This window comes from Balaenoptera ricei, chromosome 3 (genome assembly GCF_028023285.1).
Source record: "Balaenoptera ricei isolate mBalRic1 chromosome 3, mBalRic1.hap2, whole genome shotgun sequence".
NCBI classification, from domain to species: domain Eukaryota; kingdom Metazoa; phylum Chordata; class Mammalia; order Artiodactyla; family Balaenopteridae; genus Balaenoptera; species Balaenoptera ricei.
Window position 1 is genome coordinate 85,169,261 of NC_082641.1, and position 144,179 is coordinate 85,313,439.

The 144,179-nt window shown below is 34.2% G+C and overlaps 1 long non-coding RNA gene across 1 annotated transcript; it reads right to left on the reverse strand.

Moving 5' to 3' along the window:
• Window positions 1-17,433: 17,433 nt before the first annotated feature.
• On the reverse strand, window positions 17,434-87,187 carry LOC132363713 (uncharacterized). The gene is made up of 4 exons (XR_009502645.1): window positions 87,110-87,187; window positions 86,340-86,415; window positions 20,860-20,966; window positions 17,434-17,881 (listed from the first exon to the last, which is right to left on the reverse strand). It is a non-coding gene; the product is annotated as an uncharacterized LOC132363713 (long non-coding RNA).
• Window positions 87,188-144,179: the final 56,992 nt, after the last annotated feature.

Sequence of the window (144,179 nt, forward strand, 5' to 3'; positions counted from 1 at the left end):
AGCACAGCAACAGGGGTGCAGAGGGCAAAGCAGAGAGATTCCTGCACAGAGGATCAGTGCCGACCAGCACTCACTAGCCTGAGAGGCTTGTCTGCTCATTGCTGGGACAGGTGGGGACTGGGAGGTGAGGCTCGGGCTTAGGAGGTCAGATCCCAGGGAGAGGACTGGGGTTGGCTGCGTGAACACAGCCTGAAGGGGGCTAGTACACCACAGCTAGCTGGGAGGGAGTCCAGGAAAAATTCTGGAACTACCTAAGAGGCAAGAGACCATTGTTTCTGGGTGCGTGAGGAGAGGGGATTCAGAGCACTGCCTAAATGAGCTCCAGAGACAGGTGTGAGCCACAGCTATCAGCTTGGACCCCAGAGACGGGCATGAAATGCTAACGCTGCTGCTGCAGCCACCAAGAATCCTGTGTGCAAGCACAGGTCACTATCCACACCCCCTGGGAGCCTGTGCAGCCCACCACTTCCAGGGTCCCATGATCCAGGGGCAAGTTATCTGGGAGAACACACGGTGCACCTCAGGCTGTCGCAACATGATGCCAGCCTCTGCCGCTGCAGGCTTGCCCCGCATTCCAATTATAACTACGGTACCCTTCCCTCCCCCTGGCATGAGTCAGCCAGAGACCCATAATCAACCGCTGCTTTAACCCCATCCTGTCTGGGCGGAAACAGATGCCTGAGGGCGGCCTACACGCAGAGGTGGGGCCAACCAAATCTGAACCCCAGGAGCTGTGCAAACAAAGAAGAGAAAGGGAAATTTCTCCCAGCAGCCTCAGGAGGAACGGATTAAATCTCCACAATCAACTTGATGTACCCTGCATCTGTGGAATACATGAATAGACAACGAATCACCCAAAATTGAGGCAGATGACTTTGGGAGCAACTGTAGACTTGGGGTTTGCTGTGTGTGACTGATTTGTTTCTGATTTTTATGTTTATCTTAGTATAGTTTTTAGTACTTGTTATCAATGGTGGATTTGTTTATTGGTTTGGTTGCTCTCTTTTTTTACTATTGTTATTATTTTTTTATTTTAATAATTTTTTGTTATTTTTTATTATTTTTTCTTTCTTTTTTTCTCCCTTTTCTTCTGAGCCATGTGGCTGACAGGGTCTTGGTGCTCTGGCCTGGTGTCAGGCCTCAGCCTCTGAGGTGGGAGAGCTGAGTTCAGGACATTGGACCACCAGAGACCTCCCGGCCCCATGAAATATCAGTTGGCGAGAGCTCTCCCAGAAATCTCCATCTCAAAGCTAAGACCCAGCTCGACCCAACAGCCAGCAAGCTCCAGTGCTGGATGCCCCATGCCAATCAACTATTAAGACAGGAACACAGCCCCACCCATTAGCAGAGAGACTGCCTAAAATCATACTAAGTTCACAGACACTCCAAAATGCATCACCAGACACAGCACTGCCTACCAGAAAGACAAGATCCAGCCCCATCCACCAGAACACAGGCACCAGTCCTCTCCACCAGGAAACCTACAGAAGCCACTGAACCAAGCTCACCCACTGGGGGCAGACACCAAAAACAATGGGAACTACGAACCTGCAGCCAGTGAAAAGGAGACCCCAAATGCAGTAAGTTAAGCAAAATGAGAAAAAAGAGAAATACACAGCACGTGAAGGAGTAAAGTAAAAACCCACCAGACCAAACAAATGAAGAGGAAATAGGCAGTCTACCTGAAAAAGAATTCAGAGTAATGATAGTAAAGTTGGTCCAAAATCTTGGAAATAGAATTGAGAAAATACAAGAAACGTTTAACAAGGACCTAGAAGAACTAAAGAGCAAACAAACAATGATGAACAACACAATAAATGAAATTAAAAATTCTCGAGAGGGAATCAATAGCAGAATAACTGAGGCAGAACAGATAAGTGACCTGGAAGATAAAGTAGTGGAAGTAACTACTGCAGAGCAGAATAAAGAAAAAAGAATGAAAAGAATTGAGGACAGTCTCAGAGACCTCTGGGACAACATTATATGCAACAACATTCGAATTATAGGGGTCCCAGAAGAAGAAAAGAAAAAGAAAGGGTCTGAGAAAATATTTGAAGAGATTATAGTTGAAAACTTCACTAACATGGGAAAGGATATAGTCAAGTCCAGGAAGTGCAGAAAGTCCCATATAGGATATATCCAAGAAGAAACATGCCAAGACACATATTAATTAAACTTTCAAAAATTAAATACAAAGAAAAAATATTAAATGCTGCAAGGGAAAAGCAACAAATAACATACAAGGGAATCCCCCTAAGGTTAACAGCTGATCCTGATCTTTCAGTGGAAACTCTGCAAGCTAGAAGGGAGTGACAGGACATATTTAAAGTGATGTTAAAGGGAAAAACCTACAATCAAGGTGACTCTACCCAGCAAGGATCTCATTCAGATTAGACAGAAAAATTAAAACCTTTACAGACAAGCAAAAGTTAAGAGAATTCAGCACCACCAAACCAGCTTTCCAACAAATGCTAAAGGAACTTCTCTAGGCAAGAAACACAAGAGAAGGAAAACACCTACAATAACAAACCCAAAACAATTAAGAAAATGGGAATAGGAACATACATATCGATAATTACCTTAAATCTAAATGGATTAAATGCTCCAATCAAAAGACATAGACTGGCTGAATGGATACAAAAACAAGCCCTGTGTATATGCTGTCTACAAGAGACCCACTTCAGACCTAGGGACACATAGAGACTGAAAGTGAGGGGATGGAAAAAGATATTCCATGCAAATGGAAATCAAAAAGCTGGAGAAGCAATTCTCAATTCAGACAAAATAGACTTTAAAATAAAGACTATTTCAAGAGACAAAGAAGGACACTACATAATGATCAAGGGATCAATCCAAGTAGAAAATATAACAATTGTAAATAATTATGCAACCAACATAGGAGCACCTCAATACATAAGGCAAATGCTAACAACCATAAAAGAGGAAATTGACAGTAACACAATAATAGTAGGGACTTTAACACCCCACTTTCACCAATGGACAGATCATCCAAAATGAAAATAAATAAGGAAACACAAGCTTTAAATGACACATTTAAAAAGATGGACTTAATTGATATTTATAGAACATTCCATCCAAAAACAACAAAATACACTTTCTTCTCAAGTGCTCGTGGAACATTCTCCAGGATAGATCATATCTTGTGTAAAAAATCAAGCCTTGGTAAATTTAAGAAAATTGAAATCGTATCAAGTATCTTTTCTGACAACAACGCTATGAGACTAGATATCAACTGCAGGAAAAACCTGTAAAAAAATACAAACACATGGAGGCTAAACAATACACTACTAAATAACCAAGAGATCACTGAATAAATCAAAGAGGAAATAAAAAAATACCTAGAAACAAATGACAATGAAAAACACAATGACCCAAAACCTATGGCATGCAGCAGAGCAGTTCTAAGAGGGAAGTTTATAGCAATACAGTCCTACCTCAAGAAGCAAGAAAAATCTCAAATAAACAACCTAACCTTACACCTAAAGCAATTAGAGAAAGAAGACCAAAAAAACCCAAAGTTAGCAGATGGAAAGAAATCATAAAGATCAGATCAGAAATAAATGAAAAGAAATGAAGGAAAGAAGAGCAAAGATCAATAAAACTAAAAGCTGATTCTTTGAGAAGATAAACAAAATTGATAAACCATTAGATTCATCAAGAAAAAAAGGGAGAAGACTCAAATCAATAGAATTAGAAATGAAAAAGGAAAAGTAACAACTGACACTGAAGAAATACAAAGGTTAATGAGATTACTACAAGCAGCTATATACAAATAAAATGGACAACCTGAAAGAAATGGACAAATTCTGAGAAAAGCATACCTTCCGAGACGGAACCAGGAAGAAATAGAAAATATGAACAGACCAGTCACAAGCATTGAAATTGAGACTGCGACTAAAAATCTTCCAGCAAACAAAAGCCCAGGACCAGATGGCTTCACAGGTGAATTCTATCAAACATTTAGAGAAGAGCTAACACCTATCCTTCTCAAACTCTTCCAAAATATAGCAGAGGAAGGAACACTCCAAAACGCATTCTATGAGGCCACCATCACCCACATACCAAAACCAGACAAAGAAGTCCCCAAAAAAGAAAACTACAGCCCAATATCACTGATGAACATAGATGCAAAATCCTCAAGAAAATACTAGCAAACAGAATTCAATAGCACATTAAAAGGATCATACACCATGATCAAATGGGGTTTATCCCAGCAATGCAAGGATTGTTCAATATATATAGATCGATGTGATACACCATATTAACAAATTGAAGGATAAAAGCCAAATGATCATCTCAATAGCTGCAGAAAAAGCTTTTGACAAAATTCAACGCACACGAATGATAAAAACTCTCCAGAAAGTAGTCATAGAGGGAACCTACCTCAACATAATAAAGGCCATATATGAGAGACCCACAGCCAACATCATTCTTAGTGGTGACAACTGAAACCATTTTCTCTAAGATCAGGAACAATACAAGGTTACACACTCTCACCAATTTTATTCAACATAGTTTTGGAAGTTTTAGCCACTGAAGTCAGAGAAGAAAAAGAAATAAAAGGAATCCAAATCAGAAAAGAAAAAGTAAACCTGTCACTGTTTGCAGATGACATGATACTATACATAGAGAATCCTAAAGATGCTACCAGAAAACTAGTAGAGCTAAGCAATGAATTTGGTAAAGTAGCAGGATACAAAATTAATTCACAGAAATCTCTTGCATTCCTATACACTAATGATGAAAAATCTGAAAGAGAAATTAAGGAAACCCACCCATTTACCATTGCAACAAAAAGAATAAAATACCCAGGAATAAATCTACCTAAGGAGACAAAAGACCTGTATGCAGGAAATGATGACACTGATGAAAAAATTAAAGACCATACAATCAGATAGAGAGATATACCATGTTCTTGGATTTGAAGAATCAACATTGTGAAAATGACTATACTATCCAAAGCAATCTACAGATTCAATGCAATCTCTATCAAGCTACCAATGGCATTTTTCACTGAACTAGAACAAAAATTTCACAATTTGTATGGAAACACAAAAGACCCCAAATAGCCAAAGCAATCTTGAGAAAGAAAAACGGAGCTGGAGGAATCAGACTCCCTGACGTCAGACTATACTACAAAGCTACAGTAATCAAGACAGTATGGTACTGGCAGAAAAACAGAAATATATATCAATGGAACAGGATAGAAAGCCCAGAGATAAACCCACGCACATATGGTCACTTTATCTTTGATAAAGGAGGCAAGAATATACAGTGGAGAAAAGACAGCCTCTTCAATAAGTGGTGCTGGGAAACCTGGACAGCTACATGTAAAAGAATGAAATTAGAACACTCCCTAACACCATACACAAAAATAAACTCAAATGGATTAAAGACCTAAATGTAAGGCCAGACACTGTAAAACTCTTAGAGGAAAACATAGGCAGAACACTCTATGACATAAATCACAGCATGATCTTTTTTGACCCACTTCCTAGAGAAATGGAAATAAAAACAAAAATAAACAGGTGGGACCTAATGAAACTTAAAAGCTTTTATGCACCAAAGGAAACCATAAACAAGACGAAAAGACACCCCTCAGAATGGGAGAAAATATTTGCAAACGAAGCAACTGAAAAAGGATTAATCTCTAAAATATACAAACAACTCATGCAGCTCAATATCAAAAAAACAAACAACCCAATCCAAAAATGGGCAGAAGACCTAAACAGACATTTCTCCAAAGAAGATACACAGATTGGCAACAAACACATGAAAGGATGCTCAACATCACTAATCATTAGAGAAATGCAAATCAAAACTACAATGAGGTACCACCTCACACTGGTCAGAATGGCCATCATTAAAAAATTTACAAACAGTAAATGCTGGAGAGGGTGTGGAGAAAAGGGGACCCTGTTGCACTGTTGGTGGAATGTGAATTGATACAGCCACTATGGAGAACAGTATGGAGGTTCCTTAAAAAAATAAAAATAGAACTACCATATGACCCAGCAATCCCACTACTGGGCATATACCCTATAACCTGAGAAAGCCATAATTCAAAAAGAGACATTTACCACAATGTTAATTGCAGCACTATTTACAGTAGCCAGGACATGGAAGCAACCTAAGTGTCTATTGACAGATGAATGGATAAAGAAGATGTGGCACATATATACAATGGAGTATTACTCAGCCATAAAAAGAAATGAAATTGAGTTATTTGTAGTGAGGTGGATTAACCTAGAGTCTGTCATACAGAGTGAAGTAAGTCAGAAAGTGAAAAACAAATACCATATGCTAACAAACATATATGGAATCTTAAAAAAAAAAAAGAAAAGGTTCTGATGAACCTAGGGGCAGGACAGGAATGAAGACGCAGATGTAGAGAATGGACTTGAGGACATGGGGAGGGGGAAGGGTAAACTGGGATGAAGTGAGAGAGTAGCATTGACATATATACACTACCAAATGTAAATTAGATAGCTATTGGGAAGCAGCAGCATAGCACAGGGAGATCAGCTCAGTGCTTTGTGACCACCTAGATGGGTGGGATAGGGAGGGCGGGAGGGAGAGGCAAAAGGGAGGGGTTATCCAGATATATGCATACATATAGCTGATTCACTTTGTTATGTGGCAGAAACTAACACAACATTGTAAAGCAATTATACTCCAATAAAGATGTTAAAAAAAAAAAGAATACCTTGGCATATTTAATTGGATGCCTTATGAATATTTGACTTCAGAATTGGTCACACTGACTTTGAACACATCATCAGCTCTTTCCACAATAGCCTTAGGGACTTAATCCATTTTAAGTGAGTTGCCAACATCCATGATGAAGTCCTTGGATTTGCATGTTTTTTTGTTTTTTTTTTTAATAGCATATCATTTCCTTGTTTTAAATTCTGTAAAAATTTTATTAGAGAGTAGTTGATTTACAGTGTTACATTAGTTTCTGCTGTACAGCAAAGTGATTCAGTTATACGTATATCCATTCTTTTTCAGATTCTTTTCCCATATAGATTATTACAGAATATTGAGTAGAGTTCCCAGTGCCATACAGTAGGCCTTGTTGATTATTTTATATATAGTGGTGAGTATATGTTAATCCCAACCTCCTAATTTATCCCTCCTCCCAACCTTTCCCCTTTGGTAACCGTAAGTTTGTTTTCAAAGTTCTGTGAGTCTGTTTCTGTCTTGTAAAACAAGTTCATTTGTATCATTTTTGTTAGATTCCACATATAAGTGATATCGTATGATATTTGTCTTTCTCTCTCTGACTTAGTTCACTTAGTATGATTATTTCTGGGTCCATCCATGTTGCTGCAAATGAAATTATTTCATTCTTTTTTTATGGCTGAGTAATATTCCATTGTATATATGTACCACATCTTCTTTATCCATTCCTCTGTCACTGGACATTTAGGTTGCTTCCACATCTTGGCTATTGTTAATAGTGCTGCAATGAACATTGGAGTATATGTATCTTTTCCAATTACAGTTTTCTCTGGGTATATGCCCAGGAGTGGGATTGCTGAATCATGTGTTAGTTCTATTTTTAGTTTTTTAAGGGACCTCTAAACTGTTCTCCATAGTGGTTGTACCAATATATATTCCCTCCAACACACTCTCTCCAGAATTTACTGTTCATAGATTTTTTGATGATGGCCATTCTGACTGGTGTGAGGTGATACCTCATAGTTTTGATTTGCATTTCTCTTATAATTAGAGATGTTGAGCATCTTTTCATGTGCTTTTTTGGACATTTGTATGTCTTCTTTGGAGAAATGTCTCTTTAGATCTTCTGCCCATTTTTTGGTTGGTTTTTTTTTTTTTTTTTTTGGTATAGAGCTGCATGTGCTCTTTGTAAATTTTGGAGATTAATCCCTTGTCGGTTGCATAGTTTGCAAATATTTTCTCCCATTCTGAGGCTTGTCTTTTCGTTTTGTTTATGGTTTCCTTTGCTGTGCAAAAGCTTTTGAGTTTAATTAGCTCCCATTTGTTTTTATTTGCATTACTGTAGGAGGTGGATCCAAAAAGATATTGCTGCGATTTATGTCAAAGAGTGTTTTGCCCATGTTTGCATCTACAAGTTTTTAAATGTCCATCCTTATATTTAGGTCTTTAATTCATTTTGAGTTTATTTTTGTGTATGGTGTTTGAGAATGTTCTAATTTCATGTTTTTTTTACATGTAGCTCTCCAGTTTTCCCAGCACCATTTATTTTAGAGGCTGCCTTTTCTCTGTTGTATAGTCTTGTCTCCTTTGTCATTGATGAATTGACCATAGGTGTGTTGGTTTATTTCTATCCTGTTCCATTGATCTATATTTCTGTTTTTGTGCCAGTACCATGCTGTCTTGATTACTGTAGCTTTGTAGTGTAGTCTGAAGTCAGGGCGCCTGATTCTTCCAGCTCCATTTCTTTTTTTTTTTTTTTTTCCTCAGAATTGCTTTGGCTATTCGGGCTCTTTTGTGTTTCCATACAAATTTTAATATTTTTTGTTCTAGTTCTGTGAAAAATGCAATTGGTAATTTGATATGGATTGCATTGAATTTGTAGATTGCCTTGGTTAGTATAGTCATTTTGACAATATTGATTCTTCCAATTCAGGAACATGGTATATCATTCCCTCTTTTTGTCTCATCTTTTGTTTCTTTCATCAGTGTCTTACCATTTTTGGAGTACAGATCTTTTACCTCTTTAGGTAGGTTTATTTCTAGGCATTTTATGCTTCTGGATGAGATGGTAAATGGGGTTGTTTCCTTAATTTCTTTTTCTGATCTTTCATTGTTAGTGTATAAGGATGCCAGAGATTTCAGTGTATCCATTTTATATCCTGCAACTTTACCAAATTCATTGTTGATCTTTAGTAGTTTTCTGGTAGCATCTTTAGGATTTTCTACATGTAGTATCATGTCATCTGCGAACAGTAGCAGTTTAACAACTTCTTTTCCAATTTGGATTCCTTTTATTTCTTTTTCTTCTCTGATTGCCATGGCTAGGACTTCCAAAACTATGTTGAAAAAAATTGGTGAGGGTGGACATCCTTGTCTTGGTCCTGATCTTAGATGAAATGCTTTCAGCTTTTCACCACTGAGCATGATGTTAGCTGTAGGTTTGTCCTATATGGCCTTTATTATGTGGAGGTAGGTTCCCTCTATGCCCACTTTCTTGAGAGTTTTTATCATAAGTAGGTGTTGAATTTTGTCAAAAGCTTTTTATGCATCTACTGAGGTGATCATATGGTTTTATTCTTCAATTTGTTAATGTGGTGTATCACATTGATTGATTTGTAGATATTGAAGAATCCTTGCATCCCTGGGATAAATTCCACTTGATCATGGTGTATGATCCTTTTAATGTGCTGTTGGATTTGTTTTGCTAGTATTTTGTTGAGGATTTTTGCATCTATGTTCATCATGATGCAAAAATGTATGTGATACTGGCCTGTAATATTCTTTTTTTATATATATATATATCTTTTTCTGGTTTTGCTATCAGAGTGATGCTGGCCTCATAAAATGTGTGTGGGAGTGTTCCTTCCTCTGCAGTTGTTTGGAAGAGTTTTAAAAGGTTAGGTATTAACTCTTCTCTAAATGTTTGATAGAATTCACCTGGACTTTTGTTTGTTGTAAGTTTTTAATCACAGTTTCAATTTCATTACTTGTGATTGGACTGTTCATGTTTTCTGTTTCTTCCAGGTTCAGTCTTGGATGGTTATACCTAAGAATTTGTCCATTTCTTCTAGATTGTCCATTTTGTTGGCATATAGCTGCTTGTAGTAGTCTCTTATGATCCTTCATATTTCTGTGGTGTCCGTTGTAACTTCTCTGTTTTCATTTCTAATTCTATTCATTCAACCCTCTCCCTTTTTTTCTTGATGAGTCTGGCTTGAGTTTTATCAGTTTTGTTTATCTTTTCAAATAACCAGCTTTGAGTTTCATTGATTTTTTTGTATCATTTTCTTTGTCTCTGTTTAATTTTTTTCTGCTCTGAGCTTTATGATTTCTTTCCTTCTAGTAACTTTGGGTTTTGTTTGTTCTTCATTCTCTAGTTGCTTTAGATGTAAGGTTAGGTTATTTATTGGGATTTTTCTTGTTTCCTGAGGTAAGATTGTATTGCTATAAACTTTCCTCTTAAAACTGCTTTTGCTGTGTCCCATATGTTTTGGATTGTCATGTTTTCATTGTCATTTTTCTCTAGGTATTTTTTTATTTCCTCTTTGATTTCTTCAGTGATCCATTGGTTGTTTAGTAACATATTATTTAGCCTCCACATGTTTGTGTTTTTTACAGCTTTTTTTCTTTCATTTGATTTCTAATCTCATATCGTTGTGTTTGGAAAAGATGCTTGATATGATTTCAATTTTCTCAAATTTAGGCTCACTTTTTAGCCCAGCATGTGATCAATCCTGGAGAATGTTCATGTGCACCTGGGAAGAATGTGTACTCATGCTATTGGATGGAATGTTCTATAAATATTGGTTTAGTTCACCTGTTCTAATGCATCATTTAAGGCCTGTGTTTCCTCGATGATTTTCTGTCCTGATGATCTAAACTCCTTTTTTCCATTTACCGAAGACTATCAGACTCTACAGGAATTCCTTGCTGTAGAGAAATTTGTATTAGCAAACTAAGTTATATATTTTAAGCTTGTAGTAAGGGGAGGGATAATGAAGGCAGATGAAAGCAGTGTTCAGCCTGATTAAGGCCAGTTAATATCTCCACAGAATAGTCCTTTCCCAAAGGACACATCAGAATATTGCTTGATGAACAACAGAATTAGAACAAAGTTGTTGAAGTTTATTTTGGAAAGAAACGATCAAATTTTGGTAGATGAATCTCTTTGCTTTACTGTATGAAAGTCTGCAAAGTAGAATGGCAATATGCAGCTTACTGTCTAGGGCAGCCAAAATTTTCACTGGTTCTGTGGATTTATCCTCAATATCTTTATTTTTATGATAATAGTAATAGTAGTAGTAATAACAGTGATAATTCCTACCTCAAAGCATTCTCTGAGGAAGGTATGAGTTAAATTCTTCTTATAAATTATTATGTTTATAAATTTTGTTAGTTTTTTTAAATGAGAAAAATAGACTGCTTGTCTAGAATGATCATAATAAGTATAGGAAAAATATTTAAAACTTCATTTTTCTAATTCAACCTTATCCAGTAGAACATTTTGTGATGATGGAAATTTCTATATTCTTTATGTCCAGTATGGTACCTGATAGCTCCATGTGGCTATTGAGCATTTGAAACATGGCTAGTGTGACTGAAAAATTGTTGTTTTAATTTCATTTAAATTTAAACTTGCAGCTACACACTACTTTATTGGACAGTGTAGATCTATTTATATATATTCATTTCTCATTGGGGGAGATTCTGTGAGACCATCAAAGATGTATCTCCATGTATTCCTTTCTCTGGAAGAGTTTGTGTCAGAGCTGTCTTATCTTTTCCTTTAACATCTGGTGGAGTCTACTACTGGACCTATCTGGACTAGATGTTTCTTTGTAGGAAAGATTTTAATTACAAATTATAGTTCTTTAAAACATTATTTATATTTTCTATTCGTTCCTGTGCAATTTGGAAATTGAACTTTTCTGCTGTTTTAAAAAATTTCATCTAATAGTTTCAAATGGATTGGTTTAAAATATTTAATAATATCATCTTAGATTCTTTTTAGTAGCCATACATTTTGTAATGATGTTCCCGTCTACTTTTTCCTTTTGAAGTTGATATTGCAAATTCTTTTCTTAATAAATTAGCCACACCAAAGTTTTAGCAATTTGACTGATCTTTACAAAGACACAAAAGCAAAAAGAAAAAAAAATTTTGTTGACCCTCTCTTTTAAAAGTTTTTAAAAATATGTTTTATTAATTTTTGCTTCTATTTATTTATTAGGTCTTCCTTCTAATTTCTGTGAGTTATATTTCCTCTGATTTTTCTATCTCATAAAGGTAGATGATTATATAATTTAATGGAAACTTTTTGTCTAATTAAAGACATTTAGGATCAATTTCTGTCTTAATACATTAGTTTCTGCATCTTATAAGTTTTGATATATCATATTACAATCAGTATTTGGTTAATTATTTTCTATTTTCATTTGATTTATACTTTGAGCCATGAATAATTAAGCAGTGGTTTCCTGATTTCCAAGCATGAAATGGTTTACTAGTAATGTTTTTTCTACTGATTTATAGCTTAACTATTCTGTGCTATTTTATGATTCAAGCCTTTGGAATTTGGAGAGATATCTTTTTTATCTCACAATGTGGGTAATTGTGGTAATTTTGTGCATACTTGAATATGCATCTTTTTGGTCTGGTTGTCTTATTACTAAAAATAACGTGCTAACATCTCCCACATTGTTATGTATTTGTCTCTTCTCCTTTGAATTATGCTTCTTTTAATTTAGTATTTCTCAATAATTTGTCCTTTTTTTTCTCTAATAATGCATTTGGCTATAATGTTTACTTTTCCTAATATTTATGTAGTGGCACCAAATTTTCTTTTGTTAATATGTTCACAGTATATAATTTTTCATTTGTTGTTTTTTATTTTTATAGTACTCTGATGAAATTCTTAATATAATTCTTTAATTTCTTAAATATATGTAGTGTAGTTATTTTATTTATTTATTTATTTATTTATTTTTAAGTTCTTTGGCCGCGCCTCACTGCATTTGGGATCTTAGTTCCCTGACCAGGGATTGAACCCATGCTCCCTACAATGGAAGCGCAGAGTTTTAACCACTAGACCACCAGGGAAGTCCCTGTAGTATAGTTATTTTAAAGTTTGAGGCTGAATCCTCCATTATCTATACCCATTTAGTTTCTTTATATGTTCTGATTTGTTTTATGATTTACAGTCACAGTTTAGTTTCCTTGTGTGTTGGAATTTTAAGTTGAAATTTTAAAGGTTATTTGAGATTCTCAATTATCCTCCTCTGAACATGGCTGAGATTGGCCACCTGAAATCTCAGATCATGCTAGTCCAATAAAAAACTGAGGCAAATTGAAGCCGGAGTTTTATTTTTGGGAAGAATGGTTTATTTCTTGTTTAACTTTACTCCTAGGATTTAGCACTTCAGCTTCCCAGCCAAAACCTATGGAATGAATAAGGCTTTGTTCAGTTCTCCCCTCTACTTAATGTTGTGTGTTCTGTTCACAATTTTTTTTCAGCTTATTAACCTGCCAGCTACCTGCTATGAGTAGCCAAATATCTGTTGGGGAAAAGGAGTACCAAACCCTGGGTACACATGCATGCATCCTTACTCTCATAGATCTTTGCCTCACAAATTCTTACTGCCTTGATTATGTCTATTGCCTTCATATATATATATATATATATATATATATATATATATGTATATATACACACACATATATACATTGCATATGTGTGTATGTGTATACACACACACTTAGATATATATATGATATAAAGTTATTCTATTTGTGTTTAAGGAATGGTTATTCTAAACTACTACTCCACTGCTCCAACTTTGCAGAAAGTTGAATCTCATCATTATATTTTAACGCATATTCAATATTTTATTTTTCAATATTTACTTTTTCAGTCAATGACTAGTGTCAATTAAGGTATTGAGCCTCCCTAATAAAGCATAATTTCACTTCCATTTCCTCCTCCCTTTTCTCTTGCTACTATCTATCAAGGATATTTGAACAAGATTTTTTTTTAGTGATACATATTAAAATACTTTTGTAGATTGATCTAAACATGGTGGGTTTTGGCTCCTTGGATCAACATAAAAGAGAGCCCCTTTGCATTCTCTGCCATATTTCAGAAATGTTCCCTTGCTTATGTTTGAACTGAGCCTTCCTTCTATAATCCACTTCTATCTACTCTTGATCTTTCAGGGGTTCTTCGTGATTTCTGGTTTACTGAGGATACCATGGAATTACATACAATCCATGGAATTGTTATAAATATTGTTTTGTTTTATTTTCTGAATGTGAGGGGTGGTATTAACATAAGATCATCATGAATCAGAGCCAGTGTTTAAGTTAAAGCAGGTTTTGTTTTGTTTTGTTTTAGTCATCATTTCTTCAAAGCCTAGAAAACCTGGAACTTTCAAACTATTTTAATCACTACTTTGCATGTAAAATGTAATTTTGACCAAAGAGGGGGCTCCTTTTAAACATAGAATTATTTTCACGCATTGAGTAAAAGAATTGCTTAGTCTGTACTTGTGAAATACAAAGTGAATTTGTTTATGTTGTGTACATATGTCCATCTGGAATATTTAGTTTCCCATTTATCGTAGTAACACACCTCGATTTTCCTATTCATTCAAGCTATGCAGACAGTATTGCTCTTTCCACATAAATATTATTTAGATGTAAGGTTTGATAAATGCTTTAGGGATTAGTTATAACAATCTGTTTAAATAACAATGGTACAATCCTTGGATTTACAAATGCTTACTATCAAAGAACATAGAATTATTGATATTACAATGTACCACTTTCACATTTTGCACATTTAGGACAAAAATAAAACCTTCCAAGTTTTGTATAAAATTTTGATCATTTTATTTTTAACATTATCTACTAAATACAACATTAGCTGAGATTTTAAAAACAACGCTATGAGAAACCCCCATCCCCGCAAAAAATAATAAGACTTCCACAAGGAGTATCCCAACTTTTGCTGGAAATATGCAGTGTATACGTGATGAGCACACATGTATAAAACCAATTTTGTTAATCAATTTGAGTGTTGCTACAGGAAAAATAGATAGATAAATATACATAAGGTAATGCCTTGGCTGTGGCTTATCACAAACATGTTTTCATTTAGCACAAGACATGTTTTAATGAGAAGATTTTAGTTATTTTGCAGGTAAATAAGGTAAATAACTGTTCACCATAAAATCATCAGCTGTATTTCAGAATCTCATTACACATTTTGGCTTTTGATATTACTTTTTGTATAGGTGATCACAACCACAAACTTTTTGAAAACATTTTATTATGTAAATATTGTTTATTGTTTTATATTTTTGTGTCATGCATTCATTGTGATTGATTTCTAAATATACTTTTGTAATAATTATTTTTCAAGAAAGAATTATTTTGACACTGTATTTGCAAAGATTGGCAGTTAAAAAAGGTGTCTTTTAAGTTATTCAACTTGAATAGTCAAACATGTACATATGAGATATCAGCATCGTTATTTTGCCTCTTATAATTACATACTTTTATAGAAAGGCGCATCAATAAACCTTATTAACTAAAATACACCAAACATTCTATTAAGAAAGTTGTCTAATACAGTAGTAATTTTTCCTCTACTTTTTTCTAAAAATTAAAGAAATAATTTACTATACAAAATCAGTATTACTGAGTTGCTATTAAATCTTTAAAGCTATAAAAATGGAGGCACTGGATAGAAAAATACATTATATTAATACATATTTATAATAGTGCTGTATATGATATATTATTATTGTAAAGTACAATACAAGGGAATACAAGTTGAAAAACAAGGGAAAGTATAGTCACGGCCTCTATAGCCCACTCCCAAACTTGAGAACACAGGTCTTCTGGGCATATACTCACAAGCTGATACACAGTAACCCTGCTGACTACAATGGGAAAAGGCTGACTTTAAAAAATTAATTGAAAGTTACAGCACATTAAAGATGTGTTGACTGCTCTAATAGGTCTTGTGAAACAGAGAAGCATCTATTAACCCTCCAATCCTAGTGATTCTGTGTGGGTAGGTTCATGAGATGAAAACCCAGCAGCCAATTCAGAGAAGCAAAAATGATAGGGCTGATGACAAGAGGAAACATTACTTTTCCTTATCTTATTCAATTTTCCAACTAAGTAGTTGGAAATATAGAATACTTCTCCAAGTTTATTTTACAGTTGTGCTAAAAATGAGTTTTCTAGTTTCCAGTAAATAGTTACTAATTTTGTTCATGGTGTCTGTTTTCCCCATTATTTTCTTGCTTTATAATTTCATGCTTAAAGGCATTTTTTAAATAAATGATTATTTCAATGACTATTCTATTTAAATGTAAGCTACCAGAGGCTAAGAAATGTCAGATTGCTTTGTCTACCGTGTGTGTGTGTGTGTGTGTGTGTGTGTGTATGTGTGTAATAGAGCATCTGAACTGGAGAATTTAGGGGAAATATGTTTTTTCAGAAAATGAAAGCATGAATATTATCTGGACTCTAAATTGGGGACAATATTCACTTCACACCTCTAATATCTCCTAGAATTATCCTTTTAAGTAGATGTTACTAGGTTGCTGGCTTTTTTACATAATATTCAGAACAACCCTTGAATTATCATTGTAACTGCCAGTGCCAGATGTTCTATGTGCATTTTTGGGCAAGTAAGAATCTCACTGAGCTCATTAAACTCCTGACCAAAATGTTTGTTTTTTACCATGAATCTTGCCAGTCCATTAAACCCTAACAATAATTTCGACAGGTACAGGGCTCCAGCTTTTGCCCACTTTATTCAGTTATAATTGTTCCTCTGTGATTTGAACTTTTTCATAAAATTTCTAAATCAATATTTGAATAGATGTGGAGAGCTAAATGTAGGGTATTTGTGTTTGCTTCATTAAAACCAAAGTATTCAACAAAATGCCACTGTACCTTCTTTGTTTTCTTCTTCATACATGTTCTCTATCATGAGAATTTAGATGCTAACTTTTGTTAGCCAGTACACTGTGAGATTTAAAAAAACCCATAGAATTAAAAAAAAACTTTTCCTAGTATAGCACGTTTTCAAATTTAAAGTATGTGATTTGTTTTTAATTCAGAGTAGTACACATGTGCATAAGATGGAATTGTGCTCAAACACACTGGCTTTACCTGTACATTTTAGGTACTTGTAAGAAATGTGTAAACTTCCATATGATACAGTGGATGAAGGGAAGAGGCACACTCAAAAAGCTTTTCTGTTTCAAATCACAGAGCTTTTCTCTATCTTTGTGACATTTTGAGACTAGTAGAAAGAAACACATTTTGAATCTGGTGGTGTCTAAGTATATATATATGAGTATGTAACACAGGGAATTCTGGTTGATTAGCAGAGCATGCCAGTTTCAAACAGTAAATGCATGGATGCACCTGTTATTTTGCACAGCAGATTCATATGTATTTATTTGGAATTTTTTCCAACTTTCTGACATTTGGAATCAAGTAAAAACATGATCAGAAATGATATTTTCATGAGTTGGTTGGTTGGATTTTAGGCAGCAGAGTAAACAGGCTCAATTCTTTTGATTATGTAGGATCTCAAAACGTTAAAAGATGCAATCAATAGGCAAAAAAGATGTTAATCTAGAATGGATAGAGATTTTAAAATAACATTTTTTTGTGAACTAGAAGTGAATTGGTATGTGGAATCTGAATCTGTAATATGGTGATGCATTTACAGTTGCTGAAGATGTCATACTGGTGATTCCACAGCCTTAATTAGTTTGGATTGGAGAGGAGAGAAGAGAGATAATACCTAGCCAGTCAACAGGTGTCCTTAGGGCAGCCCTCATCAAAATTACTACCATCTCTTTCTGAAGATCAGACTCAGTTCCTTACATATACATGAGGTGGTTCTATTTAATACAATCTATTAAGATCTTGGGGTTTCCCTTACCTTTTTAATTGGAGAGGATTCATTTTTATGATAAATATAACAAGAGTAGTTTGGTGAAGGCAGTCAACTTTTTGAGGCATTCACTTTTTCATGAAATAAGCAAACATTTGAATTCTTCCCATGCCATGTGTCTGCTTCCTATTTTTATGGCAGTTGCTTTTTAAAAGAGTGTCTTTTTAACTGCTGTTGTTCTTCTTTTATATCCTGGAGGGAAGGAGAAAACAAGCTCATATTTTTCTTTCAGCTTGGAAAGAGAAAAAATATTCCCCCCAAACAAAAATATTGACAGTCAGGAGGTCCAGACAATATCAGTAAGCCAGAGCTGTGAAAGACATAAATAAGACTTTTTTTTGGCCAAAGGGATGTAAGCAGATATATGCAGTTCGTGCTACATGCTCAATTTTATTTTCCTGGGGGTGACATTTCTTAAGGTGACTGACAATGGTTTTTTTTCCCCATCAATTCTTCTGTTATCAGTTAGTTGTATTCGTGTGTCTTCTTTCCTCCACTATGCTAGGTCTCCTTGTGAAAACAGCAATAATTATATGGTTAACTGGGGGACTTATTAACAAGAAGACAGACATTATAAGATTTACTTGATGAATTGTCTCTGTCTCTCTTAAAGAACATGGTTTTTCAAATTAACAACCAATAGAGATGTGGGTACATGGTTGAATAGTATTTCCTTGGAGTTTATTTACTACAAACAAAGAAACAAACAAAAACCCAAAAAGGACAAAGTAATTTAGGGACAACTTAAATGATGTGATGATTGTTCCAAAGTTGCTTAATACCAAAAAGATACACTTAACTTGTAAATGAAAATTAAGCAAGTGGTAACTGTGCTCCTCTCATTTATGTTTACTTTAATTTTTAAGGTTAGAATCAGTGACTAAAAGAAAATGACATCTGATACTCCTATACGTAATAAGAAATTTAATATTTTTTATCCAAGGCTTTTGACGTCTATTATGAAAATAGAGAACAGTTCTCTTGTAGATAAACTCCTTTAGTTCAATGCCCATCCATTGACTCAGTAACTCGAAAAGCTGAATGATTGTCAAGCACTAGAAATACAAAGATAAAAAGTCATAAATGATAAAAGTCATTCATGTGCTTTTAGCATTTGCCATCCAGTAGCTTACAGTTTTGGGGAAGAAATATAATTATCTATAATATAAGGTGAAAAAAAGTACAACGTGCTGTGGAAATACAGATATCATATTTAGCTTTGTGTCCTCAACATGGTGCCTGGAATGAAGGAAGCAGTGAATAAATTTAGTAGTATTGTATTCAAGGTGGAACAAAAAAAAGAGAGGCCCTTGATATTGCTTGCTGCTTTCTTTTTCTTATCATAGCTCATATTTTATCAATATGATTATTACAATATTTTTCTGAGGTATCTGGATATCATTGGAAAATGAGCAGAGAAACTTCTGTGACTCACTTTTAAAACAGTGGACACAGGGCTTCCCTGGTGGCGCAGTGGTTGAGAATCTGCCTGCCAATGCAGGGAACACGGGTTCGAGCCCTGGTCTGGGAAGATCCCACATGCCGCGGAGCAACTAGGCCCGTGAGCCACAGCTACTGAGCCTGCGCGTCTGGAGCCTGTGCTCCGCAACAAGAGAGGCCACGATAGTGAGAGGCCCACGCACCACGATGAAGAGTGGCTCCCGCTTGCCACAACTAGAGAAAGCCCTTGCACAGAAACGAAGACCCAACACAGCCATAAATAAATAAATAAATAAATAAATAAAATAAAACCAAAGTTAAAAAAAAAAAAAAAAGTGTGAAACCTACCAGGATTCTACATCAAAAGACATAAAGAAGGAACAACAACAAGACGGGTAGAAGGGTCATACTCTAAAAAAACAAACAAACAAACAAAAAAAAACAGTGGACACAGAGAAGAAAGTATTCTTAATGAGATTATATACTGAGCAATAAATAAATAAATGTTGACTCTTTGGGAGCAATGTACATGTAAATACGAGTTGAATGAGTTTATTCAGGATAATTGCCAAATACATACATACATATATATACACACTTTAAAAACATTATTTGTAGAATATTCATATATGATTTTATATCTATATTCATGTATTTTATTGATTAGTTTAATAAAATATCACTGATTTGCAAAATTCTGAATGAATTCTAAGATTTTATCCAAAAGAAAAATGAAGAAGAAAATGAAGATTTATTTTTCATACTGAGCTGTAGTAAAAGCCTGATAAAAGAGAATCAAGGTCAGATTTATGGTTATTTCACCACTAGCATCTTGTCGTAGCATCTGCAAATGATACTTGCATATGTATGAATAGATACATTTGTAAACATTTAAAAATTATTAAATATGTATACTGCAAGTCAAGTCTCATTACATGTCAAAAATAAAATGTAAGGGCCAGTTCCTTCCTAAAAGAACAATCAGAACTAATAGCTGATAACTTTTTGAAAAAACTATAAAAACAAGAGGAAGCATAAAAGCCATGTTTTATAAAACAAAACAAACCAAAAATTTTACTTTTTTCTAATAATATAACCTGCAATCTAGGAAAAATAAACTATAGGAGAAAACTCAAACCACTGGCATAAAAAAGAGGTATATAAGATATATGCTGTGATATTTTGGAGTACTTTATCTTCCAAAGTCTATTATGTGGATTTATGTGTCTCATATTACTTTTATATCTTATTCTATTTCATCTGCTTACATTACAGCAGTTTCTCCTGTCATTAAGTAATTTTTACACAGTATTTTAATAGATGGGTAAAATTTCATTCAGGGGAAACCATAGTTTACTGATATTTGGCATATTTTCGAATATTGCAATGTTTGTATAGCTGTTCACTTCATCTCCCTTTCATATATCAGCAGTCTCTGTTGCCTGATGAAATTTAGTAGTTAAAATTTTTCTGGATAGACACAGGGCTTTTCTATTGAGAGTAGAAGTGGGGAGGAACAGAAGATGTGAGGGGAAATAGACAAGAAAGAAAGGTAGAGCTGTCACTGGAGCAGTATCATTTTGTACCACAATGGTTGATGTAGTGGCAGAATAGAGTTTAATGAGAACACTGATTTTTATTGTGTTCCTACTTCATACTATCTGCTTTATGTACATCATATCTGTTAATCTTCTTAAAAATCCAGTGAAACAAGTACAATAGTTACCCACCTTTTGTGGCTGAAGAAGCTGAAACTCACAGTCTTAGAATCCAAGCTCTCTGGCTCCAAGCTTTCACTGTTGACTGTAAGTTCCTCTGTCAAGTTACCTGATTATGCCTGTGTTCAAGGAGAAGCACAAACAAGTGCAGGAGTCAGTGGTTCCTGCCCAGGTTTCCATCTGGGGCTGCTGGTTTATATTGACATCATAAATCCTGGGATGGAAGTAATTTTGAAAGGTCACCTAATCCATTCACCCTGCCTTAAACTTTCCTGACAGATGGGGAGCTACCTTAATTCTCTACCCCTTCAAAAGAAAGTACAGCTTCCTTCCGTCTCTTATTCCTGGATTTAACAACTCCTAGGGCAGGAAATCTCATCCTTTTTTATAGCATAAATCCCACTCAGTGCTATTTAAGCTTGCTGCTTTTTGCTCTGCTTCTTGAGAACACATAGTGATGTCTAAATAACAGAATTTTCTTTACTTAAAGATGGACACTGAAAATGTCTCTTCTTCAAACTATATAATTCATGTGCTTTTAACTTTTATTAAAAACACATTTTTCAACAACATTAGTTGTCTTTTATTTTTCTTCTTGGCGTTAGAGTTCTTTTCCTTTTTTGTATTAATGGGCTCAGATCAGAGAGTTCTAGAGGGTGTTTGACCTTGGTTTTGCTGGCTTTTCTAGTCCTTTGTTTAAATCCCTTTAAAAAAAATTCCATAGCTGCCCTGTGGTCTTCATCAACAATGTCAAAACATTATGAATATCTTCTCTTTTTTTTTTCCTTTTCGTGAGTCTCATTTGATCACTTGCTTTCTTTTAAAGATTTAATCAAATGTGAGTATGCATAAAACCACTCTTGGTGGGTAAGGAAGTTCTCCAATTCAGATACCCTCCTAGCTAAATATTTATTGGATGATGATGTCTTTTGAAAGTCTGCTTACAGTCATGTTTTTTCTCTCCAGTCCTGTCTGTAGTCCCATTTGATTCACATTGTGCAACTAATAGAGCTTCATCTCTATTCGGTGTTTCCATCTTAAATTTAAATGGGATTAATGCAGTGAAAAGTTCTTTTTAAATGATTAGGTTAATAATCTGGAAATTATGGCTTCCCGAATAAGGCATCCCCAAAGCTCCTTTACTTCATTTTTTAGGACTACTTTTTTGCCTGTCTTCAGATTTCCAAATCATTAATATAATGTTCATGTGATTGATAATTCTAAATATGATTTATCTACTTTGTGTTTTACTTTGAAAAGAGTGGAGACCATCTTCTCAATTGATTCAACAACTGTAGATCTTTCTAGAGGTCACACTGCAAGATGGCATTTGCCATCAATCATGGTTTTAATTAAAACTTGGGTTATAGCTGAGTAAACTTTCTCCTCTGCTGTTAATTTCTCAAGCATTTTTACCCTTGTCTTTTTTTCTTAAAATATATTAAAATAATAATAAGGTGTATAATCTATTTTGTATTTTATATTTCTTGGCACTGCTTAATATTCATGGCTTAGAAAAAACAAGTATAAGTATTAAAATCCGAATGATGTTTCCCCTATAGCCAGAGGTCAACCTGATTATATGTACAATATCAGTCACTGGAATATATAAACTATCCTGAGCATTTATATCCAAGTGTACTTATTAATTTTGTATTAAAAAATAAGCTACCGCTACTTTTGCCTTTCTAATATTTATTGTAAAACTAACAAACAAAACCCCAAACAGGCACTTTACTCATTTAAAGATACGAAGAAATATAGTACTATGTAGATATGTAAAAAGCAGCAAGGTTTGTTCAAGTATTCATGATAATAAAAAGTATCCTATGAAAAATTAACTAAAGGTAATATTTTTAGGATAATAGCTCCACTTTTCCAACCATATGTGCAACCTCCTATGAAATCTGAAAAAGAATACTGTAAATTCATGCTTTCACAGAAACCTAGATCATCTGACTGACATAAACTAACCGTCTTAAAGGACTACCATTGATCTCCAGAAAACCAGAATATTCAACAAACAGGTGACCTTTAAGTAAAAGTTTAGATTAGATCCACTCTACAAATGTAAGAATTTCAAAATCACATATATTATTAAATATTTGAGAAGTAGTAAAATAATTTGAGACATACATTCTGGGTTTAAACCATTCGAAAAACTATGTAACCATCTGAGATGTGCATAATATAAAATATCTAAATATTTTATGAAGTTAAAATAAAATCCATTTTGCATGTCAACTTGTTAATCTTCAATTACATGAAACTACATTTTTACCTTTTGAAATGGTGTATGTCTAGTTCATACTCTTAGTACATTTTGGCTACTATAACAACAACAACAAAAAACACAGACTGGGTAGCTTATAAACAATAGAAATTTATTTTTCATTGTTCTGGAGGTTGGAATTCAAGATCCAGATTCCAGTGTAATCGGGTTTTGGTGAAGGCACTCTTTAGGTTGCAGACTGCTGATACGTGCTGACATTGCAGAAGGGGCAAGGGACTTTCTTGTGCTTCTTTTATAAAAGCATTTATCTCAGTTATGAGGGTCACACCCTCAGACCTAATCACCTTCCATAGGCCCCACCTCCTAACACTATCACCTTGGGCATTAGGTTTTCAACCTATGAATTTTGGGATGAATGCAAACATTCAGGCCATAGCATCTATTTTTTAAAAATTATAAGTATGCATTCAAAGACAACACTGTACCCAGACAAATCATGTTTTATATGAAGTTTCACAGGAAATTCTTAAGAAAGTTAAGAGCAACAGCTGTATCAAGCTTCATATCAAAATTTTTATAAATAATATTTGAAACTCTAACTTATATCACTATTTTCAAATTTTTGCTGAAACTTTAGATCAACGAGAAATAGTTTTATTTTTTCAGTTCAGTAGTGGTTCACCCAGATTATAAAACCTGCCATAAAGAGGTAAGAAAATGTAAAGGATGAAAAATGCTAAAATATTATAAAAGATTCTTTACTTTATATTCCAACAATAGATCATTTTAGGACATTTTAGGATATAAATTAGTAGATAAAATTTAAATCTCTATTAGTGAAAAGCATTTATTCTGATGAAATATTTGAATTAAGATTAGCCAATTCAGAATCGATAAACTGTCAATCCATTTTGCTAGCCAATGATTTCCTTAAAAGTATTCAGAATAGCAGCATTCTTTTGAATTGACACAACAAACCCGGCATATTTTTTCTCTCATTTAATGTAACTTAGTCTGTATGGTTTTTACATGAGAAAAGCCTGTAAGAATTGTCTTTGTACTATACTATACCTGTATATACAAGAAAGACTTTATTTATTTATTTTTTTAAAGAAAAACTTATATTTTCAAGTATTTTAATCATTCTTAATGGTTTTGATTCCCACAAAATTTTCATATCTAATTGATTTTTCCTTTCTCAGTAAATTATTAAAATAACTTTCTCTTTTAAAGATTTGTTAAATGAAAATTCAGTATGTTTCAATTATCTTTAGGTTAAATTTATTAGTATTGCCTGATGACAGTAAGAGATGCATTGCAAATTAGATGACTTGGAGTCACATCAGTATTCAAAGTCAGATGATGAAACATTTAAAGAACAGATCTGGTGACTTCCCTGTAAAAATCCATATAAAGGGAAATAGTTATACCACAAGGAGTCAGCACTGATGGATGAGTGTATTGGAAAAAAACACAGTAAATGGGAGATCGACAAGAACCATTTCCAAATTAGATTTTTCAATTCAACAATATGAAACCAAGCTGGTGCACATCAGAAAGTTGTTCACACAGGGGAAAAACATGATTATGGTATTTCTCACTGAATCAAGATAAAACAAATATTATATTCAACACATTTCACCTTACACAATCCAGTGACTGATATAGGGAGAAGTGATTCTTACATGTTTATCATACATGAATAATGGGGTATATAATGAAGGATTTACACCAAAAAGAAAAAAAGTAGTAGATTTGTCTTACCAATTTTAAAAATGTTGCTATTCTTAACTTGTTTAGGAAATCATTTTTTACAAAGGTAAAATATCAAGCAAAAGAGAGAGGCAGTTTACTAATTCTAATGTATAATGCAGGTATTAACATCATGAGGAAATAATAGAAAGCTTTCTATGGATTGTGGCTTACTTGCTATTTTTAAACTAAAGCAATTAATGTTATTCTGGAGTTTAGCTTTACGTTGCCACTAATAATATTGGTTCTGAAACTCTGTGGATCTAAACCATTTTGATTTTAGTCTAAAGGTTATGGGTGAACTTTTAAGCTAGATGTTGCTAATTTTAATTATGCCTAGAATGAACCTGTATGACATATTTTGGAAGTATCTTAGTCTCAGAACTGAAGTAAATTCAACTTTTCTTAGAAATTCAGACGTTCAATACCCTATATTAATCATTTGTACTATAACTTGATATTTATACTGAGCACAGATTTCTGTTTCTATGAATATAGAAAAAATATAAAACAAGCAAGAGGCTTTCAGCAGAATGTAAATCAATACTTTGGCAAAATATAACCTGTTAACTTTTCTCTATTACTATCCAAACCCCAGGCTAATAGCACTTCAATATTTCAAATGTTAAGTAAATCTTTTATAACAAAACTGTACTTTTGAAACCAAACATATGTCTGGTTTTGATTTGTTATTCCCACATAAGCACAGAACATAAACTACTTCACATTGCTATGGCTTTACCACAAGCATGCTTTCTCTAGTCTGTGAGCATAAAATGTGAAACAGGCTCTTTCATAAAGGAGGAAATCAGCTTTAAAAAAAGTCACCATAGCTTAGTAACTTCACCTTTCTATCCCTCAACCATATACAAGAAGGCCACTTTTTTTCCCCAGAGGATGCCTCAAATCAATACGTTTTTCTTTGGTTTTATTCTTTTTACCTTAAAGAATAGGAGTAAAATTTCCTTGTGATGAGTGGGCATTTAAACATTACTTCTGTTGATCATATTTTCTTGGGTTATATTCAAAACCAAATCCATTTTGCAAATGTATGGAGATCCCAAATTTTTACTTCAACTTTATTAAGACAAGTCCTACCCTACAATATTTCTTTGATTTAAGAAGATTTATTAATAAATACTGAGACGATTATTTTGCCTATATGACCAACTCAGTTATCCTAAATCTAATTTAATTTGAAAATCTCAATCACCATGGCACTATTAAAAAGAGTATTTCTCTTTTCTAACTTTACTGTGTTATGGTTCTGTTATACAGTAATTTAATCAGAATCTATACCCACCGAATCTCCATATCTGTGATGGAATTGATTCTCTGCTAGACTATGTCAAGTGGATCAGGGTGGTAACATGTCCTTCTGATTAAAACATAGCAATAACCTGGCAGGACATCTGCAACTGCTCAGGAGACTGAGCAAGTCACTTGATTCCTATGGATCCAAGTCTATGGAAAATGTTAAAAACCTCTTTATTAAAAAAAAAAAAAAATCCAACTTTTAGACAGAAACCAACTTGCCCATGTAATATTGTTTATATAAAAATCAAATAGTATAATCATATATATATTTGGTTTATGAAAAAACTTGAGATGTTCTGATTGCGCAAAGAAGTAAGGACAGCATCCATGCAATTTCTGCATAATCCATTATGTAGAGTATATTGACTCAGGAAGATGTATTGTGTCTATGTTTTTTCCATCAATATTCTGCAATTGAGACACAGAAATACCAATAGACTTTTCTCAAAGAAGCCATTTAATGCCTTCCAAGTATGTGTGGGACATACCAAGGAGAGCACACTAGGATATCCCTTCTCTTGGTTAGTTTAGGGGCTTCTCTTGGTGGAAGGATTTTTTCTTTTTCATGATTGTGATGGGAATTTCCACTTGGGTGCATTATTTAGAAGAAAACAAAATAATTTTCTATAAAGAATAACTTTAATTTTAAACTTCCTGTATAGAAACACAAAGCAAAAGGCAGAACACCTGGAATAAGATCTTGCAATTGTGAATATTATATAATAACTCTTAGAAATACTATAATGTAAAAATGAATGAATGTGATAACCATTTTTGTGCATTTCAAATGGTGATGTGTACTTATGTGACTTTCTACTTATGAATCATACTCAATGTTATATTTTTATTTTTTGTGCCCCTGTATGTCAACATAAATATAAGCATTAAGGAAATCTTGGTGTTACTGTATGTACTGTTATTTTAGTGGTCATACTTTGTTCTCAGACCTCTTCTATGGAGGAGATAAGGAGGTCAACACTAGTACCAAGTTGGATATCACATCAGCACGCTGATTGGTGTCTTTTCTCTGAACCATTAAAACCCTGTTTGCTTGATTGGCAGCGTAGGGCTATATCACTATGTTCGTGCTTGCTGTTGATTTTGTCTTTCTGTTTTATGTGATTAAGCTCCATTATGAGGATTTTCAGGTCACCCACATTTAAATGTTATTCCAGCTGATGGGCACTTTGATCAGTTTGTTCCACAACTTTTCTTTGAAAATCACATGTTCCCTTTCAAAAGATTTCTCAGCAAAAATGGTTTTAAATTAAATCATCAAAAAAAAAAAAAATGCACAGAGGCCAATTAATATACTCACTGACCTGGATTGTGCGCCCTCTTCTTTCTTTAATCCTGACCCATGCAGTTAATTTAGAAGACAAGTATTTAACATGTGACTAAGGGGAAAAAAAAGAGAGAGAGAGAAAAAAAAAAATCCACTAATCTAAGACTGCCTGTGCATAGCACAGGGAGATCAGCTCGGTGCTTTGTGACCACCTAGAGGGGTGGGATGGGGAGGGTGGGAGGGAGGGAGATGCAAGAGGGAAGAGAAATGGGAACATATTGTATATGTATAACTGATTCACTTTGTTATAAAGCAGAAGCTAACACACTATTGTAAGGCAATTATACTTCAATAAAGATGTTTAAAAAAAAAAAAAAAAAAAAAAGACTGCCTGTGCATTGGCCTCAGAAATTATTTTCCACATGGTTCAATGGAATGAGAAAACCATACCACTTGCTGTGCTATTGTTATTGTTGAAATGTGTGAACTTTATTCTGTAATCTATTGATTGATGCAGGATATTCATTTGCCGTTGATTTAGCTATGAATATAATGCATAGAGACCTCAAAACAAAGGTTACATTTTTATGTAAAAATTTCTTAAGGTTCAATATATAAAGGAATTTCACTTACAAGATTATATCATGAGACAGCATTTATATTTTCCTATTAAAAATTATTTAAAATGTAAGTGTATAATGAAGTGGACTACTAATACTATACTAATACTATACTAGGTAGAAATTTCACTTTTATCCTTACAATTAATCAACCATGTTAAAATAGTGTTATTTTACTGATAATCATTTTTGTCTTCCAGAGAAATTTCATTTTTTTCCCTGCTCTTTGCAAGAAGATCTGATAATAATACTTATTTCTCTCGAAGGCTGTGTTCATGTATGTGTGTCCTCATAGTTATAATTACATTTTTTCTTACTTTTTTGCTCTCTCTTAGTGTATCACCATTGTTACACTTTAAATAATAGTTCAAGTTATCAAGTACCCCAAGGGCATTGATATTTTTTCAGTGAGTTCAAGATATATTCCCAACTTAAAACACACTTGTAATGAATTCCACCCCTGCATAGCTGAAAGGCATTTTATGTATCAGGGTCTCCAGGGCTTTTCAGGTCTGGAGATTATGATGCAGCAATTAAAGTGAGGATTGTTGTAGCATTCTCATTTTTTGAACAGAGCTCCATGTTCTGAAATTGACAGAAAATGTTTAATTCTAGACGTTAAAGGATACTGTCTGGAACATTTGCATTAATAAAGGGGAAACCATGCAGCGGGTCATGTTACTTTCAAGCAGATTAAAGAATGTATAATGACAAAAAAACTCAGGGAACTTCCTTATAACAAGAAAAGAAGGTTGGAGACTCTTACATAGAGCTTTCAAATGACTGTGCAGTGTTAAGCTGACATGTGAGAAAAGAGATTAACTGATGGCACTGACAGCATGAACCTGCCAGAAAACTAACCATGCTACTTCCTGATCTTAGTACTACTCATCAATGTCAAATTATAACATCCTAAGGGAGACAAGGGGATTACAAAATATTAAAATGAAGATATTGGGAAAATCTCTATCAATGCTAGATCTTGGTACAATCTCCATAAGGAAAAAAAGAAGTAATGTGTTTCTAAATTCATGCGTTCAGAAATAGAGGTTGCCAACACTTCTCATTACTAAAACTAAGATATTATTATGTACCTCAATATGTGATTGCAATTTCAAAACTCTACTGCCTAACTGGATGAAATTGATACTTTACAGCATTTGTCAAAGAACCTAAAACTAAATCAACTTAATAATAAAAGCAAATAATTGTGTAACACTTGATAGTGTTCTCACTCTAGATATTTGATTTGTGCCTCATAGTAAGTCTCTTAGTAGTTAAGTCAGGTAGTCTTATTTTATCCATTTTTATTGCCAAGAAACTGAGGCTTTTTGCTACTAAATGTCTTCCCTGAGGTTATCAGTAGGTTGTGAAAGCAGGTCTCAAATATAAGTCTTCTCATTTCCTATTCTATGCTCTTTCATTTATGCTATACTGCGACTTAATTAGACTCTTAAATGATTTTATTTATAAGCATCTAAAGCCAGACACCTTTATTTTTTTAAGGCTGTACTCATGTGCAACTGAGAGTGAAAGGTCACTCTAATATGTTCAGTTTTTTGTGACTCACATTTATTCCCTATGTAAAATGGCAATACGCTTCATGAAATGAAGCTATGTCATCAAAATCAGGTCCTAATGAGATTGAGTTTAAAGCTAGTTGTCAGGCTTCTGGTGTGAAATGGACTAGTTCCTAAGTCATATCCTCATTATCCACTAAAAGACCTGTGGACACACAGGACAAAAGATAACTCTTCACAGCATCAAAAGAAACTAAGCTTTACAGACACATAATTGTCCAAATCTGGGAGGATTCTCCAGAAAATGGAATTTCAGATCTTTGCTTCAATAAAAACAGTGTCAAAGTTTCTGTTTCCACATAGGATGTAACAGAAGTTCACTATGATATAATGCTCCAAAATTAACAATGAGAATCTGGATCAACTACAAAATTCATAGTTAGAGTGTCTATATTAATATCAGACAAGCTAGATTTCAGAATATAATACTAGTAATAGAAAGGATTATTTCACGAAGATAAAAAGGGGTCAGTTTACCAAGAAGACACACCAGTCCTAACAGCAGAACTTCAAAATACATGAAGAAAAATGTGATGGAATTGAAAGGAAAAATGAAGAAACTAAAGTGATAGTTGGAGACTTGAATACTGCTTTCTCAGAAATTAGACAGTAAATCAATAATGTCATAGAAGAATTGGCCAATGTTACCTACCAAGTAAGCCAAACTGATGTTTATAGAACACTCTATTCAAGAACAATAAATACATGGTATTTTAAAATACACATAAAGATATATATATATATATATATTTTCCAGGCCACAAAACAAACCTCAAGGAATAGAAATCATTCAAATTATGCTCCCAGATTACAACAGAATTAAACTAGAAACCAGTGACAGAATTATATTTAGAAAATCCCTAAGTATTGGGATATTAAACAACATAATTGCAAATATCGCATGGGTCAAATAAAAAGTCTCAAGAAATTTTAAAAAATATTTTGAACTGAGTAAAAAAAGAAATCATTTCAAAATTTGTGGAAGGCAGCCGAAGCACTGCAGAGAGTAAAATTTGTAGTATTATTAAATGCTTTTATAAGAAGAGAAGGAAGGTCCCCAAACAGTAATGTAAACCTCCACCTTAAGAAACTAGAAAAAGAGCAAATGAAAACCAAAGTAATTAGTAAATAAAAACAGAGCACCTCGGCATATACATTTCTGAAAGCAGCACCATGTGCAATTATCTGGCTAGAACTTGGTGCAAAAGATTGAGTGACAAGAGGAGTAAATCAGAAGTAAAATAGAGATTATGAATAAAAAATGGTAAATTTCTCCTCCATGCTAGGTAACCTCTTGAGTTTTTCACAACTGTTTTATCTCCCGTTGATATCGATTGTATTATTGTTATACATAATATAATCTTCAGGTATGCATATTTCTTCTCCTGTCTTGTTGGGTATAATTGGTACATGGCAGTAGATTGTAGATGGAGCATAATGGAAAGCCATCCACGTGATAATAATCATATGCAACACCGATACAGCACTCACTCTCTGCCACCAATTCTTCTATTTACTTCCTGTATATTATGCCATTTAATGATCTTAACAATCCTGAATGATTATTATTATTGCCATTTTACATATGAAAAACCTGAGGCCCAGAGGTTTTAAGTAATTTTCACAAGATCCCAGAGTGAGTAAGTAGCAGTGCAGGATTTCACCCCAGGCAGTTTTTACCATTATGCTATAAAACAAGAGTTGTAATGCTTTGCAGTTGTTCATATGTTTTTTCCCCGTATAATTTTTCTCTCAATCCATGCTTGCAAGCTAAACCTATTTAAGTTGCGGCAAAAATACACAGAGCTGGTCTGACCCTGAGCTCATTGAATTTTACAGCAGCAATTGGCTGAAAGGAGGACTTCTCATTTGGAACAGGATATGAACCACTGGTTATTTTGGGGATCCAAATTACTTGGATTTCAACATTTTTCTAAGTAGATTTAATTTGGTTTCCACATTTTCATGCTTTCCTTTTTAAACCGTCATTCGCATTTCTAACTTTTAAATTCTTATGCAAAAGTTTTAGTAAAAACTGGTTTATAAAATCCCATCAATAACACTTAAAACTAGTTTAATTCCACAGAATGCAAGTTGCAATGATAGATGGTGTCTACAGAATACTTTATTTTGGTGCCTTGTATTCTTCTTTTAAAATGCATCTTTCATATAACTGCTTTTCATTGCACTACCAGGTTATATGTTACATCAAATTGTTTAAATTACCAGTTACTTACTATTTGAAAATTTATAATTATTCAGAAATTGTAGTACATTACATATAAAGAGGGTGATTTTTGGAAATTTGGACATAGTAATAATACATTTTTTTAAAAGAATCAAATTAACATTCAGAATTGGAATATGTATAATTAATAGTAATAAAAGTACATATGAAAATATTCATTTGGGATGTATTTTGGAACAGTCATATTAAATATTTTCCAAAACAACTTGAAATATGATTAAATGTAGCATAAGTCCACAATTTTCTGAATGTTTAGGAGCATTAATACTGTTTAGGAGCATTAATAGTTGGTGACTTTGCCTTAAGCGATTAACTTTGAAAATGACCCTTCAAGCTAGATGTGATTGATATGAATGATATTAATGCATTAATATTGTCAGTGTCACATTTGTCAAAGTTACTGTAATCAAAAGACTGCCAACTGTTAGAAACTGCAGGAGAGTGTTTTGGAAGTCATATGTAAGAATGTCTTTCTCTGTGTAGGAATTTGTGGCATATGCTTCAAGAAAAAGATGATATTGTACTACAACAGAGTCAGTAAGTACAGGTTGTTTGATATTACAAAGACTGATTTCCAGTGGAGGTCTTGGCTAGCTGCCCCTAATTTGTACTCCCTCATGTTCCTATTGAAATATTCATGAAATTATGTAAGAGAGATTTTCAGTGCCACTGAAAACTAGAAATAATACCTCATAATCTTGTAAATCTCAGGAACAGTTTATTAATTTCTACAGTGAAAACACAAATAGCACTCTGTAACTGAACAAGGGAGAAACACAGGCAGAGATTTACCTAAATATATGTTTCTAGTTATGTGAGTTATAATTATGAAAGTTGTAAAACATACATGGCCAAAAAGAAATAGAATGGGTAAATAATTATGACACATCTATGTGACAGGCTCTTACGCAGTTATTAAAATGGTGATTTTTGAAGGATAATTTGGGATAATTTCAAAGATAATTTGGGATAATTAATACACGTAACATAAGCTCAATTTTTCAACATTGTTAACAAACATATGGATATTGAAATAAATGATAGAAGGAGCTGTATCAGCATATTAATGGTTTTATTAGTTTACTAGTGATTTTATGACCTTTATATCTTTCATAACTCTGCAAGTATTCTTTGTATACTTTATTATAATTTATTTTATGTATGGTAAACAAAAATATAGGACAAATGTCATATTTAATGTAATACATTTTTAATCCAGTTTTAAATTGTTTCTATATCTCTGTCCATGAGTTTCATTAAGAATATTTTCTGCATAAATAAAAATGTTCATACCCACAGGTATCTTATGTTACTCTTGGGAACATATACCCCTTCTCAGTACTGGTTCCTATTTGTTTTTATTTTACCTCTTTTGTCAGAGTGCTACTGGACATCTAAGTACTGAGAAAAATACTAGAATAATAGCTTACTTTTCCTAGTAGATAGGATTATGGGAATAAAAACCAAATAACTATGGCATAGTTTTATTCCTAAGGTTTGTAAATTAGCCTGATGTGTAGAAACTAAAAGCTAAAAAAATTGCCACACAAGTTTTAAATAGCTATTTATAAAACAATTTTCCCCAAACTATTTATATAATGAAATGAAAAAAATCAAACAAATTAAAGGAGCTGTATATATATAGCCCCTTCCTGAATGTCAGTAGCGTATTAGTGCATAGTTTAATTAGGTTCAATAGAAAGTTTCTGTTATTTCCCCAGAGTACAGTGGGCAAAGGATGTTCTTCACTCGGCTGCTGTGAAAAACTATTGTTTATAAAGATTTATTCTCCATATAACAAAGCAAAAGGACAAGAGTATTGAAGGACTCCTGAATTCTCTCTGTTGCAGTGTGATTGGGTAAGGTGATGCCACATGCCCATAAACTATCATAATAGGTAATATTTACAAAATAAATTAATAAAAGCTGCAGCAGCTTTTATTATAATGGAGATAACTTACCTTCTTTTTGAGAAACTAATAGGCTTATTTCCTCCATAGAACAACATAATGAAAATTTTCACACAAGAATAAATCTTGTGAAACCTTGTGTTTCTTAGCATATGGCTCAAAAAGCTGAAGGTGAGGACTTGGCCTTTTTCATTTTAAATCATTAGGGTAAAAGTGAGAGTAGAGACACTGGGACAAAGTGGAGGTGGTGATCAGTGCACGTAAGAAAAAAGTTTTAAAACTCTTTAATGCTGTTGTTCTGTGCTGAATTTAGTCATTGCTGTCTTTTGTAGATTAGAAATCAGGGTCAGTGAGAGGGTTATACTGTATGGCAAAATGGAGGGATTGCAGGTTTTAAAGTTTATCGTAGAAATAGCTGCAGTGTCCTACAAGAAAGAGTTTGTTCTTTATTTTACTTAAAAGACCTAGTTCATAATCACCCAGGTTTGAAATCTGATTGTTCCTGGTCTCCTGCCATGTGAATTTTGATGGGATAGCAGACTGCCGTTTTGAGATTTTAGGAGCTTTAATCTTACCTATACAGACAAAGGTTACTTGCCTCATAGTTATTACCAGATGTAAAATAGGGACACGATGGAAATCAATTTTCTTTCTTCTTTCCTTCCTCTGTTCTCCTTTTCTTCGATTCCTTCCTTTTCACCAAGATACCTACAATCATCAAGTAGCGCTCTCTTGGAAATATTTAAAATCAAAAGAAAAGTACCCCACCAGATCTTTAAGCTGTAGTAAAATGCTACAGAAATGTAGGCAGTAACCCTAAAAGCCATCCCCCTACAAACGAGTGGCCTCTCAAGCCTTTGGACCTGAGTCAATCATGGTTTCCAAGAGATCTAAGAAATCGCAGCAGTGTTTTAGATTTGATTGACATAACTTGTTTACAAAGTAATTTGTAAACAAATAGAACTTTTTTGAGCTTTGCATTTTTGCAACATTCTTTTTTTTAAATCAAAATATGGTAGCAGAAAAAAGTAAGGATGTTTGATGTTGAGAGAATAAAAAATAAAGTGGTTCCTGATAACTTATTTTCATTGTATCTTTGAAAGTTTAAATATTATTCATACATTTAAGCAAGGTTTCCACGTCAGGATTATTGAGCCTGGTATCTAAATACAAGAGTCTGTAATTATTGGAAATCCTATTAAAGAAGTACTATAAATTGAATTTTTAAAAGTTATTTAGGAAACTTTTATTGGCTATCTATCATGGCTAGGTGCTTTACATCTAAATTTTTTTTTAAAGGTTTATCTGAATCAGATCCTTCTTTTAATTTATTTTTATTATTTATTTTATTTTTGCCTGCGATGTGGTCCTCGCCGCTGCGCGGGCTCCTTCCAGCCGCTGCGAGCTGTGGCCACTCCCCGCCGCGGCGCTGCAGGCCCCTCACCGCAGCGGCCGCTCCCGCCTTGAGGACGGGCCCCAGGCGCGCGGGCCCCGGCTTGCGGGCTCCAGGGCGCAGGCTCAGTAGCCGTGGCACACCCGCCCAGCTGCTCCGCGGCATGCGGGATCGCCCCCGACCAGGGCTCGAACCCGTGTCCCCTGCACTGGCAGGCGGACTCGCAAGCCACCAGGGAAGCCCACATCTAAATTTTTAGATCTGGATGCTGAAGCTCAAGAGATGTACGTTTGTGAATGTGTGTGTGTGTGTGTGTGTGTGTGTCTGTATATACATATAGATATATATATATATATGTATATACACACACACATCTCAGGTCACACATTCAGGAGGTGGCAAAAATATATGAGAATGTGATCTTATTCCCTCCCTACATCAATCCTTTTCTTACCACTAGTCGTACATTTTTTTCCAGTATTGATTTATGTCATGAATGAGAGAGGGGGGAAAATGGGAACTAAGAAGCAGCAAAGGTAAATTTTCTGAGATGATGTAATCAGAATGACAATGATGTCTAAGTCAAGGGGTAAACAGAAATGAGAGTAGTGTAGGAAAAATTACTTTATCCCCTCAGCATGACCATGATCACCAATTTGAAGCTGTTAAGGAATTTCAATGTGAAAAGTTTTACCTATTGCCAGAAAAGACAAAAAAGGAAAATTATGAAAAAAATGTGTTGATTTCTCTTTTGATCTCTTTTTCAGTGCTTTTTGTTGATGACTAAAATTGGTTAAGGAAAGGAGATGTATTTTATTGTGCTTAAATTGTTCAGTGTGAAAGTTTAAATATTTGAAAATCAGTGAGCTAAGAGGAAAAAAAATACTTGTGACCTTTGTCAATCAGTCTTTCCAGTGCAAAGTGTGGATACTAATTTCATATTTAGCACACACACACACAAGTTATAAAATAAAATGCAAAACATGAATTTTTAAATGTCTAAGTCAGTCTCTGAAGTACATATGTACTGGCTTTTTCAGATAATTTTCTGTAAAGTATTATGGAAGATGGTGTCCTATGAATTTTCACTTAGTGCTCAAAATTTTATATATATATATATATATTTATATAGGTTATATATAAATATATGTATATATTATATATAATATATATTTTAAATTATCTGAAGAAGAATTTCATTTATAATATAATGTCTTCAATTTAGTTTTAAACTACTTAGCAAAATACTTAAATAAATTGAAAAACTTCCACATTAAATCATTTAAATATGTTATTGTATAATAATGTAATCTTTTCTGGCATAGGGTTGGGAATCAACAGAGAATTAATGTCTACCTGAATTTCTGTTATATAAAGGCCAAATTTGCCTAGAGCACATACTCAATTGAATGGTATTGAGAATCAGTAGAATATTTAATAATGCACAGTGCTGAGGTTTAGGGGAATCCCCCAGAAGACTGAAAAAGCAGTGTAATTATGTGGACAAAATGATAATATTTTTCAAAGTACAGGTAGATAAAATAATAGAGGATTGAGTGGGTACAGAATATAAAGGTAGATAAATTGACCAGTGGATAGGTAAATATCTAAATCTATCTATATCATATATATTCTTAAAATACTACATTTCTTAAAATACTAAATTACTATACCTAAGAATGCAGTAATTTCCAAAGCCAAAATTTTATTTTTATACAGAAGAATACATACTGTGATTTAGAAGAATTCTCTATTGTTGAAATTAAATAATTGCCTTACTTCTAAAGAATAGACACTAAAAATGTTGTGGACATATATTTAAAGCAACAATTACAAAATATTTACATATTGATCAGTATCTTGTTACCGGGCTTCCCTCGTGGCACAGTAGTTAAGAATCCGCCTGCTAGTGCAGGGGACACAGGTTCGAGCCCTGGTCCGGGAAGATCCCACGTGCCGTGGAGCAGCAAGGCCCGTGCACCACAACTACTGAGCCTGCACTCTAAAGCCTGCGAGCCACAACAACTGAGCCTGTGTGCCACGACTACTGAAGCCCGCACGCCTAGAGCCTGTGCTCTGCAACAAGAGAAGCCACCTCAATGAGAAGCCTGCACACTACGACGAAGAGTAGACCCCGCTCGCTGCAACTAGAGAAAGTCCATGTGCAGCAGCAAAGACCCGCTGCAGCCAAAAATAAATAGAAATAAATAAAAATAAATAAAAATAAAATAAATTTATAAAATAAAATATTTCATTACCTTTTTCCCTCAAATGAGACAATGTCTATGACAGTCTTTTAATCTTACCAATTGACTAAAATATTCATTAAGACTCATAATAGAAATACATACACTACAAATGTCTAATTCACTACGTTAGTCTCTAGTGACCATTTAAAAAAAATCTGTCTTTTTTTGTCATCCTAGTTGGCCTCTGTACAGCTATCTAAATTGCTGACCATTTTCTCTTTGAAAAATTTCTCCTTCCTTTGTCTGTGATATACCACCCTTGTGTGCTTTTTTTCTTTTATTCTGACAAAGCCTCTTAATTAATTCTCTTCCTTTTTTGCCTACAAACCCTTAAATATAGATTTTTCACTTACATTACATCCTCAGGTAACTTCTCATGAATTATTTTTTCTTCCTCCACCCATCTTTTCATCCATCCATCCATTCATTCATCCAAGATTCATTCAGAACCTACACTTAGTTAGGTGTTAGGAATGTTGATATAATTTAGATGTAGTTCCTTCCATATCCTAGAGAAGTGGAAAAATTAAGTATATACATGTAAAGGCAATTAAATATTCATGATAGCTGTTTGATATAAAATAGTGTATGGGGGTTGCTGGGCACTAAGAGGGAAGTAATTCTACCAGGAAGGTAAAGGATAGGATAATTAGGTTTTTTTTTAACTTTTTATTTTATATTGTTCATTAACAGTGTTGAGTTTCAGGTGTACAGCAAAGTGATTGTTATACGTGTATCTATTCTTTTTCAAATTCTTTTCCCATTTAGGTTGTTAAGTAATATTGAGCAGAGTTCCCTGTGCTATACAGTAGGTCCTTGTTGGCTATCCATTTTAAATATAGCATTGTGTACATGTCAATCCCAAACTCCCTAACTATCCCTTCCCCCCAGTAACCATAAGTTAGTTCTCTAAGTCTGTTAGTCTGTTTCTTTTTTGTAAATAAGCTCATTAGGATACATAGATTTTTTTTAAAAAAATTATGCTGATTATTGAGGGGCAATTACATGTGTTAGCCAGGTGGCCAGGAAGAGATGGGGATTCCAATGAAATTGAACAGAGAATAAATGACAGCATTTGGGAAAGTCTAATAGTCTAATAAGCTGGAGTAAAGAGGAAAGAGTAATGATGCAAGAAATGGGATGGAAAGATAAGCAGGATCCAGGAAGGGAATGTAAGACCTTACATAGAATTTGAAAGAGTTGGGTTTTATCCTATAGCAAATAAGGTGTCAATAAATGTTTTAAGTACACAAAAATCACTTTGACAGCATTGAGAAAGATAGGTCTGTGGAGGGAGTGAGAAAGCAGGAAGGATCTGATCAGTGACTTATAAGACAGCAGGGTTGTAGATAAGGAGCATCATTTAATGAAAATCCAAAGGATATATTATATACAGAAACTGGTAAAGAAAGGCATGATTTGGAGATGGGGTGGCTAAAGGAAAAAGAGTATTCTAGGATGATTCCCAGGTGTTTTTTTTTTTTTTTTTTGGTTGTTTTTTGTTTAGAAATTGTTTTGGAAAGAGGATGGTGTTCAACAAAATTGAGAAGGAAAGAGAGGGGTAAGGAAGGAAAGAGAAAGTTCTGTTTAGGACACCTTATACTGAAGAAACTTTGAGACACCAAGTAAAAAAAAAGTAAAAAAAAAAAAAGGAGTATTTAGAGCATAGTTCATGTGTTAGGTATACCTAGAATAGATGTACCTATCTGCAAGTTTTCAGCATGTTGAAACTCTGAAGGCAGATAGCTTTGCCTAACGTTCATTAATAGAATGGAATTTATGCTGAGAAATAATTGGACAAATGCATGAAATATAAATGTATAAAATAACTTTCATTGATAAATTTTTATAATAATGAAGGAAGAAAATACTGGAGTTATTTGTAAAAATTAAAAGGGAAGTATAAATAAGAGAAGAGGACTATAATATATTAGGTAAGAGAAGCAAGTTCCTATAGCATGTATAGTATAATCCCACTTTTGTCAATGTGTGTATTAATCGACAAAAGCCTGAAATACATCACCATACATTTAATATTGAAGTCTTGAATCAGTGGGATATGAATAATTCTAGTGCCTAATTTATGTATTTTACAATTGGCTTAATACTATAATATGTATTACTAGAATCAACTATATGTATTTGCCACTTTTGTAGGTCAAAAATAGTAAATATTGGCAAGTTCAACCTGATGTTATCTCTATGATAATAATTTTAAAACGATAAATGCAGTTCAGTTTTTGAAGAGAAAGTATGTGGGTAAGAGAACCAGTCCAGCTTAGGATAGAATATTAAGTCATATCAATATTTAAAGAAAGTAGATCATGGAATAAAAACTTATGTAACTGAGAAGATAAAACTATAGAATGAAATCTAGTGAGCTTGGGTTTATGAAAAACTAGGAAGGAGAAACATAGTATCTTTAGGCTATCATAATGTGTATATTCCCAGGACAGACTTTTTTTTTCCCCCAGTTTTACTTCCATGTATATCCACCAGCCTGCCAGATAGGTCCATGTGGATGTTTTGCATCTACCTCAAACTCAACATGTCCAAAAAAAGTCTCATTTAATTTCCATCCTCCATCTAATCTTCAAAATTGCTTCCTTTCCTTACATTTTCATTAATGATATGACATCTATTCTTTTATCACAGGTAGAAATCTTGATAATATTGTTTACTTCTCCAATCCTGATGTGTACAATGTATTCATTCAGCTGAGCTTAAGTTCTTTTGATTTCACCTTCTTCATTTCTTTCCTATCTGTCTCATCCTCAGTACAGACTCTTCTACTGCCCTTGTTCAGGAGATGATAATTTTTCACATGGATAGTTGGAATAGCCTACCCTTTGCTTTTCAGCTCTTCCCCTATCAGTTCATTCTCCACACTGCAGCGAGTTTTCTTTCTTTCTTTTTCAATTCAAAACTCTGGGCCAAAACTCTTGCCATGCTGAGCCTCATTTTCTATTCCTGCTATCAAAACAACTTCTGCTTCAGGTACCAGCAAACAACTATGAATTTTTCCTAGAATCCCTCTCTCTTCCTTCTTAAGACTTGACACAGCACAGTATGCCTACTTCCATTATGTGATCTATCTCTTTCTACATTATGAAACCTTAGAAAGAAGGAGAAACATCTTAGTAATCCTTTTTTATGATTCTTAATACAGGGCCTTGCACATAGTAAGCATTTGCTGAAAAAACAAATAAGTACCTTATTTAAATACTAAGTTTGGTGTGTAAGACAGATATTTCCTCATCTAAAACTATGAAGAAACAGTTTTAGTATAAAAATCAAAAAACTAAAAATAGAGCTGCCATACGACCCAGCAGTTTCACTCCTGAATGTATATCCGGAAAAAACAAAAACACTAATCTGAAAAGATACATGCATCCCAATGTTCACAGTGGCATTGTTTACAATACTTAAGATATGGAAACAATCTAAGTGCCCATCAACAGATGATTGGATTAAGAGGATGTGGTATATATACACAATGGAATACTACTCAGCCATAAAAAAGAGTGAAAATTTTGCCATTTGCAACAACACAGATGGACTTAGAGGGTATTACGCTCAGTGAAATAAGTCAGACAGAGAAGACAAATTCTGTATGATGTCACTTATATGTGGAATCTAAAAAATACAATAAACTTGTGAATATCACAAAAAAGAAACAGACTCACAGATACAGAGAACAAACTAGTGGTTACCAGTGGGGAGAGGGAAGGGGGAGGGGCAATATAGGGGTAAGGGATTAAGAGGTACAAACTATTATGTATAAAATAAGCTACAAGGATTTATTGTACAGCCCAGGAATATAGCCAATATTTTATAATAACTATAAATGGAGTATAACCTTTAAGAACTGTGAATCACTATATTGTCACCTGTAACTTATATAATATTGTACATAACTATACTCCAATAAAAAAAGAATAATGTGCCTTTTCACAGAATTGTATAAAACATTAAATATTCCAATATATTTAAAAAATCATTTGGTTAAAACATATGATATCACAGAATATGTGTGCTTTATGAGCTGGAAAACAGTTTTCTTTCCACTTAAAATTTTTAGAATATATTTTATATAGTCCCCTAAATTAAAAAAAAAAATCTACAATGTGTTAATAACTATTTAGGAAATCAATATAATCAATATATAATATAATATAATATAATCAATATAATATAATATAATCAATATAATGTTCCTGTTATAGCGCAATTTTACTTAAAGAAAAAAATTAGGGAAAAGTATTTCTTGAATAGTGGTATCTCTTACAAGGTCTCAAAATAACATAAACTAACAATAATACAATTCTATTGGAACATGTTGTTGTAATAAAAAACAACCCCTAGTTGTTTATACTTTGTGAACTATTCTTACACAAACCAACCTTGAATTTTAAATAGAACATTAAGCCGTTAAGCTTGCCCAAGATTTACTAATTCTGTACACGAATACACAGTTGTCTTTGCCATTCTTCTTCAGTCCAGCATCCTGGGCAAGTTAGGGTTGTTTAGGGGATAAAAAAGGATGAGGGTCAAAGTCTGAGAGAAATCTGGAGAAAATTCTACTGCTTCAAAAAAGAAAATGGATGTTACTTTTAAGAAAATATTTTTAGATATTTAGACTAAGAAAATAATTTATTGAAGTAAATAAACTGAAATCAAGACTCAAGAGGGGTGGATATGGAGTAGAGAGATTTTTAAAATAACATTCTTTATATCTCATTTCCATAGTTTAAATGCGTATTATATTATCACTGGTCTATTATAATAACCTCTTAGCTGGCTACTTGATCCTCACCATTAACCCTAAAACATTCATTGGTTGTTTTTGTAATAATGATTCACCAGGACATAAATATGAAAATAAAGTTTAACAATCAAAACTCTTTCTGACATGGCAGTGATTAACTTTTCCAACATTTCCATAATATACAAACTGTATCAGTTAGGGCTAGGTTTTATTTAAGAAAAAGAGGCACAAAATAACAGTGACTGAAAGAAGATTAAATTTTATTTATCTTTCATGTATAGTTCTCGAGGCAAGTAATCAGGTGATGTATAGCAGCTTTGCTACATAAAGTCCTTAGGGACCTGAGCTCTTCCCAGCTCTGTGCTTTGCCATCCCTAAAGTGTGGCTTTCATCCTCATAATCCAAAATGAAGCTCAAGGTTTGGTATCTATATTCTAAGTAGAATATGGGGGAAGGAGGAAAGAAGAAGAAAAGAGAACATGCTGTCACAGGACATTTATACTTCTGTTCCTTTAGCTAGGTCTCAGACATAAGAACATGCCTAACTGATAGGAAACTTAGAAATTTAGTCCTCTTTCCAAGTGTACATGGATCAAGCTAAAAGTCGATGATCGTAAATGAAAGGGATAATCAGTACTGGGGTGAGAAATAACTCTTCCACACTACACCGCCTCTACTATGTTCTCTTGACAGTTTGCACAGTGATGTTAACTGACCTGGCACTGCCTCAGAAGGTGATTCCTCCATGTCTATATATCTTAACTCCTTTAGGTGGAGACAGTTTTCCTGGAGGGCATGAAAGATCAGGCCAAATAGGAAGGCAGCAAATTGCCAATCTTTCTGTAATCTGAACATTCATAAAAATTTAACTTCTTTCTTAAGATTTCTTTCCATGTTGCCTGGTAGAGCAGATAACAAAGAGTGGTTTATGAAATTCTTTTCACATATCTTCAGGAACTAAAACATATTTGCACTACCTGAGATGTCTCAGAGTTCGGTATCTGTTCATCCTTTTATTCACTATGTAATCATTCCTCACGTGATTTTATTGATGTCCTCCACTTAAATTCTTCAGGAATTCTACTTGAGAATTCCTACTCAGGTAGAGTTACCTGAAATGAATATAGCTCTAGTTTACTCCTAATTAGTAGTTACTTCATTTCCATATAGTTCTTATTAACATGAAGATGAGGCTATTGAATTCCAACTGAGATCTTAGCTCACCTCATTCTTCTGATCATAAGAATAAAAATTTGGATAGGGCAAATACCCTAAAAAAAAAAAAAGAATAAAAACTGTCAACAGCTTCTTCCTCTTCATTATGCACGTACCTCCCAATATCTTCCCAAATGCTGTAGAATGCTCTGATTTGGCATACTTTGTTTCTACCAGCATAATGAATAGTTCACAGACCCACATTATTATAGAGTAACAAACTTTCTGAGGAAATGTATTTTATGTACCCATTGCTTATTAATGTACTATAATAATGTACTCTATTATAGATTTCTTTTCTGATCATTAATACCAAATACAGTCTAGTCATTTTGTTCCTGCTGAATACAAGTTCTGCATTTTCTTATCTTGTTTTCATTGCACTAGTGAGGTAGTAAAGCCAGCAGTTAGGAGTGAGGCAGTGTAGGGAAACTTCTGTGTTCCCCTATGCCCTGTGGAGTTTGGGTTGGTTACTGAAACTTCTCTTTGTTGTAGTTTCCTCATCAGTAAAATAGAGACTTTAGCACTACTGACATTATAACATTGTTAAGGATATTAAATAAGGTCTTAGAACATGAACACTTGATAAATCTTAGCTATTATTATGCCCTCTGCCTAGAATTATCTTACCCTAATTAACCACATGGAGTTAACTCCATTTAGAGTTAATTTCTTCCTTACCTAATCTCACACAGTGCTTTGCCAAAGCTCTGTTAAGGGACTTATTAGAGTCTGCCTTTTATCACAGTTGTGTATGTACCCACTGTCTTCATGAGGTTGTGAGCACTTATGGAGCAGGCTTTATGTCTCCTTCATCTACAATTTACCAGTAATGCTTTGCTGTCGTAGTAGTTATTTAATATATATTTGTTTAATTACCGTCAACATTTTAGGAGAAAAAGATACAAGTGTAACACCTACAGTATTACTTAGCTTTTCAGAATTTTTTCTTGAATAAGCAATATGATTTGTAATATAAGAAACTATATTTTCAGTGTACTTATGTTCTTTATTGGTATCCTTTGCCATCTTTGCAATAGCAGACTCTTAACGGATATCTGTTGATTGATTAACTTATGGGGATTTCATTTTAAATTATCCTGTATGTTCTGCCAACTTTTGAAGATATTCAGCATTTTATAGTCAGCTCAAATGTGCCTTTTCTGTGGAACCTTGCCTCATCATTCCCCTAATATTTCATTGCTTTATTCTTGGTTCTCTCATATTTTGTTTATCCTCTATCAGCATTTGTATCACAATATTGTAGTGATATATTTACATGTCTGTCTTCACAAAATATGTATTTTGGGGGCAGTGACTACATTTTTATTATTTTGTGTCCTATCATCTTATATGACGTAACTGAAAGTTTACTGCAAACATGAACAAGTGTGTGTTCGATATCCTATATTTTCTTCCCAGCGTTTATTGAATTATATAATGAGAATTCATTGTCAGCATAATGATCCCAAAATACTGCATGATTATCAAGGTAGCTAAATAGAATTAAACAGTCCATTGACTCACTATAGCAGTAAATAAACAAATACTTGAGAAAGATGTTTAGTGATACTGAGAGGCAGTGGAATTTGTGTATTTGGGAGCCCAACCTCTGCAACCAGATTGCCTGTGTTTACATCCTGCCTCTTCCTTCCTTTTTTTTTTTTTTTTAGAAATTCACGTTCTTTTATTTATTTATTTATTTATTTATTTATTTATGACTGTGTTGAGTCTTCGTTTCTGTGCGAGGGCTTTCTCTAGTTGCGGCAAGTGAGGACCACTCTTCATCGCGGTGCGCGGGCCTCTCACCATCGCGGCCTCTCTTGTTGCGGAGCACAGGCTCCAGACGCGCAGGCTCAGTGATTGTGGCTCACGGGCCCAGTTGCTCCGTGGCATGTGGGATCTTCCCAGACCAGGGCTCGAACCCGTGTCCCCTGCATTGGCAGGCAGATTCTCAACCACTGCGCCACCAGGGAAGCCCCTGCCTCTTCCTTCTACCGGACATGACCTTGGATAGGTCATTAACCTCTCTGTGTCTTAGTTTCTTCATCTGCAGGAGATAGATAATTGTCCTCAACTCATAGGGTAGTTGGTAGGATCAAATGAGTTAATAAAAGTAAAGCCCTTGCAGTTATGTCTGATACATGATAAGTACTATTTAAGTATTTTCCATAGCATTCTAACAATGCCATTCAACAAATCATGGTACCCCATTTCCTGAACATTTCAGTTAATGAATATTTAACCATTCAGAGTTGTTCACCTGCATTCTCTGTGTTGGCAGGTATGTATTGTTGGCATTGGAAAGATAATTTTAATGGATATTGAATCACTAGAAAGGAAGGCTGAAGACAGTGAGCCCAAGGATAGAATAGAAAATGTGGGTCAGCAGATCTGGGTCTGCAGATAAAAACTGTATCATACACAACTACCCAGATCTGGGAAGGAATGAAACCCAGGTGGCAGCTGATGTGGCATTTGGAATGAGATAGCAGCACTCACTTGCAATTGACTAGTCTCTTCCTCTTAAATAACATCACGCATTTTGATGGTTTTATATTGAATGTTTAATGACATATTTTATAAGTTGAAACTGCCATCTTCTCAATTTCATTTGTCATTTGGATGCCAGAAGCCCAAACCTTCCTTTTATATAATTCCCCTGAGAAAGCAGCCTTACTGGAAAATACTTGCTTTCATCTGTTCACATGAATTTATACATTTAAATTCAAAGGAATAATTTTTTGCCTCCATATTGGCAAGTCCCACCCCTATGATTTCACCAACTAGATTTTATATTAGTTTTGCTACTTAACTTTTTCTAGATCCTGAATTTGAAAGCCTTCCCACTAGTCCCTCTCTAATCCTTAAGAATTTTTACTATATCTTATGGCAATTTTCTCTTTTATTGCTTTCTCCCATAAATGATACGTGATGTAACATAGGTTAAAGAAAAATATTTTGTTTTTTTTGTGATTTTTTTTCTGCTTTAGATTGGCCTTTTGTAGCAAATAATAATCAATTCTAATGTCAGTTTGCTATTTGATATTGTATTTTTCCCTGCTACATTTGTAACATTCTATTTTTTTCCTTTAAAAATTAATATGCAAAAGGATAGTAGACAGAATCAAAATATTAGATAATGTTACAAAGCTAGTTTATGTTGCTCAAATAACAACTAAAAACTTGGAGTATTTAGTTGCCCATCTTTCAAAGAGAACTCAAAGAATACCATGTAATTTCTTTATCATGTATTTTTTTGTAATTATAGTAAAATAGCACTATACAGTCACTCCTACACTGTTAAATAAGAACTGTGGACCAGAGGTCTACTTGTGACATAGATGATTCCTTGAATTCTCCATTAATTACTGCTATTATTTTTAGCATCCTTAATTTCAGCAGTGGGACAGTTGAGGTTGAAAAATAAGGTATCTCATGTATTGGAACAGGTAAGGACTACCCTGGGACCAGGCAAATTCAAATGGAGGAAAATTAATTTTATCTTTGTTGCACAATCACATGCTTATTTAGTACACCTTTACATAAATGTTTCAGGAGACCATTGCTCTTCTTTTGTCTCTTGGTTTCACATCCTTCAGGAAATGGTTCTCTGTACCTGTGACAATTTTGCAGTTCTTGTCAATACTTATTTGACTTAAGTCTGAGTCCCTCATGGCCTACACTATTAGCTAAACTAGTAAGTATCAGTGACTGAACGTGGCTTAAAGAAAAGATGCATTTGTAACATTAGATTACCTTCATTACTCAAAGCAATATAGAGCCCCTCCTTTTTGTTCTGCAAATTAGAGTATAAATTCTCTAGATTGTTTGGAGGATTTTCTGAGACTCTTTGTAAAAGTGCTTCATATACAGTCAATTTATAAAAAGTAAAATTTAACTATTTCACAGTCTGAACTTAATAGAGGAGAAAATAATAAACATGAACCCCTTATTTAATTGCTTCTGTGCCCTCCATCAAGGAAATTTCTTGAGTTTCAGACATCCAAAAGTAACCTTTATTGTGTGCCACACTTTTGAGTAGTTTAGAAGTCTTCAGTCATATTCTGCTGGTGTCCCAAATCCTCTTCACCTGGGGTCTTCTTGCCAGCTCAGTAGCCATGTTGTCAGGCTACTGGCAAGCCATCCTTAGTGGTCATCTACAGCAGGGGTCCCCAACCCCTGGGCCACCGGACCAGTACCGGGCCACACAGCAGGAGGTGAGCAACGGGAGAGTGAGCAAAGCTTCATCTGTATTTACAGCCGCTCCCCATCGCTCGCATTACTGCCTGAGCTCCGCCTCCTGTCAGATCAGCAGCGGCATTAGATTCTGATATGAGCGCAAACCTTACCGTGAACTGTGCATGTGAGGGATCTAGGTTGCACGCTCCTTATGAGAATCTAATGCCTGATGATCTGAGGTGGAGCTGAGGCGGTGATGCTAGCGCTGGGGAGTGGCTGCAGATACAGATTATCATTAGCAGAGAGGTCTGACTGCACAGAGACCATAATAAATCAATTGCTTGCAGACTCATATCAAAACCCTATCAGTGAGTGGCAAGTGACAATTAAGCTGCATCTGGTGGCAGGCTTTATAGTGGCAAGTGAGTTGATGTACTTCAGTTATACAGCTGCATCCGGCTATTTTAGTCCATGTGTGGCCTGCCCATTATTTTATTTACCACTTCCATCTGCGACTCTTTCCTGCACTGTGCACTTGTCTCAGTCACAGTTTTGGCAAGCCCACAAGCTAACTGTAGCCAAAATGAGTAAAAAACAAACGTCGCTGGAGAGCTTCTTTGAAAAGGGGGAAAGACCCAATGATGAGACAGCAGAAGACTCTAAGACTGCCAACAAACAGAAAGCTGCATTTAGAAGAAAATACCAAGAGTCCTACTTAAATTACGGGTTCATTGCAACAGGTGATTCACATTCTCCAAGCCCGCTTTGTATAATATGTGGCGACCAACTATCCAACAAAGCCATGAAACCTTTAAAACTGCTTTGCCACATGAAGACCAAGCACCCTCATTAAAAGACAAGCCTTTGGAGTTTTTTAAAGGAAAAAAATGTAAAGATGAAGAACAGAAGCAATTATTGAAGGACACGACTTCATCAAATGTGTCTGCACTGAGAGCATCATTCTTAGTGGCTAACCGCATTGCTAAAGCTAGGAAGCCCTTTACTGTTGATGAAGAGTTGATCCTGTCTGCGGCTAAGGACATTTGTCATGAACTTTTAGGAGAGGCTACAGTTCAAAAGGTGGCACATGTTCCTCTTTCAGCTAGCACCCTAACTAGACGAATTGATGAAATAGCAGAGGATATTGAGGCACAATTGTTTGAGAGGATTAATGAGTCACTGTGGTACACAATCCAGGTTGACGAGTCCACGGATGTTGACAAGGCAACAATGCTTGTTTTTGTGCGATATATTTTTCAGGAGGATGTGCATGGGGATATGTTATGTGCACTTTTGTTGCCAACCAACACCACAGCTGCAGAACTATTCAAGTCTTTGAATGATTACATATCAGGAAAACAGAATTTGTCATTTTGTGTTGGTATGTGTGCAGACGGAGCGGCTGCCATGACTGGACGGCTTTCTGGTTTCACTACTCGGGTCAAAGAGGTCGTTTCTGAATGTGAGTCTACACAGTGTCATCCATAGAGAAATGCTGGCTAGCCGAAAAATGTCACCTGAACTTAACAACGTTTTGCAGGATGTGATTAAAATTGTCAACCACATTAAAGTACATGCCCTTAATTCACGTCTGCTTATGCAGTTCTGTGAGGAGATGGACTCAGAGCACACACGTCTTCTCTTACACCCAGAAGTGAGATGGCTTTCTAAAGGTAGATCAGTGGCCAGAGTTTTTGAGTTACGAGAGCTGCTCCAGAGATCTCTTTTAGAAAAACAGTCACCACTGGCAGCACATTTCGGTGACACACAATGGGTCATAAAACTTGCTTACTTGTGTGACATATTCAACCTGCTCAACGAACTCAATCTGTCACTTCAGGGGAGAATGACAACTGTGTTCAAGTCGGCAGATAAAGTGGCTGCATTCAAAGCCAAACTGGAATTATGGGGGCAACGAGTGCACATTGGGATTTTTGACATGTTTCAAACATTAGCAGAGATTTTGAAAGAGACTGAGCCAGGGCCTTCTTTCTCCCAGCTAGGGCATGATCACCTGTCTCAGCTTTCAAAAGAATTTGAGCATTACTTCCCAACCACAAAAGACCCCCGAACTGGGAAGGAATGGATCCGCGACCCATTTGTGAATAAGCCAGGTGATTTGACTTTGTCCGTGCTAGAAGAGGATCAAGTGCTTGAGATCACAAATGACAGGTCCTTAAAAGTATGTTTGAGACAACTTCAAATCTCCATACGTTCTGGATTAAAGTCAAGGAGAAATATCCTGAGATTGCCACAAAAACATTGAAAAGCCTGCTTCCATTTCCAACATCCTATCTTTGTGAAGCAGGGTTTTCTGCAGTGACAGCAACCAAAACAAGGTTACGGAGTAGACTGGACATAAGCAACACACTTCGGGTGTCACTGTCCCCCATCACCCCCAGACGGGACCATCTAGTTACAGGAAAACAAGCTCAGGGCTCCCACTGATTCTGCATTATATTGAGTTGTATAATTATTTCATTATATATTACAATGTAATAATAATAGAAATAAAGTGCACAATAAATGTAATGTGCTTGAATCATCCCGAAACCATCTCCCCCCACCCAGTCCATCGAAAACTTGTCTTCCATGAAACCAGTCCCTGGTGCTGAAAAGGTTGGGAACCGCTGATCTACAGTATCCACTAGGCCCACAGGAAATCAGACAGCCTTGCTGAGCCAAAGGAGAGGACAGGCTGTCCCACTACAGATTGTTCTTTCAGTCTAAAAACTCGTTTACTTTTCTTTTAGTCACTTGCCCCTGCTCAGATATGAACACGGGTTATAACAGCAAAGTTTAACTATAAAACAAGATCAATGATGTCAGCCTCCTTTCCTACCAGGTAGGCCCAACTTCTACAAGTGCTTCCCATGGATTTCCCCTTCCCTCAAGTTTTTCCCCCATGATGTGCTTAACTCTACCCCCTGTAGATGCTTCTTCCCATCAGGTCAGTATTTTCCATAGATCTCAAAAGGAGGAAGGGGGAACCCTCAGTCAGAACTCACTGTCTATGAATGTCCTAACATTTTTTCATGTTTTCCAAGTATCTGCTGATACAGACCCTATCTGTATGGGTGGGTCTGTTGATGTCATTACAGTGAGCTGAATCACCTCTTGCCAAACCCTGCAGCAATGTTTTTCTTCCCTTCATCTTTTAACTGTGAGGATATAATTGGAACCTGTTGTTTTCAGCTTTGGGGGCTATAGCTAAAATTCTGAGATATCAGAAAATATACCTTCAAAAATCTTGTTATTGCTATTACTGAAGGAATGTCATGCAAGAATGTAAATTAAGACAGAGGAGTTTGTGGGACTACTTCAAGTAGGCTTCTGAGACAAGTGGCAACTCTGCCCATGGGTAAGGGTGACCCTGGCTATAATTTACATAATCATAATAGTGATGATGAAGATGATGATGATGTAATATTTACAGAAGTCTTATTATTTTCCAGGAACTGTTTTAAGTGCTTTGAAAGTACTTGTTTAATCCCCACAGTAACTCTATGAAGAAGTAATATTAAAATTATTGCACACTTGAGGAAAGTAACTTCCTCAAAATCTTATAGCTAAGAAGCAGTGGAATTAGTCTTTGAACCCAGGAAGCTTGGCTTCAAAACTTTGTATCTTAACCAACAAAATATAATTAAAATAATGACACCTTTACAGTGATCAGTATGTTTACTTTTTAATGAAATAATCCAGATTATTAAGTTTTGATAAAAATGTAGCTTTGTTCACCCATATTTTTGCATTAAATATTTAAATAATGTTTACTAGTTATCTTTACGACTGTATATATCATAAACTTATAAAATTAAACCTGAATAATGAAGAATAGTTGAAAAAATGCTGCAGCACTTTAGGCAAACCTCAGTAGTGGTTATCGAATGGATTAATTTAGGCATGCAGATTTGAAAATAAGATTAAATGTACAGATTTTATCTTCCTATGGCGTCTGGCATCTGAATTTTACTTAACTATGTTACAAATGTTCCCCTACCCAACTAAAACATTTAATCTTCTTTTCATTCAATAATTGAAAAAGCTCTAGAATATTTTCAGATAGCAAATCCTTAACACAAAAACACTTCTTGATCTATTCCACAGTTTATTTCTTTCCCCTAATGTTTAAATCCATTTATAAATACAGTATATGCACAATTAGTCAGTGTGGTGGGAAACTGAGAATTAATCATTGGGCAATCCTTTGAAATAAATATTTCATTGAGCACAAATATTCCAAATTAATGAAACTGTGCTCACAACATCCTTAAAGAAACACACACTTATATTGAAATATAACATAATCCTTCAGAAAATATGTGTTACAATTAAACATAGCCCATTCCATTAAAAAATGTGATTCATTGTAAAAGATTGAGAAAAAACTGAGCTAAAGAAGAACTATATTTTATTAAAAGTCTTTCCTGAGATACAGACAAAAATTTTTAGGCTTATTTTTTTTAAAGGCTGAACAGGTATATACAAAGTTATTTTCCTAGCTGGTAAAATTCATCACCCAGAAATATTTTACTAGCATAAATGCCAATATTGCATGGTTTATTTATTGGAAGCCAAAGTATTTGGATGACTTTGGATGCCTTGCTACAGATAGTGATTTTTCCTAAAAACAACAAAAGAACACATCAGTCAGGAGGAAAAGAAAACACTTTGACACATTAGTTTTCTCTGTAAGTTCAGATTTTGGAAATCTGAGAATTCTCATGATAACATCATATTTTAGCTGTCTCTTGCCATGTAACAAACTACCCTGAAACCACATGAATTAAAACAACTATTTCATTTTGCTAATGACTTTATGGGTCAGAAATTTGGGAAGGATTTAGCTGGGTGCTTAATCTCTGATGGTTGTACGTCAGTTGGGGTGTCTGGTCCTAGGGACTCGACTTGCAAGTATGGCTTCCCCATGGTCTTTGTTTTTTTCTCTCATTTTCTACAAGATAAATTATCCTGTAAGGCTCCTCCTATAGTTTAGGCTTATCAAACAACGCCTGAGATTTCAGGATATTTGTATTTCTTAGAGTGTGGCTCAAGGCCCCCAGATACCAAGGTGAAATCTGCCAATACCTTTGAATTCCTAAAACAGGATATGGCATTATGTCCCTTCTGCCACATTTCATTGGTCAATAAAACAGGATATGGCATTATGCCCCTTCTGCCACATTTCATTGGTCAAAGTAGTCTGAATCCAGCACAGATTTAAGGGGAGGAGGAAAAATAGACCCCTATCACTTTGTAGGAATAGAGTCAAAGGATTTGTTGCAGTCTTTAATCTGAGATATATATTGTTAAAAAGACTGTTTTGAAATATTTTTTTTTTACTTCTCAGTTTTGCTTTATCTAATTCAAACCGGTGCTGCATTGGTTAACATATGGCTCACCATACACTTTCTAATGAGAAAGCTTCAAAAAGCTCAGTCCTCAAATGCTAGTACAAACTAGTCTGGCAGAAAGTCACCTGAATTCCTCTCTTTGATACACAGAACGTAAGCTGCATGGACTTGTTTCCCCAACACAGAAAACATTATGGTAAACAAGGGATTTGAATTTAGATATTTACCCAGCTTCTCTGAATCCTGGGCTCCTTTTTGCCTCAATCCTTTGCCAGGAGTTCTGCTGTTTTTCTTACACTTTGGCTCCCCACCTCTCCTAAGCTAATATGCACTTCCTGGCAAATTAGAAGCATTCTGGACTGAAGCAGAGATTGTGGCTTGAGGGTAAAATTAACTCTTACAACTGAGTAGTTTCCCCTGTTCACCAAAATGTGCAGTTGGAGGCTTAAAAAATACATGTATATAGATATAGATATATAGATGTAAATATATGTGTGTGAGTGTGTGTGTGTGTGTGTGTGTGTATATATATATAATTTGGCTGTCAGTTTAAAAGGAAATAAAGCTAAATAAAAAGTAAGGTTTTCATGTATTAGAAAACCTAAACACTTTCTACTTTTATGTACATTTAGTCTGTGGTCATTCCCGCGTTGTGCCTTTGTGGCACTATTTGAAATTCATAGTCTCTGTTCTCATTTTTCAGCTCTTTTATATGTTGAACATTCTTACTGAGGGCTATCATAAGCTATCATTATTCTTTTTGTGTTTAAGTATTCACTCCTTTAGTCTCAACTGTTCAACTGTTCAAATATCATTCATATTGTCCATGATCCATCTAAGGCTAATAGTAAAATGATAGAGTGTGCTAGTGAATATCATAGCATACCATCCTTCAGAGGGTTATTGAAAGCTACATGAGACAGAATACAGAATACATTTAGATAGATAGATAGATAGATAGACTTTTATGTGTATATATATCTTTAATTCATTATATTTTAAGTGATTACTTATCCATTATATTTATATACATTGCTGTTCTACATTACAATATTCTAAAGAAAATTCCATTCTTCATGAGTTACTTGGCTAGTGCACACTTTTCTATCTGGTGGCATTAGCTTGCTGTACCTTTTGTGCATGTTGTCAACCTATGCTAATTGAAATGTTTATAAAATGCTGATTCTGAAATATTGCATCTTAACAGTTCAGTAGTTTTTTAATGGGCCCTCTGTTTTATTAATGAAATGATTTATAGAAATATTTAATCTCACTGATTTACCACTAGCATTAATGAGTCTAGTTATTAAGCACTCGATTTCCAAAGGCTATGAAAACAGGCCTGGCAAGTGTGTAGCATTTTGTGATGAGTTATTTGTGCTGAGATAGGATCAATGCTATGGGAAGCTTATTTCTTAAGTGAAACAGCATTATTTATGATCATGTAACTTGATGACTCTTTCTGTAATTTTCATACCATTGCTTTCTTATTTACAAGAAATGTAATGCCAATTATGAAAACCATCCTGCAGATTTTTAAAAGACATTTAGGTGATATATAAATATATCTTTCGTATTAGTTAAACTGAGCTCTGACAGTAAGCCATTTAAAAATACTTAAACAGATCCTTGCGGAATACAGATTTATTCTTTAGAGAAACCACAGTTGTTTCTTTTGTCTATGGTAAATATTTAAGGTGGCTATTACTATTTCCATAGAGTCTTTTTCAAATAAACAACCCACAAAACCTGTTTTTATGCACTTAAGTAATTTTTTCTTATTTGCATATTTAAATATTTCATATATTATGGGTAGCACTTAGATACCTTAAGTATATTTATGGGGCATCTCTTCAATATATGATGTCTTTTAGTTCCATAAAATAGTTGGATCTTTGAGAGGTATTTTTTACCCCTTTGCCAGTCTTAAACAAGACTAGTTTAATTACCTAACTTGTATATTAAAGAAAATGATTTCTTAGGTTTCACCTTAAGGCTTTGATGCTTTTAGAAATGTTAGTGCCTTTTTGAGATTTTAGTGGCTATTTTGGATTACAAACCTGTTGAAATAAATGAAATTTGGGAGAGGGGGAGTAAGGATATGTCTTTAGCTATAAGATGTCAAAAATGAGATCCTAAACTATTCAATAGCTCAAAATGGCATGATATGGCTTTGCTACTATTATTCTCTCCTTCCATCTTATAATGTTGAGGTATGTCATAATAAGGAGCTGGCATGATCCATTGACATAAAATACCAGCATTATGTGGTTTAGCTCACTGAAATGGTATATTTCCTCTTTCTCTTGTTCTGTTTCCTTCTTGGAGCAGAATTTGTCTTTGTATTATTTGTCAGCATGTGGATATGATTTATGTTGGGAGAGTTTGATGATTAACCAGAAACTTGGGGATTTTCATAAAATCCCCCTTATTTCAGCTAAGCAATATGTCCTTAACTTTTTCCTACAAGTAAATGAGTGGTAGCCCATGATTTTATGGCAAAATTTAATTTCAAATTTTTGTTCATATTTAGAAAGGAATTTTAAAAAAGTGATCTGATTCTCTGGCCACAGTTCAAAGAAATAAGATACAATTCAGGTAATTTCAGGAGAAGACAATGTACATCTTCAAATTTGATTTCACTTTTTAGTTATTCTAAGCTACTCAAATTAATGGAGCAATATAAGTTTAAAAAATTGATTTTTTGGCTAACATTGTAAAGTAGTTCATCAAAACAAAGGTGATTGCATATATAGTTTAGTATTATCTGAAGCAATCATAAGGTTAAAGACTTTTAAATTCCTGATAAGTTATTTTGCACTGGGATCCCAAAATACCCAAAATTCTTAGGGGACTTTCATGATAAAAGAATGAACATACTTCCTTTTCTTAAGACATTTTTGATTTTTTTAGGAGGCTTTATAAGAAAATACAAATCCTGAATTTAAATTAGCATAAGGCCTTTGGGAATCCATAATAAGGGAAGAATCTCTAAATTAGTGGAAGGATTGACACAACTTAGAATAATATAAGGTCAGAATTTTTAGACAAACCCCAAATTATATAAAGTAAGACATTTATTGGTATAATTTTTTCAGTGAAATTTTTGACTTTTACTTCTCTTTTTTCTCCTTACATGGAATGTAGTCAAGAGGAGAGCCTACATGTTGCTGCATACAAAATAAAGTAAAACTAAATAAAGAATTAAATGAAAATAAAATAAGTGTTAGTAATTCAAGATCATATTGCTTGTTTTTTTTTAATTTAAAGAAAGAAAATAAGTATAGGTTCATGAATTCTTATCCATAATTTTAAATTGCATAGAGCTCTAAAAGAAAGCTCTTTCATAATTTACTTTATTATAAATCCAGACCTGAACCGACACAAGCTATTTAGAATCTTTGTTTATCACACTTAATGTGAATGTTCATAAGTTTTGCTGATGAAACATTAAAGTATTATGTAAATAGTTGTATATACTTTATTACATTTCTGAAGTTACAGTGAATCCCAATTCTGACACATTTGCCAGGAATTTCATTTAGGATAACTTGAATGTAATTCAAGTCTAATGCTTATGTTCAGACAAATCTCACTCTTAGTATTGCTTTGTTCTTAACATTATTTTTTATTTTCTAAGGGGGTCATGACTGTGAATCTAGACACCATGGCATGGATTAAAAGCTGGAGAAGACTGATTAGTCAGCTTTTGCCTCTTAAGGTACCTGTTTTCTTTTCTTCTTTAAAAAAGAAATAAAATGTAGTGTTTCAGAGCATGGGCTTTAGATCCAATTAACTTGGGTTTGGATACCTATGCTTTACTAGTTTTGTGACTTCGGGCAAGTCATTTTGACTTTCTAATCTCTAAATCTCTGCTATCTTTTCTGTGAAATAGGAATGAAAAAATTGTATGCCTCTTAGGGTTGATACAAAAGCAATGAAATATTTCATGGAGAGAATTTAGGCCAGTGGCTGGTTCATATATGCATTTAATAAATAGCTATCATCATAATAAAAAAAATCTGGCCTAAAATCAAAACATGGAGGGGCGCTAAGAGAAAGATTATTATTATTATTTTTATTTTTTGGGGGGGGGATCTACTTTTTTTTTTTTAAACATCTTTATTGGAGTATAATTGCTTTACAATGGTGTGCTAGTTTCTGCTTTATAACAAAGTGAATCAGCTATACATATACATATACCCCCATATCTCCTCCCTCTTGCATCTCCCTCCCACCTACCCTATCCCACCCCTCTAGGTGGTCGCAAAGCACTGAGCTGATCTCCCTGTGCTATGCGGCTGCTTCCCACTAGCTATCTATTTTACATTTGGTAGTGTATATATGTACTAAGAGATTATTTTAATACATTCAGGATGAATAGGATTATAATGCTGGGTAACCTCTAAAACTAATTTTCTAAAATAGATATTTATATGATTACATTCCAAAACAAAAATATGACCTCTCTTCCACCTTTTAACCTGTGGTAATTATGCTTAAATCTTTAAATATGTCTTAAATTAGCTCATTTGGGGAGGCACAAAGAGGTGATACAATGAAGACATATACTATTGAGTAAAATTGCAGGTTGCAGAGGATTCAAAACATTCTCTGTAATGGTTTCCAGTCCATAAACTCCAAAGGTTGTTAATTCCCCCACATTCTTGTGTTTAAATTATAGTGAAAGTGGCTAATGCTTGTCACAGCTTGTCATGACTCTCAGTGAGAAAAATCAAGTGAAAATTAAAAGAAACAAATCACTAGCTGAGTAATATATTCATAATATTTTGAACCTAGAAAGATCATGTAGAATTAGATAATGTAATGTAACCATCACTTTGCTTTATGTACGGGGGAACAAGGACCAAAGAGGCTAATTTGTTTGCCTAGTATGACACAGGTAATAAGTAGCAGAAATAAGCCTAGAATTAGTTGTCTAGTTTTCCATTCTTTCCATAGTAAAACTAAAAGTGTATTACTTCAAGAAAGTATATATAGATTCTTCTGTATTAGCAGGAAGATGGTGTGACATTACAAGAATAAAATAAATGTTATTATCTGATATTTTGGGCAATTTTTTATTGTAGTTTTTGTAATGGCATATATCTGTGTATAAATATACTTCATCATGCTAGAACCCACTAGCAATACTTCACATGAAAGCACTTTACATTTGGTCTCCTTGCTTTATTTCTCAGTCTGCTTTTATCAATCAAAAGACAAAAATAATTTATGATAGAAAATACATTACATTAACATCAAAACATAGATTCTTGTAAAAAATGAAATGGGAAATAAGAAAGGTGTAAATTTTTAAAAATACAGGACTAATAAAAATTGCTAGGCTAAGACACATAGTATTAGGAGTTATAAAAAATATCAAATCTATATTTATTTTTGGATAGGAAGGTATATTTTGTAATTATTTTATAATCTTATTTATTTGTAGTAACTTCCTATATAAATATTACCTCTAAAATAGATTTTATCTCCTTTTCTTATTAGTTTAATGAATTCCAAGGAAGATTTGATGTATACACACACACACAATTTCAAAGATAATTTTAGACTTGAAGTTATTTTTCTACAATGTTAATGTTAGGTTGTTAAATATGCTCATATTGTCTTGTTAGTGGTTCAGAAGGCTCCAGAAGAAACTGAAAGTCAAAATGCGATCGTATTATATTTATTCCACTTTCTAGCTCTAGGAATTTGAGAGACTTAAATAATACCCCTAAACCAGTTTTCTTATCTCTAAAATGGGAATCATACAGCACTTATCTCTTAGGATTGTTGTGGGGATCAAACGTGACAGGACATCAAAAAGTAAGTGCTCAGTACACACTAAGTATTATTATTATCATTATCAACTTCAGTGTGTAAATTCTCTGAGTTATGTCAATTAGACTTTAAGAATGAATTGAATTTCTGTTGGTGAGATTGCAAATTCAACATCTCTGGTGGGTAAGTAGAAAAAATATATCAAATACCTTAAAATGGTTTTATACCATGTAACTTCTAGAAATTTACTAAATGTAAGTTTGTTTATATTAGGTTATATGAATGCACTCAAAAGGATTTTGTAAAATGCTATTCTGAAAGTGTTTTTTATAGAAGTTAAATCACATGTGGAATGTGCTATTTTGAAGCTACTAAGAATTTCTTAAAGTATTTGATGAAAGAACAAACTATTCATATTCACTGAATGATAATTCTAATTATAGGAATTTACTCCAAATATTTAAGCAAACAATGACATCAATACTTAATTATAAAAATGCTCATTGGAGCATTTTTGTAACTATTAAAAAGAGGGAATATAAAAATGTCCAAAAACAGGGAATTGTTCATTCTAGTCATACCATATAGTACTATGGAGTCAATGAGAAATTTTTGATTAAGAATATTTAAAGAGGGGATTGGAACCAAGATGGTGGAGTAGAAGGACATGCTCTCACTCCCTCTTGCAAGAACACCAGAATCACAACTAGCTGCTGGACAATCATCAACAGGAAGACACTGGATCTCACCAAGAAAGATACCCCACATCCAAAGACAAAGGAGAAGCCACAATGAGACGGTAGGAGGGGTGCAATAACAGTAAAATCAAATCCCATAACTGCTGGTTGGGTGACTCACAGACTGGAGAACACTTATACCACAGAAGTCCACCCACTGGAGTGAGGATTCTCAGCGCCACGTCAGGCTTCCCAACCTGGGGCTCCGGCAACGAGAGGAGGAATTCCTAGAGAATCAGACTTTGAAGGCTAGTGGGATTTGATTGCAGGAATTCAACAGGACTGGGGGAAACAGAGACTCCACTCTTGGAGGGCACACACAAAGTAGTGTGCACATCGGGACCCAGGGGAAGGAGCAGTGACCCCAGGGGAGACTGAACCAGACCTACCTGCTAGTGTTGGAGGGTCTCCTGCAGAGGCGGGGAATAGCTGTGGCTCACCTTGGGGACAAGGACACTGGCAGCAGAAGTTCTGGGAAGTACTCCTTGGTGTGAGCCCTCCCAGACTCTGCCATTAGCCCCACCAAAGAGCCCAGGTAGGCTCCAGTGTTGGGTTGCCTCAGGCCAAACAACCAACAGGGAGGGAACCCAGCCCCACCCATCAGTAGTCAAGCAGATTAAAGTTTTACTGAGCTCCGCCCACCAGAGCAACAGTCAGCTCTACCCACCACCAGTCCCTCCCATCAGGAAACTTACATAAGCCACCTAGATAGCCTGATCCACCAGAGGGAAGACAGCAGAAGCAAGAAGAACTACAATCCTGCAGCCTGTGGAACAAAAACCCCATTCACAGAAAGATAGACAAGATGAAAAGGCAGACGGCTATGTACCAGATGAAGGAACAAGATAAAACCACAGAAAAACAACTAAATGAAGTGGAGATAGGCAACCTTCCAGAAAAAGAATTCAGAATAATGATAGTGAAGATGATTCAGGACCTCGGAAAAAGAATGGAGGCGTAGATCGAGAAGATGCAAGAAGTGTTTAACAAAGACCTAGAGGAATTAAAGAACAAACAAACAGAGATGAACAATACAATAACTGAAATGAAAACTACACTAGAAGGAATCAGTAGCAGAATAACTGAGGCAGAAGAATGGATAAGTGACGTGGAAGACAGAATGGTGGAATTCACTGCTGTGGAACGGAATAAAGAAAAAAGAATGGAGACAACTGAAGACAGCCTAAGAGACCTCAGGGAAAACATTAAATACAACAACATTCTCCCAGAAGGAGAAGAGAGAGAGAAAGGACCAGAGAAAATATTTGAAGAGATTATAGTCTAAAACTTCCCTAACATGGGAAAGGAAATAGCCACCCAAGTCCAGGAAGCACAGAGAGTCCCATACAGGATAAACCCAAGGAGAAACATGCCGAGACACATAGTAATAAAATTGGCAAAAATTAAACACAAAGATAAATTACTAAAAGCAGCAAGGGAAAAATGACAAATAACCTAAAAGGGAACTTCCATAAGGTTAACAGCTGATTTCTCAGCAGAAACTCTACAAGCCAGAAGGGAGTGGCATGATATACTTAAAGTGATGAACAGGAAGAACCTACAACCAAGATTACCCTAACCAGCAAGGATCTCATTCAGATTCTATGGAGAAATCAAAAGCTTTACAGACAAGCAAAAGCTAAGAGAATTCAGCACCACCAAGCCAACTCTACAACAAATGCTAAAGGAATTTCTCTAAGTGGGAAACACAGAGAAGAAAAGGACCTACAACAACAAACCCAAAACAATTAAGAAAATGGCAATAGGAACACACATATAGATAATTACCCTAAAAGAAAATGGATTAAATGCTCCAACCAAAAGACACAGGCTTGCTGAATGGATACAAAAACAAGACCCATATATATTCTGTCTACAAGAGACCCACTTCAGACCTAGGGACACATTCAGACTGAAAGTGAGGGGATGGAAAAAGATATTCCATGCAAATGGAAATCAAAAGAAAGCTGGAGTAGCAATACTCATATCAGATAAAATAGACTTTAAAATAAAGAATGTTACAAGAGACAAGGAAGGACACTACATAATGATCAGGGGATCAATCCAAGAAGAAGATATAACAATTATAAATATATATGCACCCAACATAGGAGCACCTCAATACATAAGGCAACTGCTAACATCTATAAAAGAGGAAATTGACAGTAGCACAATAATAGTGGGGGACTTTAACACCTCACTTACACCAATGGACAGATCATCCAAAATGAAAATAAATAAGGAAACAGAAGCTTTAAATGACACAATAGACCAGATAGATTTAATTGATATTTATAGGACATTCCATCCAAAAACAGCAGATTACACTTTCTTTTTAAGTGTGCACGGATCACATCTTGGGTCACAAATCAAGCCTCAGTAAATTTAAGAAAATTGAAATCATATCAAGCATCTTTTCTGACCACAACGCTATGAGATTAGAAATGAATTACAGGGAAAAATACATAAAAAACACAAACACATGGAGGCTAAACAATACGTTACTAAATAACCAAGATATCACTGAAGCAATCAAAGAGGAAATCAAAAAATACCTAGAGACAAATGACAATGAAAACACGATGATCCAAAACCTATGGGATGCAGCAAAAGCAGTTCTAGGAGGGAAGTTTATAGCTATACAAGCCTACCTCAAGAAACAATAAAAATCTCAAATAAACAGTCTAACCTTACACCTAAAGGAACTAGAGAAAGAAGAACAAACAAAACCCAAAGTTAGCAGAAGGAAAGAAATCATAACGATCAGAGCAGAAATAAATGAAATAGAAACAAAGAAAACAATAGCAAAGATCAATAAAACTAAAAGCTGGTTCTTTGAGAAGATAAACAAAATTGATAAACCATTAGCCAGACTCATCAAGGAAAAGAGGGAGAGGACTCAAATCAATAAAATTGGAAATGAAAAAGGAGAAGTTACAACAGACACCACAGAAATACAAAGCATCCTAAGAGACTTCTACAAGCAACTCTATGCCAATAAAATGGACAACCTGGAAGAAATGGACAAATTCTTAGAAAGGTATAACCTTCCAAGACTGAACCAGGAAGAAATAGAAAATATGAATAGACCAGTCACAAGCAATGAAATTGAAACTGTGATTAAACATCTTCCAAGAAACAAAAGTCCAGGACCAGATGGCTTCACAGGGGAATTCTATCAAACATTGAGAGAAGAGCTAACACCCATCCTTCTCAAACTCTTCCAAAAACTTGCAGAGGAAGGCACACTCCCAAACTCATTCTATGAGGCCACCATTACCCTGATACCAAAACCACACAAAGATACTAAAAAAAAAAAAAATTACAGACCAATATCACTGCTGAATATACATGCAAAAATCCTCAACAAAATACTAGCAAACAGAATCCAACAACACGGTAAAAGGATCATACATCATGACCAAGTGGGATTTATCTCTGGGATGCAAGGATTCTTCAGTATATGCAAATCAATCAATGTGATACACCATATTAACAAATTGAAGAATAAAAACCATATGATCATCTCAATAGATGCAGAAAAAGCTTTTGACAAAAATCAACACCCATTTATGATAAAAACTCTCCAGAAAGTGGGCATAGAGGGAACCTACCTCAACATAATAAAGGCCATATACGACAAACCCACAGCAAACATCATTCTCAACGGTGAAAAACTGAAAGCATTTCCTCTAAGTTCAGGAAAAAGACAACGATGTCCACTCTCTTCACTATTATTCAGCATAGTTTTGGAAGTCCTAGCCACAGCAATCAGAGAAGAAAAAGGAATCCAAATCAGAAAAGAAAAAGTAAAACCGTCACTGTTTGCAGATGACATGATACTATACATAGAGAATCCTAAAGATGCCACCAGAAAACTACTAGAGCTAATCAATGAATTTGGTCAAGTTGCAGGATACAAAATTAATGCACAGAAATCTCTTGCATTCCTGTACACTAATGATGAAAAATCTGAAAGAGAAATTAAGGAAACACTCCCATTTACCATTGAGACAAAAAGAATAAAATACTTAGGAATAAACTTACCTAGGGAGACGAAAGACCTGTATGCAGAAATCTGTAAGACACTGATGAAAGAAATTAAAGATGATACCAACAGATGGCGAGATATACCATTCTTGGATTGGAAGAATCAATATTGTGAAAATGACTATACTACCCAAAGCAATCTACAGATTCAATGCAATCCCTATCAAATTACCAATGGCATTTTTTACGGAACTAGAACAAAAAATCTTAAAATGTGTATGGAGACACAAAAGACCCCGAATAGCCAAAGCAGTCTTGAGGGAAAAAAACAGAGCTGGAGGAATCAGACTCCCTGACTTCAGACTATACTATAAAGCTACAGTAATCAAGACAATGTGGTTCTGGCAGAAAAACAGAAACATAGTTCAATGGAACAAGTTAGAAAGCCCAGAGATAGACCCATACACCTATCGTCAACTAATCTATGACAAAGGAGGCAAGGATATACAATGGAGAAAAGACAGTCTCCTCAATAAGTGGTGCTGGGAAAACTGGACAGCTACATGTAAAAGAATGAAATTAGAACACTCCCTAACACCATACACAAAAATAAACTCAGAATGGATTTGAGACCTAAATGTAAGACCGGACACTATAAAACTCTTAGAGGAAAACATAGGAAGAACACTCTTTGACATAAATCACAGCAAGATCTTTTTTGATCCACCTCCTAGAGTGATGGAAATAAAAAGAAAAATAAACAAATGGGACCTAATGAAACTTCAAAGCTTTGGCACAGCAAAGGAAACCATAAACAAGACGAAAAGACAACCCTCAGAATGGGAGAAAATATTTGCAAATGAATCAACGGACAAAGGATTAATCTCCAAAATATATAAACAGCTCATGCAGCTCAATATTAAAAAAACAAACAACCCAATCCAAAAATGGGCAGAAGACCTAAATAGACATTTCTCCAAAGAAGACATACAGATGGCCAAGAAGCACATGAAAAGCTGCTCAATATCACTAATTATTAGAGAAATGCAAATCAAAACTACAATGAGGTATCACCTCACACCAGTGAGAATGGGCATCATCAGAAAATCTACAAACAACAAATGCTGGAGAGGGTGTGGAGAAAAGGGAACCCTCTTGTGCTGTTGGTGGGAATGTAAATTGATACAGCCACTATGGAGAACAGTATGGAGCTTCCTCAAAAAACTAAAAATAGAATTACCATATGATCCAGCAATCTCACTACTGGGCATATACCCAGAGAAAACCATAATTCAAAAAGACACATGCACCCCAATGTTCATTGCAGCACTATTTACAATAGCCAGGTCATGGAAGCAACCTAAATGCCCATTGACAGAAGAATGGATAAAGAAGATGTGGTACATATATACAATGGAATATTACTTAGCCATAAAAAGGAACGAAATTGGGTCATTTGTTGAGACGTGGATGGATCTAGAGACTGTCATACAGAATGAAGTAAGTCAGAAAGAGAAAAACAAATATTGTATATTAACGCATATATGTGGAACTTAGAAAAATGGTACAGATGAACTGGTTTGCAGGGCAGAAATTGAGACACAGATGTAGAGAACAAACATATGGACACCAAGCGGGGAAAGCGGCAGGGGGGTGGGAGTGGTGGTTTGATGAATTGGGCAACTGGGATTGACATGTACATGTATACACTGATGTGCATAAAATTGATGACTAATAAGAACCTGCTGTATAAAAAAGTTAAAAAAATTTTTTAAAAATATAAGTAAGTACTAGGGATGTAATATACGACACCAGTAATATAATTAACACTGTTGTATGTTATATATGAAAGGTGTTAAGACAGTAAATCCTAAGAGTTCTCATTACAAGGAAACATTTTTTCTTTTTTTCTTTTTTTTTTTTTTTTTACTTTAGATGATGGGATGTTCACTAAACTTACTTTGGCAATAATTCCATGATGTATGTAAGTGAAATAATTATGCTGTGTACCTTAAACTTAAAACTTGTATGTGAATTATATCTCAATAAAACTAGATGGAGAAAAATTAATTGATAACAAAAATAAATAAATAAACATTGTTTTCAATGAGTAAAAAAAAGAATATTTAAAGATATAGAGAAATTTTCACATATTGGTTTTTCTTTTTTAATTATTTTTTTCTTTTTTTAATTCTTATATGCATTTTTTTTTAAGATTTTTTAATTGATTGATTGATTGATTGATAGATTGCTATGTTGGGTCTTCGTTTCTGTGCTAGGGCTTTCTCTAGTTGCGGCAAGCGGGGGCCACTCTTCATCGCGGTGCGCGGGCCTCTCAGTATCGTGGCCTCTCTTGTTGTGGAGCACAGGCTCCAGACGCGCAGGCTCAGTATTTGTGGCTCACGGGCCCAGCTGCTCCGCGGCATGTGGGATCTTCCCAGACCAGGGCTCGAACCCGTGTCCCCTGCATTAGCAGGCAGATTCTCAACCACTGCGCCACCAGGGAAGCCCTCACATATTGTTAATTGGAGGAAAAGCAAAGTCTAAAATTATCACAGTTCTAGTCATAAATATATATGTACATTAAAATATGTTTACAAATTATATATTGTTTCTGGTTTCTGAGAATGTTGAGAACCAATGTTAGTTTTAAATCCTGACTACCTTCCTCATAATCATCGTTAGAGAAAATATAGAAATAGAACACATTGATTTGAAGTACTAAACCAAACCAAACCTATCTGTGAGAAACCTCTGCAAATCGGAATGTTGCCTTGAACTGGTGTGTTCGTGTATGCGTGTATGTGTGCATGTGTGTGTGTCCAGAAGGGGACAGTGTCTGAAGCCTGAGGTGGAGTTTGGCCAGAGCATCTGATTGCAGGAGTGATTTTAAGGTCTGATTTTTCCTGATGATAATGATCACCTGCTTCTCACAAGGTCATTAGCACAAGGTAGGCTCCTGCTGCAGTAAAACCTAACTGACTGACCTACTGCCCTGGGCAGTCTCTCCTTCATCTCAGCCCCTCCCAAACCTTAAGGTTGGTAGATTACAACCTCGACAGGCTGCCTTCTCCAATGGAGCTATTTTTTGAATATTTAAAGACCTTGAAACTCTGGTGTGTTTGCCTGGTGGAGTTGTCCCAGGAGAAAAAGAGCAACAGTGATTTTTTTTTTTTGTCTCCTTGGGGTTCTCCACCCTAGAACACATCACCACACCTCTCCTAACATTCTTTGACATTCCTTTATTACACATGACCAGATAGAATAGGTGACATCCCCAGTAGAAAATGAGTACTAATTAAAGACTAAAATAAAGTACATAAAGTGAGAGGTGAAGAAAGGAGCACACATACCATATTTAAATAGTGCTTTTCCATGCTTGCTGTATTATGGGTGATTTTTGTTTTCATCGTGCTTTTTTTTCAGTTTTTTTCTACATTTTTCAGCCAAAAGAACAACATGACTGTCTAGTTTTTACTACCAGAATAAGAAAGATAAATATTATCTTAAACAAGGTTTAATTTACTCATCTAGAGGATTCGGAGAATTCTACATTTTTAAGTTTTTATCGGTACCTCGTAATCCCCTTTAAAAGTATTTGTTTTTCTTTCCATCTTTGAATGTCATTTTTAAAAGCAAAAAAAAATATGTCATGTCGTATTAGGCAGTCCCCAAGACCACCTTCAGTTTCAGTGATTTAGGAGAAGGACTCACCAAACTCAGAAAAGCCGTTAAACTCATGGATATGGTTTATTTCAGTGCAGGGGTCAGATTGAGATCAGCAAAGGTAAAAGGCACGTAAGGCAGAGTCCAGGAGAGAAAAGGTGAGGCTTCCTGTCACCATCTTTCTGTGGAGTTTGCGGTCAGCGCTTAATCCTTCAGTAACAGGGTGTGACAACACGCCTAAAGTATTGGCGACAAGGGAAGCCAATACTGTCAGCCTGTCAGCTGAAAACCTTGGTGTCCAAGTTCTTTACTGGGCATTGTTCAGTAGACACAACTGACCACCCACCTGGCTGACTTGTGTTAATTCCCAGCCCCACTAGACTTCAAATTGATATCTTGTAGCCCATGGTTCCCATGATAAATCACATTGTTAGTATAGAATATCCTGGCATGGCCCAAGGCCTCAGATAAACAAAGACACTGTTATTACATAGGACATTCCAAGCTCTAAAGGTTATCTCCCAGGAACAGGGCAAGGGCCAAACCTTTCTTTTGAGCAGGTTTTGGACAACCCAGGCTTACTGAATTATTCCTTTCTTACACATATGTAAATCTTGCTTTGCTTGAGATGTGTTACCAGAAAGGGATGGATGAAGAACAAGGAAATCACACCCAAAGTTAGTGGAATTGTTTGTACCAATAAGCAAAATCCAAAAGGTTTAACTTTCAATAGTACATGAGAGACAATGTGAAGGAAAAAGAGGACAGATCCTGGATATACAGTGTCTAGGTTTATATAGGCGCTCTACTATTCTCCTAGATGTATGACATTTTATAAATACTGTATCATAACTAGTTGCCTCAGTTTCATTATGTGATAAATAAGGATATTATTATAACTAATTTGCAGGCTTATTACAAGAAGCAATTGAATTAATACACATATAAAACTTCAACTTGTGTTTGGCAAGTAGCAATAATGTGATAAACATCAGCTTGTTTTGTTATTAACCAAATGATGATGCATACTTATGTCATTTGAAAGAGCCCTGTACCTACTCCTATTGATTATTTTATTTGTCTTCTTAATCAGTTGACAAAGAAGTGATGGGGTGAATATATGGATTTCTGTACTTCTGAGAAATTTTCATCCTCTAAGAAAATTCAACACTTTTCTCATTTAGAGAAATAACCACCCTCCTAGCCCAAGTGGAAAGAAGTGATACATATTTCTCAATTATTGGCATCCATTTAAGTTCTGATTTTCTGTCTTATGTCAGATAGAAATAATTTTATTATCAAATATTGATAAAATGAGTTTATCATGTGTATAGAGCAAATCCATTGAAGAAAAGAACTACTGGGTAAGCTCTTCAACAGGTTGCTATCTGGATGGATCAGCTGCAGCTCTCTTTGGGGTTTGTTATTTTTCTGTTCAAGATTTACAGTCACAAGGGAGAGAGACTCTGGTTAACACTGGTCATATGCCCACTCTTTAGCTAGGAGAGGGCAAGAAAACTTGAAGGACAGCCCTACCAATTCCCCATCTATCATGGGAGGGTAAACTCTGAAACAAAATTGAGACAAAATTAGCACACTAGGAAGTGGGATGCTGTGCTTATATATAGTTTCCTTCATAACAGTAAATGATATTATCCAAAAGCAAACTCCATTAACAGAATAATGTGATGGGCAGATATCAAGTACCCAACTACCTAGTTTAAACCATGGTTAGATTTTAGAGTACTACAGCAGATGATTTCAAGCTCTTTTGGTAAGAATGTGATACCTAGAGTTGAGCCCTCATCTCAATTTTAAGTATGTTAAACTTGAGAAATTTTTATGCATGCATAACTCTGCTAATTACTTTTACATTATAAATCATGCACAGAAATATAAACAGATAGGAAAAAGTAGAAATTCTAATATTTTCTACCTATCCCATCTTGGGTGTATCTCCTGTGTTGAAGACTGGTATAAAGGAGTGAATGTACAATAATACATGAGGTAGCCGATGTAAATGCTATTTCTTCGTTTCATCAAAATTGGATACCATCAAGCAGTCACAGTCTGACATGTGTCTGAAGAACAAGTACGTTTCATTGTAGTTTGATGGCAGATGCATGTGCAATGGCGAGGAGCACCCATCAAGCTACTGTATATTTGTTATACAAAGGGGATGCTACTAAAGCATTTGTCCTTAGACCTGGGATCTGCTCCTCAGTAACTTTGTTATGATTCCCCCTAGTGATTCTCCTAAACATTACTTAAGGGTTTATGAATGCTTTCTTTCCCAGAATGCAGAATCGTTTGATGTAGCTTCCACTCCTCTAAATAACCTTCTTCTTTTGTGTCGTTAACAGGTCTGTAAGTCACCACTATTAACAGAAATAATGTGCTCTTTCCTTTAGCCAGGGGAATGGATAGTACCTGTGCATCAGGTGCAATTGCTCCAGGTTAGCAGTTAGCATGAGGGTTGTCCTTTTGAAAAGAATATACAAATTTTGCACAGCTGCAGGCTCCTGAGGTACTCAGTAGTCTGACCTCTAAATAAGTTTTCCTACATAAAATGTGAAATGCTATCCTTGCTATTGGAGATTAGTGACCAGTTAAGTGGTTAATCTTAGATTTTGAGGTCTTTGAACTGTTGGCAATAGCTGTTTAGCTGTGTTGTGGTAATTCACAATACAGTCAAAATAATTTTTGGTAGGTCACTTTTTGGTCCAGAGATATATGATTTTATACATTTCATAGCCTATGAATAAACATGCAGGAGTTACTGTTAATAAACAAAACAAAGACCACCGACTCCAAACATTTAATCCCTTGTTATTTTTTAAGATGTCAATAGTACATTCACATATTAAAGTCTTTTAAATTACATAAAGAATATACCGGAAGATCGAAACAGCATATGTCCTTATTACAGTAATACACAGTAAACACATATATGTTTTTTAGCATCCAGTACAAATAATAGATAGTTTTGCCAATATATTAGGCAAAAAGCTAGTATTTTTGACTATCTTGAGCCTACAAAAACAGTACTATCACATGGTTCAATCAAATATATTAGCAAAGTTTTGTTAGTAAAGGCTTTCTGCCAGGACTTCTAAATGGACATGTTACCTCATATCAGTTATTATGAAATGATTTGATGAAGTCAACTTCATTTCAAAGTTCTTAATTTATGTTGACTGAATTTTTGAAAGCAAAAAAAATCAAAATATGTTTTGTGCTTAAAATAACTGTTTAATATGTACTAAAATAATACAAACCTACTACTTCTTCAAGAGTTCTGAAAGGATAAAACTACAATTCAGATTCTACCTAAAGTACCATAAATTCTAAATCAGTACAGTTAAGTATAATGGGGACATACTCTTATCTGATGTAATAAAAAGAGCCAGCCTTTTTTTTTAGACAATGTGTTAAATGAGCATTAAGGCCATACATAATTCATCTTCTTTACTTTTTAAAAAAAAACTATAAAATAAATACATTTGTCATAGAAAGCAAAAAACAAAACAAAACAAGCCTACTACTCTGCCTCAGTAAGAATATGAAATAAGCTTTTGAGGTCACATTGTCACATCACTGACTATCCAGAATGACAATGGATAAGATCAAATAATTGATGTACATGTGGCTATTCTTATATTTTTCTGTGTACATTTCATAGCTTCTACAACTCTTTCTTTATAATCCTCAGATAAGGGATCAAGTTATTATTAAAAACATTTTTGTGACTTTCCTGAGATGAACTAGGTGGCCTACAGATGCATGACAATTATAGCAGCATGAGCATGAGGGGACTTAGCAATGTTGAATGTATTCCGATGACAGTCTTTTAAAGAATTCCCTGAGAGTAGTTTCCTCAAAAAAAGAGAAAGAAATTGCAATAAGAAAAATGAATGAGTTTTATAGCTTTTATATATGACCTTAAATAGTAAATAGTAAAAATGTTTAAACCAAATTGAAAATGCAAAATAAATTATGGGAATTTAAAGCTATTCTCCCTAAAGCCTTCCTTGAATTAATTGTTTGCCTGATTTTATCATATTATTTATCACAATGGTCAATAATCTCTAATTCATTTGTCTGTCTTACCTTACACAAGACAGGTTTCATCTGTAATTCAACATCGCATATTCCCAATGCCAAGCACAGTGCCTGAGCACTCAGTAAATATTCATAGAATGAATTGAATGAGTAAATATATTAATGTTATATTAAAACAAGGGTATATGTATGTAAATTTGAGAGTGTTAGTACCTTTTTTTTTTCATTAGAATTGTTTCTTTTGGAAAATTATGCTCTGACTTTTTTGGTGTGTTTATCAATTTGTTTTTGTTTAAGAACATATGAAAGGTAGGTTTAAACTGGCAGCAATAAAAACCATTCTTTGTATTATAAATGGAAAGGAAGAGTTTTTGACCTTTGTGTGTGTGTGTGTGTGTGTGTGACAATGATGCTGTGACTCCTTATTCCTAACAGTTGTACTTGCAGTGCACTAGAAAAACAAAAACAAGCCAAAAAAAAAAAGCATAGAACCATTAAAAAATTAGACAATTTGGTAAATCATATAATCCTAATCACATAGGAAAGGCTTTCAGTAATACATTTAGAAATCTATTGGCCTTTTGTACACTCTGGCTTATACTTTAGATATAAATTTGCTTGCTGGAGTTTTAAATTATATTCACAAAAATGTCAGTGAATGAATGTATAATAATGTGAGGCCTTATACAACTATGTAACAATACCAGGATACAATAAAACTTATTCCTGACCATCTGCTTAAAATGATTTGAGAACATTATCTACAGATTGTTTAATTTTATAAGTATTTGTACTTATTTTAAATGAATCTCTACCTCTGTACCAAACCTTAGTATAAATATTACACAAAGTATGTGAACTCTGATATTAAATGAATTAATAATCATTTTGAGAATCAATGACAAAATGAATTTAAAAATCAAAAATCAAATGAAATGTCTTTAAATCTGCATTCTGTTTGAATTATCTAATTGTTATTATTATAGCGTATTAAATACTGTCATAGACTCAAGTGATTTGTTCCCCATTTCTACTTTTGAGCTTTCATAACTATCAGTAATATAATTTTCTTTTTAATTAGAAAAAGTTATATGAAAAAATTTCCCCTTCATAGTGAGATGAGATACAAATTTGTCTTTTAATTATGTGAAATTTGGGTTAGTTTCTTTGCCTTAGTAGTTTCTTTGAAAGCAACTACATTCTTATAAGGCTCTGGACCCATTAAAGATAAAGTAATGTGAGTGAAGTATTTTCCAAAATATAATATATCAATAATTCTCCATTTAAAATACTAAAATTCAAGTGTAATTTATTTCTCAAACCTTGTTCCAACCATCTTTTTTCTTGTCTTTAAGTTAATTTTGATGATGCCTCTATAGACTTTGGTTCAACAATAACAATTTGAGCTGAATTCTATAACCCTCTTGGCAAAGAGGTTAATTTTTTGAATATTTGATCCCCCAAGCAGTAATTTCATAGATATAATTGCAGTGAACCACACCTATGCTATTATTATATTAAAGCTAATTTATGCCATTAGCCCAAGTAAAATAATTCTCTGAGTTAAAAAGCTTAAAGATTCCTACAAAACATAGAATATTGTTCATACGTGGCCATAGAGATCTACATTGCCATAGAATTTTAAAGCTTGGATAGATCTCAGATATTGTACAGTCTATAAATTTTATTTTTTAGTTGAAAACAAACTGTGGTTCAAGAATGAAAAGTGACCAACACAACCAGAGCAATTGTCTCATTTCTAGTATAGTGCTCATTCTTCCATCCTCAAGTGTTTAATATTTTACTGTATTTTCAGCTAAGCTAAGCTCTGATTTTCTGTGTTTGCAACTAAGCTTTTTCAATTCCCAGTTGTATCTCAAGAGATTCTACTCACATGCTCCTGTTAACATACACTAAGAACATAAAAAACTAAACTTATCTTCTTACACTTCCATATCTGTGTTAATGGCACTAAGACTTGAAATATTGAAATCATGCTTATTTAGGGAACTTGTACATGGATTACTGGACATGTCTGAAAGTAGACAAACCAACATGTTTATTCAAGTGTCACCTAGTAATGATGCACGATGTAAAAATTAAAATTTATCTTATAGAAAGTACTAGCGTTAGGCCAAAGCTAAAATATAAATGTCCCTGATGGTTAATACTTTGATAATATTAGATTATAACTTACTGAAAAAGAATCTGTGTGGGGAGTTATCTGTTTAATAAAGGTCACTGTTATTATTATCATTATAATAATAATCATTACTAAGCAAATCCCCAAATTCCCCACTCTGATAGCTGCCGTAATTCTAGTTTATCTCAGACCTTCCCACAGCAGGAGACTTGAGGATACTTTAACACAGGTGAGAATGGGAAAGGAAGTCTTCCAGGGACAATACCTACCATGGCTCAATGTTTTGGGCAAGGGACAAGTTTGTCAACTAAAAACATAAGGTGATTTTTTCCCAAGGAAGTGGTATTATAGTAGTTTTAATACCATTATGTGTTCTGTATTTTGTCTGCATTGTGGATTAAGTTGGATCTTATGAATAATCTTTATAGTTCTAAGCGAGTTACAAATCGTGTTTTGAATCTGTCCCTGGGGTGGAGCCTTTCAATATTTGGAGTATTAATAATAATAGCAATTATTTTATATATAAAATCTGGCCCACTCTCAAGAAATTCCTGAAATTATAATCCAAATTTATCATAAAACTAGATAATCTGCATCTAAAATAGGAATTCCACATTACTGAACTGAATTTTTCAAATTCAGATTATTTTTAATCAAGTAAATTATTTTAAAAATATATCTGTAGGCTGAAGATTAATAAATGAGTGAGCATGATTTCATAGGCTAGGTGGTAATCAAAATACTTTCTATATTTGTGGGTTTTGCCAATAATACTATATAGTTGTTTGTAGATTTAAAAACCTAATGGGCCTATTTGTCTACTAACTATAATTAATAATTTAATATTTACTTTATATCTTTTAAGATTGTTATAATCACATATTGAATGGTAGTATTTCCCCTTTTAATTGAAAGAATTAATAAGATCATTCCTCAAGCCTCCCTTCTTATATTCAATTTCAATATACAATCACGACCGTATGAGTTTAGCTATTTTCCTTTTCTCTTTCACTGAAAATGTTTTTACACATATTTTTAAATACGTGTTGTCCTTTCCTGAATCACTTCAGTTCTTACATGCAGACATTACCATTTTCAGGTGAAATGCACATGGGAAGAATGCCAGCTCATCCAGAACTTGGATTCCTGAGTTTCAAAAATCAAAGGTCCTGTTATTTGACTTGATGGAGACTGTATTAGCTGTCATTCATGTTAAGACTTTTATTCTACTAGATCAACTCCTGAGGGTTTGAAAATGTAGGAAAATGTAGTTCTGCTTTTGGTACCTTTCAATGCTTGCACACTAGTGGAGCGAGACCATGATTGTAGGTTGTGAGAATTTTTAAGATGTTTAAAATAAAATTTTTTTTATTTTAGTAAACAGTATTCCTCCCAAAATAGTATTCAAACTTAAAACTAATGTATATGGTTTGAAATCAATGTAAAACATATCCCTTTTAACATAGAGAAAAAAATTAATATGGTGAAAAAGTAAATTTGTGGTCTTTGGATCCATATTGCTTTTACATTCTGATATGTATTCCTGAGATTCCTGAATTAGGTAAGGGGATTGCCATAACATTTTCTATCCAGTATTTCTATTAGTAAAATAAAGCATGTTTCTCTCTACAGTGTATTAGTTTCTCTGGACTACCATAACAAAAAGTACCACAAACTGGTGGTTTAGAACAACAGAAATTTTTCTATCATGGTCCTGGAGACCATAAGTCTGAAATGAATATGTCATCAGGGTTGGTTCCTTCTGGAAGCTCTGAGTAAAAATCTGTTCCATGATGCTCTCCTAGCTTCTGGTGGTTACTGACAGTCCTTGACGTTTGTTGGCTTGTATCACTCCAACCTCTGCCTTCATTGTCACATGGCCTTCCTCTTTTTGTGTCTCCACGTGTCAGTCCTCTTCTTACAGGAACACTAGTCCTTGGATTTAGGGACTGCTGTAATCCAATATGACTTCATCTTAACTGATTACTTTTGCAATGATCTTATTTCCAAATAAGATCACATTCTTAGGTTCTGAATGGACATAAGTTTTGAAGGAACACTATTCAACCCACTCTGGCTTTCTGTCAGAGAGTTTTTTCACTATTGATGACATAATCCACATGGAACTTGGTGCTTAATTAATTAAATATATTATTCTCTATCCTGGGATATTCCAGTTAATTCACTTAATTTTAGAGCATCAATGTTTCTATTTATAAACACAGAGGATAATAATTTCTATATTAGTAGGTCTTAATAAGATCATGCAGTATAGAAATTTATAACCATTTTGACTAAGGATATTCAATAACTTAATAATATCATTAGAATAAGAACAATTCTCAAGTCTGCTAGTAATCTGTTGTATGACCTTGGGCAAATCACCTGCCTGTCTAAAGACTGCATGATTGATACGTAAAGTAAAACGAGTAGCCTATGGGTCAGTTGGATCTATATACATATCTTATTTGACCAGCAGAATAATTTAAAACAATGAATTTGATTTCCTTTATGCAAGATTTTTACTCTCCAATTAATCACAGTCCTTATCCCTTTCTAAAATGTCATATTGACTGCTTCATATTTAGAACCTGGTGACCCCTGAAGGCATATGAGTTTCCAGCCCTTGAGTTTTCTAACTTACAGTCTCATGATTCCTAAGTCATAGATTACTTTCAGAATAATAAAGTCACGTTCTGTAACTAGTTTATCACTTTTGAAAATGTTATAAATTCATTTGACTCCTTAAAGGACAGCTATTTAATAGGTATAAAATACTATTATGCTTCTATCTCTTTCTTACTGCTTGAAGTACCACTGTGTATTAAGTGGACATCTTCATTTAGCTTTTCATTATGAATTCTAGATTATTTCTTTGAGAGGTTAAAACTAATTCAGCTCCTATCAGTGGATATGAGTAGTCACAATTGCCTCTGCCCAAGGACACTCATGTAAATCAAATGTTAATTTCATCTCTGCAAGGTGCCATTAAAACAGCAATAAGCTGTCTGCCCACATTTCAGCTTTGTGAAGACAACATGCATTTAAATACTCTCTTTTATATCCTTGGCCTTCTGCTCACTAGAGAAATTTCTATTCAGGAGCATTTTTACTGCCAATGTCTGTCCATCCTCTCTCTCTTCAAAGTAATTTCCAGTCCAGGGAAAAGTCTTAATTGGTGCTGACATCCAGACCAGTAGTTGAATATCTATATTCTAAATGCTAATGTAGTTGAATATCTTACTTACAAATGGGTTTTACATATAAAGTTAATTGAAGATGTAGAATTCTCCTTTAAAGAAAGAATGAATCCTGCATGCCATAAAGAAGCTTGGGGTCTGGCAGAAGAGACAAATGGCTGTAAAAATATTTATTACATTAGAATTGTAGTAAGTGCTGTGATAAAAATTATGTTTTTCATGAAAAGACCTTTTCCAGGTCTGAGAGGTCAAAAGAAGCCTTTCTGAAAAAGGACAATAATTTTTAAAAATTTGATTTAAATAGAGAGTGTGTGCCGATGCAGGGATAAAACGTCTGGGGAGTTACCCTCAATATCCCAGACCTCTGTTTCACTGAGCGTCTTGATTGCCTGTATCCTTGAAAGTGTTGGTAAAGCTTGACACTAGGCAAGAAACTGGATAACATTGATCACAGGGTCTGCCTTCTAACTTCCTTACAGTATGAGATCAATTCTTTTCTGGAAGAGGGTATCATAATCCAGAGCCTCTATAATATTTTACACACAATGTCCAACATTTAAACAAAATTATCAGACATTAGGAGATAGAAAGACATGACTGAAAAAACAAAAGGGTAAAATAAAAATTTGAAACAGATCCATAGGAAATACACAGATACACATTATACAATAACGGCATTGAAATAAATGTGTTGAAAATATTCAAGAACATATATGACAATATGAAATATTTTACAGGAGAACTGGGAAAATCCTGAAATTTAGTGAGTAATACATGGGTTTTACAACAGAAGAGAAAGAAGAAAAGATATGATTAGTGACTGGAACATATGTCAGTAAAACTTATGCAGACTGGGGCAAGGTGGAAAAAAAGAAACTAGAGAAAAGAACAGTAAGGATGTAGAATGCATGGACAAAAGTACACACACACATACATGCAACCTACATGTGCAACACTCTTGGTAAATGTAAAAAAAAAGAAGGGAGGAAAAAAAAAAAAAAACTACGTACATCGTAATGAAGTGGCTGAAAACTGAAGGTAAAGAGGAAATCATAAAAGCAGCCAAAGGAAAAAAACCACAGATTAACTTTAAAGATGCAACAGAAAAAAAAAGATGACTAGATGACTTTTCCACAAAGTAAAAGTAGAAGGAAGTGGGATATAGTTCAGAGTTCTAAAAGAAGATAACCACTAGCATAGAATTCTGCGTTGAGTGGAAAATTCTTTCAGAATTGAGGTAAAGGAGAAACATTTTCTGATGAACAAAACCTGAGGGAGTTTGTCACAACCAGCTAGTACTAAAAGAGATGCAGACGAATACACTTCAAGAAGAAGGAAGATATTCCTAGAAAGAAGCACAAAAATGCAGAATGAAATAAACAGCCTTGCAAAGGGCAAATAGGAAGATTAATTAAATAAAAATATTTGCAGAATGAAAGAGTAGTAATAACATCTTTTGAAATTTAAATATATGTACAATCAAGTCCATTTATTTCCTGCAAAAAGACAACTGGTAAATAGGTGTAAAAAGATCTAAGGTTTTTGCAATGTTTTAGAAATGGTAAAAGTTCTAATTTAGAAAAGATGTTAATATATCAAGAATGTAGTTTTTAATCTCTTTGCTAACCACTGAAAGAATAATAAACTGTGTATAACTAAAACCTAATAGATGAAAAAGATTTTTTAAAAACCCCAATGAAGCCAAGATAGAAGAAAACAGAACACAGAACAGCTAGGGTAAACAAAAAGCAAATAGTAAACTGATAGCAGTAAAATCAGTAACTAGAACAAATATAATTGCACTAAATATGCCAATAAAAAGACAAATATGTTAGCCCTCTAAAAAACAGTATGCTACTTATAATAAAATTTAAAAACCATTGAATACTGAGACATAAGAAAGTCTAGATATGTAGAAAATTCACAGATATTTAGACATTTAAATAGTACACTTACAAATAACCTGAGTCAACGTAGAAATTATGAGAACTAAATGTGTACAATAATATGAATAATATATATGTATATATATATTTAACCTAGTATTCACATATTATAACACATCAAAATTAGTAAAATGAACTCACACCGTACTTCAAAAAAAATTTACATTGTTAAGTGGATTTATTGGAAACAAATGCTGAAAATCAGAGGACTAAGTTTATTTCTTAATAAGTTTTTAAAAAGATAATAAACCACCTTTCTCCAAAATAGAAGGAAGCATTAAAAATAAGTGTAAAAGTGAATGAAACAGAAAACAAATGCACAATGTAGAAAATCTATAATGCCTAAAGCTGTTTTTTTAAAAAAATTAATAAAACTGATAAATTCTAAGAATGACAAAGGGGATATCAGTACAGAGCTCACAGATATCAAAAAGAAAAACAGATATTATGAAAAAATTTAAAACAACTAACATTTGGATGAAATAGAAAACTCTTAGACACAACTTCCCAAAACAGACAAAAGCAGGAATAGGAAATTTATATAGTCATATACTTATTAAAGCTTTGGAATACATAATAGAAAACATTCACATAAATAAAGATGAGCTTTTCAGTGGAGTTTTCCCAGTATGTAAGCCTAAATCCCTATGTCTTTTTCACTGGATTCACATATAATTAAGGAGTAATGTTAATTTAGAAAAAAAAAAGAGGAAGCATTTAATAATTAATTTTATAAGGCCACCATAACCTTAATCCTAAATCTTGAAAATAGTATATAAGAAAGAACCTAACAGGCTGATCTCTTTCAAGAAACAAATGCAAAAAAGTCTTGGAAAATAATAGCCATTTGAATTCAACAAATAGAAAAAGGAAAGTGCCTCAAATGAAGTTGGATGTAATACTGAAACACAATATTAATTTACCATTTGAAAAATTAATTCTTCACATTTACAAAATTAAGGTGAAAAATCATGTGATCTTTTAAGATACAGAAAATTCATTTCATAATATTCAGTACTCATTTATGATAAAACAAAGCTCCTAGAAACCTAGAAGTAAAAGAAAATTTTGTGAATGTGATAGAGTACCTACACCAAATTAACAGCATTTTACTCTATGATCTTTCCCCTGAGATTAGGATTGAGACCAGAATGCCCTTAGACCCCAGTTCCATTGAACATGCCCTGGAGACCTTGGTAACATTAAACAGAGGGATGAGATCAAAGGCTAAAAAACAGACAGCGAGGCTCTAAGAGTGATCTTTCTAAAAAATCCTAATCTGATTAAATCATTTATGTATTCAAAACCTTTTAGTGGATAAAATTAAGCTCCTAAGCCTGCTATACAATGCCCTTCATGATCTGGTATTTACCTCTCTTGACCCTCTAATTAAATCTTCATTCCCTGTGAACTAGCCATGCATTCTCAGGAGGAAGTTAAAGCAGCTGGATTGTGATACACTTCCCTGGGGTACAGTGCCACTGGAAAGTAAAGAAGTCAGACAAACCAATCTAATCTTCTTGTCAGCATGATTACTGGACCTCCAGGTAAATAGTCAAATAATATTTATAAAGAGAAGGGTTTTTATCCATGAAATGTTCTTAAAGATGTCCTTGTTTAAACATTGCTTATAGTTATTAAAACACTCAGAATCCATGGTTTTAGGACTCATGCTCCCTGGAAAAGGTCATATAAGCTCGATTATAAAATGAAGCTTTTTCATAAACTAACCTCTCCCCATGATGTGGGTTAATAACCTATGTAACTCATTTAGTGACCTTGTCTACACTGGGCCAGAAAGTGCATGTTCCATGCAAGGATGGAGAATTTGGGGAGCCACCATCAATATTCCAGGCCTCTGCTTGACTGAGTCTCTTGATAGCTTATGTCCTTGAAAGTATTCATAAAGCTTGATAATAGCTAACATCTCTGATTCGTGTAACAGTCATTTTACAAACCAATCCATTATGATAGTTTACAGGTCTTTACTCATTTATTGCTGGTGCTGTTATTGACACTTGGTATATATCATTTACACGGAAGATAAGACCTTTCCTATTTTTTTCATGGAACTTTAAGCTAGAAGAGGTGAAGATAAACAAGTAAATTAAAAAAAAAGACCAAGATAATTTCAAATAGTGTTAAATATTAGAAGACAATTCAAATGGAGAGTACTTCTAGCAGGGAATATATTAGATAGGGAGAACAATGAATGGAAATTTTAAATGATGACTTCTGAGCAAAGATTTCAGTAATTTGTATGTGAGATACTTAAAATGATCTAAATGAAGGACAGAAGAGGTGAAAATTAAAGGAGAGTTGCAAAGCTCTCTGATGAATTGAAGATGGACATAAAAGAGAACTCCACGCTAATTCCTGGGTTTGGGATCTAGCAATTGAGTAAATGGTAAGATTATTAATTGAAATGAGTAGAGTTAAAGAGGAACAAGTTTGGGAGATGGGGTTGAAGTAGGGATTGCAAGTTATTTGACATTAAGTTTGAGATACCTAACTGTCATAGGAGAGGAGACCTTGAGTAGGAAATTGAATATATGTGTCTGGAACTCAGAGGAGAATTCTGATCTGAAGTTATTAATTTAAGAGTCATCAGCATATAGATACTATTTAAAGCAAAGGGACTGCATAAAATTAACGAGGCAGAGTTTTCGGACAAACAAGAGAGGAGGACCAAACACTAAGTCCTGGGTCACTCAAATATTTAAAATATGAGAAAAGCCAAGAGATCATGGTATGCTGAAAGACAAATAAGAGACATGTTTTAAGAAGGAGGGAAATAAAAAAAATAAATAAATAAAAGGAGGGAAATAAAATATGACAAGTTGCTGAAAATTTAAAACAAGAACCAGGAATCTTTGGACTTGGCAAATTGAATATTGGTGACCTTGCAGAGTGGTTTTATGAGTCCTGAGGAAAAATACCTAATTGGAATGTGTTCAAGAGAGAAGAGACTGAGTGAGAAGGTAATACATATTAATATTGCTTTAGCTGTAAAGGGCTACAGAGAAGTGAGGTAGCAACTGGGGACAGCACTTGTATTATGTGTATATGTTAATAGGAATGATCCATTGGAGTAAGAATATTGTCAGTAGTTAGAAAAGGTAAACTTTAGGAGAAAAAAAAAATCTTCTGTTCACAGACTAATTGGAGTGAGATCTAGAATACAAGTTAGAGTTTCGACTTAGAAAGAGAGGGGACTGTTGGTCAATTTTAACCAGAGAAAAATTCAACATAAGGGGGGATGTAGATGTACACTTATTGGTAGGAAAATAAGGTAGATATCTTTCAATCACCTTATTTTCTAAGATAATTAGGAAATAAAGTTACCATTTGAGAGGAACAAGTATATAGGGGGTACTGAAAGCTTAATGACAGAAGAAAAGACATTTAAAAAATATTTTGGTTAGATGCAACATTTCCAGGGGAACTCTACTAGTATTTCCCAGCTAGTGCTGAGGACCAATTTGAGATTGGGAAGGATAAAATAAAGTGAAAATAATCATTGTATTTGCATGTTCTCCTATATGGTGTAGGCACGGAGTCAGAGAAAAATCTGGTTAAACCAGAATTGTCTTTGCTAGCAGAGTGCAACTGAGGAAGAGAGGTGTAAGAGAGTGAAGTGTATATGTAAAGGAAGCATTGAAAGGAAAATTAATCAAGATAAGGAGGAAATGAGAATATTTTACTGGACAAAGAAAAAATTATGGTGTCATCAGATACTGATGTGGTCAAAGATTTGATATAATAGGGGCACTAAAATGATCTAAAAAAGAGGAAGCTGAGGGCTAGAAGTGGGAGAATTATAATAAAGATTTTGGATGTGGTACTCCTATTAGGGATAACAAGGCCTGGAACAGTGATTCTCAAACAGGACACCACCGGTATTTTGTGGTGGAAAATTCTCCAGTGTGTGTAATTTACCAGTACATTAAAGAATATTTACTTTCCCTGGCCTCTATACACTAAGTACCAGAAGCATCCTTCCATTGCAATAACTAAATACCCTAACAAATTTCCAAAGCTTGCCTGAGGTACCTCCCAGGTGAAATCATTGGTGGATATGGTAGATCCATGGATCCACCTCCCGGAAATGGCAGAGAATCATTTGGAACTATTTCCTTACTTAAGGATACCGTGCACGCTTTTGCATCCATGTCAATTAACTATTACCTTTAAAATGTTAAGGACCAAATCCGTCTTTTCTGTTCCATGTCTAGCCCACAGAAATAACTCAAAGGTATTTTGAATAAATACATAGAATGATTGAATCTATTTGCCCTGCTTTATTTCTAAGTTTGGCTGCATATCTTACAAATGCTTTTTCATGAATTACTGTATTTACTTTCTTAATGAAGAATAATGACTGTATTATTTACCTTCTTGAATGCTAAAAAGAAGCTCTTTCCTATCTATTTAACCAAAGTCGGCCTCAAAGTATGTTGGTCTTAACTCACACAGTGTTTATAATTTTTTTTGTAAGGTTGGATGCTTTCAGATGAACACATACTCTCACAACTTCTTACCAGTCCCTATTTTTTTTTTTTAATGTCAGTCCTCCTTCCTTCATTTATATTAGCTCTGTGGTCCTTGTAGGTATTTGAGTTTGAGATTCTTGTTATAATCTAATAATTTCAGTTTAGATGATACTTATATTTGGCCTGACATACATAGTGGGCACAAAAGAAATATTAATAGTAAATAGCATTCATTTGATTTCATTTATTTTTCTTAAAAGTAAACTTTGATAGAATATAATACTACTTGAATTCCAGATGCATAGAGAAATTTGTGCTTAATTTACAAAAAAATGCTTATGTGATAGTGCACAATGATTAATGCTTGACATATTTTAATTTTAAACTACAATTTCTAATTTATATGAATATTACTCCCAGTTAAAGACTTCAACATATTAAATATGCATTAGAGATGTGTTACTAACTCTAGTTTGCTTCTAATAAGAGCATATTTTTAAAACCTTTGAATGTGCTTAAAATTCCATAAACTAGAATAACTTGCATTTTCAACAGCTATTGCATTTAGCTTTTCCCAACTTTATTTTACTCTTTTACGCCATAACCAGGTTCTATCTTGCTGGTTTCTACTCTGAGTACAAAATATTACATATGTAAAATAACCTACAAGAAAAAAAAATCTAGTTTATATAATTCAACATATTGCCACTTAGTCATGTGTCCTGATAGGTTGATCCAACTAATAGACTAATTTTTGCAATACCCATCCCAACAATATTTCACAATATACATTTGATAAGGTAAAAGGAACTGAAAGGTAAAAAAGGAAGACTGGCAGAAGGCATTAGGTTTTAACTTGACTTCACACAATGTTTTAATATGACCTCATTGTTTTCAAGACATTATTTTAGGTGCTTTTTATGTGGTTGAACAGTTCTGTTTCCAACCTAGCTTTTTAATATTTGAAATCAAAGACTTTTTTTTAAGTCATAAAATTATTCTCTAATTAATTGATGGAAAAAATGAATAATGTGATTTAAACCAATATGAACTTTTATGAAATTTCACTAATTATTGCAATAACTTTGGAGTAAAATAAAATTATTCCTGCAGTAGACAATGAATTTATACTTAATATCACCATGACTTCACAGGTGTTAAATTAGCCACAAAGGAACTCTTGGGAGCAATCCAAACTTAATACGAATGGACAGGAATGCAATTTTAAAAGAAACATGAAGCCAAATATCTGGTATATAACCCTGATTCAGTCTACAATAATGTGTCAGTATTTCTCTGCTATTTCTGTAGATAGGAATTATAGTTTGCCTCTATTCTTAGTCTTCTTTCTTTCTCAAAGAAGGCTGAATTTAGAACTAGGTTAGTGTGTTTTTTCTTTTCTTTTTCTCCCTTTATAAAAACCAAACTATATTTAGGCCTCAAATATTTGTATCATTAAACCCATGTGACAAAGTATATTCTGAAAAGGAACATGACTGATAAAATGATTTTCAAACTGTGAGTATGTGGATACTTCTTTAATTCTGGAATAATAAAACAATCTGGTATCAAAAACCTTTTGGATTGGCGCCTGCCAGGCTTCAGCACATAGCCCTTTAAAGATGTCCCTTGCTAGACACTGGGGTTCTTGGCAAAGGACTCTCCCAGTTTATGGTGCTTTGGGAGCCACAGCCTTGGCCTCTGTTGGAGTAGTAGTTGAGCATCTGCCATGACAGAAAGCCCAGGATTCCACTGGCAAGAGTATTTTCCTGCCTAGGCAAGCACTGTGGAGTGCCAGAGGGCCAGAAGACTCCCACAAGGCTGTAGGCAAGGACCTCAGTTACCAGGCTGACAATTGTAGTTGCCAGAATCAAGCAGTTGCTGTTAAGCCATGACTGCAGAAATAACTTAGGAAAATCTGTAAGAATATTTGTGTTTGAAATATCTTTGTACCATCACATAAACTTTATCTAATGTGTGGGTCATCAATAGCCAGAAGATCCCTAGAGAAATCAAAGTACTAAGGGTTAAGGTTGAGGATTAACTATTCCACACTACGGCACACCTGAATTTCTGTTTTATTATTTCTATAATATTAGCCACTGTTATTGAACATGTATCGAATGTAAGACACTGTGTTAAATGCTCTACACATTAGATTTTGTGTTCTTTGCAATAACTTCCTATGCAGGGCAATACAATACTCAATTTAAAAGTTGTGAAATTGAAACAGACAAGTTAAGACATTTACTCAGCTCAAGGATAGTAGGTAGGAGAGCAGGAATTCTAATTCATGTTTTTCTGATATCAAAGCCACTGTGCCATCCTGCTTTTCTGGTGGCCTTGCAATTTTAATTCTAACTCTCAGGACTCATTAGAGCAGAAAGGATCTAGGGTTATAAGACTTCCTATATTCTAGAATTCCGGGTCTAGGTTTATTAAGGAGAGTAAGACTAGTATCAAAATTAGTTCTGATCAAATCTTTAATAATTTTTTAAATGTTAAGTTGTTGAGCTTGTATTACTCAGGATTATTTTCTTTTCATTTTTTCACTGAAGTTCTACTTAATTTTGGATAAGCCTGCCAATGCCTCTGTATCATATGTGTCAGTATTATACATTAGAAAAATGAATTACTTAAAACAACATGGTGCAATTAACTGTTATCTGAACACTGGCTTTAACAGTTGACATGAACAAAATGTTTGGAATCAACATTATGTTTATATGATACTGCTTACCCATGAAAAATATTTACTATATATAACATAGGTATAAACTATATAATGAATACATATAGCTATATAATTTTCACTGCTGTGGATATCAGATGTCATATGTATTAAGAGAGATACATGATTGAGATGCCCTGTTATAACAGATATAGAGACAGATTCATACCGTGGCCCAGGGAAAGTTCTTGTTTTCTATTCTAGAATCCTAAGTTACATAAAATAGAGACTTTAGAGAAAGTTCACTTTATTGTGGAAGAGACTTTTTATAAAGATATGATACTTCATCATATGTTCATTTGTTGGTCTAAATATGGTCTATTATACTATATCTTTGTTCATTTATTAACTTACATGTAAATGAAGCATAATAAAGAATATCGTGCACAGGAAAGAAAAAAATAAAAGTGCTGTCACCTGTTTGCTCAAAAGAATAAATGTTCCCCTTTGCAGATATTATTTGCATGCACATCATGACACTTACAGAGAAGGAGAAACACAAATTTAAATATTTGCATGTTTCAAGACCCTAAACAAATCAGGAGTCTATATTCTGCTATCCTCCAGAATTAGTTGTTAATGAAAACTATAAAATAAAGGCAATACATGCTTTTTTCAGATTACAATTTACCTTAAACTCTTCATCTTGTGTTGACCAATTCATTTGAGAGACCATGTGCATACCACTGAGAAGAAAGGAAAAAAACCTGGAAAAAACATATAAAATACCATAAAACAGAAACCCCCTTTTTCTTTACTCCCTTGTGCCATTTCCAATCATTTCTCACATTTTGCACACATTTTCTATCAGCTTTAAACTCTCCCTCTTCTCCAGTTAACTCTCATATTCTTGCCTGAAGTATCACTCCCTTGGGGAAGTTGTGCCTGCTGCCCCCAGACTACACCAAACTCTCCATTGCATGCTTTCATAGAGCTGTGATAATTTCCTTCAGAACCCTTATCTGAGTCTGTAACTGGATATTCCTTGATGTGATTATTTGATTATCTCCCTCACTAGTCTGTAATAAAGGACCATGTCTATTTATTTTGCTCCATTTAATTCATATCATTAGCACACTGCCTGGCACATAATTAATTGTCAATAAATCATTCTTGATTAAATTAATACATTAATGAATGATTCAAAGTTTCAACTGGATGTCTATTTGAAAAATCAAGGAAAAACTATCGAAATAATATGAGAGAGTTCGGATACTCAAAGTTTTTAATATACTTTTTCTCTCTTTCTGGAATATTATTATATTTATTCTTTAAGATTCAGATTAAATATTATCAGTACTATTCTTTTGTGAAATATTTTTTACTATCCAGGAAATTTTAGTCGCTCCTTCCTTAAGAGCTTATGGTTTTGACCACCCCTGTTATGCGTCTGCTACCTACCTTGAGAGATAGTCACTGGTCTCAGAATGAGAGACATGCAGAGAAGACCTGAACCCAATCTGTACCTTGAAGCTGAGGCACCTCAGACAAAACAAGAGCAAGGATAGAAACCGTCTGCTGTCATAAAGCCACTGAGGGTTTAGGGTTGTTTATTAAACAACATTATTGCAGAAATAGCTAACTAATGGAGCTATTAACTCTTTAACCCAATCACATGACCAAGAGGTCAAAGTAATTAGATTTGCTTTGTAGTGACACTAATACATGTGAATAATTATTTGCCCATATTTCAGAGTTACAGAAAATATTTTGCTGTGTATAATGGTGTATTCTCTAAAGTCATTTAAAAATGATTAGAACAAATCAAAAACTGGAAACTTTTTGAATATTGGATAAATGGCTTTGTTTGCTCTTCCAATGCAACTTCAAAACTAATTATTCAAACCCTTCTCCTAAACCCAAGAGCCAAAAAAGAAAGGATTGTTTTTACAAGATTTCATATTTATTTTTAGTATTAAGCTACAGACCTAATGACAGGCATACAGAATTATTAGCCACTGTATTCAAGTCTATTTGATGTCACATATTATCCAAGGTTCTGTATGATGTAGGTTTTGCATAACAGTCATATTTTTCTTTTAATCCAACTAACCATTTCTCTGCATACAAAGTAAATTGAATCTTAAGACCAGAAAGTACCCTATAAAATGGTATCAACGAGGTGTAACCGGTAAAAAGATTCTGATTTCCCTTGATAGTAAAAATCGTTTTGCTAAGTAATACCTGGGTTCTTGGTGGGTGTTAAATAGCCATAATATGAAAAAGAATAAGGCCACCCATTGATGTAGGTGAGATGTCAGTGGAGGGAACCCCAAGAAGTGACTGCATATCACACACTCTGACTTAATGGAATGGGGAGTGTTCTGCCACTTCTCTCTGCCTTTGTATCACTAGCTAGGAGCCTGTGGCTATCAGCACTCAAAAGAATATAGGCTTGTGCTATGGATCTTTCACCCCCAGACATTTATGACTTGTCTGTTCTGGCATAGTTCTTAATTCATTTATTCATTTCTCATAGGCCTGGCACATCAGCAGTTTGATTACTAGCCAATGTATTGTGCCTTATATCTGTCACATTAATATTTCTTTCAAGTGGTCAGTCTTGAAAAGGGATTAGGACTTCTTTAATCATAGTGTGTTTGAGGGTCTGATTTTCCTGTTACTATCATCAACCTGAAACGGAGGAAAGATTGAATTGAAGTAATGGTAACATGTCCCTCCATAATCAAAGCTCAGTTGCTAGGAAAAGAACTTCAAATTCAAATTGGTATTTAGTACAGTACCTCCCTAGCGATTAGGAATGAGGAAATCAGAGTATCAAAAGAGAGAGATTATATTAACTCTAACTAATATTTTCTTTGTTCACATTCAAGAGGGATACAGAGCAGGACCTTCATTTCTTGGGGGAAGGAGAGGTATACGAGAGGTTTGTGAGAGGCATGAGGGGAGAAATAGAGAAACTGAAAAGTAGAAATGGTTTTCTAGGTCCTCCTGCATGTATTTTCCATAGTATCTTCAGGAACTGTGCAGGGTAATACGTTTCTTTTCTGTTAGACAGTCATATACATTTATAAATGTTGTTCCAAGTAAGCAGTGAGTGCATAACGGAAAGCTATCTGAGTTCAAGTAATTGTGATTTTATTAACTATTCAGTGTCCGTAGGTCCATGCCAAAACCACTTTTGGTTTTGATTTTCTTATCTATTACATGACGAAGTAGGATTATAAACTTTCCCTAAACCCTCTCTCAGTTCCGCCATTCTCCAGAGTCATCCAAATTTTAGCTCAAATTATTTAGAGGCTACATAGCTAAGATACTTGGATTTTATTGGCTTCTTGTATCAAGTACTTTGAGTTACTTAAATGATGAGAGCCATCAATGTAAACAATTTTACAGTAGTAACCAGATTTTATTTAAAAATATGGTTAAAATGACTAGACTGACTATTAATTGGGTAATTATACACCGAAATAATAAATTTTTAGGGCTAAGCTATATTTCAAAAAGTAACATAGTGCATTCTTATGATTCTGGAAATGGAGAGACTGATATACTTAAACACAAGTAGGGAAACATTATTCAGTATACATGCCACATAAATGCAGTGTCAGAATAATTTTCTTGGAATTTCTGAGATGCATGTCTTCTATATCTTTTTATAATAAACTGATGATCTAGTAAGTAAAATGTTTTTCTGAGTTCTGTGAGCTGCTCTAACAAATTAATTGAACCCAAGGAGGGTGTCATGGGAACCTCCAATCTATAGCCAGTCAGTCAAAAGCCCAGGTGACAACCTGGGCTTGAGACTGGTGTCTGAAATGGCAGGTGGGGGCAGTATAGTAGGAATGAACCTTAACTTGTGGAATCTGATGCTATTTCTGAGTAGATAGTGTTAGAATTGAGCTAAACTCTAGGACACCCAGTTGGTGTCCTGAGAATTGATTGTTGGCACAGGGAAACCTCCCCACCACCCCACATCAGAATTTGGTAGCCAGAACACAAAAGAGCTCCCTTAGTCATCAAATACCCAATCATTTTCATTTTGCTGCCAGTAGACTACTCTGTCTAAAAACTGCTTGTAGTTCTCTTTCAGTACTTAAACATGTTCTCTGTGGTGATTATGGATATGATTTATTTTAAAACTGAGCAAATATGGAATCAACCTTGTTTCTGCTCTAGGACTTGCTTTGAGTTTCATAAACAAAATGAAGTCAAAATTTTAAAGTCCCGAGAAAGACTAGTCAGAGGATTTTGACTGTCCCTTCATTTTCTCTCTATTTCTATGCTCTGCCACATTTAAATATTACCCATACTACTTTTCATCACCTCTCTCTCTCTGTCTCTCTCTCTGTCTCTCTCTGTCTCTTTCTCTCTCCCTCCCTCCCTCTTTCCCTCCACACACCTTTCATGTAGTCTTTTAGAAAATCCTGTTGGCTATGTCTTCAAGATATACCCCATACGATTATTATTCCTTACTGCTAATTTTCCTATTTCTCTCTCACTGGGATTGTTAAAATATCCTCTTAACTAGTCTCACTGTTCTCATTTTTTCCTCCACTGTTTAATATCCACTTGGAATCCAGATCATGAACTGTAACATGTTAGATCATGCCTTTTTGTTCAAGACCTTATAGTGCCTCACATTTTTTCTCAGATTAAGTGTCAAAATCCTTATAATGGCCCATATAGTCCCCATGATCTACTCAAAACTCTTAAAAGCAGGCAATTTTGTCTATTCCATTCACTGGTGTATCTTTAGTCCCTTAAATAGTAAGAGTACAAGGTAAGTGCTAAGGAAATACTGATGTATGAATAATGTCTGAGTAGTTACCAAATATTTGGTTTATCTTGGATTGCTAGGACAAATGAGTAACATAGAGACTTCCAATGGGGGGAGTTGTTCTGAATTCCTTTATTACTTCACTTAGGGTGGAAATGATGGGCCCATGGGGATAGACAGTCTGAACATCCTTATACCATTGGAGTTAGTGTTAATAGTGGCCACTGATTGCTATTTTGCTACCTCCTGTGGGACACTGATGGCCAGGCATCTCTGTTCTCTAATAGAAGCATGATAAAGCTTGTAAACATAGTTTCTGGACAAAGAAACTTTTCATAGGAATTTGGTAACTTGAAGCATTCCTTATCTGCAATATAAAAATTTTATCAGTAGGAAAGGAAAGCAGTTCTTGATATACCTTGCATTAATAGTCACAGGTGATTGGGGAAAAAAGGGATATAAACCATCAATACAAGTGGTCTTCAGGGTTGTAAAGGTCTATTTGATCTAGCATCTCACATAATAGATCCACAATTTATCTGCTTCATTTTTCTTTACCTTAAATCTGTGAATTGAGCTGTTATGAATAACAATATTTCCATGTTTGTACTGTATTCATAATCAAGAATTCTAAAAACAGCACAGGTAAGGACCTAAATGATAAGATTTTTATGTTTTAAAAGCTTTCAAGAAATTGTTGAAAAGATCAATCTAGTTTAATATGTTTAAGTTAAAGCACACTTTCAAAGACCTGGCCAACCAACTTCATTTTTATAATCAACTAAAATATTAGTTCTGGGATAAATTGCCCTATAGAGAGGCTTGAGTTCAATCCATCCAGACATTTTGAAAAGCAAATTCGTTGGTCAAATTTCTATTGTTTTTATAGTAATTTTTATTTTCCTATGGCAAGTGTTATCCCCTGATACCAAGCTGAGGAAACTGAATATATAGTAATATAGTGTAACATGTTAGGAAATTAATGATACTCTAAATACCTCAACAAAATACTATCCCTAAATTATTCCTACATAGTGACTAGACAGTGGGAAAATTTTAAAAATATAATAATAAGATTATACGAGAATCACTTTTAGAGTGTAAAATTATATTGAGTAGGAAAAGAGCTTTCTTAAGAGCAAAAATAATATGTTATTTCCCTAAATCAAAAAATATATACTGAACTTATTTTTACCAATCTTTAAATTGGATAATTGAGTTTTAAATTGAATAATACATATTATGCATTAAATCATAGTGGTTATACTCCAGCATATTTTAAGTCTCAGCTTAACGTGAGACCTAAAGACTCACGTGACCTATAAACTAAGGTGAATTACCTTTATGCTTTCTCATAACACTACGTACAGTACAGTAAAAATGGCACTATGCCTTGATGCTCTATCATTATCCAGGAATGGATTCCTATGTTCTTTCTTTCCACTCTGTTTCCCCAAAGTGCTTTTCCACTTTGTTCTATAAGAGCATAGTCTCTCAGATTTAAGTGAGTTTCTGGGTGGATGTAAGAGAGAATGCGTCACCAGGTCTCTCCCTTGGAAATATTTCCAGAATGTATGATCTAAATTATTGGGAGTATATGGTAAAAAGCTAACTCTAGTAAGTCTAGTCTCATACTTCATTCCCATAATGGAGCAAAATCAGAGACACATGGTGTGAAAATGTAAATTTACTTAAAATGAAAGATACATATATAGAGAACCTCTTTGAATGGTTTTCTAGGACACAGTTTTTCTTTCCTCTCAACAAAGTCTATGTTCTAGTGCCATTTTCGCCGTGAAAATTACGTTTACCAAAACATGAACATCTTATATTTGCATAGTATTTCATCTCCAAAATGTAATTTTTTTTCCATTAATTGTTTAATTGTTCTATCCATTTTCACAGTATTTAAATATATGAATGACTTATTTTTAAATCCTAGATACTATTTTTATATCCTGTGAATATGTGAAACATCTAAGCTTGTTTTTTAAGTTGTCAATCTGGTTTTAAGCAATTACACACACACATACACACAGATTCCTTTAGATTTTATTAAGTTCTGTTTTTCTTTTTAATTTTTTATTGGAGTATGGTTGATTTACAATGTTGTATTGGTTTCTGCTGTACAGCAAGTGAATCAGTTATACATATATCCACTCTTTTTTAGATTCTTTTCCCATATAGGTCATTACAGACTATTGAGTAGAGTTCCCTATGCTACACAGTAGGTCCTTATTAGTTATCTATTTTATATATAGTAGTGTGTATATGTCAATCCCAATCTCCCAGTTTATCCCTCATCCCTCTTTCCTCCCTGGTAACCATAAGTTTGTTTTCTACATCTGTGATTCTGTTTTTGTTTTGTAAATAAGTTCATTTGTATCATTTATTAAGATTCCACATATAAGCGATATCATATGATATTTGTCTTTCTCTGTCTGACTTACGTCACTTAGTATGATAATCTCTAGGTCCATCCATTAAGTTCTTCTATTTTTGACAAAGTTTTTCTAATCTATTTTCAGTGTTTCTAGGGCTGTTAGTAATGACAGGTGCAATGTTATGAACAGATCACTTGTAGATGTGTCTTGGCATTATTCAACTTCATCCATATGTCTTTTCATTTCATTCTTTAAAAAAAATATTTCCTCATGCTGTCTATATGCTAGAAAATTGTGCCAGATGCCATGTATATAGTCATAAACAATACAGCTCTGGTTTCTGCCCTCACAGAGTTGGTTTCTAATTCTTAAGAAAGGCATGGAATAAGTTAACTATACACATAAAGAGTAATAAGTATTATGATGGCAAAAAGTATACAGTGTTATAAGAAAACATAGCTGTAACTCACCTAGTCTACAGGACATTTGAGGTTTTCAGCTGAGACCTAAAATACAGTAGAATATGACCATTATGATTTAGTAGATGATGTTTATTTTGTTCACTTAATATGTCTTGGCACCCAGTATACTACATACCTGACATATAGTAGGAAGTCAAAAAAACTTATGGAATAAATGATGGATGAATGAAAGAGTTTGGCAGACAAAGAGGTTTGGCAGTGTTTTTGGTGCAAGGTTACAGAGAGAACAGAAAATATGAAGGATTGAATGTGAGAGATTATAGAGGAAAAATGTTCACCATTACTAGGTGAAGATGATTAGAACAGGTTGAAATGATCTAAACAAAAGATTCATGTAATTACATCATCAATTTGCATTTCAGAAAAATCACTTTGCCTGCTCAGTGGAGGACAGCTTGGAGAGGCCAAATCTGGTGGAAGAGATGTAAAACACTGTAAAGGTCATCTAGCTGAGATCAAATGGTACTTCAGACTAATAAGATAGCAGGTTTTTTTGAGAAATGTGGGTATATTTATGAGCTAGTTAGATTGGAGACATGATAGATGTTAGTTATTGATTAGATGTGATGAATGTGGGAGATGGTGGCATCAAGGAGAATTCCTAGGTGCTTAGAGAATTACGATAAAAGTGGTGACTTAGGGAGAAATAAGCTTACACATGAAGAATCTGAAGAATCTGAGATACCTATGTGAAATCCATGTAAAGGTGTCCAGTTGGCAAATAGAAATAAGGGATACTATGGGGATATCAGTTTCCTTCTTAAAATGATAACATATATCTGCAAGATGTGAAAGGTAGCATTTATCTAGGGATTTGCATATCTGATTTGTAGGGAAGTAATTGTTTTAATTGAGAAGTCATTTCTGAGGATTTTGCTGTCCAAGAGGCTGGGGAATTTAGGCTGTTCATATAATAGTGCTTGAAGAGATGGATCATGGAATCTAAACTAGAGAGCCAAGGAAGTGAAGGCAGGAGGAAGTGGAGAAATGAATTAAATGTCCTCCTGAGTCGAAAATAGCATATAAGAGTATTTGAACCAATGATTTGGAGGAAGAATTGCTGTTACTCTAGGTTACTGTGTGAGTTTATTTATTTATTTATTTTTTAATGAGAGTAAATGTATGATCCTGTGTAAGCACCTACAGAGAACTGTACTGGTGCATATAACTTAATTTCTTGGAAGTAACCAGGGTGCAAAATAAGCCTTGCTTATCTTTACTTTCTAAACAGCAAAGTTGAGAAGTGAACTCATCAACATATTGGGCTAACACTGTTCAAAAATTAAAGTAGGTGAGAAATGACAGTTATCTAGCATCTCTCCTTGGACTCATTTGACATTTAGGCCAAACAGTTTGAGAGCACATATGTGTATTTTCTCTTAAATCTGGGGCTAAAAAGAAAAAAAAAAATTATAGGGCTTTCTAGGTTTGATCAACCATAGGCTTATTTTTATTTAGACAATTAAAAAATTCAGTATATTATCTGTTCAAAAAAATATACTGGCAAAGGTATTTTGTGGTCCAGAAATTTTAAAACTATCATTGATATATTAGGAAACCAAAAATACCTATTCTATGATAAAATTAAATGGGAGCTATTTCACCTTCTAGCCAATCTTGCTTTTGGCAATAGGTAGGATCGGTTTGAATAGACACCATTTTCATCTAAATCTGTTCACTGTTCTCCAAGAGAAATCCCTTGCTGAGATAAATGATTTCTATCTCCTTTAAAAAGATGAAAGTTGTAAGATAAATGTTTATATTCAGCCACTTCTGGTGGTTGAATATTATGTAGAAATGTACTTAATTTTCCTCAAAATAAACAGAAAGTTCAGGAATATAAATACCTGTTTTGCTAGGAGATAACTGACTATTTTGTTGAGAAATCAATTCCAAGAATTTAGTTACTGTGAGAGTGAAGATTTTGAACTGAAGGAGATATGGAATAAAAACATGCTTAGCATTGTCAAACAGAAAGAATTGTACAAATGCACAGTTTATTGGGGGAAGTAGGGAATGATTTTTTTCTGGCAGTGTCCATGGGGATCTAAGTTTGCTATGCTAAATTATTCCTTATTATCAGTTTCAGTTTACCACATGAGCCTTCAAAATTTTATACAGCATAGACCAAAAAGAACGAAGAAGTCAGGGAGAGGCCTATACATGATACTTACAGATAAACTTAGTGAAGAGGCAATCTATTTTTTTCCATTTTGAAATATATATATATATGTGTATATATAGGTATATATATAGAGAGAGATATGTTCACCTGTCCTGAAAACACTCCTCGTTGTCCTAGTCAAAAAGAAAATGTTGAGTTAGTAGTCCAAGCACTGACTTTACCCTATCATGTCCAAAAAAATTTGTCTTCAAGCTTTAGATCACCCTGACACATAATTTAACAATATTATGTATGTGCCATTTTCTTCTTTTACTTTTGACTAAAGAGAATCATGATGTCAGGACTGCACAACCCAATATGGTAACCCCTAACAACATCTGGCTTTTTAAATTTAAGTTAATTAAAATTAGATGCAATTAAAAATTCAGTTCCTCAGTCACACTAGCCAAATTCCAAGTGCTCAGTAGCCACATTTGGCTAGAGGCTATACTATAGAACATTTCCATCACTCTAGAAAGTTCTATAAGACAGTATTGTCATAGAAAGATTTAAGCTGAAAGCACTCCTGTATTAAGCTCTTTGATCCATTCCTAAACAACTAGGTTATATTTTTATTGTTGTTTTCCAATAAAAAGCAACATGTGTTAAGAGAAGTTACTCCGGTGCTTGAAAATTTAGAATAAATTTATACAAAGACAAAAGCAAAGGTTATAGAGGTAGGTTAGATTCTTAATCTAATCCACAAAGCCTATATAACTCTAATAGTCATTGAACTGTATTAACCATCAATAATAGGGCTTAAGTCCCTCTGGGGCTTATAGGTTTTTTGGCAGAAGTTTGTAAGGCGTGAGATCATATACCCTCACTGGCAAATCTCTAAATTTAAAGCTATTTATACAACAAAGCAATAAATATATAATTCAGTCTGATGAGGTTTATGGATTTATTTACTAACCTAATTGTAACTAATAGGAATGAAATTCCCCCAAAGCTCAATTATTATAGTAGATTGTATTTTCAAATATTGTATTTCCAAAGGCAACAGTATTCACTATCTCTGCTTTTTTATGATGTGACCTTTTTTTTTTCCCTATCGAAGGTGCAACTTATTTTCCCCAACCTTGAATTTGGGCTGTTAGGTTGACCTGCCTTCCAGATTGGCCCAGGAATGCTCTGGTTTTGGCAGTGAAAGTCCTGCATTCCAGGAAACACCTTGGCCCCAGGCAAGGAGAGATGGTTGGTGACCCTAGCCATCCCTGTGAAGTTTTAACCAATGGAACACAGCACAAGTATCTGTAACTTCTGAAGCTGGGCTTTAATAGATCCGTAACTTCTGTCTTCACTGATCGGAACGCTCTTTCTTAGACCTAGTCACCATGTGTGAGGATACCAAAGAAGCCATATTAGGAGGCCCACTTGGAGGAGAACAAAGGCGTCAGGCCAAGAGCCTCAGCTGATCTCCCCTCCAGCAGCGAGTCTAGATTGACAGTCTTGTAAATGAGACCATTTTGGAAATGTCAGCCATTACTGTGCCCCAGATGACACCACATTAAATAAAAAGAGCAGCTTTGTCCACCCACAGATTCATGAGAGATAATTAATGGTGGTTGTTTCTTTAATTCTCCAAGTTTCAGGATGGTTTATTATGCAACAATAGATAATTGAGACAATGGGTGACAAAAGGTCAGCAAGTACTCAGAAGTAAATGTTGAAAAATTAAGTACTGTGTATGGTAGAAAAAGTATTGGACTTGCAAATGCTATGCTGATTTTAAGCTCCAGATCCTCATTTGCTAGCTGAGGGATTTTTAACAAATCATTTACCTTTATTTCCTTATCAATAAACTGGAGATTACAATACCTTACAAATTTGGGGAACTGTCAAATAAGATAATACATATGAAAAATCTTTAAAACACAAAGTACTTCATGAATACATGACAGTGTTACTATATCAATCATAAATGAACAGATCTATCCTGTTATTAAACTTTAAATATAACAATATGCTTGTTTAGAATATGAGTCTTATTATAGAGGGGCAGTTTAGATAGAGGTGAAAGCTGCAACTGGTTTCCATGATAGTTTATTAGTAAAATCTATTGACTTCTATCCCAATAGGGAAGAAAAGCAACAAATCCTGTTTCTAGCTTTGCCACGTACAGTAAAGTACTTTGCACAATATCAAGAAATACCGTTTCATGTTCACTGAGAACCCATATAATTACTTTATACCTCATGAGACTCTTGGACATTACATTTCACTATGGATCTTTCATTTTACTATTTTAAAGATTCAAAGTTTACTTTGCTTTTACCATTAAATTTGCCTTAGTTTTCCTGGGTTTTTTTGTTGTTGTTGTTGTTGTTGTTGATTTTCTCTATGAGGGTAGTGTAAAGAGGATAACTCAGAAGGTAATACATGGCTTCTAGCTCCTGTGATGACACAGGAAAAAAGTGATTCCCTTAGCAGAAGGGTCTTTGAGAGAATTGTGGAAAAGAGAATGTTGTGTATTAAAGGTATTTATGAACGTGAGATCTGAAATCAGCTGGTTTTGTGGGGGTGGGAGGTTGTTTATGAAAATTTCTTTCTTATTGTTCTCTTTGGTTAATATGCAGAAATACCGAATCATGAAAAGTTTAATTAAAAACGTTAACCTCACTTTCCAGGTCTTCCTATAGAAATGATAATTAAAAACAAATCATCATAAAAAACAGAAAGCCATAATATTTGTGTATCAGAATACATTTTAAAGCATGGAAAAAATAAGGCTGAGTTTTTACAAGACAAAAATATTTTTTATCTTTTTCATGGTTAGTACAATACTGGAGCATTTTAAAACTTGTTATAGAGGATCCATTAAGTTTTACTGCTGAAAGTGAGGGAGGAAAATTACACACATGGGGTCTTTAACAGGTTTTGTATCTAACAGCTTTGACACTGTCCTACCGATTTTTGTCCCTGCCCTGATGGGTAGCCTTGAGAAGTGCCTGTTGTCTGGAGTCTAATGTCGCAGCAATTAAATTCCCACAGGAAGCAGCAGCTTTAGAGATGTGATTAGATTGGAGACACTGATGCTTGTTTTGATTTTGAAAATGCATCATCGATCAAGCCTACTGATTTCAGCAACTGCCCTAGCTGAGGGAAGTGTGAGCTTAGCTTCTGGCTTTATATTTAACTTCAGGGAAAATGAAGTCTTACCCTGCCTGTCAAGCCTTTACTCTGATACGTGGTCAATGCCTTTAGCAGATAATCCCAAAAATGTCAAATAACCTTTATTTCCCAGAGGTCACGTTGATCTTTTTCTTCTCATTCTGACCTCAGAACAGACCTATTCATTTTACATCTGACATCAGACCAAGAGAAAACAGAATAAGTTTGATCTTTTTTTTCCAGGGTCTTGTTGAGATGCTTGTTTTGTAGTTATTACTATGCCTGCCTGCCACCCCTCACCAAAACAGAATGTGTTTCCTGTGTATGTGTGTGCCTGTGTGTTATTATCAATAGTTCAAGGCATGTCAAAGAAATTCTAAGCACTTCATTTAAGTCAACTGATTTTTATAAACAAAGGAAAACATCTTTGATGTTAGGTAGTCTCCAAATGAGACTAAAAACTCAGCAAGTTTGTAGTTAACTGGCAAAGATCTTCTCCAGCCACCATTTCGGAGCAGATTTCTCTCTCCCACAATTACCAACCTCCTAAATTCTGTAAGATACCCCTCAATGGCCTTGCACATCTGAAAAGGAAGTTAAATGAGTCCACCTATGATACTGAATGCATGATATTTTTATTCATACAAAATTGTCCCCTAATACAGGTGCCTCTGCAAATTAGTCATCACTTATTGAAATTTAATTGGCAAACATACACAATGAATATGCATATAATGTGAATTGTGGAACCAAGTGAATATCTGACCAATTGTATAAGTAAAGGTAACTAATCTGTACTAGTTAAAATCCCCCAGCTTTCCCCTAAAAGACCCTCAAAATTATTTTTTACTTTAGCTGCCAAATTATCTTGATGTGTCTCAATATTATTTCAACATTATTTTGGAAACAGAAACTCCAAAAATTTAAAGCTACTTTTTTGATTATTTCCATAATAAAAAAATGTTAAAGTACAAGTTTATAGTAAGCCCCTCCGAAAATATTTATATTACATCGAAATATATATTCTCCCTTACATGAAAACTGCCTTTCAAAAAACAAAAAGGATAATGTGCTTTAAAAATAAGGATAATACAATGATCAAGCTTGTGTATTCTTGATCCACACAGATATGGCTTCAGTAGCTGGCTTCACCTTCAAGTTTTATGATTTTAGGAAATATACATAAACTTGTTAATCCTCAATTACTTTGATGCACTTTGGGATTATAATAATACTTAACTCACAGGGTTGTTGTGAGGATATAATTAGAAAATGCATGTGAATCACTTTATTGAACCAATGGTACATAACAGGAGGACAGTAAATATTAGTGACTGCTAGGCTAGCTGTTCAAGTATAATTTATAAGACTATCTATAAATATCACTTCACTGTAGGAAGTAATCCTTATTCACTCTTTCATAAATGTTTTCTTGGGTGCCTACTATGAGTCAGCAATATGCTGGGTGCTTAGATTACAAACTAAATTAAGAGAAGTTAGAAATAAAGAGTTGGGGTTGGGGTAAAGAAGAATGATGCACACAGAGAGCAATGGAGAGCTTCATTGGATATTGTGGCAACATCAAGAAAGGACACCCAAATTGACCCGGGCCCCTAGCCCTTCCTAGACAAGTAATAATGACAAGCTATGTCACAGAGGATGAGGGATTGTGTATGGATCAGGGACACTGACTTGGAAGTATGTTCAAGACAGGCTATTAGCATGATCAAATGCACAGAGGTGAGAAATGGCACAGTGCAGAGGCTGTAACTAAAAGCATGAGACAGAGAGTGCAAAGAATGAGAGATGGAGAGATACACAAGGCTAGTCACTTAGGGCCTTGAATGTCCTTTTTAAGAGGTTCTGACATTGTTTTCTGGATGATAGGTGGCCAGTACGCAGCAATAAGATATAGTCAAACTTTGCCTTTTAAATAGATCATTCTAGCAACAATGGAATGGATGCATTTACAAGGGTCTCTGAGACCTTTTTAGCCTGGGTCCCTAATCTTTGTAGCAGCAGATGATTTAGGTCAAGAAACTGAGTCAAATAAAGAGGTTAAACTAGTGTGTCAGGACCATTATTTGAAGGGAGCTGGTACAGGTACACCCTTCTTTCGCAGCACACTTACCATGACCTCTCCTACCCATCAGGTGCTACTACTACTTCACCTCAAACCACCTCTATGATTAACTGGTTTCAGTGATGCCACTGCAAGAAATTTGAGCTTTTTAAAAACATTCCTCAGACTCTTTAAATGCATTGGTATTGCTCTGTTTAAATCTGAATCACCTGGTCAGGACGACTACGCTGTCGGAGGGCGGAGGGTTTCCTCTGCGTTCTCTATCACAGAAATCAAATCCTTTGCAGCCACAGCTGGTTTTCAGGGAGCAGATGTTAAGAGTAAAAGAAGATGAGAATGTTTGATTTTTTGCTGGTTGGTTACAAATCAGATTTAGGAGCTAAAAGCGGGGTTTATGTAGAAGAGGCAAAAACCAGAGCCAATCAGTGGAATGTTATCTGGAAACATCTGCTAAAATGCGAACTAATGTCAACAAGGTATTTTTTGATTTAAGGAGGGAATTTCAAACCAGAAAGATGGGAGACATATTTTTCTTTTTTTTCGGGGGTGGGGGTTGGGAAATAGTATTTATTGTGTCTCTAATTGTATATATTTAGATGTGCGTAGTCGGCTGGCCGAGTTCACGTGGTTTGTACGGAAAATACATACGCGGGCTCCGCTCTCCGCGGGGCAGGGGGCAGGGGGCAGGGGGGAGGGGACGGGGTAAGCGGCACACCTACAGTTCGGTAAGGGGCCCTTGGCTGCTTTATTCACAGCGCTTTTGTCCTCCATCTCCTGTTGACCTTCCTCATGGTTCTTTTGAGCCAGGTTGGCCTTCTGCTAATGGCTCTCCGTCCCCAGCCCCTCCCAATTGTCATCACCCCACGAGTCTGGTCTCTGCTCAATATTCTAGAGAACACTGCTCACAACCATGTTACACATGCACACAAACATAAATAAGCATAAAATTTGTAAACAGTGAAAGTCCTAGCTAGAGAAGAAAGGGGCTAAGGATTTTGTGTCCTGAGGGAAAATAAAATAAAAGAATTAGGATGAAGTGATTCGATAATGGACATCATTAATGTTGCACTGATACAGAAAATGAGACTCATTTATCAAAAACACATAGAGAAGGCATTTTAGCATGTGGTCAGGAAGCTTTCATGAGTATGATATCAAAGTTTGATCAATGCTAAACATTTATTTTTTCAGCCACTCAGTATGCATTAGTTTCCAGTGATGTTTGTGATATATAACAATGCAGAGTGGTTTGCAATAAGAGACATAGCTTAATGATCTCAGGATTAATGATCTCAGGATTCTGTAAGAACTTTACCTCCTGGTTTTAATAGAAAAGTCAGGACATAAAATGCATATATAAAATTAAGTATACAATCCTGGAATAGTGACAAAGTGAATTATGTGATATTCTTGACTATTTTATCCATTATTAATATTCAATAATACCACAGGCATCATTGTGGCAGTGATTTGATTATACCAAACTAATTTTTTCCAGCATGTCACTTATCTGATATACAATATTGAAAAAGATGTTACAACAGCACATACACACACACAAACACACAAACACATATGTGTTTATGTAAACATATATACACATACACATATACATACATACCCAATACATATATACATGCTCAATATATATACATTTATACATACTTAAATGTGTGTGTATACACATATATACATCTACATACTCAAGATATTGGCAGTTTTTTTCAAATAGCAGGTATTTTCAAATAAGGATATTCTGTAAACAACAAATTTTTAAAAAGGAAGATTTAACTGGTGGCTTTCTAATAGAATGAAGAGGAAACAAAGGTGCATTCAGACTACTGGATTATCCCTCATGAAATGGGAACATTGATGTTATTCATATACAGCAATAGCTATACTTCCAGCAAGTTTAGGAGAAGCATATTAGAAAGCCGTGAAGTATTTATTAATAAATAAAACTGTTGAATAGTATGCATCTGCAGACCTAGAATGACTTCATTGTGTTGACTGGTAACTTCTACAAAAGCAAAGTTAATATTTCTTTCTGGGTATGTGGAGACAATTGATTCAAATAAATAATTTGAAATTTCAGAAACAGTGGCTGATGGAGATCCTGCCTCTGATTTTATTGTGGGTTTATATTGGTATTGTTTTCTTTTTATTGACATTTTAGAAGATACTCATTTCCATTTAAATTTAATAATATTTTAAAAATACAGGACTTGGTATCCATTGAAGATTTAAAAAAAGAGAGGAAGGAGGGAGGGAAGAAGGAAAAGAAGAAAGAGGAGAGAGAATGAGAAAGGAGAGAGAAAGAAATTGAAAGTAAAAGACAAAAGGAAGAGATAGAAAAAATAAAATATGAAAATGACATTTTCCAATAAATAACATTTAATGGCAATGCACATGTTTTCATGTAAGAACTGTATAACAGAAAAAAATACTGTGAGCTTAAGTACAATCTCAAGATTGTCAGGAGAACTGATTAATTTTGCTCTCATTCCCATTTTCTCAACAATCTTTGTCTTCAGAGTGGATAAATGCAGTGTCACTCTGGGTTCACTTGGCAATCTTAAAATTGTCACAAGAATGGATTGGGTGCCGTTTTCTCTTCTTGTTACAATCTTTGTCATGAGCTCTCACAGACCTTTTAATGCTTGATATGCTCTCATTCTCATTACATATTCTCATTCCCATAACAAAGATTATAATGAAAGAAGAAAATGTCATAAAATTAATCCATTCTCATAACAGTCTGTAACGAGGGCAGAAAATTGAGCAAAATTAATCCATTCTCATAACAATCTGAAGATTGTAATGAGAACAGAAAATGGCATGAAATTTATCCTTCTTGTGACAATCTTTAAATTGTAACAGGGCAGAAATGGGATACAAGATTAACAAGCCCTCAGGACAAAGGCTCTAACTAGAACTGAAAATCATGCAAAATTAATTTGTGGTGTGTGTGTGTGTGTGTGTGTGTGTGTGTGTGTGTGTTTGACAAAGGCCTGAAAGCCTGATATTATAATGCCTGATTCCATTGGGATATCATATTAAAATCAGTAACTATTTTAATGTGCCTTAAAATACTAGAGCCTGACACCTTTGCTAAGATGGTGAATTAAAACAAATATGGATGTTCACTCTTTAAGTAGACCCTTGAGGGCAAAACTGTTTTAGTAAGTAGAATGCTAAAGAAAGTGGAACTTGTTATTGAATTCATGAATTCATGAATAACCTATTTGTTATCCAGTAACTTGAATTTTAAAATATTTTTTTAAAAAATGAATAGCATGGTATATTTAGCCTGATATAGAGCAACAGTTGTGTGATTACGAATCTTAACACATTTGTATATACAACTGACCCATGTATTTGTCTGTGTGTAAACTACAGTTTACCTTATTGTGACTCATTTCCACTAGCAAACATAAGAGGTCTAATTTCCAGGTTTTTGGTTTACACTAACTTTTTAAATAATTTACCTAATGTATAATTTCTTCACTTTAGTCACTTAATGAATTGAATTTATAATTGCCTTTCAAAATGTTTTAGTTTTAAATATTCTCAGTTCCTAAAAGGAAACTAAGGTCAGACAGTACTTGCATAGAGCTGCAAATCTATTCAAGCAGAACACGAACAGCTTTTTATTTGCCTTAATAACTGAAGTATAAACAATGTAGTGAATTAATGTGCTAATTATTCTTATGAAGGCACACATATTTGTGCATAGAATGGGCTTTTAAAATACTTGTTTAGCACTTGTGATAAAACAGCCATTATAAATGGATTTATGAATTTATGCATACTTTATAACAACTGTAAACTTTTTTCCGTAAGTACAGGGCTTATTACAAACAAGCGACAATTTCAATAGCTTAAAAAACAGCCCATCATTTTAAAGATATATACTAGGAGCTAATAATAAATGACAGTAATATTAAATACTTTTAAAAGTTTTATTTTTATGATATCAAAATGAAAAGCCACATTTATATTGTTGTTTTCCCTCTTTAAGGCTCATATCTCTGAAGACATTTCAGAAAATTGTATGTCAGTGAGATTGCGATAAATTATTGGGACACAAATCTATTTTGTGGTATTTTCCTGAACCTTTAAAAGGAAATATCTATTTGAAAAACCTCACTGTTACATATAATTATATCACTAGTTGAGAATACAGTATTGAACATCAACTGTCTTAAACATAAAAGATAGTATTTCAATACATTGGAGGTACAGTTAGCATGTTTAAAAATAGACTCATTTTTAGTTGTAGCTATTAGGTTTTTCATATCTGGAGACTAGATTTGAATGACTTGTTAAGCTCTATCTTCTGTTTCTTTTGACAAGAATATGTAGCTGTAACTACAATTAAGAGTGCTTTTTTTGATAAAAATATCATTAAAGTCTTGGTCAAAATAAGTAAATCTGGACATGGTCATTGCTCCATATTTTGAGAAACATGCCAGGCCTGGGCTTAAATTGCCACCCATTTTTCTACATCCAGAGGGAAGATAAATATAGTGATTCATAGCACTTGTGAAACCTTCAGAAAGTAAACCTTTGCTTCATGGAAAAATGAGAAATTTGGGAGGTTGCACTTTTCATCATCAACAAAAGCTATTTTTGTAGACCAAAGAAGAAATGAAAAACTTTTCATTTATTTAGCTGTTCCTGGAAAGGTTGTAAAAGGTCCTATCATGAAAGACGAAAAGGAAGAGCTGTTCATAGAAAGCTTTTAAAGAACAAACATCATAAGCACAGATTCATATGGTAGGTGGAATATTGTAGGAAGGTGCAGGGGGCAAAAGCACCAACATATGTTCCCAGAAAGAGGAGCCTCTTCTCTGTACTTTTCCCATTGTTCCCACCTTTTATATACTTAGCTATAGGTATGTTCCAATTTAATGCACTATTCTGCGTGGAAATACAAGTTTTCCAAAAAATATAAATGAGTGTAAGTTATCTTAAAAATCAGTTTTACTGAATAGTACACCATGGGGCAGCTTTAAAAAGTATGCTCCTATAATTAGTGTGATATGTGCCATTATCAAAATGTGGTCATTTTTCAAGGCAAGCTCCTCCTAATTTTACTGATAAGGTACTCCAAAGTCTTTTTATCTGAATTTATTGATAGAAGAACCAAATGTCTATACCTCTTATTAGGAAATAAAAATAGCCATTTCTGAAATAGGCAAAATGGAAGATTTTTGTTATAGCGTAATTATTAAGTTGTACATGAGAGGAATGGAGAAAAGGTAATATTCAAAGGGAAAATAAAATAGTATTCAGTATTCAGTTAGTGGACAGAAGTTTTCTTAAAATAAAGACACTTAGTCTTGTAATGTAGCTGTGTTTCCTTAGTAAGGAATATCCCTCCAAACTTCATCAGTCTTCGAGTGTAGATATGATTCGAGGTAAAGATGAGGTTGTTAACTAGATGGTAGTGAGATCTTTCCATCCAATTTCTCAAGGACCTCTTACCCTTGAAGTTGCTCCAGTTTCTTCTACATATGTTTCTTCCTATACGTAAGGAACCATTGCTCCATCCCAAGAAGATCCTGCTCGGTGGGTACATCCCCTCACATCATTGCAAATGGAAGGGGGCATTATCTCCAGCTCTAGACACTCCTTGGAAACCATGGGTGTTAACTCTCTACTGTGGTAGCTGTGTCCCCTGAGAAAGAGTCTCTTTCTCTAGTCTAGAACTATGGGTAGGTTTGTCCATCTGCCTTATTTTTTAACTTATTAAATATTTAACTTTTTGGTGATGATTCCCTGTCTGTAATTGTTTGCATGAATAACAGGGATGTTTCTCAGGGACCTAGTCCGCTAAGGCTAGGGCTCTAAGACAAAAAACTGTTTTCTCATTCTTATGTTATTTTGGCATTTCTTTATGTTTTCCACACCATTGTGCCTATCAAGGTTACTTGACAGTAATGGCAGAAGTTCCCATTGAGTTCCTAAATTTTTCTGTTTATCAACCACTTTTCTCAAATTATATTTAAGTTTTACACTCCTCTGAGAGTTTTCAAACTGGGATATATAAACTTTATTATTTCTATATTAAATCCCTAAACGAGAACTAAATGCTGAATATGAATAAAAACTCATTGACAAGATACAGTTGTACACTACCCCAGATAAAACTCAATATGTTCAGCTAGTAAAATGATCACTGTGTATTTCTTTAGCAATACTAAAATCATAAAGTAATTCTGCTGTGTCTTAAGTATTATAGGTAATTTCCCCAGGATTTCACTGATGATGTGCAGCATTGCACTTTACTTCATTTTAATAAGAATGAGACAGGTGACACACTGAGTCCAGCATCGTGAGTGGAGAGAAAGTGCTTTGTTTAGACATAGTAGAAAAATACTACTTTATATGTAGGCATTTATTTAGGCTTTATTTGAGACATTTTAACAATTATACCCTGTCACTTCTGACAGCTGTTTCTTAAAAGCAAAGCCTGTCTTGAAAACTAGTCCTGAGTCCTAATAGCTCTGACACTTCGGATAATGCCTTGTAAGAGAGAAGAAAATAAGCATGAGCACTAAAACTGGAGTTAGGGAGGGAAAAGTCTCAGTCGGGTGGAGGTGAGTCACACTTTAAAAAAAAATCAAGAGGGATCAGTTTTATTTCAGTTTCCAGATGTTTTCAGGTTCTATTATAAAGCCAAAGGTGTAAAAGAGTGCTTCTGTTTTCTTTGTCTCCTTTTTTTCTTATTAGTAGAATAGAAATTGATTTTGGTAATTTAAGGTAATTGGACTGATTAACATTTTAAAATATATTTCTACTAATTGTCAATAAAACTTTTCTTTTTAGAACTGTGTTGAACATTATGACAGAATCTTTTTCTAGAACTTTGTTTAAAGTCTATTAATTGACAAATTAGTAAAATATTTATTAATAAAACAAATACGTAGTTCATAGAAGGGAACAATAATACAATCTGCTCATTTATTTGCTTTTAAATATAAATACCTTTGGGATAATAAAAGGAATTATTTTTTCCATTTAATGATGACTTCTCTTCAGTCGGTAAGTAATTTTCTCTGTCTTCCAGGTACAGTGAAGGTCCAGTCTATTTCAGAGTCAGCTCCACCAGTGAAATAGAATGAAGGAGAGGGGAAAGCAGTGAGTTTAAGTTTGTGACAACTTGTGCCTAGAGAGTGTAAATCTATGATCTGTTGTAAGTGGTGGTGGGGGGGCGCTTAGACATTCCACGTTAGACATAAAATAATTAAAATATTTAGGTGGGCATGAATTACTTGAAGTGCAGTTTGTTGTTTTCTATCTTGATTTGTACAGTTTGGGAACTGTACAAAGAGGAGGATATCAAACCATGACTAACGTTGGCAGTTTATTCAGCTGATCTCGTTTATTTTTGATGCATACCTGAAAGGTTTCCAAAGCTGCATATTTTCAGTGTTATCTTTATTACTGTTTCCTTCTGATTGTTCAGGTCCTTTTCCTCCCCAAATTGACATTCTATAGCAGAGGAACCGTTGTTGGATTACCTCTTCATTTCCTCAGAAGTCCTTCTTACCCCAAAGCTGCTACTCTGCTGTATCCTTACAGGAAAGCAAGAAGTGGCGATGAAGACTATATCCAGAATTTGGTCACCGTGTGGAGGCAGTATCCCTCTGTTTTGTTTCTGAACAGAGACGTTTTATTGAAACATTATAAAGTGTGTTTTAAGAATATTCATAAAGTGTAAATGTTATTAAAACAATGCTAAAGCACTTTGATATTAATGTATTAAATGTGAAACTGATAATGAATTACATAATTTATTACATTTAATATTTATGGAAAAGGATCTTGGGGTATGCACTTCAAAATCCACTATATACTATATATATATTTTTTTTAATAGTTATTTATTTATTTATGGCTGTGTTGGGTCTTCGTTTCTGTGCGAGGGCTTTCTCTAATTGTGGCAAGTGGGGACCACTCTTCATCGCAGTGCGCGGGCCTCTCACTTTTGCGGCCTCTCTCGTTGCAGAGCACAGGCTCCAGACGTGCAGGCTCAGTAGTTGTGGCTCACGGGACCAGCCGCTCCGCGGCATGTGGGATCTTCCCAGACCAGGGCTCGAACCCGTGTCCCCTGAATTGGCAGGCAGATTCTCAACCACTGTGCCACCAGGGAAGCCCCTATACTGTATTTTTATCTTCTACTGATACTTTAATATTTCTTCAGTTTGAAGATTGTTGATCATTTCTAAAGAAAATAGAGCTTCACTAATAGACTTACATTTTAATGTTTAACTCATGTCCTTATGAACTGAGAATCAATGAAAGAATTAGAGAAAAAATTTTATTTGTGATTGCCTAAATTAATCATGTGAACTAGTTAATTTATACTGATTATAAGCAGAAAAAATCATAATGTTTAACTGTAAAATATCTCATTCGTTATTTTATTCCCATCAATCAAGAAAACATATCTTTAAGATGGAAATATTTTGGCTTTTCCTTGTAAAGCCTTCTCTATTGCTATAGATGTTCCTATTTAACCTTCATGTTGTAGTTCGCACCAACATATTTTCTTATTAAAAATAAGTTTATTTAAAATTATGCAAATAATATATTTAAATTTTTAAATTAAACAGTTGTATGGTCAGGCCACTCAAGATGGCCGTTCTCTTGCTCTCTGTGCATCCCCTGCCGGACCAGTGCCTGCTTCACCTACACACTACTCACCTGACTGACCTTCCTACATATTTGCCTCAGGCCCAGCTAGTGATTGTTCTTATGGAAGGGGCCAGCTGTGAAGGGCATACCCCTCCGCTGGTTTCCCTGGTAACTAATGAGCCCACCTGACTTCAATTCCCCTATAACTGGTAATCTCCCATTCCCCCCAGGAGCAAAGGCTGCCACCATGTCCTGACTGCCTTCTGCTGCACACGGTGGGGTGTCGCTCCAGGACCTGGCTTCAAACGTGTAAGCTCCTGCATTCATTAAACCATTGATGGCTCTGTTGCTACTCTGGGCTCTGTCTTCAGTCTTGAAGCTGGGCAAGTGCAGGCCTGCGGGGTGCAGCCCAACATCAATGTATGCACATATAGAGTCAAAATTATTGTTTGAGATTTCATTGAAAGTTTTCACTCATGTACACACACCTGCATACATATGGATTTATATTATATCTATTTTTCTTGATTTTTTTCATTTAGTATGTCATACAGACAAAAATAAGGCTTGAATATGATAAAAATACATGGAAAATTTCTTTGAGTTTTTTTAAATGGAGTACTATTCTAGTTATTGTTACTAGAAAATTGACTAGAGAATTGAAACTAAAAATTGACTCCAAAACTTAAGGGCTTAAAGCAACAACGGTCATTTTATTATTTCTCACAGTATCTGTGGGTCAGGAATTTGGGAATGCACTAGCAGCCTAGCCTGGCTACAGGTCTCCCTTGAAATTGCAGTCAGATGGTGAGTAAAGCTGGAATAGCAGGTGACTGGAGAAGCTAGGGGCTTTGCTAGACATCTCGTTTTTATGTATTTTCCTTGTTTGGTTTTAGTATCAGCCTTATGCTGGTTACGTAGAATGAGTTAGAAAGTGTTGCTTGGTTTTCTAATCTATGGAAGATTGGGGGGAATATTTGATATTATTTCTTCCTTAAATAGTTCAAAGAATCTATCAGGTGGAGCCATCTGACCCAGTGCTTTTCTTTTTTTAACACGGATTTTATATGAGTTAAATTTCACTTACAGATGTAGGATTATTCAGATTTTATATTCATTTTGTATCAGTATTGGTAAATTGAATTTGTAAGAAATTTGTCTGTTTCATTAAAAATTCTAAGTTATTGGTAAAATGGTGTATATAATAGCCTGTTATTATATTTTTGGTATTTACAATAAATATTGTGGTGTCCCTATTTTCATTCTTGATGCTGCTAATTTGTATATTCGCATATATTCTTGATCTCTTCTGTTAGGTGTTTATCGATTTTATTATTCTTTTCAAAGATCCACCATTTGGCTCTACTGATTTTGTCTATTATATGTCTATTTTTGTTCTTTGATATTTCCTCATTTTTAAAAATTATTCTTTCCTCTTTTATACTTTAGCTTTAATTTTCTGTTCTTTTGCTAACTGCTTGAGTTGGAAGGTTAGATAGTTTATTTTTAAACATTCTTCTTTTATAATACATGCTTTTAAAGCTATAAAAGTCCATATGAACACTGCTCTAGGTACATTACACAAGTTTTGATATGTTGAATTTTCATTATCTTTTAGCTCCAAGTATTTCTTAATAAAGTCTATTGCTTTCTTTTTTTGGTTCCTTAAAAGTAGTTTCCTTAGTTTCCAAACACCTGCTGAAAGATACAGTAGTTATTCTACTAGTGGGTTCTTCATTATACAATTTTTTTTTTAAACTGCTGAGAGTTTCTTTGTGGCTCAAATTAAGATCTACTTTGGTATATGTTCTCTATGTACTTCAAAAGAAAGTTTTCTTTCTTCTACAAATGTAGGTGAAATGTTTTATAAGGGTCTATCAGAGTAAGTTAGTGAGTTATATTGTTCAAATCTTTTTTACTGATAATTTTTATTTGCATCATCTCTGGTACTGAGAGATACGCATTTGTTAAAATCTACAGTCAGGATTATTGATTTCTTTCTCTCTAAATCCTGTTTTCTTTATGTGTTTTGAAACTGTATGTCCTGGTGCGTATCAAAATTGTATTTTTATGTCTTCGTGTTGAATTAAGCCATTTATCACTATGAAATAAATATTTTCTTTATATCCCATGAACTTCTGGCCTTAAGGATTATTTTATCTGATATTGACATTTGCAACAGCTACTTTTGTTTCCACAGTGTACACGTGGTAAATATTTTTTCATCCATTTGCTTTCAGGTAAATTGTGCCCTCCTTTAGAGTGGTGTGTGTGTGTGTGTGTGTGTGTGTGTGTGTGTGTGTGTTGGATTATATAATATATATATAGTATTACATATCAATATATAATACATATTATAATTATACATTATATTATAATATTACATATATAATAAAATTTATACAATCTGAATATGTCAATCCTTTTCTTTTATTTAATCAAATTTTAAATCAATATTTTTATTAACTTTTAGCTTTTGGTTGTACCTACTTTTATTGTTTTATTAATTGTTACTCTAGAGATTATAATATTCATTTTTTCATTTATTGAAACTGCATTAAACCAATGCATGAGCCACTTTCTAAATGATGCCACAGATAGACTCCATTTACCCTTCATGTGTCATTTGTTCTATTGTTATCTTAGGTTTTACTTTTATATAGGCTATAAATTCTACAATAAATTCTTATTATTTTAATGTCAATATTCATTGTATTTATCTTCAATAACAAAAAAACAAATAACCCAATTGAAAAATGGGTAGAAACCTAAATAGACATTTCTCCAAAGAAGACATACAGATGGGCAACAGGCTTATGAAAAGGTGCTCATCATCTCTAATTATTAGACAAATGCAAATCAGAACAACAATGAGGAACCACCTCACACCAGTCAAAATGGCCATCCTTAAAAAGTCTACGAGTAAATGCTGGAGAGGGTGTGGAGAAAAGGGAACCCTCTTACACTGCTGGTGGTAATGTAAATTGGTGCATCCACTATGGAAAACAGTATGGAGGTTCCTCAAAAAACTAAAAATAGAGTTGCCATATGAACCAGCAATCTTACTCCTGGACATATACCCAGACAAAACTATAGTTCTAAAAGATACATGCACCCCTATGTTCATAGCAGCACTATTTACAATAGCCAAGACATGGAAAAACCTAAATGTCCACGGACAGATGAATGGATAAAGAAGATGCAGCATATATATACAATGGACTATTACTCAGCCATGAAAAAGGACGAAATACTGCCATTTGCAGCAACATGGACGGACCTAGAGATGATCACACTAAGCAAAGTAAGTCAGAAAGCAAAAGACAAATACCATATGATATCACATATGTGGAATCTAAAATACGACACAAATTAACATATCTACAAAACAAAAACAGACTCACAAATATAGAGAAAAGACTTGTGGTTGACAAAGGGGAGTAGGAGTGGGGGAGGGAAGGATTGGGGGTTTGGGATTAGATGCAAGCTAGTATATATAGGATGGAAAAACAACACGGTCCTACTGTACAGCACAGGGAACTATATTCATATCCTGTGATAAATCATAATGGGAAAGAATATGAAAAATATATATATGTATAACTGAGTCACTTTGCTGTACAGAAGAAATTAAACACAACATTGTACATCAACTGTACTTCAATAAAAATTTTAAAATATTCATTGTATTTATCATTTTGAAAATTTTTGGTCTTGCAGTTTTATGGTTTCATCTGGACGCTTTACCTTCAGCGTAAATAACTACTGTATTTCTCATAGCTCAGATCTGCTGGAGACAAATTATTTCAGCTTTTCTTTTTCTTTATTTATAAAAACTCTATTTTGCCTTTGTTTTTGAATAATATTATATTGACATTTATATCTTTCAACACCTTAAACCTGTAATTCTGTTGTATTCTGCCTCCTGTAGTTTCTGATGAAAAGCCAGCTTCAATGGTATTTTTTAAAGTAATTTGTCTTTTTATTCCTTCAACTGTTTTTACATATTTTCTATCTGAATTTGTGTTTAGCAATTTTACTATAGTGCACTTATCTGTGATTTTTTTATAGTTATCCAGCTTCATGTTCACTGAACTGCTTGAAACCTATGGTTTTGTATCTTTCAACAGATTTAGAAAATTTTTAGTCCTTTTTCATCAATATTACTCTTTTAATATTCTTCTCTTGTCCCTTCTTGTATTATTTTATATATATTACATATATTTCAAATATTTTGAGCTGCTTCACATGTATCTTCTGTTCTTTCTCTTTTTCCATTTTTTTCTATAAGCTTCAGTTTGGATATTTTCTACTGATCTCTTTTTTAAATCACTACTCCTATCTTCTGTTGGTTACAGGCTTCTGTTGAACACATCCATCAAGTCTTTAGGTATTGTATGTTGCATTTATAGAATGTAACTTAGATTCTTATTTTTATTGATTCCAAATATATTTTGAAATTATTTCTCTTTCCATCCATTTTGTCCATATTTTATTACATTTTATTTAATGTATTAACCACAATATTTAGAAATCTTTGCCTGATACATCCAATATATGAATCATCTCCGGTTCTGCTGCTATCGACTAATAAGCTTTGGAAATGTTGGCCACACTTCTAAGTTTATCTTCTCTCATAGATTGTGGCCCTAAATTTGTTGTTTCTCAACGTCTACCAAGAGTTCCTTTATATATTTAGTCAGTTTTAAAAATAGTGTTTTTTTTTTTAAGTTGCTTTATATTGAGGGAATGAGCCTGATACCAGCTTTTAGATCATGACTGGAGCTGCGAGTTGTGTTGGTGAAAGGATTTTCTTCTTCATTCATGTGGAAAGGGCAGGATTAGCCCTTTTACCCAGGATCAAGATCACAATCTCCTGAAGATATCTGTTGGTTCAGATGCTTCATTCCCTGTCAACCTGCCATAGGTTCAGTTTTCTCCTCACAGAGTCAGACTTTGTCCTAACAGTTTAAACTTTAATTCTCCCATGGGAATTACAAGAAGTTCTGCCAAATGTTTTTCACTGGCTCTGTACCTGCATGTTCTCTTGTGAACAAAATACTTCAGAATCATGTGACGCATCATAATCCCTTCTTCACACTGTATTAGAGTAATCCACTTCTTCATTGATTTGTTGTTTTAGGTGGCCTTTTTTTTTTAGATTTAAATAATTATGATTCAAACATACCGTAAGTATGAATACATCAACTGTGAATTTTAGAATAGATGATAGAATAAAATCAAACATTCTGTTCAGCTCCTGTATTTTGCAATATTGCTACACAGTAGGTTAATCTACCAATATACAAGAATCAACATTAGAGACTATTTGTGTCATTTCTGATGTACAAAGATCCTATTGTACAGTACCTGTTCATCTGACATGGAGGTGTACTTTCATTTATTTGTATGTTTTTAATTGTTAATACAAAATAATTGAGTGTCTATTGTGAAAATTCTATGGAGATCTAGGCCTGAAATCTCTGAGTCTCATGAACCTTAAGTTAGAGCCTTCAGAATCTCTGAGAGGCATACAAGCCATGGATATTGGAACTTGAAAACTAAATACTTAATAGAAAGTATGCTAGTAACAGATCAAATAAACACAAAACGTTCTATTCCAATTCACAATTTTAGACCTCCATGGAACAGTTTTCTAAACTTATGTTTAAGTTAGTAAGCCAACACTGCAGCTATTGCTTTTAGACATGAGAGGATTGTCTTCTGGTTCATTCACTTATTGGTAATTACATAACACAGTCTTAAAAACTCTTAATTTTTCTTTTCTATGCCTGAACTTCAGGGACATTACTTAATAAGATTTTACATTTGACTTGATTTCCAAGAGGGAAATACACATAATATAATAATGCTTATTCTAAAATTGTGTATTTTTGCAAAGAATAATTGTAAACATTATTAAAAAGGGAAATTACCATATCTCATGCCTAGTCCTCAAAGTCTTCCTGCAAAAAATATTTACATTATTTTAAGCCATTTTGCAGTGCCTGGAAATAATACAAAGTCTAGTAAGAATCACTAAAATAGTGTAATAGAGATATCTTACCTCAATTTATAAATTTTGGTGACTGATTAAATTCCCTGAGCGCTGGTTTATAAACAGAATACTAATTAGAAGTATATAGATTTTAAAATGTAGAACTCCAAGTCAGGTAAACTTATCTGTTTTGGGAGCAGGCTGACCAAAGAAAGACAGATATTGCTCCAGGCTTCATATGAAACTTAATATTTATAAGTAAAATATAATACCTAATTTCCCTATGTGCAAACACTTTCAGTATTATTGGCATCCCTAAGTGCTGGCATACTGCGATTAAAGTGTTGCTTTTGTTTTGTTTTTCTGTAATCCAGTTGTTCTTAAACATGAATATATATGAGTGACATAAGGTTTTTGTTCAAAAGTCTGTGTCCTTTGTCTTCAATCTCAGAGATTCCAAATACCAGTCTAGAGTGGGGCTCAGGAGCATACATTATAATAATGGAAATCTGATCCAAGTTGTCCAAGGATAACATTCGATAAATAGTACTTTAAGCACTCCAGTAGTACTCTGTGACATTGGGGTTGTTGTTTAATAATTGTGAGACTCAATTCCCATGTTTTAGTAGATGGAATAATTGATCTAGCACATCTTTTAGGTAGACTTTTAGATATAAGGTAATGATGGCAATATTATCTTATTTTTATGTTTAATGTCAATCAGGAATCATAGTACCAGGGTGAAATACTGATAAGCTTACTTGTGCATAATACTTTATACATTTATGATGTTTTATAAATTTTTTATTAATTGTTGCACGTGCACACACACACACTCACAGACCAAAACCAAACAAACTAAAAAACATTGTGCACATGAGAACATTGAGGCTAAGGAAGAATAAGTAACTTAAATTGAGAGTACATGGGCTTCCTTGGTGGCGCAGTGGTTGAGAATCTGCCTGCCCATGCAGAGGACACGGGTTCGAGCCCTGGTCTGGGAAGATCCCACATGCCGCGGAGCAACTAAGCCCGTGAGCCACAACTACTGAGCCTGCGCGTCTGGAGCCTGTGCTCCGCAACAAGAGAGGCCGTGATAGTGAGAGGCCCGCGCACCGCGATGAAGAGTGGCCCCCGCTCACCACAACTAGAGAAAGCCCTCGCACAGAAACGAAGACCCAACACAGCCAAATAAATAAATTAAATAAATTTATAAAAAAAAAAAAAATTGAGAGTACAAATGGACTGAAGTCCGTTGATTCTGGGTTCAGTGCTCTTCTGAATACACTGCAATGCATCCCTATAACCATAGCTGATTAAATCACCAGAGAAAGAGGTGACTCACCTATTCAGCTACTTACTTATTTAGTGCTAACTATGAAACAGGCAATATGCCAAATACTAGATTACAACAGTTAATGAAGCAAACAGAATTCCTTTCCCTTATGAAGCTTACATTCTACAGTGGAGAGAAAAGAATGCACAGAGAGTGTGGGCCATGTGTAAGTTGGTGAGTCCATGAGGTAGAAATATGCCTAGCACATATTAGAAAAATCAAGGAAGTCAATATGACTGTGAATAAGGAGAAAGGAGCAGAACAGAAGGAAGTAAGGTCAAAAATCTTACCATAGCTTTGTGGACCATCAGGGGGACTTTGGCTTTTAACATGAGTGAGATAGAAAGTCATTAAAGTTTTCTGATCAGAGAAGTATTATGATCCAACTTATGTTGTACCAGGCTAATTTTGGTAGCTTTTTTGAGATTAGTATGAAAAATCTAAGTGCATGAGCAGGAGAAAAAATAGAAAGTTATCGAAATAAGAGATGTAAGTGACATGAGCCAACTTGGTACTTGTGAAGGTAGAAAGAAGATATCAGATTCACTATTAGGGAGGTAGAAAAAATAATTTTTGCCAAAAGATTGGATATTGGGTTTGAGAGAAAGAGAGAAGTCAGGGAAGACTCCAAGGTCTTTCTCCTGTATATTTAGAACAGTGGATTGACAGTTTAGGGAGATAAGGACAACCATGGAGATACGTCTTCTTAGAGGAAGACCATGAGTTCAGTTTGGACTTTTTAAGTTTGAGATGCTTAATAGACATTCAACTCTATATTCTAACTAGGGAGATGAATTCAAGGAGAAGATTCAGGGAAAGATTCAGATTGAAATAATAAATTTGGGAGTCCTCAGCATGTACTCAATGAAATTGCATTCATGAGACTGGATAAGGTCACCGATGGAGTAGACACACAAAAGAAGAGATCCCAGGACAGAAGTTGAGGAGAACCTTAGAAGAATCTAAATGGGAGATTGATAAGTATCTAGTAATGTAGAAGTAAACCAGATAAGTGTTTTTATCCTGGATGCCAAATGAAGAAAATGCTTTGAGGAAGAGAACATGTTCAACTCTGTCAAATGCTTCATATAGTGGCTATAATTTACCATTTGATTACCAATGTGAAAATGTGCAGTGACCTTGGTAAGAACAGTTTCCACAGTGTGAATAAGGTATGGTATAGAAAGTCTGATTGAAGTAGCTTCAAGAAAGAATGGGAGAATTTTAGACAGCGGATTTAATAAACTTTAAAAAAAGAGTTTAGTTTTAAATGGAAGATGAGAAAACAGGCAGTGAATTAAGAGAAAAGTAGTGTTCAGAAAGGGTTTATTTAAGATGGAAGCAATGGAAGTTTAGTTCTATGCAGGTGGAAAAGAACCAACAGAGAGGGAAAAAAAGTGTGTGATAAAAGAATCAAGAGGAGAGAATTGCTAGATTATTTTCCTGAGAAGGATGGGGCCTAGTGCCCAGAGGGAGGGAATGGCTTTACTTAGAAGAACAGACAGTTTATTCCTGGTAACAGGGGGAAGGGGAAAGTATATGGCCTTAGATGCAAGTGTTACTGGCCCTCTTGAGTCTGTCCACAGTAAGGGTCCTTCTGCTGGTGTCCTTAGAGCCAACAGAAGCAAAGGAAAGATTTATTCTTTGATCAAAGGACAGGGAGGCCCTGCTCAGGCTCTAGGGCACGTGCTCTCCCAGAAAGGCTGCAGGTGGGGCTGCTCTATGGGGTTCTTGTCTGCAGGGCGGGGAAGGGGCGGAGATCTCGGCGCAGCTGCTCAGCTCACCTCCCGAGACTGAAGCCCCAGGTGCAGCACGTCTGCACGCGGCCCCGCCCCTCGGACCTGAGGCTTCCGCGCAGCCATTTTGCACCGGGAGCTTTGGTCGGAAGTCACGGGTGAGAAGCCTCTGCGCGTGGCGTCCTACGAGCAAGTGTAACCAGACCAAGCACGGAGGAAAAGAAAAAAGGTTAGACTTTATTTTATTACCCAGATTCTATTTTTATTTCCTGGGAATTGTTAATGAGCTTTGCATGTGACACAAATAAGGTATGGAAGCAATTCCGTTCTGGAAGCTTGTGGGATTTCTCTTCTGGTTTTCTCTGTGATTTATGCAGCAAGGCTTTAAGGTGACTGTGAGGATGAGGGAGGAGGTGCTGGAGGTGTGAACTGAGGAGAAGTTAGGAGTGTGGGGCTGTGAGTGGATTAGTTTAAAAGGAGTCTGATTACTCTGGATCTCTAGGCGCTTTGATTTGGAGCAGGAATTTAAACTGAAACCAATCAGCAACGTTAAGCTAAGCTGTAGCTCATCTTCTGTAGGCATTGGTTCACATCTTAGTTTCATTCTTTAGGTCTTTACTGTATTTGTATGAGTCTTTCTCATGCAGACGTCAGGTGTTAGTCTGAGGTTTGTGGGAGCGGTTCAGACAAGGATTCAGTGCACAGCTTTTGCTACCTTGTTTTCGGTCTTTCCTGGGCATGTGTGGTTAAGGCCTGAAGGTTCATAAGCAGAATTAGGGGAATGGTTTTCTGGGTTAAGTCCCCTCTGTGACTGTGGATGTTCTACAGCCCACAGGGCCCCCATCACCCCTGTGTCCAGACAGATGGGGTTTCTATCAATGTTTCATCTGCCTTAGCTTCTTTTTTCACGATAGTCCGTGACTAGGACTCCACTCAAGGCAAAGCCACAGGAAGGAAAAAAATAAAAATAAAATAAAATAAAATAGGAATTTCTACCCCCCTGTGCTTCACTCCTCCAGCGTTCAATTTTCCTCCACAGGTCTTATTTACTTTTCAGAGTCCTTATCAGTAATTTTGGTTTGTAGTTTTGTATTTTATACACAGTTTTACTTTTAATCAGCATGAGTTATGGACTGTAGTGAGTTATGGGCAATATAACCAAGAACCTAGACTCTCCCAGCCTTGTTTTTTGGATAGAAGTAATATAAAATTTGGTAAACTCTGTCATAGCTAGGTTTTCTATGATGTGAACTGGTTTGAGGGAAAAAAATGTATACAGAATCAAAGGTAAATAGAGCAGAGATACAGAGAAGTAGCCGGATGGACAAAGAGGATAATTCTTGAATTTCTTGTCGACCTAAATTAATAGATATATTCTTTTCTAAGGGACAGTAATATTTCTGCCCTTCAGTTTCATGAAGATTTCTTATATACTTACAAAATATTACTTCCTTTGTACTTAATTGTACTCAGAGTGCGTTCTCTTATTTGTACCCTGAAGACAGTTACAAATAAAGAGGTAGGCTGTAAGAGACTTTAAAAATTATTTATTTTAAATTCTGGGAGATTTTAAACCCTTTCCAAAGACAAGAAACTTTGAGACGGATTAAGTACAAATACTTGGGGACACATACTTGGGCCATGGCTCTAGGGCTTGATGCTTTATGAGAAAAGAAAAGAATCTTAGAAAACTTATTTTTACTGACTAGGTTTTCGTTTGTATCCTTTTTCAATCAATTTCCTGTGTTAATGGTACTGAGTCATTTTAATATGAATTTAGCATCTCACCGTTCAGTTCCTGGACCATGCAGATAGAGTAAATGTGGACTATGCAGATAGAGTAAATGCGGACCACGCAGATAGAGTAAATGTGGACCATGCAGATAGAGTAAATGCGGACCACGCAGATAGAGTAAATGTGGACCATGCAGATAGAGTAAATGTGAACCACGCAGATAGAGTAAATGTGGACCATGCAGATAGAGTAAATGCGGACCACGCAGATATAGTGAATGTGGACCATACCCTCACACTGAACACAAGGTTGAAATTTTTCACTGCTGTGAGTGCTCTTTTTTCCACTAAAATGTTCAAAGAGACTAATCTTTAATGTTGTGTCTCTGGATTTTCCATAAGATAGGAAACTTTTCAGTGTTAAGGGCTTTATGAAGACGGCTTGTACGTAACATATGCAGATCTAAAACATAATTTTTGTTCTCTGATAGGCATTCAACTCAAACTTTAATGCCAATTTTCAATCGAAGATTTTACTGGCCCCAAAAGTCAGCTTCACCTGAGCACTCTGATTTTGCTTTCTTATTTCTTTTTTGACATCTGGGGGGACTCCTCTTTTTCTAGCTGAACTTTATATTTTTTTTCTTTTTTCTAATTTATCCTTCTTTTTTCATGGTAATAGATGGAGTGTCGACTTATCAAAATCAGTTGGATTCATATGATATTTTCCTTGAATATTTTATGAAAATTGACATGTCTGGTTCCAAAATAAACACAATGTAGAGTAAAACCATCCGTAAGACAAACCTCCTGTCTTAAAAAATAAATGTGCTTCCTTTTTTGAGCTGGAGATCTTTGATAGTTCCCCAGGCTTGGCAATCTCATGCTGGGAATTAGTTCAGCTAGTAATCCATGGGAACTCTTCAGCACAGCTTCATGAAATTAAATCTTAAAATTGTTTTGCTTAAGTCCCTATGGTGCTATAAAAAGTGGGAGTTTTTGTATTTATCCTTTTGTTCTTAAAAAAAATAGAATTCAATTGCCTTGATGTTACCTGTGCAAGAAATTTCAAGTGTTGGTTAAGTTTTGATAGTGTTAATCAATTTTGGACACATCAGAATGGGTGAAAATGGCAATTAAATGAAAACCATTATCTGATATTCTCAGCACCTGCATAATGAGCTGGTCTCACTTATTAACCCTACTCCTGCTTTCTGGAACATGTAGTAGATTGAGGTTCTTCAAATATTTGAAGTCAGATATCTACATTTCCCTCTCCCTTGACTTACAAGAATGTCAATGGAAACTACTTGTCAAAAACACCAAGGTGTTCAATCTCATTTTACTTAACATAAAGCCATTGCAAGATTTTAGATCACCAAAACTACTGTAAAGAAACTGTAAAAATAAATGTGAATGATTAGCCCTTAAACAAGAGAGTTCAGCTACTATTGGTGATGCTTGCTAACCACCCCTTATTAATAGTAAATCTCCCCAAGTTAGCTGCTCTGAGCAGATTGCATTTTCTGGAGAAAAGATGGAAGTTTGGAAAAGTTAAAGACAAAAGTCATGTATATGGGGGAATAAAGCCAAGGCCTGATATGGGCAGAATAGTGCGAAAGTTTGTAAAGAGCTAAGCTAAGGACAAGGCTGTGCTCACTCAGTGCATTGCAGCCTATCTTATTATTATTGAACCAAATAATTCCTCATTACATTGGCAGTGCTTTAATACTTATAAAGTGATTTCACATACAGCAATTGATTTATATGAGTGGGTATGTGCAACAAAGGGTAGGTCTTCTTACCTTTACTATACCAAGAGGAAGCCTTGCTGTTTCTTTGCATTTTACCACTTGGCCTTCAGAACAGAAAAAGATCTGGGGAACTGAATTAGTTTCCTGATTCGCAGAATTGTTTTATGACTCCTATCAGGGGTGGAACTGAGTCCGGTGTAACCAGCCGGGGACAGCAGCAGGGAGCAGGTAATAGGGATCCCCTACTTCAGAAAAAGAACCTGACTGGGAGATGGGGGACGGTGTGAGGAGGGAGAGAGAGAGACTATGAATGAATGAATGAATTTCTTGGCTGGCTTTCTTGTGGCCAATAACATTTTAAAGGGAGAGGAAGAATTTCATAGCTTCTTTCCAACATAGACAGCCTGAGGCCACATTTAGGTATTCACTGAAGTATGATGTTATTAGTAAGTCCTTGGTGAATGGAAATTATTGTTGGAAGACACGGAATTCTTAATAAACATTCTAGGCAGGCTGAAGGGTACTTCACAATGTGTATCAATTTACAGGCAAAGAAACTATTTCAGTTCTACCTTCTGGGAAGACTTCAAGGGCCCAATGCTAAAATCTATGTATTTATTCACGATGATGAACTATCCTATAAGCCAATCCTGGCCTTTTTCCGTGTTCAGCGACTTCTTAGAATAACACTGTGTGGGACCGAAAAACAAAACAACGAAACCAAAAAACTCTCAACTTTTCTTCTTGTGGTTCTTGCTTGTCTCCTTTGCACTGCCTCCCTCCTCTCCACCCCTCTTTCCTCCAGCTCTGGAAACTTGTAGTAGAGGAAATCTTTAGATTCTGATCTGTATCATGAGGCCTGGGTAAAGATCTACATTCTCTTTGCTTTTGCTCTAAAGTAGGTTCACCTGCATTTCAATTGGTGTTTTTTTTTTTTCTTAATTTAGAACAGCTGATATTCTTTAGTCCTTATTCACTCTGCTTTTACTTATTTAAAACTAGTTATTATTTCTTTACAACATAATAAAGTTGATAAAAACTCAATGTGTTCTGATGGCTAATTATAAAAATACAATTGCAATAAGCAGCTTTTTATACTTTTTATACAATCATAAGTACACAAATATGAGAATATGATACACAATGGTTACTTTTTTCTGTTTTCAGTTATATATGTCAATGAGAATTTTCCAAAACAAAGCACTTGTAAGTTTAGTTTTCTAAAGACAGCCTTGCATTTCATGGTTTTGTGGTACATAATTAAACAAAAATGATTCCTGGTATGCTGTTTCCAGGATTTTACAATAGTAAACAATGATATAATGATTAAACTTGTACATGTATCTTTGCATGAGTAAAAGCATATATGTTGATAAACATTTAATGAAAAATGACTAGGTCAAAGGCCAGATGCCTTTTAAATTAATTGCCCAGTACCCTGTCAAGCCAGAGACTTACTTTCTCACCTGGGGTGTATGCCAATGCTTATTTCTTCATGTCCTTATTGTGCATTATAACTTTAGTAGTTGTTAATCTGATAGGGCAGATTTTATTCTAATATGGTTCTAATTTGATCTCATTAATTATGTTGAGTGTTTTTTCATGAATGTATGTTTTGTGTAAAACTTCCTATTGTGTGCTTTTATTCACTTATGTTTTTGGTAGTTGCTATTTTTCTTTTATAAATTCATATGTTTATATTTTAAATAAGTAGCTCTATTTGCTACAAATATTTGCTGCAAATATTTTATATTCTTTATATTCTTACTTTAATAGAACATTTGTACTTTGTAGGGATTTTTGTAGCATAAAAAATCTATTTTAATGTAGTCACATTCCAGCTTCCACTGAGGTGTCTCTAATTTAATATATTTTATAGGGTTCCATATAAGATTTTGTTTGAAAATGGTATTTATCTTCATAAACATTAACAAAAAACAGAACTCTGGCCCCTTTTATTAATTTAGTCACACCTTAACCTGATATTAAATTTTTTCTGTAGTATGACCACAGACTATATTTAGAGTCTCTCATTAATAGAAGTGTACATCATAAATCCAAACCATATTTCCTGTTCCCTTTTCAGGATCATTATTTCTTTTATTCTATTTCTTTCTGCTGGGAATGTCTTCCATAGTCTTATTATTTTTATAAAATCTTATCAGATTCCCTTTTTTAAGGGCAAGAACCAACGTGGGAATTCAGCAAATATTTGTTGTTCTGAATTGTCTTTGGCTGCTATTACAGACTTATTTAGTGGATTGGAGTAGGAAAATTTGGTGTGTCTTAAGTGCATTACTGAAAGTGGTATGACTTTTGATAAAACCATCATCCTTCTGAGACTGTAACATTTTTAATTTTCAATTTCTTTATCTACAAAACAGAGATTATACAAGAGTACTGCCAGGTTCATATGAGATTAAATAATTTTAAAATAAATAATGTTTGTAAAAGCACTTTTTATATTACAAATTTCAAAGTCTCAATTATTATTACTCTCATTTGAATATAAAATTGCATGGATAAGTATTCAAATGAATTAGGGTTTCTTTTTTGCATAATGAAATTCATATTTCCTTAACAATTGGTTAATTGAAACTGACTTGAAATTTTATACGCATATGTTGTTCTCAGTCATTTGTAAACTTTAACAGGTCATTCAAGGACAGAATCCATTCTGTGCCCTAAATGTTCCACTCTTTTGAGTTATATTCCAAACTAATAAGCTAGTGCACTAAAGTCTGTCAATTAGCTACATAGGTCTAGTAACTATGAGACCTGAAACTATTCAAACATTTTCAGGCTATCTAGACTTAAACTTATGAACACTTTAAGAAAAATATCTATGATATGTCCAATTAATTGACTTCTAGCTCATTTTCCTCTTTCTTTGAAGGATATGGATCTAACTTTGTGGTAAACATGTACTGAATAAAGAATAGATGTAATTCTGGAAGCTTCACTTCTAGATTCAAAAGTTAACATTCATCTGCTCCCCCATCTGCCAAAATCTCTTTTAAAGGAATCAGAATATACTCATTCATACAAGGGCAAAATCTTAGTCTCCATCGCCTGTCTCACCCAAGCTGTCACCAGATCCATCAGTTCTACTTCCCAAGTTGAGTCTACCTTCCATTTTCTATGTTGTCACTGTCTTATTTGAATTTTCATCATGTCTTTCACCTGGCTAATTATAGTAATTTCTTAATTGATATAACTACCTCTGACTTTTCTTTTCCCTCTTACCCGTTCTTCATAATGCCACTAAAAATACACACTTGCATTCCTTTTTTATGTACCCTCATTTGCTTTCTATTCCCAATATTCGTATAACATCCATGTTCCTCTAAAAGATCTATTAGGCTACACAGAATCTTGCCACAGCATATTTTTCCAGTTTCAGCATTACAAACAGCAAATTCTTTCAACAATCAGATTATTTGTTATTTATTGCTTTGGCTGACCCATTTAGTTGAAATCTCCTTCCCCCACTTCTAGCCTGACAAAACCCTACTCCTATATTACAACCTACATAAATGTCCCTTTCTATGTGAGTCTTTCCCTAGTCAACTCCATGGTTACAATTACTTCCTCCTTTTTTTGTGGATCCCCCACATATCAACAATATTGGTTTTTCTATATTTGCTTTGTAGTTGCTTATCATTTATTTTTACATCAAATTTGGATCTTTCTAAGATCAGACATTATGTCTTTTTCATAGCTGTACTTTTTAGTCCTTGGCACACATTTGGCCCTCTGTGTATACTTATTGTTGTTTGGAAAGTGGAGTAATGAAAAAGAGAACTCAAGTGATCTGTGAAGAAAGGGAAGGAGATCGGCATGTGAAACGGTATCCTTCACAGTGTAGGTTTTTCTTATTCTTCTCCCACAGCACTCTTGCTATTTGCAGTAAGTCTCATCACTCATGGGTTGTTATTACTGAGGTCCTCACAGAAGAAATATTATTCCATTTCTGGCTGCTCTCTGCAGCACTTATACTTCGTTATTTCCCCACGGGCTTCATGTCCTTTGGTTCTTTTCACACTCCTTTTTTCGTCAGTAGTATCTGTGATGAAGGACTGATGCCAAGTAATCAACTTTACTTCTTTCGGAAAAAAAACCCCAGTCTGAACTGATGGTGTATTTTATAGACAAAAGCATCCCTCCATATTCTCAGCAAAACCCTCGAAACATTTCAGCACAATGTGGTAGGATATGCCAATTGATGAAATGCCAAAGCTCCATAATGGAAAAATAAGAAAAGGATCAAAATTCTTTTCACCTAAGAAATTGCTATTAGTTCAAGTAGCACTTAACTAGTGAAATGAATATGCCCTGGAGCAGAAATTTCATCTTTGGCAGCTGCAATACCTAAGACCCACTGGCTGTCCTTTGTTCCTGCTTATTCAGAGAGTCTCATTTTCTAGGGAGGATGATTCAATTTGAATTAAATTCCTCTTCTTTTTTTTTTTTTATTATAAAATGAGGTGTTGGGTGAATCACATAGGGTTCTCCCACTTACAAATTCCTCATTATTTAATGTAATGTCAGTTTAGCTTACTGACATCACCCTTTGTGTTCTGCTACCCACTTTTATACTGCCAGAGTGCATTTTTACAGCATAGAACAGAGAGGAAGTGAATGTGGGCATGGGGTTGAAGAGGCAGAAGAGACAAGGTTGGCATATGGTAATAATCCTTCTAGTTATATTCTCAGGAATATGATGTAAAAATGTACTTTAATGTGTCACTAGACAAGAAAAAAATGAGGCAGGTATTCTGAGTTGAGGGAGGCACTGCAGCACTTAATGCACGACAACTGTGGGAAGGTTTCTGATAACTCTTTTTATAAGAAAAAGTTGGGTAAAATATATACATCTTCTGTCTGCTTCCACTTGAATAAAACATAATGAGTTCTGAAAGACAGACTGTGGTCCCATTTATTGTGGAGCTAGATTATGTGGTGCTGGATCAATGACATCCCCTCAGTGTGCCTACCACTAAGTAGGGGTGGTTCTTTTGTTTATTAGCTATCCAGTGAGTGGATGGCTTATTTGTAGGGTTGCCAAATTTAACAAATAAAAATAAGGACACTGAGTTAAATTTGAATTTCAGATGAAAAATAAAGTACAGTATATCCCATGCAATATAGTAAATATTAATTGCTTACCAGAAATTCTAATTTAACTGAACACCCTGTATTTTATCTAGCAGTTCCTTATTAGGATATTAGAAGTCTCTTAAATAGGCACGGATTTTCTGCTGTGGTAGAAGTATGCATTAACACAAGATGAGCAAAGAATACCAGACACATCAAGCAAAACCCCAAAACCAGAGGTCTTTAACTAGAAGGAAATATTGTCAATTATAGCTTTTTGGTCTTAATGCCCCATATGTGGATCTAGAAAGGCAAGTACAAGACTGGTTACTGTTGGATACAGGTGTACCCTGAGACTTCCCAATAAACCGCCTGAGTTTCTGCCCTGAAAAATCTCTTTTATAGAAACCAGGAGGCATATTCAAGGTCATTTATTGCAACATTGTTTGCAAGGGTAAAAAAGTGGAATAGCTGATTCGTCCATCAATAGGAAAATAAATACAAACATATGGTCTATTCTTTGATTTTGAGCACAGGGGAACGTGGTTAATATGTGGACTCTGGATCCAGACATCCTGAGTTCAAACGCCAGTTCTACCGTGTACTGTCTACGCAGCATTGTGCAAGTTACCTAACTTCTCTGTGTTTCTCTTAGATCATTTGTAAAGTAACAGTATTATAAAATAATGTATACAATATTTAATCTAAAATGAGTTATAAAATATAATATAAAAACAAAACCTCCACTACAGGGTTGTTGTGAGGGTACAATGAATTAAGGCATATGAAATATTTAACACAGTGATTGACACCTAGATTACTAGGAAACCTGGAAATGTTCAGTAAATATTAGCTTCTATCAAAATGATTACTGTGCAACAGTAAAATAAATGAACAGAAAAATATGGACAATTAAGTAGCATTTATGTAAAACAAAACGGACAAAGCAATGCTATACATTATCTGATGCTTATATATGTAGTGAATATGTGAAACCATATATTGAATGATAAATACAAAATTATGATGTAGATGTCTCAGAAAAGAAGGAGGGAAGGTCTAGGAAATAGAATAAAGTTATTTTTAAAATTGTAATTATTTTATTTAGGAAACATGAGGGCAGATCACAAAATGTCAATGTTTGGTAATTCTCGATTTATGGATATTTGTTATTATGTCCTCTTCAGTTTGCTGTATTTGTTCAAACAAATTCAAAAATAGATGGTGTACAGAGACAAAGACTTGTAGCCTATGGAAGTTCTCTGTTAAAGTCTTACTTTTTATATGATATCTGCTGAATTCATATGCCAATGTCATACTGATGAACTTTATCAAATAATTTAAGAGGTCTAACATTTATTGAAAGCCTAAAATATGCCAGGTGCATTTTATTTTATTTATTTTTATTGATAATATGATGGATTTATTGGGTTAAATAAGATGCATTATTAAAATTAATTTCACCTATTTCTGTTTACCTTTTTATTAAATGCAGCTTCTAGAAATTTTAAAATTACCTCTGTGGCTTGCATTATATTTCTTTTAGACAGTGCTGCTCTAAAAATATCTGTGCACGTGATCTAAACAGGCAGGTAGTTACATGCACAAGGCTTGTGAGTTACAGCAACCTTCCCACCCCATTCCATCCTCAGCAGCAACCCTCTCCAACTTGCTCTTCAGGTTGGAGCAGAGTTTAGCACTTAAGAATTGGGTCCTTGGGACTTCCCTAGGGTCCAGTGGTTAAGACTCCGTTCGCCCACTGCAGGGGGCACGGGTTCGATCCCTGGTTGGGGAACTAAGATTCCACATGCCACGGGGTGCAGCCAAAAAAAAAAGTTAAAAAAAAAAAAAGAATTGGGTCCTTATCCATAGAGAATAGACATGTGGTTGCCAAGGGGGAGGGGGTTGGGGGAGGGAGGTGGGGAGGGATGTATTGGGAGTTTGGATTTAGTGTATATAGAATGGATAAACAAGGTCCTATTGTATAGCACAGGGAACTATATTCAATATCCTGTGATAAACCATAATGGAAAAGAATATAAAAAAGAATATATATATATATATTTTTCTATATATATGTAGCTGAATCACTTTGCTGTACGGCAGAAATTTTTCTGCCGTACAGAAAGTAAATTTTAACGTAGCCTACTTGTCTTATATTTTTAAAAGGGTCACATTCTCTCTTCGAATAAAATTATTGGAGATAGCCTTGAGATGTTTCTTCTCCTATACTTAATTTTTAGTGAAAAAAAAGATGGAAATTCTTTTATATTTCCTAACAATAATTTCAAGAGATTTGAAGTTATGAGATATGTGTGATTTACTTTTTTATCTACATTAAAATCTGTATTTATATGTCACTGGTGTAAATGTATGGTTAAATATAATTAATAGATGAGAACATGTTTTGTGTGTATAAAGTGAAAGAATGATTACGTTCCATTTTGTAAATAGTTTAACAAAAATTTTTTACATGAGTAAAAATTGTACATCATGCCAGATACACAGTATATGACAGTTGAAGATTAGGTAAATTAAAGTAAACCATTCAGTGACAGTTTTTTAAGAAAATTATTTAAATTAATGTTTAGTTTCTGTGTTGTTATAACTGAAAAAAAATGGGATTAAACTTCACTTTGATAAATTACTTATATACAACTTATAAAACTCAATATCAAAATATTAAATAGATTGCATAATAAAGGTAAAATATTAGCACATGTGTATTTTTGATGTGAAGGAAGTCAGCATTTATCCATCAATTTATTTCTTATAATCTGTTCAAGAAAAATAATCTCTTATAATTCACTTGAAGTAGAAGGGAACTCAGTGATGAAAGCCTTTCATTTATCTAAGGCTATATATTACAGCTTTAAAAGTGAAATTGTGGATAGTTGTCCAAAAAAAAGGATATGAAAATAAAAGAACACCTGGGTGAGAATTAACTAATCGTTGGACACTTTAGTCCCCATTTTTTTTCTTTATATTATCCTTATGCATTTTTAAATTTTGATTTGAAAAGTCAGGTATGATATCCCTAAATAGTAAAAGTAAATAAGGAAAAATGAAATTTTCTATTATTAGTTTTTTATGGATATTACATTTAATTACGTTATTAATGGATAATACATTTAATCCTGGATAATACATGTAATCCTATTTACATGTAAAATATAACACTTCTCTATTTAAGTCAAATATAAAACTTCTAAATAATAGTGTCTGAAGAAAATGGCCCTTATATCTTAATGACCAATACCAAATTAAATTAATTTGTAACTAGAAAATATTACATAGAATATATACTTACACTTTAAATCTATGTTGTATCAAAATGACTCAGTTTTTGCATAAATTTTTTGAAACTAAACAGGTACAATATTCTGTTTAAGTAGGTTCATTTATAACACAAATGATGGTATAATTTCTCTACCAGAGCATAAAGTATATATGCAAATTGCATAAAATAAAAAATTTAAAATAAAATTATGAGTGAAAATGCAAAAAAGTTAAATATAAGGGAAAAATAAAATAATTACATGATCATAAAATTTCACATAATCTTGGTGATCTTCACAAATTTCTACAAAATCCTAAATAGTAAAATCTATAAGGACAGGCATTATATCTGTCTTCTAACTACTAATTAAGTCCCCTTTATTAAATCTAGTGAGAGACTCGACACACAAGAGGCACTCGGTAAATGTTTGTTAATGAATGAAGCAAATATAGAAATCAGAAATCAGCTTTTCTAGTCTTATATGTGTTCAAATGCACACACATAAATTGGTTTTAAGTTTAGACAGAGTACACAGGATAATAATTTTTTAAATCTTCATATACTTACGGGTAGAATAGTTTTATAAAATTTTGAGCAATTTTAATAATTATCTTTGTGTGAAACTATATATTCTAGCTGTATTAATTGTCTTGCATAAAAACTTCCTGAGCCTACTTAAAACAAGGGTCAATATTTTAAAACTTGTTGATCTATTTTAAATGTGTGAAACTGTACAATGTATGCCACAATTGGGAGGTTTCTTTCATAGATGCTCTGTGATGAAGCATTATCATTAGATTAATGAAATTATAGTGTGGGCTAGTAAGTAATCTATTTAATTACAATTCTAGATTAATTCCATTAATGAAATATATCTGTATGTCGTGTCCCTGTACTTAGGCTGTGATTGTCCATTATCATTCTTTTACCAGCTCTGTGAATTATTGAGTTTGGCTAATTAAATTTCATATTATGAGATGTACATTAGCATGTATGGAAGGCAATGCATCTTCTTTTTTCATAGAGATAATTTCTTGATTATTTAGTGCCTACTTAGCAAATACGCAAGCATCACGAAATTTTGTTTGCTTTCAGAAACAAACAGTCAACGCAACCAAAACATAAGCTAGAATTGAATTTCCATCAAAGAGCCTGATTCATATTGTGATAATATCCAACTGAGCTCTAATTTACTGTCTGTTCTTTTTAATGGAATACAAATTTATTACTGAAAGATCAGAGACCACATTAACAACTACACTCATTATTGTGGTAATAACCCAAAAGTGTGATTTGCAAGGAAAAGTGGAGCGTCAGCAGAAAAAATTCCTGGATAATGACTCTTCACAGTGATCAGGAGTGTAATTTATTACCTTTATATTAATTTCAGGAATTCTAAATGCAGAACTTTAAACATTGTCTTCTCTTAATTTTGATATTTTGTGATTCTCTAAAATATGTACATCCGGATCACAAATTCAGGGGATTTTTCACTTTATTCTAAAACAGCCTTCTCAAAATTTTTATTCCTAATATTTTCTCACAAGGGTGTGGAGGAGAATCAGCACAAAATTAGGATGAGCTGATGTGTTACAGGTTGGCTCTTGTACATAAAGGGTGACACAGCCTCCATTTTCCAGTAATTGTAGTTCAGGACTAAATTCCCCCTTTTAAGCTTATCTTTGATCTAAGGTCCTGATGGTTGTACCTTGCAAGTCATGAAAACAAAAATAAATAAAATAAGAAATATCTAGATGAAGAAATTCAAGTAAATATTGCTATTTGGTATAAAAATGGTATTCAATTTACACCTTGAACCTTTTGCATCAAAGAGGAACGTTTAGAAAGGATCATTTAGTTCAGCTGTACTGAGGGCGTTTCCTGAGTTTGTCAGATAGCTGTTGGGTTTTGAACATCCATTTTATTTCTGTCTTTTGTGTTAGATGAACAATATTTTCAACTGCACTAATATATCAGAGTTACTGATTCTTTCAAAGTGAGTTGCATAAATGTTTCACTTCAAAGCATTTTAATACATACATAATACTTCTCAGTCTCCACGCCATGAATAACTAGCGATCTTTCTGCTGCTGCTTGTTCCAATATTGCTTTCACTTCGCAATTAAGTACAGTTCCAGAGAGGGCTACTGTGAGTGGGTAAGGCCCAGTCTTTGGCACGTATACCCACAATTAAAGTCAGGGCTACCTGCCTGTCATGCAAGGTACAGAGAGATGCATTAAAACTAACAAAGCGATAAAAGGGACCTGAAATTGAAGCAGTTTAAGAAATGACAGTTTAATGAAAGCAGTGTAAAAATACCATCACTCTGATGGAAAACATCTGTTCTCCACAAATCTTGAATGATGGAAGGTTGTGCAGCTCTTGAGGAATGTGTTGCCAGTCTATGGTTATATCAACAGCAGGTCAGGCATGGCCTGTCTCCTTTAATATCATAGCTATGACTGTCCAAATATATACTGTTCCAGCTAGTGCTTTGTCTTCAGCATTGTAATAGGTTTAAAGCTCCTTTCTTTTCACTGTTTGTAGGACTTTTTCATTGGAGTGTGGGAATAATGCTACTGAACTATAAGGAGAAAGAAAAAGTATATCATTGAGAGCTGTTTGTAAAGCAAAAAAGTTCATAAATATAATGCTGGTTATTATAATAATCAAAAAGAGACACTTTTTGATTTAAGATCTGTGCTTTAAGATCTTATTAAATTATGGTTGCCATCAATAGTTTATGATTACTTTTGTTTTTATTCGAACAGTCTTCACCCCTCCCAGCACCAAATCATTTATTCCAGATAGCAAAAATTTATTTCAGGAGATAAATGTTTATAACAATGGTACATTGAAGACCATCATTGTGTGATAAAAGGGTTAAAGTGTTTTTCCATGGCATCTGAATTACTATGACAGACTTGCACAAGAGAGAGGACAAAAGTTTATTTATATTCCAAATTGACGACAAGTAAGTGGATTAGTGTCATGCCCCAAATTTGAAAGAAAATTAACCTAACACTTTCATTTAAAAATCATTATTTTTTCCTTGTTTCTTATTCATCAAGTTTTTTGAACACAGTTTATTTTTGAAATGAAATTTTACAGGTGAAAAACCTATATTATGGAATAAAAAGTTTTCTTGGAGGTAAGAAAAAAATGAATTACTTCTCAGCAACAAAAGTAGTTAAATCAGGTGCTATTCAGACATGGTAAATGTTTAGTTATATATGAGTTTAAAACAAATGTAAAAATTTTAGTTCTTTAAGGAGTTCATCTCTGTATTTATTCCACTGATGGAAATGTTTTCCCGTTTTTCCCCCCGGGAGGGAATTATCAGGTCTATCATGGCAGTTTTAATCATTTATTCAATCTTGTCTACTACATATCTAGAATTGCACTCCACTGAGTTTTCATGAATTGTGGGGTGGGATGGGTGAGGACAGGATTATGAATATAGTTACTGTGTGCAAAATATGACTTCCTTATTTTTGTGTCTCTCAGTACTTTTTTTGCAGAGCATGAAAAGTGATAACATAATTTGCATGGCTTTAGTTTATTAATCTCTTTTCTGTGATCCACACTTTGGTGTTATCACAGGAAAAGCTTCCCCATGCAAGTTCAAGCTTAACTTGCCTTGATAATTTTGGGTTATCCATGGACCACACCAGATTTTTTCAGGTGCCCTTAGGAAATCTCATATTCATGAAAACTGTATTTTAGAGGGGGAGCTCACAGGTTTTCTAGATTATATACAATAGTGACTTACATGCTGAAATTATTTGATGAAATAGTGGTTATTTGGAGACTTCTCAACATTCTTATGTAGCAAAAATGTTTTTTTGTATAATTTTCTATGCTTATGATAAGCGGAATAACCCAAATGTGAAACTAGGTCAAAATTTTTATCAACACAGTTTACTTCACTTCTGTAATCCTGCCCAACCATACATTTTCCAAAACAAATCTAGCTTAATATTAAGGTACAAGTTACCCTTCATATTTAGGAAAGAAAATTTCTGTGGAGGGTTTAAATAGAAAAATATATAATAATTTTTTGACAAACACTATTAAAAATAATTTTTTATCCAGCACTCTTCCATTTCCAATGATATTTATCAATAAATTTTCAGGATATATCAAGAAGAAAAACTTAACTAGGTGCTAAATATCCTTAACAACACTCTTTAATATCTGACCTTTAGGTCAGGACAGTGTATAGGATTTGTCAATTCAGGCAAAATGGATTTTCTGAAAGCATATCAAACAATAATAGAGTATATTTAGTTTATAAATAAGCTATCAGTTTTACAAGGCCATGTTTAACTTAAATAGTAGTAAAGGAAAATCTAAGAGTTGGTTGATAAGTGATATTCTATGGATGCTATTTCAGTATGATAATATTAAATATAAAAAATGATAGTTAATATATCCTAAAATGCTATTATCCCATCTCTGCCTCAGTTATATTAATGTTTCTATCAGAATTATTCTTATATATTTCATTTCTCTTGCATATCTGAGTAAAGATTTTGCTTCTTTCCTCTGCTGGTAAAATGATGTGAGGCAGTCTGCCACTTGACCCTTACCATTTACATTCCCTTTTACATAATTAAGGATTCATAATTTCAAGTAAGCTCAGTATATTATCTTTCATTCTGAGTAAACTGCAGTTTACATTTAGACTTTTTACTAATATGTTAACCTTTTCTGTGATAATCTCTCTTTAAGTCTTCTTTCCCTCGGCTCAAAAATAAGGAAGTGTTTTACATAAATCCCCTATCTTCACACACAGAGAGTGTGGGGGTAGAGTGTGTAGTTTTAGTATAATACACCTGGCTTAGAATCCTTGCTCTCTCCACGGTGTTGGTGCAGGACCTAATATTCAGTAGTGTCTCATTAGTTTCCCTTTTTTTTCTCTACTACACCCACTTTATCCCCTTTCATTATTTGCAGCGTTATGACAGTCTTAGAGAGGACAACATATTGTAAGCAACCCTTTATGGCATTGTGATTTCACCACCATCAAAATAAAAAATTCAAAGCCATGACAGAGGCAGATTTAATTTTTACTCTATCATTAATACAAGCAAAACAAAGTATCACTTTCCAATTCCTATTTTTCTTTGTAACCCTAAAAATTTGGTCAATGTGTGAGGCTTTAGCCGTATCTCTAACAAAGTCATAACGATAATCTACTTCTTAAGACTATTACCATATTAACATTCACAATCCTCTCTGAGACTACTAGGTAAGCAATTTTCATGTGCATTATTATGCTTAGTTTCCAGGGGCCAGATGCCCTATGGGTCATACTCTTCTTAATCTCAGGAGATTGAGATAATGACTATCACATTGCATGTTGCCTATCTAGAATCTTAGACCCATCAATTACTTACAGCAAACACACACACAGAAAACACTCTGTGTGAGATTCTAAAGCAGAAGCTATCATCAACTTGAGTTACTTTGAAGAATACTCCTTAAAGCTAAGACTGGAGAGCAGATACAGGAAAGGGAGAACACATTAGGCCTCTGAGAGACAGTAGTAACAGTTGCAAGGACATTTTAATTTGTTTAAATTAGTTTTTAACTCTTTCATGATAATATTTTAAAACACTGGTTTTAAAAATAACTTCTAAGTCAAATTTTACAGCAAATAATCTTATTTCTAACACAACTGGCCATCCAAATAAAAAGTGGGACTATAAATTAAATTAACAATATAGATTAGAATAATTTCCATTGCAGTTGTACTTTAAACTAAGGTTAACTAACTGAGAAATTATTTTTAATGCCTGCACTTGCTATTGGGGAACTATTACTATGGTTTTAAATTTATAGAACTTTCTCTATTTCACTCTATATAGATTCAGTTAAAATAAAATTATAATGGCATACAGTTCCTGATATTGCATTTTTCCTTTCAATAAATTATTTAATGTTTCCCTGTTATGGAAAAAAACAAACAAACATTTCTTTTCCCCTCCCTACCTCCTTTAAACAGTAAGTCAAAATATACCTGGAAATTTTAGTTACCAGAAGGAGATTTTAGTCAATTATTGGAACCAGTCCCACATTTTATGGCAGGAAAATGTTGCTCATTAAAGACACATTACAATGTGTCTTTAATTCCTTCTTAATTTATCTGGTTACATTTTCCTGAATAATTAATATCCCCACTATTTGAAGGGCTATAAGTCCCTCTTAATCAATTATCCTCTTTATATATGTAGCTGTATATTATTTTGGGAAGTTTTCTTCTGCCTTGGAAAATGTTATGGCATCTGGTGCATAATTGTACTATGAGCAGCATGGGTTAATCTTCACATCTCTTGGGACAATAGCTGTTTGTCAAGTCAAATTTTCAGATTTTCTCTAACCAATCTAAATATGTGTCAGTGTGAGTAGCCTTATTCAAAATATAAATCTCAAGTGCAGCTTAAGCCATGTGATTTATTTGTTATTTGGTATACGTATCAGCTTTGGCATAGTGTAAAGGAGCACAGCATCTCACAAAAGCTACATAATTAAATGTTTCCAACCAGTTTGTTGTTATGGGGCTTATGTGTTTTAAAACGCAGACTTTACTTTGTAGAACTGTTACATTTCTGAAAACATGGTGGTCATGTAAAGGTGGGATGCACCACTATCAAAATTTTTTTTCTTTTTAAAGTTACTTCCCCCCTCCCCTTTTTTTTTTTAAATAGCTACATTATTTATTTATTTATTTATTTTTAGCTGTGTTGGGTCTTCGTTTCGTGTGAGGGCTTTCTCTAGTTGCGGCAAGCGGGGGCCACTCTTCATCGTGGTGCAGGGACCACTCTTCATCGTGGTGCGCGGGCCTCTCACCATCGCGGCCCCTTCCCGTTGCGGGGCACAGGCTCCAGACGCACAGGCTCAGCAGTTGTGGCTCATGGGCCCAGCCGCTCCGCGGCATGTGGGATCTTCCCAGACCAGGGCTCGAACCCGTGTACCCTGCATTAGCAGGCAGATTCTCAACCACTGTGCCACCAGGGAAGCCCTCAAAATTTGATTATCTGACTACCTAGTGATTTTGTCTCATCGTTCATAAATATATAATATTTAATAACATTTAATATCTTTAGTTATTAAATAAAGTCACACTCTGGTAAGCATTCTGACAAAGAAGAAAATTTACTTTCTATTTTAAAGAGAGAGCATGAGAGAGAGCAGACTCTAGGATACAACTGTATCTCCTTTTTTCAATTTTTCAATATCATAACACAATCATTGGACTGAGATCAGGAAAGTATAGAGTTATCTTTCTTTCAGACTGTGTCTGTGTATATGTCTGAGCACACATACACCTAGAAAGCTAGTCTTTCTCTGTAGAGAAACATATTTATTTGTTTCACCATTTCTGTTAGTATTGCATGAGTGTTAGGTATTAAATTTAAGGGGTCCCCCCAAAAATGTTCATCCTCATTTGACCTGTTTTAATAAATCAGTTTGGGCCTGCCTAATTGATTGAGAGGGAAAGAGAGTAAGCACGAGTGTGAGAACTAGAGTGAGAGTCAGAGGAAAAGAGAGAAAATATGTAACTGTGCAGTTCATTTCCATTGAAACTGGGTATCATTAATTTTTTTGGTATAATAGAATGTAAAAATGATTGCAGTGATATAATTGCATATTCTGTCTGGAAATATTTTTATGAATGATACAATTAAAATTATTGGTGGGCAAAAGACCAAGAGTAACCAATACAATATTGAAGTAGAACAAAGTTGAAAGACTGATACTATACAGGTTTTAGATACTATAAAGCTACAGTAATTAGGACAGTGTGGTATTGGTGAAAGAGTAGGCAAATAGATCAATGGAACAGAGTAGAGAGCCCAGAATTAGACCCACATAACTGTAGTCAACTGATCTTTGGCAAAGAAGTAAAAGCAATGCAGTGGAGCAAAGATAGTCTCTTCAACAAATGATGCTGGAACAACTGAATATCCACATGCAAGAAAAAAAATGAATCTAGACACAGACTTTACACCCTACCCAAAAATTAACTCAAAATGGATCAGAGATCTAAATGGGAAACACAAAGCTATAAAAACTCCTATAGGATAACATAGGAGAAAACCTAGATGACCTTGGATATGGTAATAATTTTTTAGAAAAAATACCAAAGGCATATAAGATTTTAAAAACTTCTCTGAAAAAGAAAATGTCATTAGAATGAAAAGACAAGCCACAGATTGGGAGAAATATTTGCAAAACACTTATCTGATAAAGGTCTGTTATCCAAAATATACAAAGAACTCTTAGAGCTCAATAATGAGAAGACAACATAATTAAAAATGGGTCAAAGACTTTAACAGCCACTACTATAGACTGAATGTTTGTGTCCTCCCCAAATTCATATGTTGAAACCTAACCCCCATTGTGGTGGTATTAGGAGGTGAGGCTTTTGGAAGGTGATTAGGCTATGAGGATGGAACCCTTATGAATGGAATTAGTGCCCTTGTCATTGAGTCCCCAGAGAACTCCCTCCCCCATTCTACCGTGTGAGGACGCAGTAAGAAGACAGCTATCTATGAACCAGCACATGGGCCCTCACCAGACACCAGATTTTCCAGAACCTTTTCTTAGGCTTTCCAGTCTCCAGAATTGTACAAAATAAATGTTTGTTGTTTACGTAACCCAGTCTATAGTGTTTTTCCAGTAGCAGCCTGAGCAGACTAAGAGAGAACTCTCACCAGAAAAGATACAGAGATGGCAAATAAACAAATGAAAAGATGCTTCACACCATATTCACCAGGAAAATACACATTAGAACAACAATGAAATACCACTGCACAACAATTAGAATCACCAAATCCAGAGCACTGAGAACACCCAACACTGGTTTTGATGTGGAACAACAGAAACTCTCATCCATTGCTACTGGGAATGTAAACTGGTACAGCCACTTTGGAAGAGTTTTGTTGTTTCTTACAAGACTAAGGGTACTCTTCCATACAATCCAGCAATCACTCTCCTTTATATTTACCTAAGGGAGTTTAAAACCTATGTCCACACAAACATTTGCACGTGGATGTTTTGTAGTAGCTTTATTCATAACTACGAAATCCTGGAAGCCACCAAAATATACTTCAATATGTGAATAGATAAACTGTGGTATATCTAGACCATGGAATATATTAAGCACTAAAAAGAAATAAGCTGTCAAGCCATGAAAAGACATGGAGGAACCTTAAATATATATTACTAAGTGAAAGAAACTAATCTGAAAAGGCTACATACAGTGTGATTCCAACTATATGACATTCTGGAAAAGGCAAACTGTAGAGACAGTAAAAAAAAAAAAAAAAAAAAAAAAAAAAAAAAAAAATCTAGGGTTGCCAGAGATTGTACCGGGGCAAAGAAGATAAATAGGCATAGTACAGAGGAATTTAAGGCTGTGAAAATACTCTCTATGATACCATAATAATGGATACATGTCATTATACATTTGTCCAAACTCAGAGAATGTAAAAACCAAGAATGAACCATAAACTATGAACACTGAGTGATTACCATGTGTCAGTGTAGGTTCATCAGTTGTAACAGATGTACCCTCTGGTGGGGGATGCTGATAATGGGGGATGCTATGCATGTGAGGAGAGGGAATCTATGGAAAACCTCTATACCTACCTTTCAGTTTTGCTGTGAATCTTAAACTCTTAAACTGCCCTAAAAATATGAAGTCTTAATAAAACATTTTTTTAAGTCAGGAAGACCACAGTTTAGGATATGCATGTATTTTTTTAAAGTGTTTAAAATATTTTCTTCAGTGGTAGATAATATAGGTGTGTGTCACCAAGATTCTAATATACTAATTTAACATAAGAATCTTAGAAAATTGAATTATCTTCTGGCAAATGCTTCCTTCCTGTTATCTGCCAATTTATGTATATAGCTTTATCAATAGTAATAAGTGTTAAATTGCAATGGATAGTGCTATTTTATTTGGAATCACATCATATTGAGGATATTTAGCTTTTTAATGATGTGTATGTGTGTGAAATGAGCTGCTCTTTATTTTTAGAGGACCATAAATTAATAAATTTTGGCTATTTTAAGTTCACATTTAGGTATTTGCACTTTGGGTGTATATTATATATTACATATAAATATATTACTGATGATAATATTGTTATAGTAGTTAATATTTATTGTCTACACAACACACATTCTGTTTTTATAGTCCAAAACATCCTATTGAAAAAGGTACTATAAATAGCTCCTATTTTGAAGATGAGGAAACTGAGGCACAGAAAAAATGTCACCCAACTAGCACATGGCAAAACTTGGATTTGACCCCGAGTATTATGATCAACCCATGCTCTTTACAATGATGTAACACTGCCTCTAGATCTCAACATGAGTGTCTCACTCGAGACACGTTTGGAATCATTCCTAAAATCCAACAGATGTTTAGAGTCTCATCATTTTTTTCTTGGGATATAACCCCTGAGTAGCACAAAATATTATTTAACACCACTTCTGTATTTACATCTGTGATTTCACAGTTACCTTAGTTCTCTAAGGAAACATTTTCCAATCATCTTAGTCTTACAAAAGTGTACTTCTAATCATTATTTGATAACATATGTAACAAGAGAGTTGCAGTCATTAATTTTGAACTAATCATGTATACTAGAGTAGGATATATTATAAATTTTCTAGTGAAAGTAATGTCAAAATTATCACAATTTTATGATTACAGTTCTCCTGAGTCATATTTATTTACATATAGCATATTAATCATATTTTGGTCTAGCAGTTGTTAAATATTTTTCTACATTTTCATTTAAAAGTAATTAAATTGTGTAAACACTTTTCTAAAACAGCCTCAAGCCCATAAATACTACATAATTATATAGGAAAATATATACTATTAGTGGAAATGTAGAACACATACTGTGTAAAATTTATATTATGCCTATTGAAAATAGATAATATTTGAATAAATATCCAAAGTAAAAGTATAAAAATGAAATTAATGAGGTCCAAGTTGTCAATAATTTTTGCCATGGATCGTGCTTTGGTGTTATATCTAAAACTAATCATCAAACCCAAGGTCATGTAGACTTTCTCTTGTTTTGTTCTAGAAGTTTTTGTTTTGCATTTTACATACAAGTCTATAATCTGTTTTGATTTAATTTTTATGAGAGATGTAAGATCTCCATGGTCTTTTTTTTTTTTTTCTTTCTTTTTTTTTTGCATGTCGATGTTCAATTGTTCCCCCACCACTTCTTGTAAAGATTATCATTTCTCCTTTGCACCTTTGTTGAAAATCAGTTGACTACATTTGTGTGGATCTTTTTCTGGGCTTTTGATTATGCTCCATTGATCTGTGTGTCTATTCTTTAGACATACCACACCATCTTGATTACTGTACCTTTATAGTTACACTTGAAATCAAATCAAGAACTCCAATTTTTTCTTCTTTTTCAGTATTGTGTTGGCTGTGCTAGGTATTTTGCCTTTCCATCTAAACTTTAAAATTAATTTGTCATAGCTACAAAATAGCTTAATGAGACTTTGGGATTAAATTGAATCAATAGATCAAGACTTGACATCCTAACAATACTGAGTCTTTCAATTCATGAACTCATGATTTGGTATCTTGAGGAATATATATTTGTCTTTCATTAAATTTTGACATCAAAATGTGCACATAAGTTATAAAAGTCAAATAAGAGCTTTAATTTAAAAATAAACTATTGCTTTTATCTTTTAATGTAAGAACTGAGTAGCTTAACAGGTAAATTGTTATCAGAGTTTTCCCTTTTATTAATTTATTGATATTAGTATAATTCTCAAGTTGATTTTTTAGAGCTTTAAGCTATTTTTGTTCCTGATTACTACCTATTACCCAATATATATTTTAAAATTGAAATGAAACTTATTTCAAAGTAGATGTAGCTTGTTGTAAGATATTGTTTATCATGGAATATCTCATTGCAGTGTTCTTATAGAAAAAAGACATGAAAATCAGTCTATATCAGCATACAATTATTATTTTAATTCACATTTTGCTGATTCAAACCTATTGAATCAGAGCAAGACCATTGAATAGATTACTTCTATTAATAGCATCCATTACATGATTCAGGCCAAAAAAAGTGATTAAAATATATCCATGAACACCATAATTTTCATATACAATTCTTGTTAAGTGGAGCATGTCAAAATTATTTTCTCCCATAAACTAAGCAAAGCATGAGGCATCCTTAATCTTTAGAAACTAACCTCTTTTGAAAAAAACCTCTTTTCATAAAGAATCTCACTTTTAAAATTCTCCAGATTATAATTTTAAAACATGACTACAGTTAAAACTTTCTTTTTCATAATCAGAGTATTTGAAAACTCATTTTTAACTTTAAAAAAATCAATCTTAATGATTAGAACTTTGATCAATGATCTATGAAGTCTGTACTTTACCATACATGTAAAGTACAATTTATCTTAAATTAAAATGCTGCCTTATTTGACAAGACAATACAGTGTTCGATGTCATGCCATGAATTACATGGGTATACTTGTCAGTATAAATTTTCTGGCAATGGTAATAAAGAATGCTATCATTCATTTTATTACTGGAGACAGTCATCGTTTCTCATTCATACTAATACGGCATTTCCATTACTTCTTACAAAAGCCTTGGCAATGCTTCAAAATTAGTATTATTATAAAATATTCTATTACAGCATGGTAAATATATGACTTTCTTTTCTATTATGTTCACAACCCTCCAAAGAGGACTTTATTTTGATTATACTGATCTACTGTCAAGTGAGAAAAACTGACTTTCAGATTTTGCCTTACTGAAAGAATGAATGGCTTTTTTCCTAGAAGTCATCTCTTACATCAGAGTGCTTTGTCACATTGCAGGCTTTGTTAGTGACTTCTTCGCTTTCACTTTAGCACTTAAATGTAAAGCTTCTTTGGAAAGGCGTCAACTGCCTAGACACATGGTAATATGTTTAGAAGTTAAAGGTAATAATTAACATGTATCAGATATTTTAGTAAAAATAAAAATCTGAAACATTAAATTTTTATTGAGGTATAGTTAATGTACAATATTATATAAGTCTCAGGTGTACAACACAGTGATTCACAGTTGTTAAAGGTTATGCTCCATTTATAGTTATTATAAAATGTTGGCTATATTCCCTGTGTTGTACAATAGATCCTTGTAGCTTATTTATTTTATACATACAATAGTTTGTACTTCTTAATCCCATACCCCTATCTTGCCTTCCCCCTCCCTTCCCTTCCCCCACTGGTAACCACTAGTTTGTTCTCTGTATCTGTGAGTCTGTGTTTTTTTCCCCATTTATTTGTTTATTTATTTATTTGTATTGGAAGTACAGTTGATTTACAGTGTTGTATTAGTTCTAGGTGTACAGGAAAGTGATTCAGTTAAACATATATATCTATTTTTTCCAGATTCTTTTCCTTTATAGGTTATTACAAAATATTGAGTATAGTTCCCTGTGCTATACAGTAGGTTCTTGTTGGTTATCTATTTTATATATAGTAGTGTGTATATGTTAATTCCAAATTCCTAATTTATCTCTCCCTCCCACTTTCGCCTTTGGTAACCATAAGTTTGTTTTCTATGTGTGTGGGTCTATTTCTGTTTTGTATATAAGTTCATTTGTATCATTTTTTTTTAGATTCCACATATAAGCAATATCAAATGATATTTGTGTTTCTCTGTTTGGCTTACTTCACTTAGTATGATAATCTCTAGATCCATCTATGTTTCTACAAATGGCATTATTTCATTCATTTTTTATGGCTGAGTAATATTCCATTATATAAATATGCCACATCTTCTTTACCCATTCATTTGTTGATGGACACTTAGGTTGCTTCCATATCTTGACTATTGTAAATAATG